The sequence below is a fragment of the Xyrauchen texanus genome, chromosome 44 (genome assembly GCF_025860055.1).
Source record: "Xyrauchen texanus isolate HMW12.3.18 chromosome 44, RBS_HiC_50CHRs, whole genome shotgun sequence".
Classification (NCBI taxonomy): domain Eukaryota; kingdom Metazoa; phylum Chordata; class Actinopteri; order Cypriniformes; family Catostomidae; genus Xyrauchen; species Xyrauchen texanus.
Genome location: NC_068319.1, coordinates 26,175,645 through 26,280,557, shown reverse-complemented (window position 1 = coordinate 26,280,557; position 104,913 = coordinate 26,175,645). Strand labels below are relative to the sequence as shown.

At 39.9% G+C, this 104,913-nt stretch overlaps 4 protein-coding genes across 9 annotated transcripts in view; 2 read left to right on the top strand and 2 right to left on the bottom strand.

The window, feature by feature from the left end:
- Positions 1-19,498, bottom strand: part of apba1b (amyloid beta (A4) precursor protein-binding, family A, member 1b) — a 20,612-nt gene extending 1,114 nt beyond the window's left edge. Inside the window, exons 1-10 of one of the 3 annotated variants that reach the window (XM_052117563.1) lie at positions 19,332-19,498; positions 15,249-16,970; positions 15,032-15,133; positions 14,887-14,926; positions 13,250-13,395; positions 7,279-7,311; positions 6,913-6,999; positions 3,049-3,252; positions 2,768-2,947; positions 2,266-2,478 (exon numbers count right to left, since the gene is read on the bottom strand). In XM_052117563.1, the coding sequence (XP_051973523.1) occupies positions 2,266-2,478; positions 2,768-2,947; positions 3,049-3,252; positions 6,913-6,999; positions 7,279-7,311; positions 13,250-13,395; positions 14,887-14,926; positions 15,032-15,133; positions 15,249-16,928 (2,685 nt within the window). In that variant the 5' untranslated portion in view covers positions 16,929-16,970; positions 19,332-19,498. Of the gene's footprint in view, positions 1-2,265; positions 2,479-2,767; positions 2,948-3,048; positions 3,253-6,912; positions 7,003-7,278; positions 7,312-13,249; positions 13,396-14,886; positions 14,927-15,031; positions 15,134-15,248; positions 16,971-19,331 lie in introns of all 3 variants that reach the window. The other 2 variants (XM_052117564.1, XM_052117565.1) reach the window with 2 other exon arrangements.
- A 9,338-nt stretch (positions 19,499-28,836) lies between these two features.
- On the top strand, positions 28,837-66,152 carry mamdc2b (MAM domain containing 2b). The gene is made up of 14 exons (XM_052117263.1): positions 28,837-29,039; positions 30,063-30,167; positions 45,828-46,078; positions 46,192-46,276; positions 46,671-46,796; positions 47,195-47,478; positions 58,075-58,168; positions 58,276-58,422; positions 58,504-58,769; positions 59,811-59,907; positions 59,999-60,154; positions 60,451-60,710; positions 64,734-64,818; positions 64,909-66,152. Exons 1-14 carry the CDS (start codon positions 29,006-29,008, stop codon positions 64,968-64,970), a joined length of 2,052 nt encoding a protein of 683 aa, XP_051973223.1. The 5' UTR covers positions 28,837-29,005; the 3' UTR covers positions 64,971-66,152.
- An 8,520-nt stretch (positions 66,153-74,672) lies between these two features.
- On the top strand, positions 74,673-96,882 carry LOC127637138 (uncharacterized protein KIAA1958). 4 transcript variants are annotated; one of them, XM_052118063.1, is made up of 7 exons: positions 74,673-74,850; positions 77,296-77,332; positions 77,643-78,699; positions 86,587-86,634; positions 87,410-87,526; positions 87,676-87,993; positions 91,225-92,777. In XM_052118063.1, exons 2-7 carry the CDS (start codon positions 77,327-77,329, stop codon positions 91,404-91,406), a joined length of 1,728 nt encoding a protein of 575 aa, XP_051974023.1. In that variant the 5' UTR covers positions 74,673-74,850; positions 77,296-77,326; the 3' UTR covers positions 91,407-92,777. The 4 variants fall into 4 exon arrangements, with proteins under 4 accessions (XP_051974023.1, XP_051974022.1, XP_051974024.1 ...); XM_052118062.1 differs by lacking the exons at positions 86,587-86,634; positions 87,410-87,526; positions 87,676-87,993; positions 91,225-92,777 and adding exons at positions 94,721-94,900; positions 95,043-95,249; positions 95,750-96,882; XM_052118064.1 differs by lacking the exon at positions 86,587-86,634.
- A 4,541-nt stretch (positions 96,883-101,423) lies between these two features.
- Positions 101,424-101,916, bottom strand: LOC127637135 (placenta-specific gene 8 protein-like). The gene is made up of 3 exons (XM_052118056.1): positions 101,829-101,916; positions 101,610-101,734; positions 101,424-101,528 (listed from the first exon to the last, which is right to left on the bottom strand). Exons 1-3 carry the CDS (start codon positions 101,914-101,916, stop codon positions 101,424-101,426), a joined length of 318 nt encoding a protein of 105 aa, XP_051974016.1.
- Positions 101,917-104,913: the final 2,997 nt, after the last annotated feature.

Here is a 104,913-nt window from a genome sequence, read left to right as displayed (position 1 = left end):
ACATCTAGCTCGGTTCCAAAACCTAGTGAGCTATGATCTGCCTAACTAGACTGCATTTTTAGGTTGTGGAGCTGCCACATAAGGTGCACACACATATGTATGCATTGTAAATGAAAAAATGTGAGCAATATAAAAATTATCATAGTAAGGGGCAAGAAAAAGTTTGCGAACCCTTTTTAATTAGCTAGTTTTCTGCATTAATTGCTCATAAATGTGACCATCTTCATTAATGTCACAAGTTTAGACGAAGCACAATGTGCTTAAGCTAACAACACACAAACAGTTATAATATTTAATGTCATTATTGAATGCCTTCCATTAAATATTAAGAGTGTGGGTTGGGAAATGTATGTGAACCCCAAGGCTAATGACATCAACAAAAGCTAATTAGAGTCAGGGGTTGGCAAACCTGACATCCAATTAATTAAACAAGATTGGAGGTGTGGCTTAGAGATAATTTTACTATAAAAAGCACAAACATTTGCAAAGCATCTGCTGAAGTGGACAATGCCTCGCAAAAAAGATATCTCAGAAGACCTACGATCAAGAATCGTTGCGTTGCGTTGCGTTGCGTTGCGTTGCGTTGCGTTGCGTTGCGTTGCGTTGCGTTGCGTTGCGTTGCGTTGCGTAAAGCTGGAAAGATTTACAAAGTTATCTTGAAGAGCTTATATATATATATATATATTCATCTGTCCACAGTTAGACATACTGTCTATAAATGGAGATGATTTACTAATGTGGCTACTATCCCTAGAAGTGGCTCTCTAACCAAGATAACTTAAAGGGCAGACCACAGAAAGCTTGGTGAAGTAAAAAGAACCCTAGTGTGACAGCTAAAGAATTGAAGGAATCATTGTAACTGGTTAACAAATCTCTGTTCATGAGTCTACAACACAGAAAATATTAAACAGGCATGGTGTCCATGGCAGGGCACCACTAAGGAAGGATTTCCAACAAAACATATGCTACATGACTGATTTTTGCCAAAGATCACCTTGACACTCCACAATGCTATTGTGAAAATGGTTTTATGAACTGATTAAACTACGGTTGAATTGTTTGGGAAGAACGCTGCAATACGTATGGTGAAAAAAGGGCACCGTATACCAACATGAAAACATCATCCGCATGATGAAGTATGGTGGAGGGAGCATCATGATTTGGAGCTGCTTTGTTGCTCCGGGGCCTGGATGTTTGCCATCATCTAGGGAAAAATATATTATCAAGGATTATGTCAGGGTGGCTGTGCAGCAGCTGAAGCTCAGTATAAGTTGAGTGATGCAGCAGGACAATTAACCTAAACATAGAAGTAAATCCACTATAGAATGTCTTCAAAGAAAATCCATCTTTTGCAGTGGCCCAGTCCGAGCTCAGACCTTAACCCAATAGAGATGTGGAATGACCACAACAGAGCCGTTCACACCAGACATCCTAAGAATATGGCTGAGCTGAAGAAGTTCTGTAAGGAAGAATGATCCAAAATTCCTTCTGAACATTGTGCAGGTCTAATCCGCAGCTACCAGAAATGCATGGATGAGGTTACTGCTGCCAAAGGAGGATCAGCCAGTTATAAATCCAAGGGTTCACTTACTTTTTCCACAGTACTGTGAATATTTATTGAGATGTGTTCAATAAAGACATGAAAGGTTATAATTGTCTGTGTGCTCTTCGCTTAAGCAGACTGTGCTTTGTCTTGGTTTAAGCAGATTGTGCTTTGTCTATACTATGTGTCACCGGAGTCAAGGAAGGACCCAAGATGTGGAGAGAAAACGGAGTCAGTTTATTTACACAAGGCAGTAATCAAACAGGCAGAGAAACCAAGATCGTCCGGCACCGACTGCAGTGGGGGTGAAGAGCAATGAGGAATCAGAGCTTAACAGGCAATGAAGGGGAGTGGTGGAAGCCATGCACTTGACTGGAGGTAAGGTATGGCTGGACCCAACAACAACAGCAAACAGCAGACCCGCTGGGCACTCCGTGTTAATTTTAAAGTTGAAGTGCGTAACTTTTTTTGTGTATGCTTACAGCATATGCATACAGTCGAATGCTCAAGCCTTTCAAAGTATACTCCTTTTGACCATGTTCGTGTACACTCTCTCTGTAGAAACCTTCTTTGGGCTTTAGGATGCTGCTGTAGAAGTTAGCTGCCTATGTAGTAAACAGTAAAACATTTCACTAGGCTTTGGAACAGGGCTAATATGTTTTTTCAGAGAGATATAATAAACATCAGAATATACAATGTAAAGCAGAACATATGAATCGTACTTTAATGATGCTTTGACATGTTGAGAGAGGCAGTCCAACCAGACTAGTGCCATTAACAGTCATGATCTGATCACCGATGTTCAATCTTCCAGACTTTGCTGCAGGTCCACCGTGCATCAGACTGGCGATGATGACCGTAGGGAGAATGGAGCCCCAGCCCGACTCCACGATCACCACACCCAGAATCTCACCTTTCTGTTTCTCTATATATACCTGACACAAACACAAATCCTAAATATTGATGGATTGTTCCTCATTGGAATTCTAACATTATCTCATTTGGATTTGAAAGTTACCGAAATACATTGTAGAAGTTGCATTCCAATATTGTGTTTTAGTGTCTATCCACATGTAAACAATTTTTACATGTGCAAGACCAGGCTACAGTTCATGTCATATATATGAATACCAGTAAATACTAATGAGATCATATTGGAAACTAAACTTCTGCAAGGACACTAAAACTTCTACGTAGAAATATGACTTGCATATTTTCACTTACGTCTCTACAGTTTTCAGACTTGGAGAAGTGAATGAGGTCGTCGTTGTACATATCCTGAGTGTTGAGCAGGTCACTGTACTCTCTCTGGCTCAGGTCTTCTGGGTCAATGCCATTGGCTCTCAAGAACTCCTGATATGCAACGCTGAAAGCCTGACCAATGGACTGAGCAATCAACTGAGCCTGTTGCAGAGAAAGAGAATGCAAGAAATGACAAGAACAAGAATTTGTTAATAATTTGCAAACATCCTTTCAGGAAGAACATGATTAAATCATCCACGCACATCTTCTGATTCAAATACATGGCACATCATCTTGTACTGGCGTCGGTCATCTCGCACTGGGTTTGTGTGTTGCGTCTCGGTGGTGTCTAAGTTGTCTTGTGCGCTCTGAGAGCGAATCATCTTCCCGCGAGCCATCAGCACAATCATGTTCCCGATGTCAGCTATATACGAGATGGTCCTCAGTGGATGGTCCATCATAGTGTCCTGTCAGAATAAAGATGCTAAAGTTTAATTTGTGTCAAGGTTGTAGACTTACAGAACCAGATTTTAGACTATTGGCATAATGTCAAGTTGATTTATTCTGTCTATGTAGATTATTTTTCCCAATAAATTTCATATTGTTTTTACATGGACTTGTATGGGACAGGTTTATCTGAAACTGGTGATACCAAAGAATAGGCTGATGTGGGGAAAAAGCTAATAAAATTCAAATAATAGCTCAACAGACTTGGTGTGTGAAAACATCAAAGTATGTAGACTTTGTGTTTGTCCAAAAGTAATAAGTACCCAGTAGTGGAGTCTAGGGCAGTGGTTCACAACCCTGTTCCTGGAGGCCCACCAACACAGCACATTTTGTATATCTCCCTTTTCTGACACACCCAGTTCAGGTCTTGGAGTCTCCACTGACGAGCTGATGAGTTGAATCAGGTGTGATTGATTAGGGAGGTATGGAAAATATGTAGTGTTGGGGGGCCTTTAAGAATAGGTTGGGAACCACTGGTCTAGGGCCCACCTAAAATAGTGATGATCTGTATGGCCGCCAGAACAATGACTAGGCTTTTGACCCGAAAATTTGCAATCTACTAACGCAATGGCTCAGCACCATTGAGCGAAGGTTTTTTATTTTATTTTATAAGTGTACAGAGATTCTCTCTAAACATGCACGGAACTGCGGGAGGAGCATAGATGGCACAAGCAAGACAGACAGTCCGACTAATCTGATCCACCAATCAGAACGTTCATTTCAGACGCAATTTGATATTTAATAACCAATCATATTTCCCATTTCAGTAAGGGGTGGGACATTTCCAGCTCTAATGGTGCGTTCACATACAACGCGAATCGAGCCTTTGCGCGGCGCAATTACACACAAAGTCAATGCAAAGACGCGAATTCGCCGATGTGGCGCGATTGAACAGAATGGCACGAAGCAAAAACGCAAAATCGTTTCATTCGCGTGTTCGCGCGAGTTGAAAATTTTCAACTCGAGCAAAATATGTGAATGACGCGTTGTCGCGAAAGCCAATCAGCATTGAGATTGTCCGGATGTCAATGACGTACTGACGTAGTTGCAGAAGAAATCAGGAAAAATGTGTGCGAAAATGGTTGTAGCAGTGTGTAGGCTCCCGGAATAGTATGACACAATGTCAACGTATCTGGGACTTCCACAAAAGATACAGAACAGTAATCATTGTGATATCGGCCATGGTAGATGGCGGAAAGATAATTTGTCGTAGAAGCCCCTCCTCCTGTCCTTTTCCGGAGGAGAAGGGGGAATACTTTTTTTTCCGCGTTGTATGTGAAAGCGCCATAATGCTGTTGCACAAGCATCCCTGGAGTAACCATAATTTGTGCTATAAATCTATTTCCCTGCTAAACTTAAATAAATATACATTTGAATTTAATTTATGCAATTAAACTTTGTGAAAATACAGCATGTTATTGCACCCATGCTAGTTGTTGATGCTCTTTGAAGATGCTGGACAACTGTCGTGTATTTATATAAAATGTATTCTTTTTTTTGTGTTTTTTTTTTTTTTTTTTGCCTTTTACTGCTGTCGGTGGTGCTTGATAAATTCACAGTATGCCCACCTCTTCAGACACCACTACATCAATGTAAGTACCCATTATTTCATGGATGCAAAATTCTGTTTGTGGATATCTAGTTTACTTGCTCCTAAGTTTGTCAAATGAAACCAATTAAAGATTTTGAAAGGACTCATTTAGAAGCTTGGTACTTTCTAAACACAATTTTCTACCTTGTGTAAACAGGACCATTTCCAGGCAAACTGGTGCACTCTGGTGTGTATATCGATACAGATTTCCAGATTCTATTAGATTCTGATTCACTAGATCACATTTTTGATTCGATTTAATTAGAATCTGATTAATTTGGATATATTTAAATTATAAAATCCATTTTGCTTACATAGTATATGAACTATATGTATATATCTGTACATATGAATACATATGAATATGATTCTCAATACCAATTTCAATTCCAGAACAAAATACTAATTTGAGTAAACATTGTTTCAAGTGCTCAAGAAATTATTCAAGACAAGTTAACAGTCAGTAATAAAATAAGAACAAATAAACAAATTTAAAGTAGGGCTTTTGATTTAACACGTTAATTCAGTGCAATTAATTATATAAAAAAATAAACAATTACAAAATTAAGACTGTAATAAAAAATATGACTTCCATTTGAGTAATTCAAGCATGTAGTACCACCTGATTTATACAGGCAGAGAACAAACCTCAAGACCGAGAGCAGACAACCCAAGATGGGAACACGCTCTTGCGTACAAACACCGCTTGATGGAGCGAAAATAAGAAGGTATGGATCTCAGGACGTTTTTTCTATGTTTAAACTTTGTTTTTGACACTGCGAACGAAAATCTGTATCTTTATTATGCAACGCAACCGAGATGCTACAAAAGTGTACATTGACGCATCCTTAGACAAGCACTTATAATAAATCTCAGACCGATTGACGAATTCAATTGCAAAATGGATTGACTCGAACCGTAGGCCAATGATTGTCTTATGTTCAATAATATGGAAATAAACAAGATATTGCATTCTAAAGTACATTTTTGTATTGTCTTTTTTAATCCTTCACTTGTGTGCCAAAATAATGTAATTCATTTTATTTATCTGTATTATAATTTTTTTTATAAAAAGTAAATATTGTATTGATAATTATTTAAATATTACTATTTATAATTATTTAATCTCTCTATATTTTTTCAGCAAATATTAATGTATGTGATTAATTGCGATTTAATTTGATGAATTAATCAGCATAACTTGTAATTCATTTGATAAAAAATTGTAATCGATTGATAGCCCTAATTTTAAGTAATAAAACAAATAAAAATAATAGAACAAAGGTACAAATTGGGAAAACAGTGCTTGAAGTAAACATTCAGAAATTGAAAAAAGTAAGCTAATGAAATGTCACAAAACTACTTAATTCAGAGTCTGCATTTACACCATCTGAATTTTTTTATACAAATCTGCTTTTTTTTTTGTCCTGATGTTTACATTAATTTTAGACTTAAATGACTGTGTTTATATTAATATCTCATGAAGACGGGTATTTTCACAAAATTTTGAAGTGTATTTGACCTTTTAGGGGCATTACCGCACATAAAGCACACAGATAAGTGGCCTGTCAGTGTGCAGGTATAAGGAAATAAAAACTGATTTTTAAGATTCTCTTTATTTACTGTATATATTTTTTCTCTCTCTACTTACTTTTCCTTTGTATCATCAAAGTAATTTTGTGATTTTGAGAATCAGGATTGGGATTGTTTAAATGAAGATCGCAATTAATCTGGATTTTTTTTTTATAACAACCCCTTTAGTGACAAACATATGATTTCAATAAATAATAATTATTCCTGTAAATACTGAAATTAAGGATGGAAAGTTAAAAATTACTATTTATGGAAAAGAGTGACCAGTTACATTCAAGCTCAACATTACATTACATTCAAGTACAAAAATCAACCATTCCTCCAGTAACTTCTCTAACTGTGAAAAGTAAAGTAAGAGACAGATGCTTATTTAAAGTGCATATTATCCACGTACATACTAGAGAAAATGCAAAGTGAGACGAGGTGTGTTGTGCACCTGTGTGTAAGCACTAAGCACTTTGATCCTCTGTGTTGATATAAAGAGGTCCACTTCAGTGCTTGATGGCGGCCCACTCTCTGTGCTCTGCTGATACAAAAACAGAAGAAAAACAGTTATTCTTCTTAAAATAGCACATAAATTCCTGGACTAGCCAATACATCACACTCTATGAAAGCAGAAGTTTGCCACAGAGGTGATGAGCATCAAGAGATGATTTTAGGTTTCAAATGATACAACACACACACACACACACACACACACACACACACACACACTAATAACGGCAAAAAATACATGATACTATGAAAACAAATATTTTTCATATTAAAGACCTGCTTGTCTCTACAGGAACAGACACTGTACCTTATTTTTGATTTTGGCCTGTTTCTGGGCTGTCTGCTCGGCAAGGAACAAATTAAAAACAGAGACTGGTCAAAGAAAGCCTACAAACATAAACGAACACGGTGGGGGTGTCAGATGCAAAGTGATAGGAGGTGATAGGAACGCCCAAATGAGATAAAATAAGATAGTTTGGCTGAAGGAGGAAAAGGGTGGGAGGGATATCAGGGTAAGGAGTCTTATGTATTGTGATAGGCTGAATGTTTGTGAGAAACGCAATAAAAAGTTCAGCATTAATCAGAGTGACATCTAGAGCCCCAGAGACAAAAACTGACATCTAGAATCAACTAGCTGTCACTCAGGTCTATTTGTTAACAAATGGACTGTAGATATCCAAGATATTTGTGACATGTTTTTCTGACATAACCCTAGATAAACTTTTGAAACCAGCATCTCACCAGAATAATTTTTTGGTACTTTAAACAAATACGGTGTACTTTGGTGGCCCATGGCATTTCAAAGACACTTGGCAGACATTTGACTTTTGAGTTGTGCCACCTATTGTACAGGTATGAATTGGTTGACAACTAGTATTGTTGTGAAAGTTATTAGGTCCTTAGGTCTTAAATAGGGAAAAATTTATTTTCTGAAATAGTTTTGTGCTTCCTCGCTATTGTTTGCGTTCCTTCACAACAAGTTTTATCCATTTATTCCTTCACAATAGCTTTATCCATACCTGTTGAAAATTAACCATGGTTTTACTGCAGGAACCACAGTTCAACTATGGTATTTGTAGTAAAACCATAACCACAAAATGTACCATGGTTTTATTACATTGACCATATTTAATCAAAATATTTGTAGTAAAACCATAGTATCAATACAGGAAAATTAAAACCATTGTAATACAAAATCTTTCTCAGTCCTACCGAAAAACATGGTTATTACAGATTTACTATAGTAACACCATGGTAATTTGTGGTACAAAACTATGGTTCCTACCAAAAAACATTAAAACAAAAATAAACCATGGTTTTATTGGATAAAACTGCATTTCACTTTATAGTCTGTCACTTCGATGCTGCGTCAGTAGCTGATGTAATGGGAATTCCTCCCAGGAGTGACCATCTCTGAAGCCCTTTAGAATCACTCCAATCTCATTGGCAAATGGCACTTGGCCATCTTGAAGCTCAAGATGCTTCGCTCTCAGCTCCCATTTTTTCTGAAAGCTAAAGCCGCAACCCTCTCCTCCCAATATCCTTCTGTGGCTCTGCGGGACTGCAAGAGCAAGAAAAGAAAAGATGGGATATAGAGCGGGGAGATTTTGAGAAGATTCTTTTGCTCGTCCAAGCCTTGCATGTCTCCTCTACTCCATATCAAGCAACTCTGCCTGCTCAGTGCGCCCGTGACGAAATGTGCCTCACTATTGGTGGAAATTATAATGAGGGCAATGCTATATCGCTGGCGATTATCCCTGACAGGCCCAACTGCTGTTTATTGCCTGGGCTGAGCCCACGCTGACACAGTGCTCACTGAGATTGATTGTGTTTGTTGTTGCAATATCCTCCCTATATCCAGCGAGTACAGGATAGACAGCAAGGAGAGTTTGAGGATGGTTTGTTGTCGGCATGAGCTTTGCATTCCTCCACTTCTCCATCTAAAGCAGCTTCACTGGTTCAGTTGTGCCCGTGGCAATTTGCAGCCCAATCTGGCGTACTGTGATGGTGAGGATGTCAGGGAAATGTATGCGCTCAGTTGAGGTGCTTACCCAAATTTTCCCCGTGGGCAGGCAAAGGCAAAGTGGCCTCTGGGACATACATGGGGCTTGAAGTTCAATTGTTAAATTGTTCACCGTTTACCCCACCGGTGCTGTTCCTTTCAGAGCTGCATGAGCAGCTTATTATGACTTGAAATTCTCCATATTCACTGAGATTTAAGGTCTCTGGTGCTACCTCCATTGCAGTGTTTTTTAAATGTGATGTGCAACGAATGGGAGCTTCGGCCAGTAAGATCTCTACCCAGGATATAGGCAATTCTATGGGTGGCTCGGTGTCCTTGGAGTGACACCCCTGGCTAAATTTGTCAGGAACCCTCTTCTCACAATCCCTACCCTCTTGAGCCGGGAACAAGATCATCTCCCCTACCAGAAGCATGCTAATGCCCAACACGAATGACAGACCTCGTAATGGCTGCACAAGGCCCACTAGCTTTAAAGGCAATAGTCACAGAAGAGCCTCTGTGTCGGCTTATCGTGGGCCTCCAGCTGGGTACCGAGCATGGTCGTGCAAGGCTATGTGCTTCCGTTCACGAGGCAAGCGCCTCTCTTCAATAGCAGTTTGTCTTCCACACCGACGGTGCCGGATATGACGATCTTTACCCTCAGAGGTGCAGTCTCTCCTTTGCAAAGATGCAATAGAGAGAATACCAGTGTAAACCAGTGTCATGTTAATGCTATGTGCTAGTAGCACAGGGTTATGGTATACAATTCCCATAGCGTTAGCTACTGCCGCAATGTTGAAGTGACCAACTTGCAAGGGAACGTCTCGGTTATGACTGGTTCCCTTGGTTCCTTGAAAGGAGGGAAAGAGACGCTTAGTACGCTTCAGGCACTACTGATTTCTCGCTGTTAAGGGGCCGATAGATGGCTCCTAACTTTAGTCAAAAAATCCTTATGAAATTGCACCATCTGCCAATGACATTGCTGTGATTCTAAAGGGCTTCAGAGATCGTCACTCCTGGGAGGATTTCCCAGGGCATCAGCTATTGACACAGCGTCTCATTCCAACATTTCAGGGTACCAAGGTTAAGCCGCATTTTCACTGCATCCGACAAATGACAGACAATACATCAGAAGTCATTCATTTCTAATGGAGAGTTGTGCAGGGGCTGCGTGGAGTTTCAACAACCTTCGGATGCGACATTTTCGGATCCAATTTGAGCTTCGGCTGCGTTGAAATAATTCAAGTTGAGCGACTTGACCATATACGACCGCCTGACCAGATGTGATGTATTCATTCAAGACTAGAATCACAAAGTAAGAAATATGGATTTTGTCCTAAACTTTATTATAAATGCCTGCTACTAATGTAAACTTACTGTATACTATACATTTAAAATCAGATTTCCTATTTGCTGAATTATGGTTGTTGTTGCTGTTAATTATCAAAATAATAACTATAAAAACAGTATTAATAATAATATTAATCATAAATACTGAGTGAATATTTAGCATGAATTTTCAAACCGTTGATAGCTTCTCCCTAATGAATAAAATGGAGTGGTGGTGGCGTAGTGGGCTAAACCTTATAACTGTTAAGCAGAATGTCGCTGGTTCGATCCCCACGGCCACCACAATTGTGTCCTTAAGCAAGGCACTTAACTCCAGGTTGCTTCGGGGGAATTGTCCCTGTAATAAGTCTACTGTAAGTCGCTTTGGAAAAAAGCATCTGCCAAATGCATAAATGTAAATGTAAAAGCCATTGTGGGAAAAATGACAGTTGATCATGACTGCCACTAGGGGGAGAAATACAACAGTTATGTGAATTTTGGATACAGTGGATAAGTTAATGTTTTCCATGTACTGTAGCCTGTTGTCAGGACAGTATGCATCTCATATTTAAATCCTCCTCTAAGCACTGGCCCCATCGGTGTGGGCGGTGTCCAAATGTTCGCAAATAGTATACTGTTGCTCAGCCTTTTTTTTTACTTGTTTTTGGCTCACAGCAAAGAACAAAAAATAACTTCACTATGAGTATTTTAGAGCTTTTCCTTTCATCCCTGTAACTCATTCTGGCATTTTTTTTTCTTCTAAAAAATATAAAATATATACATTTTGTCTATGTAATGTAATGTGTACATTTCATTGGCTAGAAAATTACAAAAGCACAAAAATCTGGGTTTTAAACTATATTTAGAAATATTAAATATTTTGGTAACATGGCTGCAAACATGGCAAACTTCTTACAAAATGAATAGCAAATAAAACATTTAATCCAATATTTAGTTAAACCCCCTTTGATTATTTGAAAAAGTTGAAAAATAAGCACCTCCTTTCATTGACCATTAAAAAAAAAAGAATAATAATAAAATAATATATATATATATATATATATATATATATATATATATATATATATATATATATATATATATGCAGTATCTCCCCTCACATATATATATATATGAGTACAATGAGTACATTTTTGTAAATATTTGATTATATCTTTTCATGTGACAACACTGAAGAAATGACACTTTGCTACAATGTAGTGAGTGTAAATACTTGTATAACAGTGTAAATTTGCTGTCCCCTCAAAATAACGCAACACACAGCCATTAATGTCTAAACCGCTGGCAACAAAAGTGAGTACACCCCTAAGTGAAAATGTCCAAATTGGGCCCAATTAGCCATTTTTCCACCCCGGTGTCATGTGACTTGTTTGTGTTAGAAGGTCTCAGGTGTGAATGGGGAGCAGGTGTGTTAAATTTGGTGTCATCGCTCTCACACTCCCTCAAACTGGTCACTGGAAGTTCAACGTGGCACCTCATGGCAAAGAACTTTCTGAGGAACTGAAAAAAAGAATTGTTGCTCTACATAAAGATGGCCTAGGCTATAAGAAGATTGCTAAGACCCTGACACTGAGCTGCAGCACGGTGGCCAAGACCATACAGCGGTTTAACAAGACAGGTTCCACTCAGAGCAGGCCTTGCCATGGTCGACCAATGAAGTTGAGTGCACGTGCTCAGCGTCATATCCAGAGGATGTCTTTGGGAAATAGACATATGTGTGCTGCCAGCATTGCTGCAGATGTTGAAGGGGTGGAGGGTCAGCCTGTCAGTGCTCAGGCCATACGCCGCACACTGCATCAAATTGGTCTGCATGGCTGTCGTCCCAGAAGGAAGCCTCTTCTAAAGATGATGCACAAGAAAACCTGCAAACAGTTTGCTGAAGACAAGCAGACTAAGGACATGGATTACTGGAACCATGTCCAGTGGTCTGATGAGACCAAGATAAACTTATTTGGTTCAGATGGTGTCAAGCGTGTGTGGCGGAAACCAGGTGAGGAGTACAAAGACAAGTGTGTTTTGCCTACAGTCAAGCATGGTGGTGGGAGAGTCATGGTCTGGGAATGCATGAGTGCTGCCAGCACTGGGGAGCTACAGTTCATTGAGGGAACCATGAATGCCAACATGTACTGTGACATACTGAAGCAGAGCATGATCCCCTCCCTTCAGAGACTGGGCCGCAGGGCAGTATTCCAGCATGATAATGACCCCAAACACACCTCCAAGACGACCACTGCCTTGCTAAAGAAGCTGAGGGTGAAGGTGATGGACTGGCCAAGCATGTCTCCAGACCTAAACCCTATTGAGCATCTGTGGGGCATCCTCAAACGGAAGGTGGAGGAGCACAAGGTCTCTAACATCCACCAGCTCCGTGATGTCGTCATGGAGGAGTGGAAGAGGACTCCAGTGGCAACCTGTGAAGCTCTGGTGAACTCCATGCCCAAGAGGGTTAAAGCAGTGCTAGAAAATAATGGTGGCCACACAAAATATTGACACTTTGGGCCCAGTTTGGGCATTTTCACTTAGAGGTGTACTCACCTTTGTTGCCAGAGGTTTAGACATTAATGGCTGTGTGTTGAGTTATTTTGAGGGGACAGCAAATTTACACTGTTATACAAGCTGTACAATGTACAGCAGTGTTATTTCTTCAGTGTTGTCACATTAAAATATATAATCAAATATTTACAAAAATGTGAGGGGTGTGAGATGTGAGATACTGTATATATATATACATATATATATATACATATATACATATATAATCTTTTAAGTGTGTCAGGCCCTATATTGTATCTTTTTGTTGAAAAGTAACTTTTGTGTGCGCATGTTTGTGCTTTTTCTAAAATGAGAACAGACAGGAACGACTAATAATTAGTACATCAGTGGAAACCCCAATATATTTATATATATATAACCATGTGATCCTCACCCGGACGCGGCTCATGGCCTCCTGGGCTTGCTGCATGCGGGCACTCTTAGTGGGCGTTCTCTCTGACAGCAGCTGAGTGGAACCCAGGTAGTTTGCAGCAAAAATTATGCCGTCAATCAAATCCTCAGGGTCACATGGCCCTGGAACTGTGGAAAAGTCACACCATATGCAAACACAAAAATCGAAATTGATACACTGCATTATATTTTTGGGTTCATTAAGATTTTTTCAATAGCAACAGTTTCATGACCATTAAGCACATTAAACATGATCACACAGTAAAAATGACCTGCTAATTACGAATGTTCATGCACCCCGAAATCGACCCAATTCTTTTACTGACAAATGCCCTCCCCCTCAGACATTTCTGCATCAATTCAAATGTGTTCATCTTATCCTGAGGCACTACTGAAAGCACCATGTAAGCAGTCTACGAGACACAGGTTCTAGTCCCATGGAAACCAGGAAGTAATTGCGTTTACTTTGAGACACGGGTTTGGGTCCCGTGGAAACAATTGAGTAATCATGTTCACATAATAGTGAGCATGATTCTGAGTTTGCATTTTTGCTCTAAAATTACATTTATTCTCCACTGACAGGTAGGTTATTAAAATATGCACTCCTGCTGACTATATTACATCATTAACAACTAAAAATACCGGAACAGTGTCAACAACACTTCCACCTTAGGCCACTGGGGGCAGTGGTTCTAATTTCAGTCAGCACAAACCAATTTCAGCTGAAGAACTTTCGACCTCTAGTCACCGAATAGTTCACCTTGTAGTCCAAAAACCCAGAAGAGAATACACCATGTGTTTCCTCTGGATTTTCCTATGTATTTTATAATGGGGGATTTTTGAACTTATGAGTAAAATAAAGTCTGTGGTAAACATTACTTGACGATATGTGGATTATGTTTGTTCTACAACATGGGATTTTATAATGGGATTTTTGAATTTGTGAGTAAAATAAGGTCTGTGGTAAACTTTAGTTGACAATATGTCGACGTTTTGTTCTACAACATAAATTACACACAATCATACCTCAAATGTAAATTTTTAAGCCGTATTGAATTGCATACTTTTTTTAAAACCACACAGTGGCTTCAAAATTCACATTTGAGGTATGAAAGTGTGTAATTTATGTTGTAGAACAAAATGTCAACATATTGTCAAGTAAAGTTTACCACAGACCTTATTTTACTCACAAATTCAAAAATCCCATTATAAAATCCCATCGGAAAATCCAGAGGGACGTTCCAGTGAACCCATTGTGAATTAGACTTCTGAGTTTGACTACAAATTAACGTAACATCTGAACAGCTCTAGTCTCAGTGTGATTAGTCTTGGCATGTTTTACCCACTGGGAGTAGGAGATGGGGTGGTGCTTATTTGTCATGGAAACAATGTTTAAGTGGTCCAAACCATAGGCTTCATTTTGTTAAGCAAAATATAATTTCTTAATTCTTTCTTTAGATATTTTGTTAAATTATATCATGTTTTTGAAAGGGTTTGGGATAGTCACCCAAACAGCTTATTTTAAAACAAAAGGTATTTGTACACTCAAAACATGTTAAACAATAGATTATTGAGTTCTACTTGACAGGTGTCATAAGAGCTTGATTTACTTGAACTTACCATCAACATATGTAGGAAAAGGGGCAAGATTTCTTCTGGACTGTGAATCGAAAATATAGTATTGTTGCAATTACAGTAAACATGCATGGAATAATGAAAATCAAGAAGAAAACATAAATAGGTCATCTGCAGGTCAGTTATTCACCTCTTCACTTGGTACACTGGGGCTGATGTCAACATCCTGGTCCTGATGATGGACTCCAGAGGATTCTGCTCCAAGAGGAAGTACAGCATCTTGAATCGGAGCCTATGAAAATGAGAAAAGAGAGTGATGAAGTGACAAACATTTCAATGCTGATCCTGAAAAATGGTGCATACCAATAAATTCTGACTCAAATTATAGTTTACTATAGTCTACTCACCAAGTACTGTGGAGAAGATTGTGAGTGCTGAGATGGTGATGGTGGATATGACTCGATCTGAGGTTGATTCTGAGGATGGCACTCCTCTAAAGGGCTCACATCCTGTCTCATCACCCACACTGGCTCTTTGGGCTTGTCGGGTGTGTAAGGTGAACGCATTGTCTTGGTCTTCACCTCCTCGATGGCTTCCTTAATGTCCTTAATGGCCAAAGAAACAGCGTCTCCTGTAGCTCTGCAAGACTCTGTAGTTTGATGCTGGGTTGGAGTGGAAGACTTGTCAGTTTTCTCCACAGTTTCTGTCTGTAAGTCAGGTGAAGGATGGGTAGATTCAAATTCCGCTTGGGGCAGGGCTTCCTGTGAAAGGCTTGCCGAGCGCGAGCTCTTCCTGACCCGGGATCTGCCTCTCCTTGAGCTTTCGGCTTCATCTCCTGACTGTTCATCATAGTGGTGGAGCCTGGACCCCACTGAACTATGCTGAGTGACGTCTTCCTGTGAGTCACAATAATCATACTCATATATGGACATGTTCTGGTTGCTCTTAAAGGTTTGATATTCCTCAGGCTCTGGGTTGGGCTCTATTAGGTCAGCCTGGTATGATTCAATCATAAATTCTGTTGGAATCTCTTGATAGGACTCTGAATCTGGACTTAGTTGTGAGTATGAATCACAGCATGCCTCGGGACTAGAGATTGAGAGGTCCTCTTGGTGGTCTTTAAACTGGTACCTACAATCAAGTTCTATTTCCTTACTTGGGGAAGTGTAACTTATGTTCAAATGTGTAGGGTTGGACTTTGGCTCAGTATTGTAGGTTCGAAGTGACTCGGTGAATGTTTGTTGAGACTGGAAAAGAGATTTGTTCATTATCTGATGAGTAGATGTGTCACACGGGGGAACGTCTACTCTTAGAGGGCTACATTTTTTACTTTCAAGACGAAAGACACTTTTTGAAGCAATCTTAGCTGAAACAAAGACCTGCTCACTTTGCTCAGTTAATTCTCTTGAATAGTCTTCTTGTTCCTTTTTCTCTTTTAATTCCTCATCACCAAATGTTGATTCTTCGTATGGCACCTTCTCCAACAGTTCCATTGAAGACTCTGGTTGATCTGTATGATCTGGTTCATTTGGACATTGATCAATCTGTGTATCAAATGATCCGGAATTGTCTGCACTGTCTCCGGCCAGTCTATCAGTGCTGAGTTCTTCCTGAGGAGATGGAGTCAACATACCTTGAGAGGAATCTTCTGGAAATAACGTTTCTGCAACTTCTTCATTTTGAGAAGGTTTTACCACCTGATGTTCTTCCTCTTTGAACTGCTGTCTATATCTCTGTTGATGGAGTCTTTCTCCACTTTGTTGGCATCTTGCTGCCCCTGGCTTAGGCTGTTGGCCAGCTTTTGCTTCTGTATATACACTCTCAGTCCGCCTGCGCTGTCCTTGACTGGGGATATGCCGTCTATGGTGACGTGGTGGAGCTCTGCTAGATCCAGACTGGTTAGTTTGGTGATGGTAGTGATGATGGTGATTATGATGGTGACCTTGGCCTTCTGCTTCTGGATTGTGCAGCTGGCATGGCCTCCATCTTGGGCGACCTGCCTCTAGAGCAGTCCCATTAGGTTGTTTGCTGCGATGAGGCGGAGGACCCTTAAGACCAACATCCTCTGGTTCCTCCCTATGGCTCATGGCTCCCACTCACTGCTCATTGTTTAAATGCTGCTAAATAGCCTGAATGACACACAAAAACATTTGCACTTCAGTAAAAGCATTAGTGTGAAAAGTATTATTGTGATTTGCAAGAAAAATTAAAAATAGCTTGCCAATCCCTGCCTTATGATTAACCTAGCAAAGTTGACAATTATCCTTGATCTTCTGGCTTTGCTATGCAACTATACAAAAAGTCACATGGCAAAGCAGTTTGATGGGTTGCCACTTACAAAAAAAGTAGTGTGATAGTACCACTGTACAGAGATGGTTCAGACTGTAATACTATGGTACTTTGATATATGATACTGAATAATGACCATATTCATATTCAATGGTATTTACATGATACTTCAATGTAAATGAAAGAATACCATGGTACTACATACTATGCAACAAACATGGTAATAATAATGGTATTTTCTGGTACTTTTTTGTTAGTATCATTTTAATCTAAAATGTGTCATGACAAAATAGCTCTGACTAAACAAGAGTTGTCGCTAAAACGTCATGACTCACACTTAAGCTAGTAGATTAGCATCTTTAATTATTCTGTTCCAGATTATTAAAGTTTGATTCTCAAAAAACTGTCAAAAATGTCCTGGTCCTTTTTTACTCCAAAATCAAAAGTAAGCCTATTTTAAGGGCCATTAAGATTTTCTTTACTTTGTGACATTTTATGTCATTTTACCCCCCAGTTCTCATTACCACAATGCAAAAAATGGGTCTTTATGATATTCTTATTACCGCAATATGAAAAATATATATTATATAAATTGTAAATTATGTATATATCATGGTAGTACTCTCTTAGTACTACAATAATTGTTTTTTTTGCTGATTTAAATATTATATATTGTGGAACAAATGCATATTTTTTTCTGTAATACACACACACACACACACACACACACATATATATATATATATATGTATAGTGTATATATATAATCACTACATTTTAAATTATTTTTATTTGGGGGCCTTTCCTGGGATATACTGATGTATGTGATTAATTCAATGAATTAAACTGCATAACATTTATTCAATTAATTTTTTTTAGTCGATTGATAGTGATTGATTAAAATATATATTTTTAGATATTGCAGAGAAATTTTAATTGAGGAACATGTTTTAACTCATATGCATTTGGTTTGTTTATAAATAAGAGAAGATAAATGTGAATCTCTTTCATGTACTGTATACAACAGAATTGCACATTGCATTTCTGTTCCTGCCCAGAGAGATGGTTAATGGGCAGATGGCCTCACCACAGGCAGCCTTCTCACATCATACTCCACCAGTTCTGGAGTTCAGCACATTTATTTGTCAAACCTACCATGACAACCCAAAGCCAGGGGATTTACCTCCCTATTAACCCAGAGATCTGCCACTTTCACCATGCAACCTCTCTGTATTGTTTACAAATGAGAGCATTCATGCATGCATATAAGGGTCATTTTACAATTGCAGTGGCAGATGCTCTCACTCACTTTCAGATGGTGTAAAGTTAGCTGCAATGTACACAATTCCTATTAAAACTATACACACTGTAACTTTACATAGTTTATTGTGAATCTATTGAAATATATTCAGATTTTGAATGATTCGTGTGGTGTTACCCTGTTATGATGCTTGAAATTAAAATGACTTTATATATAAAATATAAATAATTACGTGATATTAAGCATTTTTCTGTCTGTTATGTCTTCCTCCTTATTAAAAAAATATATGTAATAATGTAGTGAAGTATTTTATAAACTAGCATTATAATTCAAAAGGGAAATGAGTGAGTATGTGGAAAATAGTTTGATCACTGTTCTACTGTCGACAAACATTATAAATGTTATCTCTGAATCACGTGACTACTAAATATTTGATGACTAAAATCTATTTATGCGCATTGGACTTCTTCCCAATAAGCAACGTGCCTCCATTCGTCTTAGTTTTAGACAAATATCTTTAAAAACAAACGTGTAAACATTGCCCTTATCATATCTTACGAATCGCCACGATTATTCAGCAATCGAAGCATTTTTTCTGCTGCTGTCACGTACAGGTAGCTGACCATATGGACAATTTCGTGCCATAAAATTATAACCAGGTGATTTATTTTATAGATACAAACACGCAGTAAAATATAACATACGATTTAACGGTTTGTTTTGTAAACTTTATAGAGCAGATAAAAGTTAAAAGTGTGTTATTCTTTCATAGTAACGGGCCTGCGCTATGGCAAAGACATCCATCCCCGATGAATTTATCCGGCAGGTGCACGTACGGTACGAACCATTACAGTCATTAAAAGACGGCATACAGTGGCACTCGGTCGGCTCTTTACAGTATCATTCATTATATGGCTTAATATTGCTTGTCCTCGCTTACCTGTTATGAAAATAGGCGACGAAGAAGCTCTTCGGCTTTCCTTTGTCGGTTGTTCTTATCAACACATTTGGATTATGCGAGCTCCGTGCCGGATCTCAGACCCCTCCTTCAACATACAGTGACATCAAAGCGGATTATACTCCATTAAATACCCTCCCTGCCCCCAAACCACGCCGCAACAAATCATACCATCTGCCTTTTGATTTTGGATCACTTACTCTTCCTATAGAGAGCCATTGTGTTTTTATTAATATGTTCAGATTAAATTTTTCTCAAACAAAAATATTCTGTATTAATATGTTCAGATGTTATTTTTCTCATATAAGAACTCGAGTCTCTCTGAATTTATTTTCTGTTGAATGTAAATAGATTTCCCCCTGTGTCCAAACCAAACAAAACCCGATAACGCAGTGCTAAATCCAGTAAAACGTATAGCGCTGGGTAGCCCCGCCCACAGTGAAATCTCATTGGTCCAAAATACCGCTCAATTAGGTGAATCATAGCGCTGGGTGGAATTGTGTCTTCGCCAGTTATTTGGCGGCTGGTTAGGTAAGTTGACACTGTGAATAGACCACAGTTCAAGTACAGTATTTAAATTGGAGTACTTAAAAATAAAGTATTTAAATCACTATCCTTAAAGTAATTTATTAATTGAGTGAGTGAGAGAGATATCTGAAGCTGCGTCAGATGCGTTTAAATTCGAGTCACGTCGCGTTTAAGTATGCACTGCATTTGATCAAGAACGAAGCCTACTTCTAGTTAGTTAATAAAGTACGTTCTTTAACCAGGTGAGTGGTATGAATACACTCACTGAGCGCTTTATTGAGAACAATTGTACACCTACTTATTAATGTGATTATCTAATCAGCTAATCGTGTGAAAGCCGAATCATCCAGATATGGGTCAGGAGCTTCAGTTAACCCCCCCATCTGAGGGTTGTCCCCCTAATTAAAATATGTGTATTGTAAATTATATAATATATTCTTAAAATAATTGTTTAAGAAATAAAATAATACAAATGCAAACGGGGCAACAATAAAAAAACCCTTGGTGTCCCCTTCAAAATTTGCTCTTGAAAATTGTTATGTTTATTGTCCCCAACCAATCCCCCCCAACATTTTGATGAAATTTTCGCAACTGCACGTCAGGCAATTTATTTGGACCATAGTGTTCCAAGTGCTCAGTTAGTGTATTTTGGCGATTGCTATTGAGGGGACAGAAATGCACCTTCCAACATTTCCCCCGTCGGACATCGAGAGGCCCCGCACATTCAACATGGCATGGGCCACGCCCTTTGCTTAGGATGTCCTTGTTACTAATTACTTTTAAGTTACTTTCTATAAACACTTTTCAAAGAAAGCTTTTGTGTTTCTGCTCTACAAATTCCAAATAATGTCTACATTTCCCTCTTGTTCCTTGACTTGTTAGGGGGTGCACGCCTATTAACTCTCACAAAATGCACTGCATAAATTAGTGCAATTCATGTTTTAAATGTATCCTACATATGTTTTAGAAATATGTATATACCACCAAGTAAAAATAATTAAAATGAACTAACTTCACTGAAAGTCAGTTATATGTAATGAATAAAATAAATTAAATTGTAGATGTTGTCACGTGACGTCATGCAAGGAGCGGACATATGAAAGCTGAGTTCTGCCCACTTTGCTAGTTTTTAATACTTTTTATGTACTAAACCGGTGAGATTTGATACACCCTGATTCTTAACTGTGTTATGAAGACAATATGTCAAAGAATTCAAAATCATTGCACTCTAGGGATATTAAAAGACACTTACGTGTTCAAGCTGATACCCCATACAGGGCTGAAGTCCAGGGACTACGCTTCCAATCAGAAGATGGAGACTTAACCCATTTTAAGATCCAAGAGTTTTGGTTGAAGGTTCAGAGGGTCATATGTGACATTTTGGGCACTAAAATTTCGTTTTGCCCCAGATTCTGTATTTTGAGCAATGGGGCAGTCATAAATTTGGGGGACAAACACAAAGAAAATTGTGTCCTAACCCATATTTTGATTTGCAGGCACATTATTTTAAGGGAATGGAAGTCAGATGGGGCTCCCTCGAGTGGTGTGCGGAGATGGGGAGGGTGGCGGCTTTTGAGGAAATGTCGTGCAGAGGGCTGGAGGTTCCAGATTTGTTTGCTAGGAAGTGGGGCAGGTATTTGGTGTTTTTGTGGGACACAAAATTCCTCCTCGGGGAGGGGCTGTGGAGAGAGGTTTAGATTAATTATATATGTTTATTATAAGGGCGGCACGGTGGTGCAGCGGTTAGCACTGTCGCCTCACAGAAAGAAGGTTGTGGGTTCAAACCCTGGTTGCCCCGGCCTTTCTGTGTGGAGTTTGCATGTTCTCCCTGTGTCTGCTTGGGTTCTCTCCAGGTACTCTGGCTTCCTCCCACCATCCAAAAGACATGCAGGCTAGGTTAATTGGTGTCTCCAAAAAAAAAAAATTGTAGGTGTGGATGTGGAGGTGAGTGTGAGTGTGAGTGTGAGTGTATGTCTGTCTATGTGTGGCCCTGCGATGGACTGGTGACCTGTCCAGGGTGTCCCCTGCCTTTTGCCCAATGTTAGCTGGGATAGGCTCCAGCCCCCCGTGACCCTGTACACAGGATAAGCGGTTGACGATGGATGGATGTTTATTATATATTTTTTTTTTTCCGAATAGTTCCTGGATTCACTAATTCCTTCAGAACTCAAGCCAGAAGCAGTTATTTTCCATTCCACTAAGTTAAAAGGTTGTCCTGCCTTTTAAAAGTAGAGTGCAATGAACTGTTCAGTAGGTGGCACTGTTAAACAATACTGGATACTTATTGCTCTACAAAGCCATTGTTATTTGTCCCCTTGTCCTTGAAGAGGAGTATTTTCATTCAAATTATATAATGCTCAGAAACATCAAGATCATGGAAGTAATTTTTTCCAGGATGTTTGAAAATTCAGATATTGCTACTTACTACAGTTTTTACACATCATTACACCCCTGACAAAAAGTACTTTGGTGGTGAGTGGTGCAGTGATGGTGACAGATGGTAATGCCATGGCACTTTAATACCATGGTACCAAATAACTACCATATACATGTACCATGGTACTTTAAAGAATACCACAGTATTATTGTGATATATACAGAATGTGTATATATGTACACTGGTGGCCAAAAGTTTGGAATAATGTACAGATTCTGCTGTTTCGGAAGGAAATTGGTACTTTAATTCACCAAAGTGGCATTCAACTGATCAAAGTATAGTCAGGACATTACAGATGTAAAAAAACAGCACCATCACTATTTATAATTTTTTATCAAATCTACACAGGCCCCATTTCCAGCAGCCATCACTCCAACACCTTATGCTTGCGTATTCATGCTAAATTGCTAATTTGGTACTAGAAAATCACTTGCCATTATATCAAACACAGTTGAAAGATATTTGGTTCATTAAATTAAGCTTAACATTGTCTTTGTGTTTGTTTTTGAGTCACAGTATGTAATAGACTGGCATATCTTAAGGTCAATATTAGGTCAAAAAGGGCAAAAAAGAAACGGCTTTCTCTAGAAACTCATCATTAAATCATTGTTTTGAGAAGTGAAGGCTATACAATGCTTGAAATTGGCAAAAAAAAAAAAACAACAACTGAAAATTTAATACACTACAGTCTTCAAAGACAAAGGACAACTGGCACTAACAAGGACAGAAAGAGATGTGGAAGGTCAGATGTACAACTAAACAAGAGGATAAGTACATCAGAGTCTCTAGTTTGAGAAATAGACGCCTCACATGTCCTCAGCTGACAGCTTCATTGAATTCTACCCGCTCAACACCAGTTTCATGTACAACAGTAAAGCGAAGACTCAGGGGTGCAGGCCTAATGGGAAGAATTGCAAAGAAAAAGCTACTTATGGCTCCATCCTATCATGAGGTTGGCCCACTCTTGCATTTTTCTCAGCCAATGGTATTGTGTCTTTCAACATCCCATCTGATGTTAATTCATATTATGCACCAGAGAATGTAAGCATTTTATATGTAGCTATCTATGGTGTTAATGTCAAAGTGTAATTAGCTAGCAAAGTCGATTTACAGGTAATAGAGTTGCTAAAAGTTGTCATGAGTATTTTAAAGTGTTCAGTGGATGTCATAACAACTGGAAGCAGAGCGGGAGGTTTTAAATCAAGAGTACTTCATTTATTAATTCACAAGATCCTACCTACACTGTGGACATACTGATATGTGCCTCTGTGTTCATGAAACTCCAAAAAAAAACACAGTCATTTTGACACCTCTGACCATCTTCTCGTGTCATTCACCCATCACGTTATAGTTAAGGTGAGTGTTAAACCGGGACAGGGGAAGGGGTGGTACTATATAGCCACACACACACACATACACATGTGAAAGTGTAAGTTTTATTTTATATTCAATTTACAACCTTTTTTTATCCCATTGGTATTTAATTAATAATAAAATGCTTTTATTTATTCTATTTATACTTATTTATCCTTATAATACTTATATTTTGGAACCTAGCTGAATATTATTTATTATTGTCCAGTCAAGTATATTATTATAATATGATGCTGAAATAGTGTAATTATGTTGAGGTTTTGTTTTATATAATAGTAATATACGTATTTCTGTTGTATTGACTTCTTTACCTGGGGCTTTTATTTTTATGTAACAAATGATGCACTGCATTGCCGGTATGTATTTCACATTTTACAATGTTCCTCATTACAAATCTGATGAAACGCTGTCACCTCCTCCATTACTGTGATACTGATTTCGATTTTAAATTAGTTATATTTGTATAATAACATTCAGTGGCTTCAAATGTTTGTAATTGTATGAATTGGTGAACCTGCAGCACTTTACATTCACAGTGCATGTGAACCGCTCCATGCCTGTAGCACACAACAAGAGAATATGTCACGGAGTAGCTGTGTTAACCACCACACACATGCTTGGAGCCCCATATGTCAGGGTCCCCGTTCAAGCGGCAAAACACACAAAAGGTGACGGGCTGTTCTGTGTATACATGGAAACATGTGTGGAGTAGTCCATGTGCACTGTGAAGGCAAAGTACTGCTGTTCACCAATTCGTGCAATAAAGCTGTTCAGCTTGCAGTCCAAAAACCCGGAAGAGAATTCGCCATGGGTTCCCTCAGGATTTTCCTATGTGTTTTTATAATGGGGTTTTGTTTTCAGGGTTATATATTTAATATTTGGTACTCATTGCATCTGGATGGACCAATTCAACACCAACACATCTCACCAAGATAGGAATGTTGACCAGCAGCAATCGTGAGTCGTGAGCGCACTTCCAGCATGCACGCACATACGCATGAGTGCTGGAAGGCAGCTGCCAACAATTACATATATTATATTGCTACATTGTAAAAATATTAAAATATTATATGTTTATGTTTAACTTGATACCGAAGCACTGGTACTTCTGAAACCACTACAAGATGATAAAATATTCAGGGCTTTACGGAAAGCATTTGTGGCTTATGTGCTGGAAGCCTAGCCCAAGCGCTGGCCAATGTTTGTGTGCAAATGTTAATAGCCATATGAGTCAAAGTTTTGTATACTAAATACTAGTCAAAGTATTACTTGCTCTGTAAATAATATATCTACAGAGGGTGAACTGCATAACATGACCAAACTGGAAACAAATGTCAGTTCTTTTGGCCTGAAGGGACAAAGGTTCAATTAATGGACTCCCCAGGGGAATGTTTTATGTTGTCTAGAATCCCACCAATCCCACTGCAGCCCAACATTATGCCGGACCCTAGGGTTTAGATGAACAAACATCCAGCTTGCTCTGGCTTAGTCACATTCTCCCAGCATTACATATGTGTATCATTTTACCAAACTTGGTCTGTGGATTATATTGTGTGACTTTAGCCTCAGATTATTCATGGATCTTTATGTAACACCCAATGTTGACTTCAGCCTCTAATTATTTAAAAGAGCATGCATGAGGAGCATTGGTTCTGGTGTGTTAGTTATACTGAGGCATATACTGTGCATACTGAAGTTTCCAGGATCAGAATAAATTCAATTCAACTGAATGTGCACAGATTGTATAAAAAATATTTTGAATGGTTACATCTACATATTATTGTCTTTTTACCATACATCACACTTTAAGCATGGATGGAGTAAGTCCACAGGGCAATGCGCTGGGTCCTCACGATTCCATCAGTATGTGGACTTTGCAACAAGAGGGGCGAACACGCTTGATCTTGTTTACTCATACATCCCAGACGCAAACCGGGCGGAGCCCCGTCCCCACCTCGGCTACTCAGACCACATCTCTGTTATGCTAATTCCAGTATACAGACCGCTCGTCAGGTGCACAAAACCGCTTCAGAAGCAGGTGAAAACCTGGCCAGCAGGAGCCATCTCTGCTCTTCAGGACTGTTTTGAGTGTACTGACTGGCACATGTTCAGAGAGGCTGCAACATATGGCGACTCTACCAACTTGGAGGAATACACAGCATTAGTTATCAGCTACATCAGCAAGTGCATTGATGATGTTACTTACTCCAAGACCATCACCATACGCTCCAACCAGAAGCCGTGGATGACTGCGGAGGTGTGTGCGCTGCTGAGGGCCTGAGACTCCGCCTTCAGAGCAGGTGACAAGGCAGCCCTAAGAACAGCGAGGGCCAAACTGTCCCGGGCCATCTGGGAGGCAAAGCGCGCACACGCACAGATAATCCATAGTCACTTCCAGGACAGCGGCGACACGCAGCATATGTGGCAGGGCATCCAGGCCATCACCAACTACAGGACAACATCAATTGCCTGTGACAAAGATGCCTCCCTTCCAGATGTGCTGAATGACTCCTACGCTTGGTTTGAGGTGTAGAACAACGTGGTGGCGAGGAAGACCACCCCTCCTCCCAACGACCAGGTGCTGTCTTACCACGGCTGATGTGAGAAAAACTCTACGCAGAGTCAACCCATGGAAGGCTGCTGGACCAGACAAAATTCCTGGCAGAGTGCTTAGAGGATGTGCAGACCAGCTGGCAGATGTTCTTACCGACATCTTCAACATCTCTCTGAGCAACGCAGTCGTTCCAACGTGCTTCAAGGCCACCACCATCGTCCCCATGCCAAAGAAGTCTTCAGTGTCCTGCCTCATGACTGCCGTCCCGTCGCACTCACACCCATCATCATGAAGTGCTTCGAGAGGCTTGTCATGAGGAACATTAAGACCCAGCTGCCCGCCTCACTAGACCCACTGCAGTTCGCGTATCGTCACAACTGTTCAGCAGACGACGCCATTACCACCACCCTCCATCTGGCCCTCACCCACCTAGAAAAAAGGACTCATACGTTTGAATGCTGTTCATAGACTTCAGCTCAGCATACAACACAATCATTCCTCAGCACCTGATTGGAAAGCTGAACCTGCTGGGCCTGGACACCACCCTCGACACCTCCCTCTGCAACTGGATCCTGGACTTCCTGACTGGGAGACCTCAGTCAGTCCGGATCAGTAATCACTAGCCAAAAGTGTAGTAATGTGGTCAGTCCACCACCACCACACTGAGCACTGGGGCCCCCCAGGGCTGTGTGCTCAGTCCACTGCTGTTCACTCTGCTGACACATGACTGTGCAGCCATGCACAGCTCGAACCACATCGTCAAGTTCGCCGATGACACGACCGTGGTGGGTCTCATCAGCAAGAACGATGAGTCAGCATGCAGAGCCAACAACCTGTCTCTGAATGTGGACAAAACAAATAAAATGGTTTTTGACTTCAGGAGAGCACATAGTGAACACAGTCCACTGAACATCGACGGATCCTCTGTGGAGACCAAGAAACTCACCTGGTTCCTCAACACCAGCTCTATTACCAAGAAAGCCCAGCAGCGTCTCTAGCACATCTCCCACCCCCCATCCTCACTTTATTCTATAGAGGGACTATTGAGAGCATCCTGAGCAGCTGCATCACTGCCTGGTTTGGGACTTGCAACGTTTTGGTGCCATCAGACTCCTCAATACTCAGGGACTGGACTGACACACATACACATACACACACACACACACACACACACAAACACAAACACCTGTACACAATCCAACTTTTGCACATGTCCAGAGTTGTACTGTAATTCATTGTCACTTTATACCTTGCTGCTACCTCAATAACTGCTATGCCCATAGAACACTATTTCATAGTATGTTATGTTTACATTTAGCATTTTAGAAAGTGTCATCTTTTTGCACTATTCATTACAAATGTGTACTGGTCGGCGCTGCACTGTCTCTCACTGTGCCTATTGTCCTGTTCCCTTTAGTAATTTATGGTACTGTCCCATATTTTTTGCACACGTTTGCATGTGCACTTAATGTAGAATTGTTATTTAGTCTGTGTAGTCTCATGTGGTTCTGTGTTTGTCCTATGTTGTTTTATGTAGCATAACGGTCCAGGAGCAATGTTGTCTCGTTTCGCTGTGTACTGTACTAACTGTATATGGTTGAACGACAATAAAAAACACTTGACTAGCAAAACAGTGCTGTTGCAGAGGAGATGTTACACTCTTATTCGGCACACATGGTAGGGAAAGACAGAAGCGAATTACTGACAAATTTTGCCAGGGGTGTCACTCCACAGACACCAGACCTTGGTGGACGAAATGCCGATTTGTGGATATTTTTTTGGGGGTGTTTAGGCTCAAGTAAGAAACTTCAAGCTTCTCAGTTTCAGAGGCCACTTTGTCCAGTTTGCCTGCGTGGATGAGGAAATTACAGGAAGCACACGTAAGCACCTCACCAGAGCGCACCCATTTCTCACCAAAAATTTCACATTCATTTTTTGCCAAAAATTATCAACAATTGAAATTGCTGTAGTTTTGTAGGTTTTCAGAGATCGGCACTCCTCAATTCCATAGTTTCAGCTTCTGACGCAGCGTCGAAGTGACGACCTGAAAGGGAAACTTTGATTACTTTATATTGTTTTTAAGATATAATGTATCCACTGATGATGTCGGGATTGGTCCCATAATTGCCTGAAGCTATATTTTCATTTAATAACTAAATATTTTGACAACTTAACTAAATTGCAAATGTGCTCAAATCAATTTTTGTCATACCTAGAAAACACTGTTCACACTGGTTTCCTGCCTCATAAATAAAACAAGAGGGAGAATGAGCAACATTTTAATGCTCCAGATGTCAGAATTCCAAATACTTTACAGGCCATTGTCTGATTTTAAGATGAATACACATACTACACAATTAAAAACAAAAAAACTCTCCTTTTGGATCAAATATAAACATCTGTATTATGGAAGTGAAAGTAATGTTATGGATTACTGATATAAAAGTATGTGTAGAGGTGAAGCTGTCAAAACATCTGAAGTAAGAGAAGGTAACCTCAGAATCTGGTACACATTACTGAAACCTCATCCTTCCCATCTCTCTCTCTCTCTCTCGCTCTCGCTCTCTCTCTCTCTCGCTCTTTTTAACAGCCAGACAGAAGGTTCACATCTGAGATTTGGTTATGCACTGCCAGCCTGAGAGACGGACACAGGGAGAGAATGCAGTCTGCTTCTTAACATGTACTGAACTAGGTCTTTTCTGAAAAACATTTTTTTTGTTTAGTTTTTTATTTAAAGGACAAAACACAAATAAGGATTGCAAAATGATGCTTCCATTCTGCCTCCTGAGTTTGATTGGTAAGAACAAAATGTATTGATGTGTGTACTTCAATATGTGTTTATCAGGGAGAAAGCACTGTCTACACTGATGTAAACATTCAAAATTATATGCAGCTAACATGGATGGACCAATCAGCTTGCAGCTAGACTTGAGCTATACCTGCGTCAGTTTCAAAGGAAATTAATTTGTAAAGAAATATACTTACATTTTATTAATATTGTTAAATACATATTTAATTGTATACATACAATTATAAATATGATTATTAACTTCTTTTTAGCCACATGTGGTTAGAAACAAGAGTATTTAAATGAGTATTCCAGAGACCAGAAACATCACAAGATGGCTTAATGTAATGGTCAGAAATTATTTAAATATACAACAAATACATTTTATGGCAAAAGTGATTCACACATCTGATTTTCGTTAATTACAGTTTTTCAACTATAATCAGTGCTCTCAGAACAATTCACACAGCCGTATAAACAGACATTCAAATTTGTAGAACAAATACATTTCACTGCATAATAAAGCAATGTATTATTTTCTGATAATGCATTTATTAAAATTAAATACTAATATCAAAACAATAGATGTGTTCTCTGTTAAATTTATAACATGTTCAGACACACAACTCTACTATTGAATTAACACATTTATCATAAAATTTTACAGTAAAGACCTTTTTCCATGTGTTCTCATAAAATCTAAATTTCTAGCTGTCCATGCTCTTCCTCTTCCAATGCCATTCCTCCCGCTTCTTCTTTTTTGTTGAGATTGTAGTCACTGTAGATCTGCTCACATTAACTTTTCCACTAAACAACACAATCAATTAGAGGGACTCGCAGATCAAAACTGTAAAACTGGACGGGATAATAAAGCGGCTGGAGTAGCTCTACGATGCATCAAAATTACAACATACTGTCAGCGCTACTCAACGGACACATCCAGTGTAGACAGCATTATTGATTATAATAGGAATAATTGCTTTTGATGCCACAGCTACCTTGCTAGTCACTGCACATTCTCCCATATCTCAGCGACAGTTAAAGCAGAGCTTCTACAAGGTTCCTGCATCTTTGAGGAGAGCACCTGTGGCTACACGTCTGACCCGGACTTCCTCAGCTGGACCCTCGACCCTACAGGTGACTCACTGCAGCTTTTTCTGAATTGCTAAAACACTAAACTCCATTCTATGAACCAAATGCTCAGTGGCCTAAACCCATTTGTCAAATCATTCACTCTTTTGACCAAACCTTTATCAAGTTCAGGTAGTTAGACACCATTTGCAAATCTCATCTACTCTTTTTTGCAAAACTCTTAATACACTCTCACTCACTAAAACACATTTCACACTGTGATGCACTTGCGTTGCAACAGTAGGAGCAGCAAAAGTTACAAACAACTACACAGTTGTTACTACACATATTACACAGTTGTCATCGTTTAAACACAATGACTCAAAATTGTTCAAACTTGTTTCTAATGATGTGATCAAACCAATTGTACAAAATTCACAAAGTTGATGCTGAGGCAGAATTACTGTAATCTCTCATTGACTTCAATTTTGCAGATGCACAACATTGAGTGTACTGTAATGTGCTTTTCACTGAGAGTTTTCTTTGTTCTTTGGGGTTTTGCAGTTGGACTACTGTATTTTTACAGTATGCAAGCACTGAATATACAGACTTTCAATCCTGTATTACTTGCAGGACTCACAGTATACAAAATATTCACTGTACTAGGATATAATTACTGAAATGCGTTTACTATATACAATTTAAAAAAAAATCTGCAACCAAATACCTGTACAGTTTTTTATGTAGTATCTAATAAATGCTCTGTAGTGTTTATATATTGACTGGCTGTGTGTAAGATCTGAAAGCATTGCTTGATTTTGAAAACAGATAAAATGGTTTTGTGGCGATTGTTTGATTTTGTCAGAAGAGTCAGGGGTTTTGTGAATGTTGTTTAAAGATTTTTTTTTTTATGTTTAAAGTTTTGATAAACTGGGTGAAGGTTTCAAGAAATGTGTCTAAACAATTGTGAAAAACTGTAAGAAGCTAAGAAAAATCAGACTGGTGCCACCGAGTCTGAGCTGATCTGCATCTGACTAAGGAAACTGTCACAAGACAAGGGAGGGTGTCCATTAAAACCCAACCTTTTACCCTGAAATTCCTCAATGTCATAAATTAATAACTTTGCCTGCTGATGCCCAACAGTCTACAAAAACCCCTCTCAGAACAGTCTTTGTCCTTTGATATGGCCGATTTTACAAAATCGCAAAACTAACTTTTCTTAGGTTTTAACAATGCATATACATGTATTATGAGCTATAGCACTATTAAAAGACTTCATTGTATCGTTCTACACTGCACAGCAGTCTATTTTTTGTTTATTTATTTATTTATTTATTTTATCCCCATTTCTCCCAATTTGGAATGCCCAGTTCCCACTACTTAGAAGGTCCTTGTGGTAGCACGGTTACTCACCTTAATCCGGGTGGCAGAGGACAAGTCTCAGTTGCCTCCGCTTCTGAGACAGTCAGTCCGCGCATCTTATCACGTGGCTCATTGCACATAACACCTCAGAGACTCCGCATGTGGAGGCTCATGCTACTCTCAGCAATCCCCATTGAGAGCGAGAACCACTAATCATGACCACAAGGAGGTAACTCCATGTGACTCTACCCTCCCTAGCAACTGGGCCAATTTGGTTGCTTAGGAGACCTGGTGGGAGTCACTCAGCATACCTTGGATTCGAACTCGTGACTCCAAGTGTGATAGTCAGCGTCAAAACTTGCTGAACTACCCAGGCCCCCCCCATGCACAGTCTATTATTGATAGTAAAAATGTGCGCTGAGCGTAACTTACACAACACACACAAATACTTATTAAACATGCTAAAAAACACATAAAAGCAACAATTATTAATAATACTTACAGGTTGTGATTCGTCGGAGGAAGCTGATCCAAATTAACTTGGTACTGAACCTTCCTTCAGTATCAACCGGCTCACAAATCCACACTTGAAAGCATTCATGTTCGTAAAGCAATCGTCATTAAAATGACGCGAACACAGCACAAGGTTCGGGCTATACTTGTGTGGTATAGTTGTAAATATACACTCTAGCCACTGATTCTTCACATGCTCGTCCTTGGGCAGTGAAAAAAAGGTCGCTTTTGATATGCACTTCAGAACACAGCGTCTTGCTGTAGACATGATGTTTTCAAGTTTTCCCTGGTGTCTGCGCGCGCAATGAGTGGGCGTGGCCAATTTGATAATTTTTCGTCTTGACGTCACAACGAAAAGGAAAATGACTCTTTGGAAAAACGATTCATTACATTGACTCAGAGTCGACTCCTACTTTTGAGAGACAATAACTTTTTTTTACGGTGAACTTTCATATATAAAACTTTGCAGGATGTTTTTGTTCACTTAAATCTATGTTACACACTACATGAAAGGTAATTTTATAAATTCCATAATAGATGCCCATTAATATCATTTGAGTAACCCGAATGCAAATTGAGGTATTCTAAATGAAGTATTGATGGTTCACAAAGTATTGTCTATAGACTCCTTAAAATTCAATTTTCCCTATTGCAGATCACTCACCAACCTTTTTTCCATGTTTGTCTATGTGTTAGGTTAGTTTGATGTTTTAGATTAGCAATAAAGTCTTGTTTGTATTCAAAGTTAATTTGACTGTGGTTTGTTTTGATAAATAGTTTCGTCACTTAATTTTTTAAAAGATCTGCACTCCAAAGCTTGATCCATATCTTAACATATTTGTGATATTATTTTCAATAAGCCATGAGAATAATATTTGTCCTAAGAGTTAACAGATGCATCATGTCAACTCATCATATTGACGCATACATTCATTCTTTCAATAAGTGAATAATCATAATTCCCTTATTAAGCGAATTCCTTACATATAAATTGTGAGCGGATACAACAAGCCTTTAGTATTACATACTTTATGGTGGAGAATCTTTATTCAGATTTATAATCTAATCATTTGTAATTTATTCTTTTTATAATGGTGATCAAATGCTGCTAATCCCATTATACAAGTTCCTACTAGAGGTCGACCGATATTGTTTTTTTCAGGCCGATGCCGATGCCGATCTTTTGAAATCCGGGCCGGCTGATGGCCGATTATTGCTGCCGATTTATTTTGGCCGATATGTGCTTGTTTTGAACCTCTTATTTGAACCTTTTATTTGAAAGATAAAATGTAACACAAATAATTACTTAAGATAGACAATTTCTCAACAAATACATTTATTGAACACTTGACCAATCTGCACTTGTACACTTAAAATTAAAAATGTATAATGTAAAAACATATTTTATAAATAATGTATAACAAATATATTAAATAAACAAAGCAGGTGTTACGAACTGCTCCGAGACACGAAGGTTGAGATTCAAATGCAGCTTTAATTAAGGGGCAATCCAGACACGTAATCCAATATTCAGAGCATCCAAGAGAAGCACAGGCATAACTAGGGATGGGTATCGTTAAGGTTTTAATGGTATTACAATCTTACCGATACTGTTTATCGATCCGGTACTTTAACGGTATTCTTAACGGTTCTTTTTGTTTTATATATATATATATATATATATTACACAAATATAAACGTTATATAGGCACAGTGATTTAATTTCAGGAAGGTCTCCTAACATTACCTACTCTTCACGTGTGGTCTAAAAAGAAATCTAATAAAGTAATCAATTGTAAAATAACACTGCATAGTTTATCATAGATAGATTAATGCTTATTAATGCAGAAGTTATTCATTCAAGTTTGATTCGCAGTAATGGCTCAATCGTCACATGTTTAATAGACAGCTTCCCCTTTAAGACCGAGTCTAATAGGCTCCTGATGCAGCATATTTTCTCCCAACTATTTCCATAACTACGTCCATTTAAGACATAAACTGTGTTTAAGTGAATCTCCAAGCCGGTCGTTTTGACATATTTTTGTGTATATTTGATCGTTTAGACGCGCACATGAAACCCAAAATAGCCTATAGTTTTCTTGTCTCTTTGCGGTGTGTTTCGGAGCGCGCGCCGCCTTGGGAACGGTGTCTCTTGCGCTCTTTTTATTATTAAACGCGTCCCGCAATTTAGCAACAGTAGCTAGACTGTATTTTACAACAATCACTGATCGTGCTGATTCTGACGTTAAGTTTGAGTTTTAGGGAGAAATGTCAGTGCACCGATGTGAAGGGAAGGAAGTTGTGCTGGACAGAATGCGGCTTATGTATAAATATTCTTTTTATAATCTTTGAAGGTGAAATCTAAAATAAAATCAGACTAATATCACAGATCTAAACCAGGCTATGTCTGAATGTTTAGTTCTGTCACTCATTAAGCAGGGCTCGTTTTGTGCTCGCTGTGGCACTGCGTGAGCGAGTTCTCTCTTTCTCTCTCTCTCTCTCTGACTGCGAATAGCTAAATTGCATCACAGACAAATGGTTTCATATTATTATACATAGAAATGGCTGGCGAGATAAAATAACTTTCTCTTTATAGCAATAATGCATGTATTTTCTTAATTTCTACAGTACCGACAGTAGAACCGATAACGTCCGAGCTTACCAAAGCCAGTCCTTCAATAGCCTATACTGCGTTGGTATATTTTTATTACTTATTTATCTGCATTGAGTGACAACCCTCTCAAATATAAGACACACAAACAGAACAAATAAAAGTCTCAGATTCACTGTAATTGCAAAATTCTTGCTTGCTTATTGTGACATGATAGCAACCCTTCTGCTGTGATAATGCAACTTCAACTACGCTATCAATATCCAAAGTAGCCGAACGTCATGTCAACTATCGCGTTTGTCATGTTTTTCTTGAAGTTGGCAGTAACATATCAAAAGTTTTTAATTAAATCTAAAGAAGTTATACGAATTTAACCCTTACTGTTTTCTCCAAGGAACTTAGCTCCTTCCTTAGGCACTGGATGAGGTCTGCTCACTCTGCTGGAAAATGACTCTAGGGGCAGCGTGCATTGAACACGTGTTCCACAACAACACTAGGCTGCCCACAGATGCGCCTGCCTAATAATCGGCTTGATATGCGTGGATATTGGCCGATGCCGATTATGTAAAAAATTCATAAAATCGGCTGATTAATCGGTCGACCTCTAGTTCCTACATATTGTTGTTGGAGATATGCAAATCACAAATTTCCTTCATAATGTCGAGAGGTACGTGGGTACTTTAATCCATACCATGTACATTTATACTACCACTTTCCCTACATATTAATGGTGGATAAATGCGGGTTTATTTAAATCTTCCCATTATATTTAGCATTCTATTATACAATTCTGTAAGATTATATATGCAGAAGAATTGAAACAACATATATCTGGACCTAGAAAAAAAACAGCCTTTCAGTTTAGAATGTTTCACCTTCATAAATCAAATGGCCCAGGCATCCTGATTGGTCAGAAAGGCCCCTCTGCAACCTGATCTTCCACACACAGTTAAAGCAGACTTCTCTTTTGTAAGGTTACAAGGACCACTAAGAACTCTAAGACATTTCATCTTAATCTAGCCTTCCTAGATAATGCTGAAAATCACTTTGAACTGTGGTAAAGTTTGTACCTAACAAATTAAGGATTATAGACTGATGGAACTCTTTAAAATGTGTGTAGTGATGTGCAATCACCTATAATTGATAAATATAATCTTTAATTTTGTATGATTTATCTCATTCTACTAAGAATGGTAACTATAAGGTTTAACTTGATCAAATGGAATGATGTGTAAAACCAATATGATTTTGTAACCAGAGATTTTCACGTTTTATTACCTACACTTATAATATCCATAAAAACATGTAATGTTTAGCATGTAAACATTTGTTTGTGTATGAAGAAAAATCTGATGACAATATCATGTATTTTGTACCATTTTCAAGATAGAAAGCTTATGAATAAATATGCACTATTTTTGAGCAGGACATTTTTAAGAGTCTGAAACAAAGGACCATAACTCGACTGTCTGAAAAGACAGCCCAGATGACCATGTGACTCTGAAAAGTCACTTCTGATTGGCGCAGGACACCTTTGGGGATGCGGCCAATCTCAGTTCAAATAGCTCCAAACAGGAAGAAGTTTCTCTCTTTACTCTTTGTCCTCTTGCTCTCTTGCCCTCTCTTCATCTTGCTCTTCAGATGCTCTCTGAACACTCTTCCTCCCATGTGAGATCCAAGGGAACTCGGGACTCGCCGTCCCGAGAAGTAGTGAGAAGGCCTCACTTCACAATCAATCTAATTCATACAGACAATAAACTTCGACCATACAGAGGTCAAAACATCAACGGAACAAACTTTCGACCAAGAACCGAGCAAAATAAAGGACGCCAGGACACGCAAGTAACACCTCCAATATTGTGCTCAAAGTGCTGGTGAATTGATTAAATAATTTGGGTAATCCGATCGATGTAGACTCAAAGAAGGATGAAATGGTTCTTAAGATATTGTCAACAGACTTCAGACTCTGTAGATTTCATCTTCACTGTACTGATCAGTTATTTCACATTCTGTCACTACTCACCAACCTGTCTCTTGTATATATGTGTTAGATTAGATTTATGTTTAGAATAATAATAAAGTTTGTCTGTGTTCAAAGACGACTTGACTGTGGTGTATTTTGATAAATAATCTCATCCCTTTTTCTGAAAGATTTAGCTTCAAAGCTGTACCTAAATACATGTGATATTATTTTCAATAAGCCATGAGAATAATATCACTCCTATATGTGAATTAATATGAATTCACTTATTATAGTGAATTCCTTACAGTACAAATTGTAAGCGGATACAGTGAGACGTTGTATTACAATTTCAATGGTGGAGAATCTATTAAAGACAAATAATCTAGTTATTTGTTATTTATCTAATTTATAATGGTTGTCGAACGCGACTAATTCTGTTATACATTTCATTAACTAATAAGGTACAACAAGGACAGTTTAATCCAGTCCATAGCTTACATATTTTGAGACACTAAATTCCCTCCTAAATTTAGCATACGTGCAAATTACCCTACATACAATGGCGGTAAAATGCGTGCAAAATACCCATTTTAACTGACCCCGTCCATATCTCTAAATTATATATGTAAATACCCTACAATTCTTACAACAGCATCTGTATCATGGTGTCGATTATCACAGAAAATATTTTCTTCTCCCTCAGTTTGAAAAAACAACCTAAATCGCATTAACAGTAACTAACAATTGACATCTATGAGCCAAGACATTGCGGAGGGTTAAGAAGCAGAAATGTGCCAATAGATTTGAGTTTACAGCCACACACACACAAACATATCCCTTTCTACCATGCTGCTCATGCCAGAGACGCTTACCAAGATGCTTGAGAACCAATCTCAATACAGGCCAGCTTTTCCTTAAAACTTGAGACCCGAACGATCATTTAACTGATAACATTAATTCATAAGCTGCAAACGCACACAGCATATTGCGATCTTTGCTTACGATGAGACAGGAGCTGTTGCAGTCCAATGCAGATGAATAAGAAATAAGCGAGTAAAAGATAATATCCAAGTCTTGAATACACAAAGCATAAAGAATAAAGTACACTTACTCAAGCTGCATATCCTAAGAAACCTCCAGCTGCACAAAAAAATGTGAATAAACTACAGCAACTTTCCTCACGCCCAGCTGCCACATTGGCACGTCCCATTCTGAGGTAATCATCCCTATGGTCTATATTCCCTTCAAAGACAACTACCCTCCACTGCAATAGCTTCAGATGGCTCATAAAGTGATAACAGTCAGTCAGAACTCACTTTTTAAGTGATTCTTAGTGGAAAATCTGTTTGGAATAACCCTACAGCATGGATTGTGCCACCTTTGAAGTGCCCTGCAAAGACATAATCAGTGCCAGTTAGAACACAGCTGAACATTTGTAGGGGGAGGGTGTGTTCTCGATCTAGAAAGCATATGATTGGACAAGGTTTCTTAAACTCTATGTGATGGCTTGTATGTTCCTGAGTCTTTTTAGCAGCAAGAGAGAGACAGCAGATTTTAAATGCTTAGATCTATATATATATATCTATATATATATATATATATCTATATATATATATATATATATATATATATATATTTTTGTCCATGTGTGTATATATATATATACACACACACACACACACACACACACATGGACAAAAAGCAGCAAAACTTTAATTTGATTTCAGAATATTTCCGACACTCTTGTTCAGTTTTTACTTAATATCGGGATCCTGCCACCTGTTTTATGTTTTGTTTCAGCCTTGTGTGTTTTTGTCTGTCATGTATTTGTTTTGGTCTTGTGCGCTTTTTTCTTATGTGCTCTCTGTCTTATATTTTGACCCCATTCCCCTTGTTTGCCGTCATCTGTCTGATTATCATTTCATTTGTCACACCTGCCCTCTTCGTTTGCCTCCTGATTTCTTCCTGGGTGAGACCGGCCTTATACATCTTTTTCTTGCTGGATTGGATGAGTCCTTTGATTAGGAGGTGCTGGGGGATGTGAAATCCTGGACTTTCTGGGGGTGTCCTCTCCAATGTAGTCCCCCTAGTGTCGCCCAACCTCTCAGGTGCAGCACTCCTTGAGTTGCCCTATCTGCTCCAGCTCCCTCCGTCTTGGAGACCATTCTTCCCTACCCACTCCTACAACCACCGGCGACTCTACTCCAAATCAGGAGCCACCCGCCCTCATCCCCACTCTGGAGCTGCCTAAACCCCCCTCAGAGCCACCACCATGGCTTCCACACTCACCATTCCTTTGCTGCCCTGCCCTGCCCTGCTGTGCCCCTTTGCTCTCCAGCTTCCCCAGCTTCCCTGTGGTCTGATCTGCACTGTAGGGCTCCCCTGGTTCATACCCAACCTAAACCTCCCTGGCCTGCCTTGTCTGAACTCTCCTGTTATTTCCATTATGCTGGTGCCCCCTCTAGTGTATCCCGTTGGAATCCTCCTGAACTGCATTTTCTAAAAGCATTGCAAGCTTAAATTGATCATAGCCACCTTTTGTGCCAATGGTTTCTATAATCTACTTGGGCTTACAAAGCTTTTGGGAAATGCAGCCCTGGTTGGTCCCACCAACTCAACCTTGGCCCACACCCTGCCCTCCTGCTTTCCCCTGGCTTGCCTTGTCAGAATCCCCCTTGACTATTCCAAAGGCCTGCCCTGGACCATTCTGCTGGCCTCGCCCTGGTCCGTCTCGCTGGCTAACACAGCCCCTCCACCCCCATGCAATTTCTCCGGTGCATCCCTCCGGTGCAAGTCCTCCTTGGTCTCTTTTGACTGTTTTTTATAATTCTTTTATTTTAGTTAGACACTATCCTCCCTTTCTACTGTTTTTGTTGGTCTTGCTTTATTGCTTGCTTAAGCGCTGTGTCACCCATGGTGGGTATAGGCGATATCCTTTGAAATATGTCGCCATTGCAGTCTGTCAGCTGCGATTGAAGCGAGATGTTGTTGCCATGATTTGTCGTATTGTTTTTGGCTGAGGCTGAATGGTTTCATAATGAATGATTGTGCTTCTTTGTGGAAGTATCTCTGGGTCGTCTTCCGGACGCCACCTTTCGAACATTTCCAGGTTGGTCCAGGTAGTGCTGTGAAAGTTTGTATGGGGAGATGATTCAGATGCATCCGCAGGCCATGTCCTATCCATTTCCAGCGCCGTAAAGTTATTGTGGAGCATAGGGGTTCTTTTATACCACAATGTTCACGGACACGTTCATTGGAAATGTAATCTGCCCATCTGATTTTGGCTATACGGCGGAGTCATCTATGGTCGAAGGCCTCTGATTTCTTTAACTGGTTGGCTTTTAAGGGCCATGTTTCTGAGGCATACAGGAGAGTGGCCCAAACAATGGCACAGTAAATTCTGACTTTGGTCTTAATTTTTATATCACTCCGATTCCAGAAATATTAGGCACTATCTCCAATAGGCATGGAGAGAGTATGCCCCCCTGCCTAATGCCTGCCTTAGTGTTGAAAGATTGACTGTCTTCTCTGTAGACACAGAGGTTAAATAGTTTCTGGGGAGTTCCGTCTGCCTGGAGTAGTGACCAGATAGTAGATCTGTCAACACTATCAAATGCAGCCGTGAAATCTAAGAAGGCTATGACTGTCGGTTGCCGGAACTCTTGGCACTGTTCAATTATTTGCCTCAGTGAGAAAATCTGGTCAGTACAGCTTCAACCTGGTCTAAAGCCGGCTTGGCTTTCTCTCGTGTTTTGGTCACGATGTATGAGAATTCGATTTAGTATTCTTTTTTCCATTATTTTATAGGCAATGGCTAGTAGGGAGATGCCACGATAGTTGTGGAAGTTTTTCTTGTTCCCCTTTTTGAATATTTGTATTACAGTGGCCTTCTGCCAGTCACATGGTATTTTCTCTTCACTCCTTCTCGAGTTCAATTGCTTGATTGGTCCAGAATGTTTCCTTGTCCTGTCTGGCTGAGCGTTTTACTTGTTTTGCCAGGTCAGCTGCCAGTGCATGGTTGTTGTTGTTTCTTGCAGTCATTCTTTGATCTGATAGAGTTAGTGTTTCTGGGCTAATCCAATCTGTTGTATGGGTTCTAGTATGGCCGAGAAACCATTGTGGCCATTTTAGTGAGTGAATAATTTATTTGGGACCATTTGGTGTCAACAGATCCTAAGTGTAAGGTAGGTTTTATTCTTGTATATGTAGTGGTGAACTCATGCTTTTCCCTGGGAATAGTTTTTTTATTTAATTGGTTGATGTTGAATTTTCTTCTTTTGCAATGGGGTTTGAGCTTAATTTTGAGTGCATGATCAGTCACCACACTCATGCATCGACTAGGGAATGTTGCCAATGTCTCCTGATTAGAATATGGTCTATTTGATTTCTTGTTTTTCCATCTGAGCTTACCCACGTCTGTAGGTGACAATGTTTGTGGTGGAAAAGTGTGGTTGCCACAACAAGATGGTAGTTAGCGGCTAAGAATAGTTGTTCACCATTTTCACACAGCGTGCCTAAGGTGTTTAGCCCAGTATCTTTTCTGCTCGGTATGTGGGGCCCTAGTTGAGCATTAAAGTCACATGCAATTTCTAGGAAGTCATGGGCAGGGACATGATCTATCTCTGTCATCAAGGTATCGTAAAAGGTGTCTTTTGTTTCATCTTGGGCTGCATTGGTAGGGGCATAGACTGCAATGATGGTGATATTAGCAGGCTTAGCCTCTAGGCAAATTTTTGTCATCAGTTCATTTACAGTTTTTCTCAATCGATTTGGTACATTTCTCCAAACTCAGGTAACTGCTCTCAAAACAGTTACCACAGCAAACTAAACACACTCTTATGTTGGCGAAACAGTTAAGTATTCACTGCACAATGAAACACAGCATTTTATTCTAGTAATGCATTTATTAAAATTCAATATTATCACCAAAACTAAAAGTATGTTCTCTGTTGATTTGATAACAAATTCAGCTGAAGATACAAAGAAATAAATGCAAATACATGTTTTTCATTAAGTTCTTTAATGATGAGTCCAGGTGTATTACAATGAGTTGTCACCCCACAAAAAAAAAAAAACTGCATTCATTGAATCAATTAATTTATTGATCATGCCTCTCAATTACATCTGGCCAGAGAATTACATCAACATCACAGCAAATGTTTTCACGAGTCATGCATCGTGGGAAAAAAACACCTTGAATGCTGTATCCATCCTTGACATGCTTGTGCCCCAATATCTCCACAGGCCTCTTCCATCGCTTGAAGACTTACTTGGTTGTAAGGGTTGCGGTCATGTACTTTCCATCTCCAAGAGGAGAAGAATTCCTCAATTGGATTCAGGAAAGGAGAATATGGTGGAAGGAACACCATCCTGAAACGTGGGTGATTCTCAAACCACTCTCGCACTAGTGCTGAATGGTGGAATTGGACATTGTCCCAAACAACTACAAAATTCCGCACCATTTGCTCCTGATCACCCTGCGGAAAGAGGATTTCATTGAGATTTAAAAAATGTAGGAGCCTTGCTGTGTTGTATGGTCCCAAGACAGCATTGTGTGCCACAACACCAGTTGTAGAAATTGTGGCACAGAGAGTGATGTTGCCTCCTCGTTGTCCAGGGACACTGACTGTAGCACGACAGCCGATCACATTTCTCCCTCTTCTCCTTTTTTTGTGAAGATTGAAGCCTGCTTCATCAATATACAGGTACTCATAATGAGTTGCAATGCTATCCAACTCCAAGATTCTCTAGAGTAAAAAGAACACAAGGTACAATACAGTAAGTTAGTGTTTTACAGTAATGGCATTGATTGCAGTCAATACTACTGTGAAACTGTTGCTGAAGTTTTTGAGTTCACACTTTGACGCAGCAGTATACATAGATATGCCTAAATCTCTTCACTTACAGTAGCATGGAATAGTTTGACACATACTTAAAATTCAGAAAAAATATATCTTTGTTTTGACAATAAAAGTGCAGTAATTGGGTTGCACATACTTGAACAAACTGGAATCGCAACTCCTTCACTCTAACGGAGTTCCTCTCAAAGGGCACTTTGTATACTTGCTTCATTCGGATTGAATTTCTCCTTAGAACACGATCAATTGTGGAGAGACTGCATTGGTGGATATTGTGGAACAGTTGATTGTCCTGTGTTATCCTTTGCTGAATTTCTTTGAGGCGGAGGGTGTTGTTCTGGACCACCATGTCAACAATGGCATGCTCTTGTTCAGTTGAAAGAAGTCTTGTTCGTCCACCTGAATGTTCTCGAACTTCAATTCTGAAAAATGTTTGGACAAGCAGGAACATTTACTGTAGAAATCTAGACCTATGTCAAACAAGACTACATGGACTATCATTGTAGAAGTAGAATGATATAGTTACTTACTGGTTTTCCCTCTGAAATGTGCGGATAATTGAAGCCACTGTGGATCTGTTTATATTGGGCTGAACTCTCTGCCCAGCTTCTCTCAGTGAGAGACCATGATTTATGACATGGTCAATCAGTGTGGCTCAGATTTCATTTGAAACACACGTGTACCCTATCCTTCTACCTCTCCTCCCTCCTCTTACACCTTGCCCTCCTCTTACACCTTGCCTTACACCTCGCCCTCCTCTTCCTCTCTGTCCATCTCTTCTTATATGTTCTACTCTTTCTCTTTCCACTATACCATTGCCCTCCAATCTATCCATCTCTTCTCCCTCTACTCCTCTCTCTCCTCTTCCTACATCCTCAGCTCTTCTTTCTCTTTCATCCTCAGCTCTTCTTTCTCTTTCATCCTCAGCCCTTCTTTCTCTTTCTCCTACATCCTCAGCTCTTCTTTCTCCTACATATTCAGCTCTTCTTGCTCCTTCTCCTTCTCCATCTCCATCTCCATCTCCTCTTCCTCTTCCTCTTCCTCTTCTTTTCCCTCTACCCTGTCCACCACCTCTCACTCTTACACCTCTTCCTTTTCCACTGCTCATTCTTTTTATTGTCTTTTCTCCTCATTCATCTTTGTTCTTCTTCTCTTCCCCTTTTGTAGTTGTTGTAATTAAGACAGCTGTGTGAACAATTAGGAAATTGGCTTTTTCTGTGTTGAGTGGATTATTAACTCATCAGATATCAATTTGGGGTTAATTGAGGACATAAGGTGTGCAACTGACTATTTTACAGTTCATAGAGTTTTGTTTGTTGTGTTTTGAAAATGGTACAAAAATGCTTGTGATCTTTGTGAAGACCAATGAAAAAGCTGCAAAAGTTTTTCCTGGTATATTAAAGATTTGGTTGGCTGTATGAACTGCTGTGATAACATTTGGGAATTTTGTGCACAGTGTTTTGAGAAAATTATGCTTTTGATTTGTAATTTTTATGAAATGAAGGAGAATTTACTATCTGTTTAGGACAATTACGAAGTGTACAGATCACTGTGTTAAATGTTTTGAGAGCAGTTACCCCAGTTTGGAGAAATGTACCAAATCGATTGAGAAAAACTGTATTGGTTTCCATTCAATCACTGATGTTGCCAGTTTGCTATTTATAGCAACTCTGATGCCATATAGGCCTCGGAGTTCCCCATCGTGAGGCGCTCCACTAAAATATAGGGTAAAACATTCGTTTATGCCTGAGAATTTTATGCTACATGTTCCTGAGTCGGGCAGGCACATTTCAGATAGACAGCATATGTGTACATTCAGATCACTAAGAGTTTTGGCCAATAAAGCTTGTTGACCAGTTTGTAACAATGTTCGAACATTTAAAGCACTTAAGTTTAATGGTTTCGATTTGAAGAGATTCACTTTTTAAGCAGTTGCGTTGCCTGCCAGGTACGCCGTAGCATTATGACTGAGTGCATTGGTTTTCATATTTCATAGGATTATTAGCTAGATACCTCAAGGGGTTGCCAACCCCAAGGGAAAGATTTATCCCCTTAGCCATTCTGCTTGTGTGACACTACAGTGTTGCCGTAGGGGTGTTTTGCTCCTTGCTTTATTGGTTATGTTTGGATACCTGGAACTCATCCTGTGGGGAGGGGTAATGTCAGATTCCTGACACTATTGTGCAGTTTTTATTTAGTGTCTGGATCCTGTCACCTGTTTTTTTTTTTTTCTTGAGTTTTTTTTTACCCCATTTTCATGTTTTGGGCTTGTGCAAGATTCTCTCTCCTATGTGTCTCATGTTTTGACCCTGCATCGCTTGTTATCTGTCTTATTTAATTTGTCACACCTGCCCTCCTCGTTTGCCTCCTGATTTCTCCCTCTTTATATTACCCTTGTGTCTCTTGTCTTGGACTGGATAATTCTTCTGTCTGTTTTCCTCACCTTCTCGGTCAAGTTGGTTTTCTGGTTTCTCTGTTTTGATTTCAGATTATGATCCTGTGTTTTTTGTTTGTTTTTCTAGTCTGTAAGTTTTTTGCCTAGTCTGTTTTTCTTTTCGGTTTTACACTCTCATGGGTTGTTTTTTTTTCTGGGCCATTTGTGTTCACACCCATTTTTTTATTGTATTTTTTTAATAAATAATTTTTTGTTTTAATTTACTGTGTCATCTCTCCTTATTTCTGTGAAATGTGTACATATTTTATTACAAAAAATGCCAAAATGGTGTTTAGAAAAACTCACATCTGGAGGTCATGGCCGATTACCACATCTGTAGATAGTAAAACAGCATATTTTTGGATGCGTGATTTGTTTTTAAACTGTGGCATGCATCGTTTGCACAAGCCTCCTGTGTCATTTGTTTTTGATTGAATCTAAATAGCTCAGGAAATGAACAAGGAATCTCTGGTTTGATTCAGGACACAAATGTGGAGAGAACAGTAGCTTTTTTTGTGTGTGTGTGATCACTTTATTCCACATACACTGTTTTATGTGCACCTATAGACAGCAGAGCACATTTATTTTACTGTTTAAAGGTGTTGTGTGCAATTTTTTCAGTGTTAAAATATTTTCACCCATCCCAGTTTAATATGCAAAGACAACTAAAGAAAACCATTTGTAGGTTGTTTTGGTTGAAAAATGTAGCCTAAATACTGTGGCTTGGTGGCATTATCAAAACAGTGCTTTTTTTAAGGATTCCTGACCAGTCCGCATGGACTTTAACAATGGCATGAGTTTGGGGCGGGACTATATGCTTTTTTAACCAATGGCAGACATTGTTTAAAAGTAATGTTTCTTTTTGCAATTCCGTTGGTGCTGTTAATGATGCAGAAATGACACACTGCTTTTTTTCATTTGCTTTTCCTGGCAGTATTAGTGCAAACCATTGCCATAAATGTTATTTTCCTTCTACTTTAATAAGGACACTTTATCACGGTTGATGTGCAAGTCCAGGAAGAGCAAGGAAAGGCGGTTCTATTGGGTCCAGATGTGGAAGCACAGGACTGGAGTTGTTTCAGGATGGTGTATCAGGTCACAGGCAGCACCTCCCTACAGGTGCAGAAACGAACAGATGGAGAGAGTTTTGATCATGTTCTCTGGAAAACCCAAAGTTCTTCTGATAGCTGGCTTATAGCCAGCATTGACCTTCAGAACTCTACAGAACCATTCCAGGTGAGAACCCACTCTTTATATTATCTGCATTTGCTATGTTGACCTACTGTATGCATTATTTTAATGTTATCATGTCGCCCTCAGCTAATGGGATGTTTTCTACTCTCCTGTAGATTGTCATTGAAGGCAAACTAGGAGATGAAGAAGGCAGCAGTGTCTCCATCTTTGAGATACAGATCTCTGACAAATACTGTATAGGTCAGTGCTGCTCCAGATGTTACAAATTATAACATTAATTTCTGTTTTTTGCTTAGTAAATCCTTTAAGTCTTGTTAAGCATAAAGCAGTGTTCAGCAGATCCGGGGTATTTTTTTTTTTGGCATAAAAAGGGACATTAGGCACAGAGAAAGTGCTGTTCCCTATAAACAACTTTCTAAAGGCTATTGCAAGAGAACCAGCCCTTTATAACATTCCTCAGAGAGAAAACAATCTTTTAAATGAACCCAGATTTCTGTTTTTCTATTCTGTTATGAGTCAGCCTTGTCCTACTCCTAACTAATACAAACTGGGCTCAAATGACTCACAAAGCAAAACACTATTTACATTTTCATGCAAATAATTATTCCTGTCTCTGATCAATGTGACCTGAAAGAGTGTGACTTTGAAGAGCCTCATCTGTGTGGATACACAAACCAGTGGAACAAATACATGAACTGGCGAGTGGGAAGAACAGAAGATACTACACAGAGAGACAGGACGGGTGAACTTCATGAATCATGTATGGAAAAAAAATAGTTTATTTGAAATAGTTGTATCAAATACAATACAAAAAAAAGTCATAAAATTTTATGAAAATTTTTCATAAAGTTTTCGTGGATATTCTTATATGATAAGAAACATTTTATAATAATTTTTTATTGTATTATCTTGTAAGATAAAACCTTAAATTTTCAATTATCAATGACAATGTTGTATCATATAATCTCATTTAATATGAAAAATCACATACTAAAAAGTATAATCTTGTACAATACAAATACAATTAAATAAATTTAAAAAAGTATTGTAAAATAGTTAGTTATGCGCGAATGCACATGAGATCCACTTCCTGGTACACTATCCAACACACTGTAATGGCACAATATTAATTTGTCACATGTTTATTTGATTACGCAGGTCAGTACCTGTATGTTGACTCTACCGAGAACAAAAGCTTCCAGGAGGTGGCCAAACTGGTGTCTCCGATGACCACAGTGCCCATGTCAGGCTGCTTGAGTTTCCAGTACCAGCAGTATCATGCCGAGGACCATCTGTTCACTGTCTTTAGCAGGGATCAAGCTGGACAATATCAGGAACTCTGGAGAGCTGACTTAACCGAGAACAACCATGTGGACTGGAGTCCAGAGGCCAGAGTCTGGATACCTGCACAAGTGGACCTGAAAGCTCCATATCCCATTGAGGTAATGTCAATATTGTTTAAATTTCCTGTATTTAGTTTATGATGTGGACTTTGTCTGTCTGTTTGATTGCCTGTCCGTCCATCCAGTACCATAATACTGACCACACAAGTGGTGGCGACTGCACATTTTTGACTTGGATGTCAATGGGACCAAGGTAAATTCCAGTTCCTTCCAGTACATTTCTAGGACCAGTAATTCCAGAGATTCTGATTCTGACTGGTGACATTGGTTTTTGATAGAGGAAAGGGGAGTATTCATCTTCCACAAGAAAAGTAAAATGGATTCAGTGTCACAGCACCTGAATGGATCTTACAGAATATAAAAGATTATTACAGTCTGCACTTCATTCACTGAATGCTTAACAGGTTGGAAACAGATGTCAATGTAGTGCTGTACCTATTTTCACTCCTATATTTCTTCAGATCTGTCTCATATCTAATAGTAATCAAGATTCAGACACTTAGATTTGATCTTAAGTGTAAAGGATACTGTTTGTAATAGAGATTTTATCTAAGGTATACTGTACACTGTACTGTCAGCCAGTCATTAAAATAATATAACCCAAGTAGGATAATCAGGACCTGCTATGAAGTGGAGAACAGTTGCGGAAAAGCTTAATTAATTAATGCTAAACAAAACAAAAAAAACTTTAACAAAATGTTTTATCATATAATCTTATACAATACAAAAATATTCTATGAAAGTTTTATCATATGTTATATGATCCAACATTTATTTATAAAAACATTTATTGTATAATCTTATACAATACGAAAAAGTTTCAAAAAATGTATCATGCTATTCGATTTGAAAAATTGTCTATGAAAAAGGTTTAACATATAAACTTTTGCAATACGAAAAATCTTCTACACAATTTTTCTATCATGTAATCTTATATACATGTATGAAAATGTTATGTTGTAAGATACGAAAAACCTCGTATTATCTTTTACGATAAAAAAAATCTTCTATACAATTTTCAGAGGTGGGGCGATGATGACGAGAGGGAGGGGCTGGTCGTTCTTCCTGAGCCTACCCCCGTGCAGGATAGGGCTTGACTGGTAGCGGTGGAGAGTTGGAGGTTACATGTTGGCACAATGAAACAGCAAATTGGTAGATTGTAAGTAGGCTTTTAAAGCAATGGCAGATGAATGATTGGCTAGGAGCTAATTAGATAATGGCGTGATGATGTACAGCTGCGAGTCTCCCGCTAGAACTATGCTAACATTTCCTCAACCAGGCCGAATCATAAAGTTGTGCCTATCCTTGTCTCCAGCACACTCACATTGTGAGCATGGTTGAAAGACAGCCCTAAGAGGTGGTGCAATCATGACAAGAGGGAGGGGCGGTTCATTCCGCAACCCATGTCTTCCGCAACCCAAAATCTTCTATGAAAATGATTTATCTGTAATCTTATACAAAACAAAAAATCTTCTTCACATTGTTTTATGGTGTAATCTTATACAAAACAAAAAAAATCTAGAAGTTGTATCTTATGTTATACGATAAAAAAAATATTTCCAAATGTACATATAACTGTGACACCCTTACAAGTCTCTCCATCTCCCACTCTCAACAGATCCACCTCTCCAGCGTCACCTGTTTGTCATTTGTTCATTAGTTCCTCTGTATATTTATACCCCTTGAATTCAGTCTTTAGTTGTCTAGTCTTGTATTGGGATGCTACTGACCTAGTTCTTCAGTGTAAAAAGTTTCTTTGTTGATTTATTTTTGTTGTTTATTCTTCTTTTCTTTGGCTGTTGCCTTTTGTAGCCTGTTTTGGTTCTTTCATTAAAGGTCACAGCATTTGGGTCCTAACCCCTGTCTGATCTGCATCAGATCGTCATGGACCCAGCGGGATCCATCCCTCAGGCTAAGGGCTCTCACCAGGCTTCAGTGCCGAATCAACCTCCACATTTCCTCCACCTTCCAGTCCTCTGGCCACACCATCTAGTTACTCTGGGGTACCGGAGCAATATAGCTCATCATCTCCCTACTGTCAGGTGAGGCAATACAGTAGGGCAATGCAGCAGGGTGGCATGGTTCTATTGTCAGTCGACTCCTTCATGTAACACTCCTCTGAACACCCAGTCCCACCTCAGAAAAGGGAGTCTGTCCTTAGCAACATGGTTCCACATCCTGGCTGCCACTAGTAGCTCTGATCACTACCCACTGCTAGGGTTTAAACCATGCTTTACTGGCTGGAAAGGATGTCTCAGTGGGGCTGGAGCAGCTCGTACAACTCTCCATCCAAGTAGACCACCGTCTCCAATCCTGTCAAAACAGACAATGATCGGTTTCACACTATAGTGGTGATTGATCTCTTTCTTGATGGGATGGCACCTCTGCTTGTCTTTCCAGGAAAGAACCCATGCAGCTCTGGTCCACTCAAATGAAGGCTGGAGTGAAACCTTTGTCTGTAATGTGGAGCAGCAAGTCATGTCCTTCCTGCTTATCCTGTTTGTCCACCGAGAATCTAGGTAAACTCAGTGCAGTGCATCCTGGTCCTGGTCAAACCTTTTCATTTGTGTGTCACTCAGCGCCATACTATCTCTTCCTTCTCCTCTGTTGTCCTCTTAGACTATACTTTTAAGGCCTACCTTCAAACTCAGTGCCTCTTTGCTTGACATCATGGAAAAATCTAAAGAAATCAGCTAAGAACTAAGAAAATAATTGTAGACCTCCACAAGTGTAGTTCATCCTTGGGAGCAATTTCCAAATGCCTGAAGGTACAAAGTTCATCTGTACAAACAATAGCACGCAAGTATATTTACCGTGGGACCATGCAGCCATCATACAGCTCAGGAAGGAGACGTATTTTGTCTCCTAGAGATGAACGTAGTTTGGTGTGAAAAGTGCAAATCAACCAGAACAACAGCAAAGGACCTTGTGAAGATGCTGGATGAAACAGTTAGACTAGTATCTATATCCACAGTAAATTGAGTCCTATATCGACATAATCTGAAAGGCTGCTCAGCAAGGAAGAATGCTCCAAAACCACAATAAAAAAAAACTACAGTTTGCAAGTACACATTGGGGACAAAGATCTTACTTTTTGGAGAAATGTCCTCTGGTCTGCAGAAACAAAAATTGAACTGTTAATAATAACCATCATTATGTTTGGAGGAACAAGTGTGTGGCTTGCAAGCCAAAGAACACCATCTCAACCGTAAAGCATGGGGGTGGCAGCATCATGTTGTGGAGGTACAGGTGGGACTGGTGTACTTCACAAAATAGATGGCATCATGTGGAAGGAAGATGATGTGGATATATTGAAGCAAAATCTCAACACATCATCTAGGAAGTTAAAGCTCAGTTGCAAATGGGTCTTCCAAATGGTCAATGACCACAAGCGTACCTCCAAAGTTGTGGCAAAATGGCTTAAGGACAACAAAGTTAAGGTATTGGAGTGGCCATCACAAAGCCCTGACCTCAGTCCGAGTGGGCAGAACTGAAAAAGTTTGTGCGAGCAAGGAGGCCTACAAACCTCACTCAGTTACACCAGTTCTGTCTGGAGGAATTGGCCAAAATTCCAGCAACTTATTAAGTGAGAAGCTTGTGAAAGGCTACCCAAAACGTTTGACCCAAGTTAAACAATTTAAAGGCAATGCTTCCAAATACTAACAGTGTATGTAAACTTCTGACCCACTGGGAATGTGATGAAAGAAATAAAAGCTGATATAAATAATTCTCTCTACTATTATTCTGGCATTTCACATTCTTAAAATAAAGTAGTGATCCTAACTGACCTAAGAAAGGAAATGTTTTATACGAGTAAATGTCAGGACTGAGTTAACTGAGGGTAAGGTGTATGTACATTTCTGACTTCAACTGTATGCCTTGAGTGCCGTTCGACTTCGACTCTTGGACTGGCTTACTAAGGTAAGTACTGGTGGTCCCGTCTTCCAAAGGATGTGACCAACTTTGTACATACCTGCTCGGAATTCTCTACCACCAAGGTACCTCTTCATCTCCCTGCTGGCAATGTTTTGCCTTTACCGGTTCCTCAGAGACCCTGGTCCCATAGAGGTGTAGACTTCATTGGAATTATGGCCTACCCGATGACAATGTGTCAGATAGGTCCCCCGTTCATCTTCCGGGTCTGGAATTCCTTCAGTCTTCTTGAAGTGTCAGTCACCATCCAGCTTCCATCCTCGGTCGAATGGGTAAACCGAGAGGATGATCCAGGACTTATCAACTTCAACTCCCTCGTCAATACCGAATTTCTCCTTTTCATCTTTTCCTATTGAAGCCTTACCTGCCTTCTTAATCTCCATTTTCCATAGGGACCCGTGAGACGAATGCTCCTACTCTTCCGCTGCTTCTGGAGGATGGTCCGGATTATGCAGTTCAGACACTCGTGGACTGCTAACGTCGACAGGGGAAGCTACAGGATCTAGTGGAATGAGAAGGGTACTGTTTAGAGGCGCAGTATTGGGTTTCCAGGGATGACATCTTAGATCCGGCCCTCCTCTCCGAATTCCACCATAGTCTCCCAGACCTACCTGTCAGGGGCCTCCGAATCATTCCTTGTTATACCCTCACCAGTCTCTTCATCTCCCACACTCAACAGATCTGCCTGTCCAGCCTTCTGACCTAGTTTCAGTCAAATCACTCACACCTGTTTGTTGTTAGTTCATTAGTTCCTCTGTGTATTTATACCCCTTGAATATAGTCTTTAGTTGTCTAGTCTTGTTTTGGGACACTACTTACCCAGTTCTTCTCCTGTGTAAAATACATCTGTGGCAGCGGGGGCGTGGTCAAGCGCCCGTCTGGGAGAGGAAAGCGGTAAGGGCGCTTACACCTGAGCTAAATTATGCACCTGTCTCTAATTCCAATGAGCACGAGGAGAGCGGCATAAAAGCAGAGACAGAGCCTCCAGTCGAGAGAACCCGACAAGCCAACCCAGTGTGCTTGTGTTGTGTGACAATTTGTGTAAACTTTTATGAGAAAGATGCAATTAAAGCCTTATCTTTTTGTTGAAATCTCGTTTCCTGTCGTCCTTCCCATGAGGGTTAATACACTGGTGCCAAAACCTGGGAATTAAAAAAGTTCCAAACATGGAGAAAGATCGCCCCATAGAGTCCTCCCAGCTGGCGGAGGTCCTCCAGTCCCTCGCGACGCTCCACCAAAGCCACCAGCAGTCCCTGCTTGAGCTCCGGCAAAACCAAGATCGCCGTTTTTTTTAAATCATGCGGGCTCAGGCAGAGGACCGGCACGCCATCCGGAGCCTCCTCAGCCAGGAGACCGCGTCGGCCACAAACGCGACCCCGGACACCCGCGCTACGCTGCTCCCGCCCACGTTACAGAAGATGGGGCAGCAGATGATCCGGAGGCCTTCCTCAATTTGTTCGAGCGCACGGCAGAAATCTGGGGCTGGCCTCTCGAACAGTGGGCAGCCCGCCTAATTCCTCTCCTGTCCGGGGAAGCTCAACTTGCGGCACAACAACTGCCGGCGACGAACCTCCTGGCCTATACAGACCTGAAGAGAGCCATTCTGCATCGGGTCGGTCGGAGCTCTTCCGGGGCATGAAGTTGGAAAAGTCTGATCGCCCGTTTGCATTTGCTCAATGGCTCCGGGACGCCTGTCGGAGGTGGCTGCTCGCGGGGGACCGCGACATCGAGGGAGTGATCGACCAGGTGGTACTGGAGCAATTCGTCCAACGGCTGCCCCGGAAGACGGCGGAGTGGGTCCAGTGCCACCGCCCCGCGTCGCTGGAGGAGGCTGTTCGTCTGGCGGAGGACCATTTGGCGGCGATCCCGAGGGCGGACGAGCCCTCTTCTCTCTCTCCCCTTCCCCTGTGTCTGCATCCCCCTCCTCCCCCTCCCCTGTGTTCTCTCGCTCTGTTCTCTCCCCAGGGCCCGTTCCTGCCCCGCGCAGGCGTGGAGTGTATGTGCGACCAGCTTCCCGGCCTTGGGAGAATGTTCCTTCCCCGTCCTTCAGCCGCTCTCCTCCTCAGGTGGGGGTGCCCGCCAGCACAAGTGCGGGCGTAACGCCTGGGCCGGCCTGTTGGAGATGCGGGGACCCGGACCACTTCCGGGATCAGTGTCCGCTGATGGAGGTGGGGATGGTGGTGCGGGTCTCTGACGTCCTGCAGGCTGCCCCCGATCGGGCTGGAGCGTACCGGATTCCGGTAAGGATCAGGGGGGGTATTTACCAAGCTTTGCTGGATACCGGCTGCAATCAGACCACCATCCACCAACGCTTGGTTCAACCCGAGGCTTTGGGTTTAGCTAAACTGGTGAGGGTGAGGTGTGTGCACGGGGATGTTCACAAGTATCCCATGGTGACTTTGGCGATTAAATTCAGGAGAAGAAACCATAGTGTGGAGGCAGCGGTTAGTTCCCGCCTCACCCATCCGCTAATCTTGGGTACTGATTGGCCGAATTTTAGAGATATTTTAGAGGGTATTTGCGTGGATGGGTCCTGCATAAAGAGGTGTGCGGTGTGCGATGATTTGGCAGGGGAGGCGGAGCCGGGGCCGTCCTTGGCTGCTCTGAATGACGAGGGAAGGGGCAAGGTGGCCACCCCTCCTCTCAGGGAATTCCCTGAGGGTGACTTCCCTCTAGAGCAGTCGCAGGATGAAACCCTTAAACATGCTCTTGACCAAGTGAGAGTAGTTGATGGTCAACCCATATTTTGCCATGATTAAAGATCAGCTATATAGAGTGATGCAGGACGCTCAAACAAAGGAGGAAGTGACACAATTATTGATTCCACGGAGCCGCCGGGAAATGGTTTTCCAGGCGGCTCACTATAATCCTATGGCCGGTCACCTAGGGGAACGAAAAACACGTCTCTGTCTAATAGCCCATTTCTATTGGCCGGGCATTGGCGGTGACGTCTGCAGGTGGTGTGCGGCGTGCCATGAATGTCAGCTGGTAAACCCACCAGCCACCCCAAAAGCGCCATTGCGCCCTCTACCATTGATCGAGGTCCCCTTCAAAAGAATTGGAATGGACCTCGTCGGGCCATTAGAACGGTCAGCATGCGGACATCGCTTCGTGTTAGTCCTAGTGGATTACGCGACATGATATCCGGAAGCAGTGCCCCTGAGCAACATCTCCGCACGTAGTGTTGCAGGGGCACTCTTCAAGATAATCTCCCGGGTGGGGATTCTGAAAGAAATCCTCACCGATCAAGGCACGACTTTCATGTCATGAACACTCCGCGAACTTTACGAGCTCTTGGGCATTAAGTCGATTCGCACTAGCGTTTACCATCCCCAGACCGATGGCCTAGTGGAACGATTTAATAAAACGCTCAAGAAAATGATTCGTAAATTCGTACACGATGACGCTAGAAATTGGGATAAGTGGCAGGACACCCTGTTGTTTGCAGTACGAGAGGTCCCACAAGCCTCCACAGGGTTCTCCCCATTTGAGCTGCTGTACGGGCGACGCCCACGCAGGGTCCTTGACGTCATCCGTGAAGTTTGGTAGGAGGGACATTCTAATAGCAAAAATGAAATTCAGTTTGTTCTCGATCTTAGAGCAAAACTCCACACACTGGGGCAACTAACACAGGAGAATCTGCTCCAGGCTCAAGAACGCCAACGCCGGCTGTATGACAGGGGTGCTCGGCAACGGGAATTTGCACAGGGAGATAAGGTGCTTGTATTACTCCCAACATCCAGCTCTAAATTGCTCGCCAAGTGGCAAGGACCCTTTGAGGTCACACGACAAGTAGGTGAACTCGATTATGAGGGTAAACGTACCGATAGAGGGGGCACACGTCAAATATATCACCTCAACCTCCTGAAATTATGGAGGGAGGAGGCGGCCTCTGTGACGTTGGCTACGGTAGTTCCGGAGAGGGCGGAGCTCGGGCCGGAGGTAAACAAAAACTGCAATCTTAACACTCCGGTTACTTGTGGAGATCACCTCTCACCATGTCAACTCACAGAGGTTTCCGAATTACAGAAGGAATTTACAGATGCGTTTTCCCCTCTACCGGGCCGTACAAACATCATACAGCACCACATCGAGACCGAGCCAGGAGTGGTGGTACGTTGCCGCCTCTATCTCTTACCCGAACATAAAAAGAAAATAGTTCGGGAGGAATTAGATGCGATGCTTGAGATGGAAGTAATAGAGGAATCCCACAGTGATTGGTCCAGCCCGGTTGTTCTTGTTCCCAAGAGCGATGGGTCTGTTCGATTCTGTGTGGATTATAGAAAAGTTAACGCGGTGTCTAAATATGACGCGTACCCAATGCCCCATGTTGATGAACTGCTCGATCGGTTAGGTACTGCTTGTTTTTATTTGACCTTGGATTTAACGAAGGGTTATTGGCAGATCCCCTTGACACCAATATCCCGTGAGAAAACGGCCTTCACTACGCCGTTTGGATTACACCAATTTCTGACGCTTCCTTTCGGTTTGTTTGGGGCGCCAGCCACGTTTCAACGACTCATGGATAGGATCCTCAGACCACGCGCCGCTTACGCTGCTGCCTATTTAGACGATATCATTATTTATAGCAATGATTGGCAGCGGCACATGCAACATCTGAGGGCCGTCCTGAGATCGCTGCGGCGGGCGGGGCTCACAGCAAACCCCAAGAAGTATCGCGATTGGGCGTATGGAGGTACGGTATCTGGGGTTCCACTTGGGTCATGGCCAGGTGCGTCCCCAAATTGATAAGACCGCGGCGATTGCGACTTGCCCTAGACCCAAGACCAAAAAGGGGGTGAGGCAGTTCCTGGGGCTGGCTGGCTATTATAGAAGGTTTGTGCCTAATTTTTCGGATGTCAACAGCCCGCTGACTGACCTCACTAAAAAGTGGGCTCCAGATCCGGTCCAGTGGTCGGAGCAGTGCCAACAGGCGTTTACGCGGGTTAAAGCTGCACTTTGTGGGGGGCCGCTTTTACATGCACCTGACTTCTCTCTCCCTTTTATTTTGCAGACGGACGCTTCAGACAGAGGGCTGGGGGCCGTACTCTCGCAGGTGGTGGAGGGGGAGGAGCGCCCAGTGCTGTACATTAGCCGGAAGCTCTCTTTGAGGGAGACGAAGTACAGCACCGTGGAGAAGGAGTGTTTGGCCATCAAGTGGGCGGTCCTCACCCTCCGGTATTACCTGCTGGGGCGGGCCTTCACCCTCTGCTCAGATCACGCCCCACTCCAGTGGCTCCACCGCATGAAAGATACTAACGCCCAGATCACCCGTTGGTACCTGGCTTTCCAGCCCTTTAAATTCAAGGTGGTCCACAGACCGGGGGTGCAGATGGCTGTCGCCGACTTTCTCTCCAGAAATGGGGGGGGGGGGTGGTAAGCAGGCCGGATGGCGCCCCGGCCTGAGTCGGCAGTGGGGGTATGTGGCAGCGGGGGCGTGGTCAAGCGCCCGTCCGGGAGAGAAAAGCGGTAAGGGCGCTTACACCTGAGCTAAATTATGCCTAACACCTGTCTCTAATTCCAGTGAGCACGAGGAGAGCGGCATAAAAGCAGAGACAGAGCCTTCAGTCGAGAGAACCCGACAAGCCAACCCAGTGTGCTTGTGTTGTGTGACAATTTGTGTAAACTTTTATGAGAAAGACGGCAATTAAAGCCTTACCATTTTGTTGAAATCTAATTTCCTGTCCTCTTTCCCGTGAGGGTTATTACAACATCTTTGTGGATTTAGTTTTGCTATTTATCCTGTTTTTCTTGGGCTGTTGCCTTTTGTAGCCTGTTTTGGTTCTTCCATTAAAAGTCCCAGCATTTGGGTCCTAACCTCAGTCTGATCTCCATCGTCTTCCTTACAATAATCCTTTATGATATGAAACATTTTTATATAATTTTATATGATACAAAAAAAAATCTATGAAAATTGAATCATGTGTCATATGATACAAAAACCTATGAAATCATTTTCTTGTATAATCTTTTAAAATACAAAAACATCGACTATGCAGATTTTGTATTGCATAATCTTATGATACAAAAAACACTTTTATAGAAAGACTTTATTGTATAAACTATAAGATTATACAATAAAGTCTTTCTATAAAAGTGTTTTTTGTATCATAAGATTATGCAATACAAAATCTGCATAGTTGATTTTTTTTGTCTATAAAACAGTTGAAATGTTTTATTATGTGACAAATAGTGTAAGGTGACACATATTATGAAACTAGCACATCTGTGGCGGCTGTGGCTTAGGTGGTAAAGCTGGTTGGCCACTAATCGCAGGGTTGGTGGTTTGATTCCTGGTCCACATGACTCCACATGCCAAAGTGTCCTTGGGCAAGACACCAAACCCCAAGTTGCTCCCAATGGCAGGCTATCGCCTTGCATGGCAACTCTGCTACCATTGGTGTGTGTGTGTGTGTGTGTGTGTGTGTGTGTGTGTGTGTGTGTGTGTGTGTGTGTGTGTGTGTGTGTGTGTGTGTGAGAGAGTCACAGTGTAAAGTACTTTTAAAACCGCTAAGGTTAAAAAAGCACTATATAAGTGCAGACCATTTACCATTTGGGAAGTCTGTTGACTGGGACGATGGTCAGTTATACAGTTTAGCTGTCATTATACAAAATATTTGACCATTTTGTAATTGACCAATCAATTAGTATTAAAGAGAGCTGTGTAATACGTTTTTATGCATGTGTGTTTCATGTTCCAAGCTGGTGTTTGAGGTGGCATTCAACAGTCCACATGGAGGTTACATGGTTCTTGATAACATCTCCTTCTCTCCAGAGTTCTGTAATGCAGAAACAGGTATGACTAAACACCTCATGCCAAGTCTGAGCTCTGTATAAGACATATACAAACAATATCAGAAACGTATAAGTAGTAATTAACCCAGTTCCTGTGTAACCGTTTAGAGCCAACCTTTAATCCATCAGTGGCAAACTGTGACTTTGAGTGGGGATATTGTCAGTACACTCAGAAACAGTCAGATGGTTCACAGTGGAGGAGAGTCTCCATCAGGCCCAACATCTACAGCACTGGAGACCATACCAGAGGAGCAGGTGCAAGTTTAAATTTCACAGTTTAAATCTGAGCTCCTTTTAAAGCGTATGAAGCTAACATTATTTATTTGTTCTGAACAGGTTCTTTCCTTTTGGCAAACTCCCGCTTCAACTTACAGTCTCGATATGTCAGCCGTTTGTTTGGTCCGCCAATGGCCAAGAATCAGAAATATTGTCTGAAGTTCTACTACTCCCTGCGAAGTCTTAGTGGAACAGACCAAGTATTGGCAGTGTATCTGTATAACACAGATAATACGAAACCAGAACAAATCTGGACCCAGAACGAGAATATAAGAAATGTTTGGATTGCAGTTGAACTGACCATACAAACCCAGAAGAATGCTCAGGTAAGATGGTGTAAACACCATTGGAACAAAGGTTTAGTTCACCTAAACTTAAAATTCTGTAATCTTTTATGCAAAAAAAATATAATCTTAAGTAAAATGTGAATGTTGTTCTAAACCCTTTTATGATGCTTTTTTGTTGCTCGACACATTTGCACATGGTATTCAGCTCAAAAACCTACATCTTAATCACTAACAACCTGCAATACTATTTTTATGTCATTTTATAAGCACTATTTATAATGATAAATTAAAAACATTGCACTGCTCCAAAACAAATAAAACAACTCCTAACTCAAATGGAGCCTCATAAGGGACCGATTTAGAATTTTCTACAAAGGCAGCAGCTCTACGTCTCATTCAAATAGCGCTCCTCACGCGTAGCGCATGGGAGTCTCGACTCACTACTGATTCAATACAGGTGAAGCTAGAGGAGCGACGCAATATTCTAATGAGCATGAATATATATATATATATATAGCACACACACATTTAATAAAATAAAATGCCCAAATTTTCTTTCATATTAAACTAGATTTAGCAATACTTTACAGAATTAAATATATTAAAAGTATATAATCAAATTTTCTCTTGTTCCATCCGCCATCTTGGATTTATTTTTCCACCTCCTGGGATCACTTACCCTAGGAAGGATACATACAATGCTACCATAGAATTTGGACAAAACTAGATATCTTAGGAGGCAGCATAATTAAGATCTTCTGAAAAAGCCATTGCATCGGAAGTGCCACTATGATGTCTTAAATGCGCCTACAGAGGAATCTCACTAGGTTTTGGAACAGACCCTTTTTTTGTTTAATTCCAGTAAAGAATGCCAGGTTATGGTAGTCTGCTGTATCCTCCACAACCTAGAACGTTTCCTGATTTGTAAAATGCTTTTAGTGAAGGAGGCTCTAAAAAAATGCAGAGTGCAAATAAACAATGCTAATGTCACAATTCATTCTTAGTGAATTCCCCCCTTTGAGTTTGCTTGCTGATCTTCCTCAATTATATGTTCTTTCCACATCACTGGCGGCCGTGAAGGTGGTTTTCATCAGTACATGCAAAAACATTTGGAGTTGTGGCCCTGTTGGTCTCGATGACATCGAAGTCAGCCTTGGAGACTGTAATCTACCATTAGGTAAACAAGTTAATTTATTAGAAGACACAGTTCATTGCAAACTTTTTACTTCGACTGAAAATAGAAATGCAGAAATTCTCTGTGTTCCCAGCATCTTCTCTGTCAGGCCCATCTCACTGTGATTTTGAGGCTGGTTTTTGTGGATACACTCAAGATAAGGAAGGGGGCTCAGGCAAATGGATGCTGGCCAAAGGAGCAACACCAACCTCCTTCACAGGACCGAGAGGAGACCACACCACTGGATTAGGTCAGTTTACACATTCACAAAGTAAAAAGTCACTTTACTTTGTAAAAAGTAATTTCATCTGAAAGGAGTAAAAGAATATTCCAGGTTCAAAACAAGTTATGACCAATCAACTGCATCTATGGCATGCCTCACCCTTCAGTGAGTAAAAACAAGCAAAAAATGTATTTTCAGTAAAGCACTAACAAAGGAAGTCTATGGGGCATGCTTTGGATGATGTCATCAAAGCTTAACTTTTTGAATATATTGAACCAGGATCTTTCCTTTAAATCTTTGAAATCTTTTTTTTCTGGTTGTAGGTCATTATTTGCACATTGAGGCATCACTGATGCTGCCTGGTCACAAAGCTAGCCTCCTCTCCAGCTCTCTGCGGGGTTCTAAAGAGCCACACTGCTTGCAATTTTACTACCACATGTATGGCTCTGGGACGGGCCAGTTAAGTGTTTACCTCCAGACTGGACAAGAGAATGAGGACAAACTGTTATGGACGTGCCATGGAGAGCAGGGCATCTCCTGGCTCAGAGCATCAGTAACGTACCAGTATGACCAACAACACCAGGTCAGTTGCATGGAACTACATTACCTTTAAAACCCTACAGTATGTCACCAAATTTTGGAGTTTTGCGTCTTCTTTAGAGAAAATGGACTAAAAACATTGATTGACTCATACTGACTCACAGACATATCCAAATTGTCCAATAAAATCCTCTCTAAAATTAGAATGTCCCTCCCCAATAACACTTACCTCTGACTAGAAATAGCTAATAATACAAGATTTACAGCTGTGATGTAAAGCTACTTCCTGTTTCAGTAGAAGTGTTGAGGAAGCTACTTTGAAAAGTATCCAGCCTTTTCGGAGGCTCTGTGAATAGAATTGCTCAGCGCTACATCACGAATCAGAAACAATCACAGTTTATGAGACTTCTTCACAACCAGCTTGCTCCCACTCTGTCTTGGTCCTGCGCCCGGCTAAAAACCAAACATCAGCTGCCTCAGCGCCGCCAGGTAAAGGTAAAGCCACTCAAGCCACGGCCCAAATGAAGGCAGCCGCCTCAGTGCAAGCCCTGGGCCAAAGGGACCCCCCCCCCCATTATGCACAACCGCTTCCCAATGGTGAGTGCTTCATTATATCATACTATGAACATACCAAATTGCCCTCTATCACGTTACGTGGACGCATGGAAAGCTCTTACTGCCATTCCCACTGGGTACTAAAAATCATCGAACATGTTTATACGATCCAAGTTGCATGTCAGTTGCCCCGTTTCAACAGTGTTCTGTCTTCCACGGTTCCGTCCGAATATGCTCCAGTGTTAGGAGCCAAATACACAATCTTCTTGCAAAAAATTATAGAGGTTTTTTCCTATGAATTAATAAGCCAGTTGTCCTGCTGCACAAATGCATGGCAAGTCCTCATGGGTGTGTCAGAGCTGGTGATTACAACGATCAAACACAATCTGACATGATATGCCATGTTGCGTGCACAGACTGCGACACACACAGTGGGATTTACAGATGTTAATTCCTCTTTCTGGAGAAGGACGGCAGGCTTCGGCCCATTCTAGTCCTGAGACGCTTGAATAGAGCATTTGCGATGCGCCAATTCAAAATATTAACTCAAAAACAGATCTTATCGCACATCCATCTGGATTTGCGTCAATAGACCTTAAGGACGCATACTTCATGTACCAATGCACCAAGTTACAGGTGGATTTTTTAATTTGTGTTTGATAGAACTGCATATCAGTTTAAAGTCCTTCAGTTCAGTCTGTCTCTGGCTCCCCACACTTTCACAAAATGTATCGATGCGGTGCTCGCTCCATTGAAAATGAATGGTGTGTGTGTTTTGAATTACCTTAGAGATTGGTTATTACTAGCTAGTCAGAGGCACTACTGGCCTGAAATGGCCCAATCAATGATGGTTTCCAGAAATGATAGAGATATTATACAGCTCGCCATGGGAAATACCGCTGAGGAGGGAGCTCCTCTTTCAGGCGAAAGGCACAATCTGGTATCCACAGCCCAAGCTGTGGAAACTGCATGTGTGGCCCCTGAACAGAGCATGTTAAACTCACCAGAACTGATGCATTCAGTCAAGAACACCATTTTGCAGGCCAGAACGCCATCCACAAGACACTTCTATGTGCTAAAATGGAATGTGTTCACTGATTGGTGTCTTTCACATGGCAAAGACACAGTATAGTATAGCATTTGCCCCATACATGAAATTCTCAAATTTCTTCAAGAGTGATTAGATGCAGGACTCACTCCATCAATGCTCAAAGTTTATGTGGCAACTATATCTGCATATCACACACCTGAAGCTGGTGCCACTGATTTAAACATAAAGCAAGACGTTTAAATCCACATCGGTCAACTGCATTCCAGATCTGGGACCTAACTTTGGTCCTAAAAGTGCTTACAGGGTCCCCTTTCAAGCCTTTGGTCTCTGTTGATATGCGCATGCTGTCCATTAAAACTGCACTACTGCTGGCTCTGGCCTCAGTAAAACGGGCTGGTGACTTACATGCACTATCAATTGACAATTTCATGTCTGGAGTTTGGCCCCGGTCTTTTAAAATCCACTGTCAAACCCAGAAAATGCTATGTGCCTAAGGTTCTAACCATGCCCATCAGAGTGCAGGTGGTTCACCTTCAAGCTTTCTTCCCTCCTCCATTTAATTTAGATGAGGAACAATCCTTGTGTTTTTCATGCCCTGTGCGGGCACTACACGCATACATCAGCTCTTTGTGTGCTATGCACGATGCATGAAAGGAATGTCCATCTCCAAGCAAATACTTTCTCACTGGATCGTTGATGCAATTGCCCTGGCTAATGAGTCGCAGGGTTTGCCCAATTGATGTTAAAGCACACTCAACTGGAGGCATGGCCTCCTCATGGGCTTGGACGAACAGTGTGTCTTTACAAGCCATATGTTTTGCAGTAGGATGGTCTTCTCAAAACATATTCGCAAGGTTTTTCAACCTAGAAATAATGTGTAAGAATGCATTCTGGCCAAATCACAAGCACTTTCATTATAAATAAACTCCCTTCCCGACTGGGTTCGTGAAGAGGTTAATTCATACTATATGACTATAGTTTATTATGATGAGGAAGAGGGCATGGCCGGGCCATGAGGGTGCACTCCTGGCGCTGGGAAGCCCAATCAGAGGGAGAGCGATAAGAGGAGGAGCCGGGGATGCAGAGAAAGAGAGACACACATACGGAGGTGTGTGTGTGTGTTCATGGTCGATGTCTGTTATTATGTTCCAGGTTGATGTTATGTTATAGTTAAAGTCATGTTGAGTGTTGAACTGGTTCCCACCTCCTCCTTTCCCAAACCCTGTTACACTTGAAACCCAGGAATAGAAGAAGATGCGCCGTCAGACCCCTCGCCACTGGTGGAAGATCACGACGCCAAGGAAGTATGATACAGTGGTACAGGAGAGCCCGCTGCAGTCCACTGCCGTCTGCCAGGGGCGGGGGATCTCTCTGCTGTCCACCAGGAAGTGGAGAATCTGCTGCCAGTCGCTAGAGGGCGGAGGAGCCACTACCATCCACTAGGGGGCGGGGTAGTTTGCTGCTGTCCGCCAGGAGGTGGAACAACCACTGACATCTGCCGGGAAGCAGGGGAGCTCGCTGCCATCTACCAGGAGGCGAGGTTGCCACGGAGCCTTGCCTGTAGGCAAGGCCTTAATTACCCCGCCAAGCTCCTCCAAGGTTATCTCAGAATCAAGATAACTCTCTGTCTTTCTGCCTTGCTCTTTCCCTCTCCCCTTTTCAGCTCCTCATCTCTCCCAGGGCTACAGAAAGGCAGGGAAGATCTGCCGGCAGGCATGGCCTGAAGGGCAACGCCCCCCCTCCAGGAAGACAGGGGAAGAGAGTGCGACTTTGACAAGGGCCAAATTGTTATGGCCAGACGACTGGGTAAGAGCATCTCTGAAACAGTAAGGCTTGTGGGGTGCTCCCAGTCAGCAGTGGTGAGTACCTACCAAGAGTGGTCCAAGGAGGGACAAACCACAAACTGGCGACAGGGTGTTGGGCGCACAAGGCTCATGGATGCGCGAGGGCATCAAAGGCTATCATGTCTGGTCTGAACCAACAGAAGGTCTACTGTAGCACAAGTCACAGCAAATTTTAATGATGGTTACAGGAAGAATGTGTCACAACACACAGTGAATCGTACCCTAGCATATTAGGCAGCTGGACATAATGTTTTGGCTCATTAGTGAATTCGAAATGAAACGTAGTGAAATCAAACAAAAACGTATTAATATGGATGCGGCCTGCATGCGGGAACAATGTGATATTAAAACAGCAATGTAGCGCTTTGTTGCGCTACACTGATACTCTTTGGAAAAAGTAGCTTGCTGCTGGAAAAGCTACTGTTTTGACAAACTTTATGTTACTGAAAAACGTAGTTAAGTTCCTAGCATCACTATTTTTGTTCGATACTCCACAACAATGTTCAGTGAGAAATAGGGCTCATCAAGCCATTTATGGGGTCCTTATGAACAATTTTAGTTTGAAAAGTCAGTCTCATTTTTTGTAATATATTATGTGTTTGTCATCATAACTTAGATTGTGTTTGAAGCCACCAGAGGAACATCGATAAGAAGTGATATTGCAATTGATGATGTTGTTTTTAAAAGGAGACCATGCAGAGGTATTCTTGATGATAATTAAGTAAATCTGTAAATAGGTGAAATTACACATACACAGTGTTTAAATACTATTTGTCCTTTTATACCTACAGAGTCTGCTGACGTCTATTTCCCCCTTCTAAGCCTCTCTGGAAATAGTATTGACATTCAGTGAATGAAGAAAAGAATATTGGACAGAGAAAACTTAACAGGCTCGTTCACCCAAAAATGCTCTCATCATTTACTCACCCATATGCCATCCCAGATGTGTATGAATTTCTTTCTTATGCAGAACAAAATCAGATCTATAGAAAGGTGAAAGGTGACCAAACTGTTTAAGCTCTAAAAAGCACATAAAGTCAGCGTCTTCTGAAGCAATCCAATTGGTTTTGGGTAAGAACAGACAAAAACTCCCTTTTCACTATAAATTTTGACATCTGCAGTCTCCTTGCCGATTATGATTTCAAGCTCAGTTGCACTTTCTAGCTCTATCTCATGCTCTACGCATGCGTCAAGCACATGGAAGTGTAATCGAGCTTGGAATCATGATCGTGCCTAGAGACAGCAATGGCAAGATGTACAGTGAATAGCCTAACATTATTTGTCTGTTCTCATCCAAAACTGCTTAGATTGCTTCAGAGGACATGGAGTAAACACTGGTGTCTTATGGATTACCTTAATGCTGCATTTAATTCCTTTTTAGAGCTCGAAAATTTGGTCACCATTCACTTGCATTGTAAGGGCCTACAGAGCTGAAATATTATTTAAAAAATTGTCTTTTGTGTTAAGCAGAAAAAAGAAAGTCATACACATCTGGAATGGCATGAGGGTGAGTAAACAATGTGAGAATTTTCATTTTAGGGTGAACCATCCCTTTAAAATTTGAAAATACAAATGGAGTGGATGTTTTTAAGGATAAATGAATCATGATTGCATGACTGAATTATGCTTGTTTTCTAATATACCTGTTAACCTTTTGGCTATTTATCATGTTTATTTAACTTTGTCTACTTTCATACAAAACTGGCTCATAACAAATGTGACCGTAACATACCAGACCACAGTATACTGATATTTGCAGCACACAGAGCAGTGCAGATTACGTTGACACCTAGTGGCAAAGATGCAGCATAGTGAAAAAACAGTTATTCATGCCATCATAATTGTTTTTTTTTGTTGTTGTTGTTGTTTTTGTTTTTTTGGCAGTATGCCATGATTAATTTGCAAATGAACATATCCAACAAGGGATTATTGACATAAAGTAAGTTATATTCGACTGGTCACATGACCTCATCATAGTGGCGCTCATGATTGTGTGTCAATACAATAAGTAGAATAAAGCATCTTTTTCTCTTAAGACTGTTATGACTATTTAATGTGAGTACATCATTTTAAACACATTTTTCCAATATACTTTCTAATATTACTGTCTTTTTTTTATCTGCTTGACTGTCTATCATCTATTATCATCTGACTGTCTGTCTATCAAGCTAGCTATTTATAATTGTGGCAGAGGGGCATGGTCAAGCGCCCGTCCGGGAGAGAAAAGCGGTAAGGGCGCTCACACCTGAGCTAAATTATGTCTAACACCTGTCTCTAATTGCAGTAGAGCGAGGAGAGCGGATAAAAAGCCAGCAGCCACAGAGCAGAGGGAGACCGACCTACAGCAACCCAGCATTTCTGTGTTGATGTGTGTGTGTGCATTATAAAAAGACAATAAAAAAGGCTTACCTTGTGCCGGAGACCTGTTTTCCTGTCCTCTTTTGTTTGGGCGTCCTGCGTCACCCTGTATAACCGATCTTTAATAAGTGAAAAATACGGGTATGAAACGGCGACACCCGGCCGGAGATGTTGACCATCGATTACTCTCACTTGGTCAAAGGCGTGCTTAAGGATTTCATCCCGCGACTGCTCCAAGGGAAGTCCCCTCCGAGAATTCCCGAGAGGAGGAGCGTCCACCTCGCCCCTTCCCACGTCACTCGGAGCAGCAGAGGGCGGCCCTGGCTCCGCCTCCCCGCCAAAGCATCGCACATCACACACCCCTTCACTTTCACGCAGGACCCATCCGCACAAACTCCCTCCAATAACTTTCTAAAATTCGGCCAATCCGTACCCAAAATTAGCGGATGGGTGAGGCGGGAGCTAACCGCTGCCTCCACACTATGTTTTTCTCCCCTGAATTTGATCGCCAGAGTCACCACGGGATACTTGTGAATATCCCAGCTTAGCTGCCAGTTTAGCTAACACCAGTTTAGCTGAGCCCAAAGCCCCGGGTTGAACCAAGCGTTGGTGGATGGTGGTCTGGTTACAGCCGGTATCCAACAAAGCTTGGTATGTACCCCCCTGGATTCTTACCGGAATCTGGTACGCACCAGCCCGATCGGGGGCAGCCTGTGGAACATCGGAGACCCGCACCACTGCCCCTATTTCCATCAGCGGACACTGATCCCGGAAGTGGTCCGGGTCTCCGCACCTCCAGCAGACCGGCCCAGGCGCTGCGGCCGCACCCGTGCTGGCGGGTGCCCCCACCTGAGGAGGAGAGCGGCTGAAGGACGGGGAAGGGCTAGGCGGATGTTCCCAAGGCCGGGAAGCTGGTCTTACAAACGCTCAGCGCCTGCGGGGCAGGAACGGACCCTGGGGAGAGAGCAGAGCGAGAGGGAAGAGGGGAGGGAAAAAAACAGGGGAAGACACAGGGGAAGGGGAGACAGAGAGAGAGGGCTCATCCGCCCTGGGAATCGCCGCCATGTGGTCCTCCGCGAGTCGGACGGCTTCCTCCAGCGCGCCGGCGGTGGCACTGGACCCACTCGGCCGTCTTCGGGGCAAACGCTGGACAAACTGCTCCAGTACCACCTGGTCGACTAGTTCCTCGGCGTCGCGGTCCCGCGCGAGCAGCCACCTCCGACAGGCATCACGGAGCCGCTGAGCGAACGCAAACGGGCGGTCGGCTTTTTCGAGCTTCAAGGCCCGGAAGAGCTGGCGACTTTCTTCCGGGCTCCGACCAACCCGTTGCAAGATGGCTTTCCTCAGATCATGGTAAGCCAGGAGGCTTGTTGCCGGCAGTTGTTGCGCCGCGAGCTGTGCTTCCCGGACAAGAGAGGGACTAGGCGGGCTGCCCACTGGTCTTGGGGCCACCCCCAAATTTCCGCCGTTCGTTCAAACAGATCGATGAACGCCTCTGGATCATCTGCCGGCCCCATCTTCTGTAACGCTGGTGGGGGCAATGTGGCGCTGGTGTCCGGGGTCGCGGCTGCGGCTGGAGCGGCCTCCTGGCTGAGGAGGCTCGGATGGCGTGCCAGTCCTCTGCTTGAGCCCGCATGATTTCGAAGAACCGGCGGTCCTGGTCTTGCCGGAGCTCAAGCAGGGATTGTTGGTGGCTCTGATGGAGTGTCGCGAGGGACTGGAGGACTTCCGCCAGCTGGGAGGACTCTATGGGGCTGACTCTGTTCCATTATCAAAGTTCCGGGTTTCGGCACCAGTGTAGTAGCTTTCTCCAAAAGAGGACAGGAAAACAGGTCTCCGGCACAAGGTAAGCCTTTTTTATTGTCTTTTTATAATGCACACACACACACACACACACATCAACACAGAAACGCTGGGTTGCTGTAGGTCGGTCTCCCTCTGCTCTGTGGCTGCTGGCTTTTTATCCGCTCTCCTCGCTCTACTGCAATTAGAGACAGGTGTTAGACATAATTTAGCTCAGGTGTGAGCGCCCTTACCGCTTTTCTCTCCCGGACGGGCGCTTGACCATGCCCCCGCTGCCACAATAATCTATCTATCATCTACTATCAACTGTCTGTCTGTCAATATATCATATAGTTATCAATTGTCTGTCTGTCTGTCTATCTGGCTACCTAGTATCATCTATCTATCTATCTATCTATCTATCTATCTATCTATCTATCTATCTATCTATCTCTCTCTCTCTCTCTCTCTCTCTCTCTCTGTCTGTCTGTCTATTGTCTGTCTATCTATCAATCTAACTATCTACAGTATCTATCATCATCTGTATTTCTATAGGCTATCTCTATCTATCTACATCTATATATTGTCCGGCTGTCAATCAATCTATCTCTCTATCGTCTGTCTGTCTATCTATCTATCTATCATTGTCTATCTGTCTATCTATTTATCTTTCATGATTTAACATGAAAGCCACGCTGCACTGTATACAAGCGTGTCTCAAATCATGAGTGGCTTTGTTAACTCAGAGACAGAGATATGAACAGCGTGTCATTTGAAGATCAAACCACTGTCTTTCACAGAAGATTGTGAGCCACGCAACAAATGCTGCACTCTGCATGTGGTTAAAAAGCATTCAAAGCATCTGTCAGCTAATTATGATCTAATAATAATTAATAAAAACTTTTTATAGTGCTTTTCTAGACACTCAAAGCACTTTACTTGGGGGGAATCTCTTCAACCAGCACCGGTGTGCAGAATCCACCTGGATGATGCAACAGCAGATATAGAGTGCCAATACACCCACCACACACACACACCACACACCAGCTATTGGTGGAGAGGAGAGTAGAATGATTTAGCCAATTCAGGGATGGAGATTATTAGGAGGCCATGATAAGGGCCAATGGGGGAAACTTTGGCCAGGACACCAGGGTTATACCCCTACTCTTTTCGAGAAGTGCCCTGGGGTTTTTAATTACCACAGAGAGTCAGGCCCTCGGTTTAACATCTCGTCCAAAAGCCAGTGTTTTTTTTACAATATAGTGTCCCTGTTATTATACTGGGGCATTAGGACCTGCACAGACCACAGGGTGAGCACCCCCTGCTTGCCTCCCTAATACCACTTCCAGCAGCAACCTTAGATTTCCCTAGTAGGTCTCCCATCCAGGTACTGGCCAGGCTCAAACCTGCTTTGCATTAGTGGCCAACCAGGCAAGAGCTGCAGGATGATATGGCTTCTGTAATATGATGAACACCTCATTTGGACTTGTTTATTTGATAATGTGCCATTTATTGTGATAAGACATCCCAGTGTAATGGATGTTGCCATCTTTAATATTTACTTCAGTCACTTTCACTATAGTTGTCACGTTTATGTGTTTTGTTCTTTACTTTGTTATTATATAGTTCATTTCATAAGTTCATTTAGTCTTGTTATCTTGTTTATAGTTTAGTCTTGTGATTGGTTGTCTTGTTTACCAGTTAACCATGTCCTTGTATTTAAGCCCTCATGTTTGCCATTGTTGTTTGTCAGGTATTGTAAATGTAATGTTTTTTCCATGTCAAGTCAAGTCAAGTTACGTTTATGTTTTGTTCATGTTTATAGTTAGAGTTTCTGGTTATCACATTCTGGAAATAAACTGCACTTGGGTTTCTCACTTCTTCATCGTCTTCGTCTGCCTGTCACTGCCTTCTGAGCTTAGCTACAGAATACCTGACCAACATAAGATGAACCCAGCAGTTCAGCTCCTTCGTCTACGCCAGGGGAGTCGTCCCCTGGAGGATTATGTGGAGGTATTCTACGCTCTGGCCTGCAGGGTAGAATTTAATGAGTTGCCCTTCAAGGACTGTTTCCGTTTTGGGCTGAATGAGCCAATTTCCTCTCTGATGCCTGACGGTTGGTGTGCAGACAGCCTTGCTCAGTATATCGACCTTGCCCTACTGATGGGTGGTACACCATTCACTGTAGGGGAGAGGGCCAATGAGCCAGCACCCACGCATGCCAGGGCCAACGAGCCAGCGGCCACTCCTGCCACGGCCAATGAGCCAATGCCCACGCCTGCCACGGCCAACAAGTCAATGCCCACACCTGCCACGGCCAACGATCTGGAAGCCTTGTCTGTCCCAGAGCCAGCATTGCCAGCCGCGTCCATTCCAGAGCCAGCATTGCCAGCTTCGGCCATCCGGAGGAGAAGGAAGGCTTCTGTTTGCAAGTCTCTGCCCATGCTCATGACCACTGAGGTCTTTCTGTAGTCTCTGCCCATGCTCACGACCACAGAGGTAATTCCCAAGTCTCTGCCCATGCTCACGACCACAGAGGTCAATCCCGAGTCTCTGCCTATGCTCACGACCACAGAGGTCAGTCCCGAGTCTATGCCCATGCTCACGACCACAGAGGTCATTCCCGAGTCTCTGCCCATGATCATGACCACAGAGGTCGTTTCCCTGTCATCCAAGACTCTTCCCCTCGAGCCTCCCACGACTCCGCCTTCCACAGCTTCGCCCTTCGAGCCTCCCACGGCTTCACCTTCCACGGCTTCACCTCTCGAGCCTCCCACGGATACACCTTTGCCCCTCGAGCCTCCCACGTCACCGCCTTCCACAGATTTGCCCCTCGAGCCACGCCAGAGTCTGACTGCTCCCTGCCATGTCACAGCCAAGCCAGAGTCAGCCTGCTCCATGTCACAGCAACACCTCAGCCTGCTTCATGCCATGTCACAGCCATTCCTCAGCCTACTCCACGGTCGAGGCCCGCCTCTGCTCCACGGTCCAGGCCCGCCTCCGCTCAAAAGTCCAGCATCCACACCTACCATGGCAAAGTTAGGATCCTGCTATACCATGTTTCCATGTCATGCCATGTAGCCCCCACAACCCACTGTGAATTTTGTGTTTATGTTTGGGGGCATCAGGAGTCGCCCCTAGTGGGGGATACTTATCACATGTCACATGTGATATGTCACATTTATGTGTTTTTTTCTTGTTTTCATGTCTTTTATTTGAAAAGTTTAGTTCCTGTTCAGGTCATGTGGTGTCATGTCATGTGAATGCCTGTTCCCTCAAGTGATCTGGCCATGTGTTTCCCCTGATCATGTGTCTTGTTTTCATTGGTTCACTGTTTGATTACTTTGTTATTAGTCTTGTCTTTTCATTGGTTTAAGTTAATTTGGTCTTGTTATAATTTAGTTTGTAGTTTCGTCTGTCTTTCTATCTAGCTAGCTATCATCTATCTGTCTGTCTATTATCTATCTGTCTGTCTGTCTGTCTATTATCTATCTCTCTGTCTGTCTATCTGTCTATTATCTGTCTGTCTGTCTATGTATTATTATTATCTGTCTGTCTATCCATCTATCATCATCTATCTATCTTTCTAGCTAGCTAGCAATCATCTATTCATCTATCATCTATCTGTCTGTCTATTATCTATCTGTCATCGTCTATCTATCTGTCTCTCTGTCTATCTATCTATCTTATTCTGTCTATTATCTATCTGTCTGTCTATCTATCAATCGATCTTTAGTATTTATCCATCTATCATCATCTGTCTTTCTAGCTAGATAGCTATCATCTATCTATCTGTCTGTCTATCAATCTATCTAGTATCTATCCATTTATCATCGTCTGTCTTTCTTTCTTTCTTTCTTTCTTTCTTTCTATCTAGTTAACTACTATCTCTCTGTCTATCTATCATATTATGCCTATTATCTATTTGTCTGTCTATCTATAAATCGATCTATAGTATTTATCCATCTATCATTGTCTGTCTTTCAAGCTAGCTAGCTATCATCTATCTATCTGTCTATTATCTGTTTGTCTATCTATCATAGTCTGAAGAAATGAATTGACTGATGACAGCTCAATCACATTTATTTATGTTGCTAGTTAGGTTGAAAACCCGCCACAGGGTGTCTGGTAAGAGACTGGTCAGTAGATGTCCGATATTTGTTAATAACCCGTTTATTTGTCACCACATCAACTCAGATAACAAAGTAGTTAATCAAGGTGTATAAGTAGGTGTGGTTTTTCTATGGTAACAGAAAATATAGGCAAGTGTAAACATACATAATAATAACATTATATGTTTTAAAACAGGTACATGATGAGTATGAACAAAATACGGAAATGAGATTAATAAAGAAAGAAAAACAAACTTGCTATGTCATACATTAAATTACACTCTAAACAGTTTGATCTGCGTCTCATAGTTTGTCAGCGGTGCTCTGTCTGGGCTTGTTACACGCACACGCATTAAGTAGTTTACAACTTCAGAATACCTCAAACGCAGTCTTTAACAATTGAAATGCATCAAACACCGATGAAATATACATAGATTACATCAATATGAACAACTAAGTAGATATATAACATCCTATATACAGCACAACATCGTTCCAAAGACGTGACAACTCCTATAATTAACCTCAACGAGCTAATGCTCGTTATAACGGCAAACTAAATATTGAACAGGTCTAGGATTGCACATATAATTGCTAGAAATCAAGTATAATACACTTACTTTGCATTGACGCACAACACCCATGAAATTAACAACTAAATGTTATTTACAACGGCAAAAATACAGCGTTAGTGCTCCGACAGAATCAACTCTCAACTTCACACAGAGCACTGTGGGCGGGATGTTCGCATGCACGTAGATCAGCGAACGCTGATTGGCTGCTATGCTGTATGCTGTGCGTCGATCAATCTCGGCAAAAGAAAAAGATTTATGTCAGAAGGCATATTACTAGTAATGGCCTTTTTAACATAGTCTGTCTATTATCAGTCTGTTTGTCTATCAATCCATCTAGTATCTATCAATTTATCATTGTCTGTCTGTCTTTCTATTGAGCTAGCTATCATCTGTCTGATTAATATCTATCTGTCTGTCTGTCTAATATCTGTCTATCCATCTCTCTATTATCATCATCTGTCTGTCTATTATTCTATCATCGTCTGTCTTTCTAGCTGGCTAGCTATCATCTGTCTGTCTATTATCTATCTGTCTGTCTGTCTATCTATATACCTATAGTATCTATCCATCTATATATATCATTGTCTGTCTTTCTATTTAGTTAGCTATCATCTGTCTGTCTGTCTATAATCAATCTGTCTACCATCATCTGTCTGTCTATTATTTGTCTGTATGTCTGTCTGTCTACCAATCTATCTATAGTATCTATCCATTTATTATCGTCTGTCTTTCTATCTAGCTAGCTATCATCTGTCTGTCTATTATCTATCTGTCTGTCTGTCTATCTATATACCTATAGTATCTATCCATCTATATATATCATTGTCTGTCTTTCTATTTAGTTAGCTATCATCTGTCTGTCTGTCTATAATCAATCTGTCTACCATCATCTGTCTGTCTATTATTTGTCTGTATGTCTGTCTGTCTACCAATCTATCTATAGTATCTATCCATCTATATATCATCGTCTGTCTTTCTATTTAGTTAGCTATCATCTGTCTGTCTGTCTATCTATTATCTGACTGTCTGTCTATCTATTATCTGACTGTCTTTTATCTGTCTGTCTGTCTTTCTAGCTAGTTAGCTATCTATCTATAATCGTATGTCTGTCTGAGTGAATAAACCCTGAGAAATCTTGGCTTTATACCCAAAGATATAAACAACGTTCACATGATTGCAATTTGAATAGGCTTGGTTAAAAGTATAAAGACTATTTGTTACATACTGTGGGTCTAAAAGTCACATTTTAAATAATTTAAAATTACTGCACTAGTCTCTCTCATTTCCTCATGTCCCCAGAGCTGCACGTCAATCATCTTTGACAAAATAGGTGCTAAATAAAAAAATTATAATCATAGTTAATTGTGTAAATCCTTTAAGGAGCTATCCACTACCATTGAAGACACACAAACGGACAGAGACATGCATTAAAACATCTCTTTTTGCGTTCCTCATAAGAAAGAAAGTCTTACAGAGTCTTACAAGGGAGAGTAAAATATAATTTACATGGGAGTGCTCGGCGCACTAAAACATCTAACCCTAAAGATAAAACAAGTAAAACGTGCATCAACAAGGGACATCTAGAATACAACAAATTATAGATATCAAATAAATCTAATAACAAGTGTTTTCTTTTTATTATTTTTATATTGTTCTTATCAGAACCTAAAATCACACATGCACGCACTCCGTATCTCACAGACACGTACTTCCGGCGGTTGAGGAAGTGCCCTCTGCACGTCCATTAAAAGCAAAATTAATGGCTTTTGTATAAAATAACTGTCAAATATAGAATAACCGCGGACGAATTTAAAGTATTCGTTATCAAATGACGCTTGATATCGAACAAAGAGGAAGCGAACAGCATATGTGAGCGGTTATTGGAGAATATTTCTCCTGTATGAAGGTATGATAATGCTTTATCGGGTTCTTTGTGTGTATGTATGCAGATATACGGACACAAGGGCTGCGCCTCAAAACAGAGCGAGCTGTCTACACAAACAGCATTCGATTCACTAACGCGATGACGACATAAATTATGGGCTAGTTAAGCAGCTCACTGCGTTTGGAGACAGAGACACATTGGCATTTGGCACGAAAGATCATTTTAGATATCAACGGCATTATGTTTGATAAAACTGATCAAAATAGAGCTAACACATGCATGATAGTAGTTACATGTTGTTGTTGTTATTGTTTTTTTTTGCGCATGCATAAAGTTTTCCTTTGAAGTATCATGTAAATACCATGTTATATGAGTATATTACTCTTTAGTACCCTTGTCAGAATAGTTTCACTGTTATTACAGTTTCCTTTCATCAGCTTCTTTGTGATTAAATACAGTCATCTGAAGACTGACAAATCCAGTTATTTTTTCCCACTTTCAGAGAGATTTAGCACAGTTTTGATATGAAAACTTGGTCCATAATTCACAGCCTTTATGAATATTTACCATATAGCTCTTCCCATATCTACATATCAACTGTTGTATTTCCAATAAAAACATTGTAACTTCATGGTAAAAGTAAAACCGTGCATGGCTCCTCACTAGCATGGTTAGATGTATGATTCCACATATAAACTGGCATTTTATGGCAAATTATGGCACATAAACCCATTTAGAAACTATTAATACAAAATATAAAAATGTTAAAACATCTGTAGTAACTAAAGGTCTATTCCCTCACTCCCCCTGATATATAGGACTATTTTACTAAAAGATTATTATTACCGAAAAATAATATTTCAACTTAAGTCCCTCTTTTTGTTTCAAAAGTATAGCCAAGACGAATACAACATGATTTTAGTGTGATAAAATCACTTACGAACCTTTTATTCTTTTCCTTTTTTTTATATATTTTCTCCGCAATTTTGAATTCCCAATGCGCTCTAAGTCCTCGTGGTGGTGTAGTGACTCACCTCAATCCGGGTGGCGGAGAACGCATGTCAGTTGCATCCGGGTCTGAGACACCAGTTTTATCACATGGCTTGTTGAGCACGTTACCAAGGAGACCTAGCGCGTGCGGAGGCTTCACGCTATTCGCCGCATCATCCATGCACAACACACCACGTGCCACACCGAGAGCGAGAACCATATTATAGCGACCACGAGGAGGTTACCCCATGTGACTCTACCCTCCCTAGCAACTGTACCAATTTTTCAATGCTTAGGAGACCTAGCTGGAGTCAACTTACTGACCTTTTCTGTGTAAAGTTATATATAATTTTACAACTTTGTTGCAATGATGACGGAATAACTTAATCCCGCAAAAACTACAATTTACACAACTTTACAGCTTAAAAAATACAGAAGAATTAAAGCAAGTGCTATTATAAAATTAGAAGCTTCACATTTCTGCCTTTAAACCCTCCAAAAATTGGCCCTCCTATTCACTTCCATTGTAAGTGCAATTTCAGGTGTTATTGTGCATGTTATTCCAAAGGGGAATTTTTTTTTTTGTTTTCCTACTCTATCATCAAAATTTAATAATTTTAAGTTTACTAAAAAATGAAAATTGTGTAATTATTTACTCACACTCATGTCGTTCCACACCCATATGACTTTCCTTTTTCTGAGGAATACAAAAGGAGATATATTAAGAATTAGAAGTAGACCAATATATTGGTTTTATATATATTGGAACTATTGGTTTTCTGCAAAAATGTATGTAGATAGTTGCCAATAATTTTTTCATAATTTCGTTATTATAAAATAAGTGTCCCTGGTGCTATTCGGCCTTGTTTATACTTAAAAGTCCCATGTTATGCACCAGATCAGAATTTTTCTTCTGTTTGCAAGTCTCTGCCCATGCTCACGACCACTTAGGTCTTTCTGGATTCTCTGCCCATGCTCACGACCACAGAGGTCATTCCCGTTATCGTTCTGGTTATTTTGGTTGACCAAAAAACTGCATCTAGGATTTTATTCATTTTGGAATCTTTGTCATTGCCTGCCATAGTAAAGAAAGAATAGATTTTCTTTTTTAACAGTCTAGAAATCTATTGTAAAAACGATCGGCCGATTAATCGGTTATTGGCCTTTCCCACCACCTTAGATATCGGTATCGGCAAAATCCACTAACGGTCTATCTCATTTCACGGTCGCAGGTGTTCTTATATTAAGTTGATAGTGATTTACGTCAAAGCTTAAAAGGGACCCAAAAGTGTCATAAAAGTTGTCCATGCAAATTCTGCATCATATTCCAAGTCTTCTGAAGGCTTTTGATGACTTAATGAACAGACAAAAATTTAAGTCATTATTCACTCTCAAATCAAACCAAATCAAATTGCTCAATATGTAGATCAGCGAACATGACATTGTTTTAAATGTATGTATTTTTGTGTTCCGCAGGAGAAAGAAAATCATATGGGTTTGGAACGTCATGAAGGTGAGTAAGTAATGATAGATTTGCCATGTTTGGGTGAACTATTCATTGCAGTACAATCCACAATTTTCCATAATCAACTTTTCACAATCCAAACAATTCCCAATGGATACATTCCATTAATGGATTAAAAATGGTTAATGGATAAAAGCCTCATTGTACATTATTTATTTTCTCATTAAATGTGCTTTTTCATCCCAAAATGTATCACATTACCTAAGTAAAATGGGTTCCAAACGACATTGCACGTTGACTAACTAGCTCATATTCAAAGACGGTTTGTAATAAAAAAAAATGAATCTTCTTGTCCCAGGGGAAGGCGCACAACATGGAAGACTGCTTGCACACTTCCTCTGAAAACCTAGCGAAATTGGTGAAATGGGCCCACAGTCATGGAACTATCTGCACCCTTATCCCCAACCTGAAACACCTGCTCAACGAAGGCTCGCACGGTACCTTCACCGCTCTGTGGGGCTGCAGCGCAGGCCATGCGTACCACTGGCCACTTAATAACGCCTGTAAAACAGGATACAAGGAACGCATGTCTTACCAAAACAGCCGGAGCATCAATACAGACAGTATTATGCAGGCAGCTGCTGTCATACAGAACACCTCAGCAGAACGGTTCCACGGCAATGCCGGAAAGAGCAAAGCCAATTCCAGTCAAGGCGATTCCAGTCAGATTCACGATTCTTGTGACATTTCCAACTGCAGTGAACCTTCGGAGATGGACGACAATGGCGAGGAATACAACAACAACATCTACGACATAGTTTGCGAGTCGTCTGCTACTGATGAAGAGGGCGACTATGAGCCCAACCACACCCCTAACGTCACACCCAGAAAAAGACCCAGTAAAGGACCAGGACATGAGGATCCCACTGACCCAGTGTTGAAGAAGATCAAACAGGAAAGGGGTGAAGACTATTACAGTGTGGCCAATCCACAGATGGCAAGCAACTCTGAGGGTAACCGGTCAACTACTGGGGTTACCCAGTCGCCCAGGCTAAACCCCCAGGTCAGACCTTCATCTAGGTCTTCGGCATCTCAAAAGCCTTCCTCTGTAGACGGTGACTCCATAGGGTTGTCTTCCTCTCCGCTTGAAAACTCTTCTCCATCCATGTCGAAACCCTTGCGGGCACCATACCACGTTACTCAGAACAAAATGCATGTGAACTCAAACCCGACATGCAGTCAAACTATGGCAGCTTTACCCCATTCTGGAAGGATTGACGCTATGGGGGTCCTACATAGGGATGAATATGCCAGGTCTTCATTGTCTTACGGAGAGGCGTCAATTGGTGGAAACCCTGAGATGGATCTTCTAGCATCGCAGGCACTTAGTGGAGAAGCTAGAGGAGACAACACAGGTAAAAAACTTTATCTGCAAGAAATGTAATACAAGAACATATATCTGGTTTTAAGTCACTAAGCATGTGGTTGGTTGATAACAGTTGACTATGTTTTTTGCCCAAAAAGTATTTGGACACTGGAGCCACACTTATAACTAAATCTAAACACCAACTGGTGTCAAGCTCATTTTCAGTGGATGTATGAAGTTCACTCAGGTAGAGTAACCGCTGATGTTGTACATTACATTAACTATGGACATACTCCTCTAACGTTGATAACCAAAAAGAGTTTTTGTCAAATATTTTGCTTGAAAAGTGTGCTTGTTCATTCTTGAAAATGAATGCCACTTAGTTTGATATGTTATGCAAAGACATTCATACATTTTTAAGTGTGGCTTTAAGTGTCCAAACACTTTTGAGTGGCCACTGTTTGGAATTTGAATGTATATGATTGTAATGAGAGTCTGACAAGTTATAAATAGTGAAAATGGACATTTAAACTTAATGATCTCAAGTGGGTTAACATGAAGGTCGGCTCTTCCTGTTGGAAAAATCGAATTCCACTGTTTATCTAGGCGTACATGTATAGATAGCTCCAGAGGTACTGCAAATATTTATTTTATATTATTTTTATTAGTAGTAGCAGTAGTATTATCATGTTTAATATTTTAGATATTTAAAATGATTAGGCTTTATAAAGTGTATTTTAAATTTGGTTTGAACATTTACTAAAAATGTCTAAAACAAATTTATACAAATAAACAGGAACTCCAGTGTTGGTCTAGGTGTAAATTAATAGATAGATAGCTTCAGTATTACTGCAAATATTTATTATGTTTTTATATGTTTAAGATTATTAGGATTTATAAAGAGTACATTAAAGGAATATTCCAGGTTCAATACCAGTTAAGCTCAATCGACAGCATTTGTGGCGTAATGTTGATTACTACAAAAATGTATTTTGTCTTGCCCCTCATTTTCTTTAAAAATGGAAATTCGGGTTACAGTGAGACACATACAATGGAAGTAAATTGGGCCAATTTGTATACAATATGTGTGTTAACATGATTTTAATGTGATAAAATCACTTTCTAACCTTTTCTGTGTAAAGTTATAGCCAATATTACAACTTTGTTGCCATGACGCTGTAACATCAACAAACCTTAAAACCCTAAAAGGACTGTAAAAATTATTTCAACTACTTTACAGCTCAAATAATACACAAGCTTTAACAGATTAATGAATGTTAGTGCTTTTATAAAAGCTTCACATTTCTGCCTTTTAAACCCTATAACATTTTCCCCATTACATGTTATTGAATTTTTATTAACTGTAAACTCGATATTTGCTGCTTTTTTTTATATATATATATTTTTTTTTTGTGGTAACATCATGCCACAAATGCTGTTGATTGAGCTTAATTTGTATTGAACCCAGAATATTCCTTTCATTATTACAGTAAATGTTCATAAAGTCATTATGAACATTTACTGAATGCAAATTGAATGTTTCTACATGATTATATAATCATGAAAGCCACTTTTTTTTATGCCCTAAAATCAAAGATGTTTTGAATGTATAGAATTTGAATTGAAGTGCAAATGTATAGACTTACAGCATCAGCAAAAATCTATGTTCAAATATAATGTACTTGCATATGTGAAATACAAAAACTCAAAGACTTGGTTTAGGAAACACTGCATGCATTTTTGTGAGTGCAGTGTGTGTGATATAGTGAGTAGCCTGGGTGGTGGAGTCTACGCTCAGGTAAAGTTTCTTAATTACGTTTATGGCATCATCTAAGTTAAGACCATAAATCAAATATCTTATTCTGCAGAAGTGAAAATACACAATATTTGTATACAGTAGACATGAAACAGACATGCTGTTGTTGAAACCTCAGATGCAGATCAAGCCTGACAATAATCAGAAAAGAAAAAATGCAGCATTAAAGCAATTATATGTAGTAGGGGTGAAAAGCTGTTACATAATTTCTTTCAAAAAGGAAAGAGAATTAACCCACTAAAGAAAATACAGGTTTATGTAATATAACAGTAAATATGGATGCTGCATACAAGTTGGATTTATAACAGCCCCTTGCATTGAGGAAGACTTATGGCAAGATTTTTCATAGCTCAACTGGTAGAGCAAATAGAACAGCAGCAAAGTTATAGGTTTAATTCCCAGAGAACACACATGTGATAAAATGTATACCTAGAAATTCTAATTTACTGTAGCTTGCTTTGGATAAAAGTGTCTGTCAAATGCATAAAAGTCAAATGTATTGTAAATGGAGATAATTTGTCACCAGGCAACATATGGCAAATTAGATATGGCGTTTTTTAAATCCACTTTTAATATTGTAGTGTCTAGTGTCTGAATTTTGGTTGGCAGTAGGGATATATCTGTGAATATATATTGGTACAGATAGCACAATAATGCCCACCCGCCTTTTCAGCCATCTTGGTTCCGGAAGTATATTTCACTATAATTGTTTTCATAGGGATTTCATTAAATAAGAGAGTTCTAAGCCGTGAACAAAACCAACCAGCTCTAAGATAAATTACAACTTTACAAACTTTGATTTATAGCCAAAAACAAAACAAAGCAAAAAGACAGGTATATACTGTTGGCAAGTTAGTTCAAATTAAAAGATGATGATATTAAGTATAGAAACAATACTTTTAAAGTTCATTGCAAAATATTCAGATATATGTCGATGAGACAAAACATTATGACCACTAACGTTGATCATCTCCTAACATGGCCACATGTCAAGGTCTGGGTAGATTAGATGGTAAGCGAACAATCAGTTCTTGTAGTAAACGTGTTGAATGCAGGAGAAATGGTCAGGAGTAAAGACCTGAGCGACTTTGACAAGGGCCAAACTGTTATGGCCAGACAACTGGGTCAGAGCTTCTCTGAAACAGCAATGCTTGTGGGGTGCTTCCAGTCAGCAGTGGTGAGTACCTACTGACAGTGGTCTGAGGAGGGACAAAGCACAAACCAGCGACATGGTGTTGGGCGCCCAGGGCTCATCTATGCACGAGGGCAACAAAGGCTATCCCGGTCTGGTCCCAACCAACAGACGGTCTACTGTGGCACACGTCACATAAAATGTTAATGATGGTTACGAGAGGAATATGTCACAAAACACAATGCATCGCACCCTGCTGCGTATGGGGCGTGTAGCCACAGACCATTCAGAGTGCCCATGATGACCCCTGTCTACCGTTGAAAGCACCTACAATGGGCACGTGAGCGTCAGAACTGGACCTTGGAGCAGTGGAAGAAAGTCGTCTGGTCAGATGAGTCCCATTTTCTTTTACATCACTTGGACGGTCGTGTACATGTGTGGCATTTACCTGGGGAAGTGGTGGCACTAGGATGCACTGTGGGAAGACGACAAGCCGGGTGCAGTGGTGGGTTTACAATTTCTGAGGCCCCTTAGCACACTAGAGCAGAAGGGAAAAAAAACATTGCCGTTTGTCAAGCTCTGAAACTTTGCTTGGTGCAGAATGATCTGGAAACATGTTAAACATTGTAACAGTAGTAATCGCAGGGATGTCCCCTTTCCCCTATTATTTTTAATCTAGTCATAGAACCTTTGGCTATCTGGCTCTGGAGCCATGATGGATTTGTGGGTATCTCGTGATACGGCTTAGTTCAAAAAATTTATGCAGGCAAATTCTTATTATTCCCTTATTAAACCCTGTTTCTTCTCTACCCATAATTTTGGACATTATTGATAAATGTAGTCAATTATCAGTGTATAAAATTTATTTACCAAAAACCTTTTGTTCACTCCAAGGCGAGGGACATCCCTCATTTCTAATTTCCCTTTAAATGATAAAGGATTTTAATATTTGGAGGGTTTCTTTACTGATTCCTATGTTGATCTGTTTGTCAAATGTTCACTAATTAGAAGACAAATGTAAATCGGATATGTCTAGTTGGGTCTCTCTACCCCCTAACCCTTATGGGCTGGGTAAATCTGATTAAAGTGAACATTTTGCCAAAACTCATGCATCGGTTTCAACACATTCCAATTTAAATGCCCAATTCCCAATGCACTCTTAAGTCCTCATGGTGGCGTAGTGACTCGCCTCAAGCCGTGTGGCAGATGACGAATCTCAGTTGCCTCTGCATCTGAGACCGTCAATCCGTGGATCTTATCACATGGCTTGTTGAGCACATTACCGCGGAGACATGGCACGGGTGGAGGCTACACGCTGTTCTCCGCGGCATCCATGCACAACTCGCCATGTGCCCCACCAAGAACGAGAACCACATCATAGCTACCAGGTTAGCTCAACGTGACTCTACCCAACCTAGCAACTGGGCCAATTTGGTTGCTTAGTAGACCTGGATGGTGTCACTCCTCACACCCTGGATTCGAACTCATGACTCCAGGTGTGGTAGTCAGTGTCTTTACTCGCTGAGCGACCCAGGTCCCCAATAAGTCTTTCTTTACCTCCTTTGATGGGCTCCTACACAAATTCTTATGGGGAAACAAACTTGCATGTCTGAAGAGATCAATTCTTCAACTTCCTTAGTCCGAAGGGGGCCTTGCACTTCCCAGTTTTTGACAATACTTTTGGGCTTGTAAACATTAACAAACTCAACTCAATATCAAACTCAATCTCAATTGTGCAATCCAATAGTTGTTTGCACTGGGTCCACAGAGATTTCAACATCTCAAAGTTCATTGTATTCCGAAATTTGATCTCAGCTCCCTTTGGTGGTTCATTTCAGATTAGTTGTCCCTTAAAATTTGGTTTCAATTAAGAAAACATTACAGCTTACACAGAGCATCTATTCTTACCCCTATTAAAAAAAACATCTGTTTTCTCCATCTATATCTGATTTAGCTTTCAGCTTATGGTCGATTAATGACCTTACCTCCATTAGTGATTTGTACAAAGATGGTGTTTTCGTTTACTTTGCAACTTTGTTCACTAAGTTTAAGATACCCTACAGCCACATTTTTTGGTACTTTCAAATCAGGCATTTTGTAAAGAATAAATTTTCCTGACAATCCCACTTAATCACAAATTGATAATTTACTTAAACTAAGTGCTAACCGTAAACAACTTATATCAGTCATCTATAAACTAATCAGTTCCTTAAATGCAAATCCCATTGCATCTCTCAAAGGCTCTTGGGAGCAAGATCTGGGAATTTCTATTTTGGACAATCAGTGGAGTGGCACACTAGAGTTGGTACACTCCTCATTCATATGTGGCAGACACGGTCTATTGCATTGTAAGGTGGTTCATAAAGCCCATTTAACCAATGTTCAGTTGTCCAATATGTTTTCAGATAGAAACAATACATAGAAATGATACAATCATTTCTATTCTATCATTTCTTCTAAAAACAGATGTAAGCAATCTCCAGCCAAGCATTTACATAGGTTTTGGACATGCCCGTGGTTGAAATTTTTTTGGTTATGGATATTTGATACCTTTCAATGGGCTCTTAACCCAGATATTGAGCCTTAAACATTAACAGCTTTATTTGGTGTTCCCCTGAGATCAGCGCAGCATGTTATTGCATTTACCACCTTGCTAGACAGACATGCCTCTCCTCCCACATATGACAGCTTGATCCAGGAGATCATTCAGTGTATCAGGCTTGAAACGTTAAGGTTTTCACTAACAGGATCCCTTGAGTCCTTCCAGAAGACCTGGAGCTCCTTCTTGGACTTTGTTAAAGGGCAAAATTTTACATCTGAGTCTAGTGGTAAAGCATAGTTTTTTCTGTTGATTTTGTGTTTTGTCCATGTTTTTTTATTATGTTTTGTTAATTTGGATGGGGGTTGAATGCTGGGGTGGGGATGTTGTGGGGAGTGGGGCACATTCAATATTGTAATGTAGACACCTCCTTATTTCTGATGTACCAACATATTGTTTGTCAATTCAATAAAACTGACCGGAACGGACATTGTAACAGGAACCTCTTTGCAAGCTGAAATTGTCCAGAACATAAAGTCTTTGTGAAACTTGAGCTAAAAAACAATCTTTGTGCAACGAACTAAACCAGCGCAACAAATTAAACCATTAGCACCTAGCACCATTAGCTAGGTAACTCCTAGCCAATCACATGTAAGCCATTGCTTTATAAGTCTGCTCACAATCTATCACATTGCTGTTTCAGTGTGCTAACACGGCAACCTCCACCACCCCACGTCCACAAGTTGAGTCCCGTCCTGCATGGGGTTAGGCTCCTCGCCCCTGCCTCCTATCTCCGGCATGATCTGATGGTTCTGAGTACAACTTCTTCGGACCGCCTGGCTTTATGCCAAAGAGAGACATTAAATTCCTGTTTTATATTCATCAAATAAATGTAATCTGAAACTTTACTCAAATCTGCGAGTCTTCCTGATTGAACTGAAGTTCTTTTTAACTTGACTCGGTGTCTAAAAATGTGCGGGTCCTGTGAGACACTGAAGAAACCGCAAGATGCCGGCCCTACTTTATTGCGTCGCTTGTGTGGTGGTTGAAACCGCTACTGGCAGGTGGAGGGAGTGTGATGCTCTGGGCAATGTTCTACTGGGATACCCTAGGTCAGGCCATTCATGTTGATGTAAATTTGAAACGTGCCACCTACTTAAACATCATTGCATACCATGTACTCCCCTTCATGGCAATAGTATTCCCGGATGGCAGTGACATCTTTCAGCAGGATGATGCGCCATGCCACACTGCACACATTTTTCAGGAATGGTTTGAGGAACATGATGAATAGTTCATGGTGTTGCCCTGGCCTCCAAATTCCCCAGATCTCAATCCAGTTGTGCATCTGTGGGATGTGCCGGACCAACAAGTCCGATCCATGGTTACTCCACCTTGCAAGTTACAGGACTTGAAGGATCTGCTGCTAATGTCTTGGTGCCAGATACCACAGGACACCTTCAGGGCTCTTGTGGAGTCCATGCCTCTGCGGGTTGGCGCTGTTTTGGGAGCATATTAGACAGTTGGTCATAATGTTTTGGCTCATCAGTGTATACAAGTATTTAAGTAGTTTGAGAGTGTAGGGGATTGATTGCATCAATCATAGTGCATCATTGGGGTGTGCGGTCACTGCATAGCTTGTTTGGCGTGGTTTTTGTTTGCTGTGATTCTCTGGTTGGTGGATCTCTCTCTTCAGGATTCATGGGTAGTGTAGTTCTTCATCAGAAATTCAGCTAATAAACACGATTCTTTAAAAATGAAGTTGAAATAATGCAGATTGATGGCTTCAACAGAAGCATATACCATTGATTTACAAACTTAAAGCTCATGGTAGGTCTGTCTTTAAAGGTTACTAAGTTAGCATTAAAAATGTGTTCCTCTATGGAACCAGACTGTTACGCTCTTGCATTTTATTTATTTTTTATTGGTATCAATCTGATACTGGAATCAGTTTATCAGAATTTTATTTTTATTTTTTTAATAGCTTGCTTTTGTTTTAATGGTAGCTATGAAATAAAACTGTAAAATCTCTGTATATTGTTTTCAGAAATGAAATTAAACTAATGATATCTTGTAAGTTATTAGCTCTCTACATAGCATCATGAATGATTTCAACATCACACAGACAGTTATTTAGTCTTAGTTAGATACTCTGTAATAAAGCATGAAGCTGTTATCTCAAGTCACTCTGGGGATATTTGAAATTTCTCTCAAGATGGAAATGGATGGTGCTGTTATTGCTTTAACTCCAAATATACCGAACGAAAATAACAGGTGAGTGTTCTCATCACTTTCTCTCTTTATTGAGAGGAAAATGGATGTCAGTAGATTTAATGTTGTTAAAGTCTTATATTATTTATTATAAGCATGCATGAAAATGCTTATAAATTAAGAGAATATTAATAATAAAAAATTTTGAGGACAATTTATAATTTTATTCTGTTTACAGGTCCACATGAGAAGATGGATTATGCTGCGATTTTGAAAGCCCTCCATGGTTAGTTGTTTGTGCAAGAAGTTTGACATGTCTTTGTTATACTATAAAAATATTGCTATTTGAATTACTTTATTAATGGGTGAATCTCACGAAACCTATCTTTGGTAATCCAGGTGATATTTTACCCCAAAATCAAAGAATCAAAAGAAATAAGGAACTGTATTGTGCTTAATGAAAAATGAAGCTTATTTGTGAATTATTATTATTATTATTATTATTATTATTTTCATTGCAATTAAGCACTACAGTTTTATTACTGTAATGCAAAAATCTCATTCATTACTAATGAAATTGTAAGTATTTAAACATCATGATAGTATTTTGTTTGAGAGTCTTTAATGTATGCCAATTTAAATTTAAAAAAATATATATATATATTGTTTTATAGTAATTCATTTGGAAAGTTTCATGAGATTCAATTTAATACTATATTAATAGCTGTACTGTAGTATGCTGCAATCATTTCTCCTGTGTATTTATATTTATAATGGAAGAATTTGCATGAGGCAAATTAATTTGGAAGAAACTTTTCATCATTGCAAATAAAATAAAATTTCTCTGATGAAACTGGCTTTATTGTTTGTGGACTTGGCAGTTGTGTGAATTGAAATACACACCAGTCTTTCATAGTCGCGGTGATGTTATGTGGAGAAACATATTTTATTTGAAGCATTGTGTATTTTGTTTCTGGCTGTTGATTTCCAATAGTATTGCAATAGAGTACTGAGGAGGGGAGAGTTTTTGCTCCTAAAATTGCTTATTTGATGTATTACAGAACATTTGATACCAGCTACACAAAGCTCAGAGGAGTTCTGTCAATCAGACATCAGTCCAAACAGTGAGAGGTATTTTGAAGAGAGAAAACACCTGGAAGAGTTTTTAACAAGCATAGGTGAGCTCGCAGACCAATAAAACATGAAATCAATAACAAGCTCAACCTCATAGAAACAATAGTACAAAATAAATGTCATTGTGTTTGAAGCACCATTAGTTATGTCATAAGGTAAACATATTTTCATTTATGTCTCATTGTTTATGCAGATACTATAACTCTACAAAACCTGCAGACAGTCATTGATCGAGTTCTCGTGTTTCACGAGAGAACGCAGATGCCTTTGTCCAATCCAGCCCGAATGGGCGAGCAGGAGCTGTTTCCAGGAAGCGGACTCTACCTGCCGCACTACAAACTGGCGTCCATGCTGCAGGAGTCGAGACAGGACAGCATGAGACTCTTTCACCTGCTGTTTGAACACTTCTTCAGTGAGGAGGACCTCAATGGAGCGGTCGCTTTTGGGAAGAGAGGAAAGGTACCTGACGGCAAGAAGATTTTAGACAGAAGAAGAGTGGATGGGATTATGTGTAAGTATTATAAATGGGATGGCCATGTTTTATGGATTTCTAATGGAATTTCAAATGGAGATACAGTTAAAAAGGACCCACTTTATATTAGGTGTCTTTCACTACCAAGCATTTGATTGTGACAGGGCGGAGGGCGGGCCAGGTTGTGATCATACACACACGGTCCCTTATCAGGCTAATCGGACATGTCCGTAAACTATCTCTCTCCCGCACTATCCTCCGCAGTCAGGCTTTATCCCTCTTGGAGGCTTGGTTAGCCTGATAAGGGACCGGGTGTGTATGATCACGACCCGGCCCCGCCCTCCGCCCTGCCACACTGATATAATGTACTTATTAGGTACATGTGTTGTTGCATTGTACTTACATTTAAAGTACCTGCATTTAATTACATCTGTAGATACACTGTTAACCTTACCCCTAATCCATAACCTAACCCTACTCTAACTCTTAAACCTACCTTAAATCTACCTGTACCTCAACCTCAGTAGCAGCAAATGTGAATCTTTTGAGAATTTTGCAGAACAACATATAGTTACACAATAAATACATTGTATTTATTTCAGTGTTAGTACATAGTAGTTAAAGCTACACCTAATATAAAGTGGGCCCGCTAAAAAAATATTTATTTTAATTTTAATATTTAGGCTGGGGATCGATACATTTTTCCCGCATTGAGATTTAATTGGGCTGCTCATTGCACAATAGTCTTTGTCTTTTCAAACATATTCCTCAACATAACTTTGGTAAAGTGTGAGTGGCAGGGTAAATTAAAGGCGGTTGCTCACCGAGCGGGTCCTAAAATTCATAACAATTATTTTCTACAAAGGTAAGCATACATCGGCAATGCTTAGTATCCAAATTCTGCAATGCCACTGAGCTCAACTTGTATAGTTTTCCATTAAATTCAACCCAAATCATTATCAGAGGACAAAGATTATTTACACTAGCCATCACATCTTTCTTATAGCCTACTACACAATGTAATTTCAGGTACAAGTATGTCATTTTGTGGTTTGACAGCTTGAATAAAAGGCCCTAATCAAGGCTACATACAGAGAAATTGTATAATAATTCTAGTTGTTCAGTTTGCAAAGTTAAACCAGTTTCATACACTAACCTGTAAACTCATCAACGTAATTTTGTTCATTCTTGAAGAAGTAAAAAACCTTCGTCAATTTGGACTGCTATCTGCTGTGCCGCATCAGCTCGTCCTCTGTGTGTGTTACATCTGTTCATCCTTTCTTACCCCGTGACCAGCTTCAGTAAATGTTATATCACCCTCTTGTGGTCTCACAACGCTATTACGCCAAACTGTTAAACAGAGGCCAACTGAGTGCATTGGATAGCATGCAAATTGGTCTTCTAATTTAAATGTCGGCTAATTTTTATATATTGATGCCTCAAAAATGTATAGATAAAATAGATATGTTTTCCGATCAATAATCGGTATATCAATATTTTATGGTATCACTAATATCTATTCAATATTTTTTTTCTAATACTTTTCAGTTTATTTTGATGAAATAGATATATTCGTGCTGGGTTAAATTGTTTTTTCGATGCATCGTGAAAATATTGTGATTATATTGATTCTAAAATTCAATATTCAAAATCCAAGATCGATTCTTTACTCCATAACCCTTTAAAATGTGATTAAATCACTTGATATGTGACCAGAGTTTGTGCTATGTGACTAAAAATGTCTGTGACTAGCCATTGGCTAGTAAATGTTCAGATTTCATTCGCCACTGATTGAGTACTATAGTAGAGAATTTCATCACGAGATCCAGTAACTGTTGAGAGTAAAAATTTGGTTTGTCCAAAGATGAGATTCACGCAACCCATTTGTCATTGAATAATGTCTCTTTTAATATCCTTTCTGTTCTTTAAATGATAAATGGTCAGCACTTATATAGCGCTTTTTTAACCTTAGAGGTTTTCTAAGTGCTTTACACTGTGACTCATTCACACACACACACACACACACACACACACACACACACACACACACACACACACACACACACACACACACACACCAATGACGGCAGAGCTGCCATGCAAGGCGCTAGCCTGCCATTGGGAGCAACTTGGGGTTCAGTGTCTTGCCCAAGGACGCTTCTGCATGTGGAGTTATGTGGGCCAGGAATCGAACCGCCAACCCTGCGATTAGTGGCCAACCCGCTCTACCACCTGAGCCACATCCGCCCCAGTCAGTTGTTGATCAAAAACAATATCTATGTACATATATGTCAGACAGACATCTTTGGCCGCTGAATTGCATTTCGGTGTTGTTCCAGTGACTCGCATATTCATAATTATAGGCTGTTATAACGGAGTATATTACAAAAAGTACAAAAGATGGCAGAATCAAAATATAATGCATCACATTTTGTCATTATGTGAAGACTCGCTGGCCAACTCAATGAAAGAATGATCATAAAGCATGTCTCTTTGCTCTTTAGCAAGCAAGCAGCTCTCCTTTAGGTCGCCATAATTATTTTAACACATGCACAACTGTTTTGCTGTGGCTGGCTGAAACGTATATTTTTAAACTGCGGTTAGATTGACCGGAGTCCCCAAAACCATAATTTTTTAAATACATCTTGTTAAGTGGAAAATAGTTTTGTAGACCCTATGATCTGTTCCATTCAGCTGCGCTCCGTCTATCTGTTTGAAAGGAAGAACTCGCCTGAAAGTCACGGTAAACTGTGTTTGAGTTTGTTGCTGTGATGATTCAGACTGCAAGGTACCGTCGAAAATAATGACAATCTCAGAATAAAAAATAAAGCCCCTCTTTGACATGTTTGTGTATAGTTATATCACGCATGATCATTATCGATCATCACTTCAGAGTACTTGAGTAATCGAGTTATTGAGTTATTCATGGAAATGAATCAAACTTGCTTGCTTAACATATTTGCCACTGAAGTTCAAATCAGCAGCGCTATTAAAACATCCTGTTTTAACAATCTAATACTCGTAAGTCGCAAGGAAGGATCATAAATCTAGTCTAATAACAGACTTTAGGAAACTCAATGGCTGAATATAAATCGCATTAAAGTCATTGCGATATTCAAGATGTTCCTTTCATTTTATATTGCCTGCAAAATCATTACAAATATATAAAAGTATAAATTGATGTATTGCCCATCCCAATCATGTAACCACAGTTAGTCTGAAAGGCTCTATAATTTTGAAATTGAAATGTTTTTCATTTTTTCCTCGCAGCATATGTTCTGCGTTGTTCTACAATTGACGGATGGACTCCCGTAGAATCATCTAAGCTGAAGAAAGCCTGCATTAATAAATGTCGGCTTAGAATTGGCCAGAGAAAGAAGCAAGAGTCTTCTCAAGAGTCTTTTATTTTCTGTGATGATCCTTCAGGAAAAAATGACCCCTCATATATGTAATTGTTGAGGCCCCAAAAAATATCCATTCAGAGACAAATATGATTATCACACATACAGAAACACTGTTGAAGCATTGCTTTGTCTCAGTGATGGAAAGAGAGTTAGTGATCGACATTTTGGACATAAGCGAGAGTCGATTCAGTTCTCTTACTGCACTAAGAGAGGAACAATTCATGGGCACATTTGACTATTTCATTGTCATTCATTTAAATAAAACCAACATGTTCTATACTGTGATAGTTATTCAACTCTTAACTCCTTCAGTCAACACAACTGTTTATCCATTTAAATTAGCTTTAGAATAGTCTAGTAGAGCTTATTTATTTTAGTCATGTAGCATTGTAACAGTTAAAACTTTTGAGTTATTCATTGTCAAACCATGTTGATGGTTTTTACTCTTACACAATATCGTAAAATATAGAAAAAATGTGAGCTACATCAAACCACCTTATATTGGATTTTATTGCCTTTTTTTGTCTTTTTATCTGTAGATTCATTTGCTGATGTTATTCATAAGCTTTGAATCGGTGCTTCCCTCTTTTGTCAAAATCAGCATCACACCAAATTTTGAATAATGCCATCATTCCATGCTTGTGCATGACAGACTTAAAATGGCTTAAGAGATTTATAAGTTGACATGAGGTATGTTAACACAAAGTTTGTGCTTTTTTTCTACATTAGCCTTCCGTTTCATATCATGTTTGTAATTATAATCTTTACCTTTGCATATTTATTGAGGTGAAGATAGAGCTTCCACCTGCCATTTGTACCACAGTATATGAAATGACTGCCAGATATGGGAAGTTTGGTTGAAAGAGGACATGTTTCATTGGCGTGGTGGGTCGTATTATGTAGCAGGAATTATGTTAGCATATTAAAGTGTTTAAAAGTATAAAAAGAGAATTGTTTTACTGACACTCCATGATGTATTTGCTTTATTATTCTATTTCAATGAGGCTTGTGTATTTATTGATGGACACTTTAGGTTTGCTAATGCAAATGAATGGAACGGCCATTATTTTAAATCTTGCTGTTACTTTTAGCAACCAAATATGTTTTCCGTGAAAGATTTGTTCAGGTGTCATACCATACCACATTGTCTATACTTCAAATTGTTTAATATAAAGAAACAATACAGAAAATGAGCTAGAACAATGAATCAATCTGTTTTTGATAATGAGAAAGGACAAACTTTTCTGAACAGATAAGATTCAAACATCCTTCTCCAGTGTATTATTTTGTATTTACCAGTTTAAGTGTTTTGTTTTTTACCCACCTACAATGGTCTTTTGTATTTACCTCAACTATTTTAGCACTTCTGCAAAGACTGATTACTGATCTGTTTGTTTTCAGTGTGTAAATTGTCGATCATTCTGTTGTGTCATCAGTGGTCTTGTTGTCTTCTGATGCATTACAATGAAATAAATGATCAAAATGTTATGATTGTGATCCATTTCTGTCTTTGAATACGTTGTTGGAATGGATGAAGCTTATTTGTACATGTTCTTACCATTTTAATTATAAGGTAGGAGCTTTTTCTATATTTTACTAGAAACATGACTGCTTACAAGTATATTTTATTTCTGCGTTAATTATTTGGTAGCCTTTATATTAGAGGCGCTTAAGCTAATTTTAAAGTTAGTCTTATATAAAATAAAATAAAAATAGCATAAATAAAATCATGTTAAATTTAGACCTCAAATAAAAAGACTAATCATTCATCTCAAATGTATATATCAAGTAAATACTGAAACTGCTGTTTCACATCAACTGACAGCACAGGTTTTAATTGTCAACCAATCCACTTTAAAAAAATAAATAAGAAAATCGTTGCTTTGACATATCTGAGTTGAATTGTTTACTTTATTTTCCATACATTGAATTATCTCTATATTATCTCTCTATACAATTGCAAACAATTTTCATAACTTAAAAATTCAAAGTGTCTTAGCTTTAAGGGTTCATTAGGGGGTTAGGGATAGCATCCTGGATGTTGATTGGTCAGTACATTTGTTTCAGCCATGCTAAAATCATTTTATTTAATTTATTGCAGAACAAATTTACAAATACACAGTGAGGATTTACTGTTACATTCATAAAAATAGCACAAAAAAGCTTTTAAAAAAATGTATCAAAGAAATATCAATTTTGTCTCGTCTGGGGAATACAATTAAAATAAATTATTCAGAGAGAAAGCTTCAAGTATTCTACAAATATGTTTTGCTTTTTGGTCTTAATATAATGCATGGACTAATTCTAAAATCCATTAAGTAGTTATAACTTATAATGATGAGAAACACATGTTCACTAGCTATTGTATGTATCACTGCACAGCATCCATAGAGCCCTACTATTAGTCTTAAAGGGACAGTTCACCCAAAAATGAAAATTCTCTCATCATTTACTCACCCTCATGCCATCCCTGATGTTTTTGACTTTCTGTCTTCAGCAGAACACAAATTAAGATTTTTAGATTAATATTTCAGCTCTGTAGGTCCATAGAATGCCAGTGAATGAAGGCCAGAGCTTTGAAGGTCCAAAAAGCACATAAAGGCAGCATAAAAGTAATCCATACAACTCCAGGGTTAAATCAATGTTTCAGAAGTGATATGATAGGTGTGGGTGAGAAACAGATCAATATTTAAGTCTTAAATATTCACATTCTTTTTTTTTTTTTTTTTTTTTGTGATTCACATTCTTTGTGCATATCGCCATCTACTGGACAGGGAGGGGAATTTATAGTAAAAAAGGACTTAATAATTGATCTGTTTCTCACCCACATCTATCAAATGCTTTTTGGAGCTTCAGAGTTCTGTCCTGCAGAAGAAAGAAAGTTATACACTTGAGGGTGAGTAAATGATGAGAGAATTTTCATTTTTGGGTGAACTGTACCTTTAATTTACATGAAAAAAACTATATCTTCCAGAGGAATGAACACACTGAATTTACTTGATAATTTTTTTTTTATGAAACTTTGTGTCCTTTGTGACTGTTTAATAAAAGCAAAAACAACACCCTTTAGCCATGACTAAATATAGATTCACAATAGGATATGGGCCGCTTACCTTATTGCTTAATTATAGTTTATGATTTCTGACATCACTTTGTATCACATCCTGGGCTTTTCTTTTTTTCATCACCAGCCACATATTCTTCTTTGGTTTCCCAGTTTTATTTCCCATGACTCTAATGTATATTATTGCTCTTTTCTGATTTCCCTATTTCTTTTATCAGATTTCAAATTTCACATAAAGATGTATCTTTTCAATGCTCCCTGTAGAAACTCCAGAGGTTAAGCTTGTTTTCTATTTCAGTTTTTCCAGCTGTCTATGAAATAGAGAGACTGAAAGCCCTGCTGCAGGCTGAGAGAAGCAAAAGTGAGTTGATGGGTGACACCATCAGCAGCCTGAAGCAGGACAAAGAACTTCTGCAGCAGGAACTCACTAAGAAAGCCGAGCTCATCTGTGACTTCCTTCAAGACCAATTGCGGCCAGGTGAGCACTGTTCAGAATATCATCATATGCCATATAAGAAAAATATTAATTCTGTTGAAAGCTAAATTTGACATGGAAGCAAGCATGGAGATTCAACCAGTAATTTGATTATCGATAAGGACTTTCACATTGATTCTGGTAGATAAAAGGAGGACACATTCTTCAAGTCAAATGGAAGCAAGCAGCTCTCATCAGATCATTACCTCCATTCCTGAAGAGGGCGCTCCATATGAGTCACCAGCCCTCTTTGACTCCTTTGAGGAGGTGGAATTGCTTCCACTGGACAGGCCGAGGACAATCAAGATTTCGTCGAAGAGAAACAGAGAAGGAGAGAACACTCGAGTGCGAAGTAAGTCATGTCAATAATGTCTGCCTTAATATTGAGGCCTTAGGGTGCCAACGTTTAGCTATCTTATATTCTTTTGAGAGCTGTACTTAAAGGTGCACTCAGTAATTTTTTTCCTCATGACATGAATTATAATTTTGCAATATATGTAGGAAATCATGACCACTCACATTAAAATGAAGAATTGAGTCATATCAGTAACCTTATAAAACCTGTTTTATTCTACATGGAGAGGGTCCACACATGGGAGCAGCCATGTTAGAATCACATGATCAGCAGAATACCACTCACTTAATCTCAGTAACCTGTTATTTGACACTTTCACTCATTGACTAAAGTTATCATGGCTGCATTGCCATCTTGTAATTATGGTAATTCTGACAAAATGTGAATGGTTTACTAGATAGTCTCAATCTATAAAAAGTTTAGTAAAGAGTTTAGTAACATTTCATAAATTTTGTCTGCAGTCTGTACACTGAGGAATGGTTTGTCTATTTTTTCAGTGAAAAATGTTGTTGGCGTAATTGCACGATATATGGCCGCACTACAAGAGTTTCGACGTAGCGTGTCCATGAAAGTGGCTTTTGACAGAGTCGGTGTGGACCGCAACACCATTTCCAGGACAGCAGCAATTGCAGAACTCAGTTTGGCGGCACCAGAAGTCTTCCACGCTTTACCACCATGGGATGAGAAAGAAGAAACATTGGCCCACTATGCTGTCAGATGTCGCCAGGCTATGGATGACAGCATCAAATCCAAAATTAAAAGTATGAAAGCAAAGGGGGAACTTCTCCCGATTGTCAGCAAATAAAGCATAAGAATTTAATTGATCTTACCTGCTTTACAGTGGACATGTCTGTTTGCTGCTCTAAGTAACCAGCTCGTATTTAGCTAATGTCTGCCTTGTTCGTATTCCATTTGCCTTCGTCGATCACAAAGTGAATGATTTTTGGCAGGACTATGTGTTGGTGACTTTATATATCAATGGTGTTCTCTTCATTGGCCAATTTGGCACTTTTAAATTTAATCAAATGATTGTTTTGTATGACTTGTATCAATATAATTTTGCCTGAACAGTGTTTAACAACCTTAACTTGTATTAAACAACCTTAGGTAATTAGGTAATAACGATTCACCCATTTTATGATTGGATACCCAAACTAGAGTGTATGTTTGTGCTTTTTGCCATGACACCTCTTCCTCTCTGAAAATCTGAAATTCATTGTTTACTAAGTAGTAAGTCCAATGACTGATATTTTGAGAAATAAATAGAATGATATCAATGTTAAACTACTTTGATGCTTGTGTATTTTGTTGAACATTGCCGTTATTGTGGTACTACTTAACTCAATACAAGTCAAAAACCATAGTGACAAAAATAATAGTGCTTTATGATGACCAAGAGAAACTTCAATAACAATCTTTACCTTTAGATTGCACAATACCGAGCACATACCAGCTTTGATTGAGAGTCACTAAACTGCTGTGTTTTGTGGCAGCAATGGCCAGAGTCAATGTGAGCTCCATAATTAATGACGCACATTTAATGAAGTTAATGAAAACCAGGCTTCTACTGTTCTTGGTGTTGACTGTTCAACTAACCAAACATTGAAAACACATCTTTCAATAAAGATTTCCAGTTGGCAAAAAACTCTTACCGCTTACCAGGTCATTTTAATTAGCAACAAATGAAATATGTCATCTTCCCTGACTAAGGTCCATTGGGTAATTGTTTCCTAACTATTACAGTTCTTTACATTTGAAAAGACCACCCTCTTCCTTTTCAACAGAGATGAATGAGCGAGCATACTGAGAACAAAATGAGAAGACCATTCGTAGCACCCAAACAGCGCTCCGCAACTTTCGTGACTTCCTCGTTTCTAAGCATCCAACCAAGACCAGAGAGATACACCTTATTTCACACCAAGAGTTGGACATTTTCTTGGCCTCCTTCTATGTGGATGCACGCCAAAGGGATGGCTCAGAATATTAGCCCAACTCTCTGGCTAAATACCAATGTGGCCTGGAATTCTACCTGAAGGAGCACCGTTACGGCTACATTATTAGAAGAGCCATAGAGTTCCAAAGGTCCCAAGAAGCCCTCAAGCAGAAGCACTTGGAGCTCAAATTCAAAAGAAAAGTCAACAAACCCCACAATTCAATGAAGCAGACCCTTGCTGACGAGTTGCTCCTTAGGAAACATGGTCTTTTGACCTCCATAACCTGGTGTGGCTCAACAACACCCAGGTGTTTGGCCACTGTACTGGCTTCCATAGCTCACCTTAAAATGGGGTGATGTGCATTTACTCAGCACAGAAACAGAACTGGATTGTCTAGAGTGGACGTACCAGGATTTTAGTGATCTCAACTGAAGAAGTAGAAGGTCCACTCCAGAATGCTGCCTCTATGTTACCCTACATGCTCCTCAAACCTACCCAGTGCAGAGCTACAAAGATTACACCCAGCGCAGACCTCAAGCAATGCATTTGAAGACACTCCTTTTCATCTGTTCATCAAAACTGTGGTCAACCTCACTGCCCTGCACAGGTATAACTGTCAAGCTCTCGGAAAAAACAAGTTAGCAAAGATGGTGAAGACCATGTGTGAGAACGCAACATTCCAGGGAGAAAGACCAATTTTAGCAGAAGCACTTGGAGCACAAATTCAAAAGAAAAGTCAACAAACTCCACAATTCAATGAAGCAGACCCTTGCTGACGAGTTACTCCTTAGGAAACATGGTTTTTTGAGTTGCTTCTATCCCAAAGGCCTCCTTAACCTGGTGTGGCTCAACAACACCAAGGTGTTTGGCCACTGTACTGGCTTCCATAGCTCACCTTAAAATGGGGTGATGTGCATTTACTCAGCACAGAAACAGGACTGGAGTGTCTAGAGTGGACCTACCAGGATTTTAGCAATCTCAACTGAAGAAGTAGAAGGTCCACTCCAGAATGCTGCCTCTATGCTACCCCACATGCTCCTCAAACCTTCCCAGTGCAGAGCTACAAAGAATACACCCAACGCAGACCTCAATCAATGCATTTGAAGACACTACTTTTCATTTGTTCATCAAACTTGTGGTGAACCTCACTGCCCTGCACAGGTATAACTGTCAAGCTCTCGGAAAAAAACTAGTTAGCAAAGATGGTGAAGACCATGTGTGAGAACGCAACATTCCAGGGAGAAAGACCAATTTTATAATTGACCAGAGCTGCAGCACCTTGTCCGAGGCTCAGAGCGACCAGTTGGTCCTGATCTGCAATGACCTTAGGCAACAAGCTACCCAGTCAGGAAGCTCCCATGCAGTCATTGCCAACTTTGTCATTGCTGGTTCTTTCATCTCATTGGCTCTGCGTAAATGTGAAGTGGGAAATTTCTGCACCATCTTTGGCACCAAATGGAATTGCAAAAACAATGATTGTTTCCAAACAATTTTCCCAAAAACTCCCCTGTCTTCCATCCTTCACCAAACCCAAACAAGACCATTGGTTGAGCTAGGAGTTGGACCAAAAATGATCACACAGGAAATGTTGCTTCCAAATGTTTATTTATCCTAAAATCAACCCAGTTCTGCTGAATTACTGACAGACCTCATCCCCCATCAGACAATGGGAACCAGCAAGTAATTGTTGACAGTTTTGCATAATTTCTGACTAAAAATACAACTCACATTTGGCACCACCCTGTGGACATTTCACCTGAAACTGTTCAACAACACGTCCAGCTTCGGACACTGGGGGCAGTGGTTTGAATTTTAGTAAACAGCAGCAGAACCTCCGACCTACTGTTGCTGATTTAACAGTGTAATCAGTCTGGCCACAATAGGCCAGAACACCCAAGAAAATATATTGTTCTTTGTCTCGTTGCTCTCCAATTAAAGGTAAGCAAAGTCTTGTTTGTTGTAAACTATTTTCTGTCTGTGCAATGTGTATGAAACTATGTATACACAAATTGTTGTACTGAATCCATTTGTCATGATTGTATTATAGTTACAGTTTCCCTACTAATTGTATTGTGAAATACTTAACTTGCTTTGCTGTCTACTCCAACAATTAAGAGTTTAAGATAAATGCCAATTTATTCTCTAATGTTGTAGACATAAGAATGTAAAGGTAGGCTAGTATAATCCTGTTAGCCTTCACATCTTTCTGTCTGGGGAATGTTTTGTGTCAGTAATGTTCTGTATCTTGTAAATGCTAATAAGCACTTATCTGATATTACTGTACGTCAGTGGTACCCAACCCCGTTCCTGGAGGCCCCCCCCCCAGCACAGCATATTTAGTATATCTCCCTTTTCTGACACACCCAGTTCAGGTCTCCACTAACAAGCTGATGAGTTGAATCAGGTGTGTTTGATTAAGGAGATATCCAAAATGTGCAGTGTTGGGGGACCCCAGGAACAGGGTTGGGAACCACTGCTGTACATGTTACAGATGCAGTATATGTACATGTTCAACAATGATCCAGTGTTTAAAATGATGCCTCTCTTGTCTCTCATATAATATAATTCATACTGAACATTCTGTCATAATTTCCTCATGTTAATGCAGTTCCAAAGACTTTCTTTCTAATGTAGAACACAAAAGGAGATATTTTGATGAAAATACTGGTCCATATAATACAATGGCCATTGATAGTGACTCACTTTAAGGCTTAAAAATGACCCAAAATCAGAAAAGTAGTCCATACGTTTTGGAAAGAAACAACTTGTAAGAGAACATCTTGACGACTGTTGTGCATTCATGGCCGATATGAAAGAAACAGCGCTAAACAATGTACATTTTCATGTGAACAAGCTTTTCTCAATAAGATTACATTATTTTATTGAATCACATACTAACAGAGGCTTTTCTTTTCATTCTTTCTTTCTTTATTTTTTATTCATGTTATAATGGAAGGGTTTGTCAAAAGTGGACTTGAAGTTATAATAAATAAAGCTCTGCAGAAATTGTTTACAGACCATTTATGATAATGTACCACAATATATGATAACACACCATAAACAATATTAGATTATATCTGTTAGAATTTACTTTAAGTGGATACCAAGTCAATTTATATAGATGTAATATACTTGAAAGTAAATGTACCTGTAATACAAGAACACTTTGCTTTAAATAATGTATAACTTAATGCTTAAATTAAATTAAATGTATACTTTTTTTAAAATAAATATAAATGACAAGAATTTAAAAATAAATGTAATAACCTTATTAATAATACTATCAAAATATGTACATGATCTTATCAAAGGATTTAATAGGTTTTCTTAAATTACTTAGAAATAACAAAATTTGAAGAAAAGATTAAAAGTAAAAGCTTTCCATGGGGGTAACCTACTTAAAGTAAATCACTTATAAAAATTTACTTTGACAACATTTTGGAAAAATCTGCTATTCCATTTTTTGTTTGTTTTGTTTTTTCTAAAGCTCTGACTGTTCACATATAGGCGCACACACACACACACACACACACACACACAGTTGTGTTTCCATGTTTTATGAGGACTTTCCATAGACATAATGGTTTTTATACTGTACAAACTTTATATTCTATCCCCTAAACCTAACCCTACCCCTAAACCTAACCCTCACAGAAAACTTTCTGCATTTTTACATTTTCAAAAAACATAATTTAGTATGATTTATAAGCTGTTTTCCTCATGGGGACCGACAAAATGTCCCCACAAGGTCAAACATTTCGGGTTTTACTATCCTTATGGGGACATTTGGTCCCCACAAAGTGATAAATACACGCTCACACACACACACACACACACACACACATTTCACACCACAACCAACAGGACACACTCTGAATCTCACAATATAACAACGTCACATAATCAGAATAATTCTGCCTATAATCTTATTAGTTGCATTTTATGATAAAAAGAATTAAATGTTGATGAACATTTCCCATTTTGATTGATATGGACCATCCAGCCTCAAACTGCAGAGTTTGTTAAGTGTTACATTGTCTATGGTCCAAAATTAGTCATTAAACATATGCCAGCAATGATCTGCAGTTGTATTAAGTCATAAAGTTTTATTAGTCCATTATTGCAAATAACATTTCAGTTATTTATTTTCAGTAAATAATGCTTCAGTAAAGAAAAATAAAAAACAGTTTCCCTGTATTCATTTGATCTGAAAGTCATCTGTAAGATTCAGACTTCTTCAGAATTCTCCATTTCGCTTCCTAATGTCAATGTCTCTCTTCAGCTGACAGGTCGCACAACACGAGCAGAAGTAAGTGACGATAAAGTCATTACACATGGAACCCTGCAGACAAAAACAAACACTATTCAAACATCTAAAAGAGATAAATAGTTTGAGATAGGCAGACAGACAAACCGTACTAACCGGGATGTTGTATTTAGTACGGTATACACTTCTGATCGGCATGCCTAAACCACATGCACAGCACTCATTCATGTCCTTAGCAATGGAACAGCCCAAACAGGGGAGGCAGAAGATGCCACAACAACCTTTAATACAAATATTGGATTGATGTTATAGTCAATCACATTATCACTGGTAAGACTTTTATGTGTTTGTGTTCAGTGCCGTGGAATGACTTACACACACTCATGTCATCACAACAGCTCATTAAGTCCGTCTGAAAGTCTTTGGGTGCAAATGATTTAGGCTGTGATGTCATCACCTCCATGATCCAGGACAGGTAAAGAAACGTGTGTCCAGAAAATGTATGCTGAAACTATTTTAGAAAAGCTCGTATCATTTCCACATCGGTTTTCCATAGGTATAATATTGGGAAAATATTAGGCTACAAACAAATGTTAAGGTTAAAGGAATATTTTGGGTTCAATACAAGTTAAGTTCAGTTAACAGCATATGTGGCATAATGTTGATTACCACAAAAATGTGTTTTGACACATTTCTCCATTTCTTAAAAAAAAAAAAGAAGACAAAAATCGAGGTTCCAGTGAGACACATACAATGGACGTGAATGTGGCCAATTTTTGGAGGGTTTAAACACAGAAATGTGAAGCTTATCATTTTATAAAAGCACTTACATTAATTCTTCTGTTAAAACTCATGAATTATTTGAGCTGTTAAGTTGTTTAAATCGTCTGTTTTTTTACGGTCGTTTTGGGGGTTTTAGTGTTTACGGCGTTAGCAGTGGCGGAGCTAGGGGGTGACCAGGGGTGGTCATGGCCACCATGGACCGAAGCCTGGTCACCCCATTGGCCAACCCACTAGCAATTGCTATTTTAGTCTTATTTGTATTTTTTTCTTCATTTTTTGCACAATTTTGTTCTTTAGAGGTGAAATCATCTCTGTACAAATGTACAAACTTAACATGTGTGCACACCAAGGTTGCCAAACCTCTCCATCCCGGGTGTCATTGTATCCATTCACCCCACCCCCACAGTCCGACGATATAAAAATGCTGCCCAAACGTTTCTGTGCCACCACAGACTGATCGATTGCCCCTGCCTGGCTACCCTTTTGAAAAACTCCTGGCTCCGTCCCCGGCGTTAGGTTGTCATAGCAACAAAGTTGTATAATTGTATTTAACTTTACAAATTAAAGGTTAATATTACACTAAAATCATGTTGACACATATTCTTTACATTTTGTGGAAATACTTTTGAAACTGTGAGATTTCAGAATAATTAATTTTTTTAATTTTCTTTTTGAAAATAATTATTATATACTCAATTAATTTTTGTGGTAATCAACGTTGTGCAACAAATGCTATCAACTGAGCTGAATTTGTATTAAACCTGGAACATTCCATTAACATGAAGCAACAATGAACAACACTTTCACAGCATTTATAAATCTTGTTTAATATTAATTTCATTTTTAAACATTAAACGTTGTATACTACACTGCTAACATTAATGACACATTTTAAACTAATAATTAACGATATTATATTATGAATTAGCATTAATCAAGATTTATAAAATACTGTAAAATGTATTGTTCACTGTTATTTCATAAAACATTTGTATTAAATAATGTTAAAATATAGAACCATATTGTAAAGTGATGACATTTATATGGTATATTTTACTTGTAAAGAAAGTTTACTAAATAGTAGGTAATAAACATTGCTTTACCTTAAGCCTTGCAGTTTAGTCAGGATACTCCTATACGCACTGAAAAATCCACCAAATGATCTTTATATACTGTCTGAAACGTCACATGTTTAGGGTTCACTAGTTAAATAGGAAAAGATCAGTAAATACTTTTTATTGTCTAAATATCTATTGCTCTTCCTATAGGTTCAAAGTCTGGTTATAAACATAACTGGCACATGCTATCAGTTAACTTGCTTCCACACCTTGTATTGATGACATGTGCTGACACACCACCACACATCTTTGACAAACAATCATTATTACAATGAGGAGCATATACTATATCATTATACATAAACAATACCTAAATTAAACTAAACAAATTGACTAACCTTTGAGGGTTAAGTGTCATCATGCTGTTCAGTTTAACATAAACTGGTTTCATGGATACACAAATGTTTTGCCTGTTTTATAGCTAGTACCTTGTAAACGTAATGAGTTGTTTCTACTTAATCTAACCCTTAAAATTAGGTTTGTTGGTGTAAAATAATCAAGTTGATTGTTGATTGATAATACTTCTGGATGTACAGTATAAGGCCAGAAATGTTATAACATTTGGTACTAAATGTAATACAGTCCCTAATGTTATTACATTTAGGGCCTTTTTACATTTCGGACCAAATTTTATTACATTTAGGACCAAATTGTATTACATTTACAGCCTTTTTACATTCAGGACCAAATATTATTATATTTAGGTTCTTTATTACATTTAGGACCCAATTGTATTACATTTACAGCCTTTTTACATTTAGGACCAAATGTTATTACATTTAGGTTCTTTATTACATTTAGGACCCAATTGTATTACATTTACAGCCTTTTTACATTAAGGACCAAATGTTATTACATTTAGGTTCTTTATTACATTTAGGACCAAATGTTATTACATTTAGGTTCTTTATTACATTTAGGACCAAATGTTATTACATTTAGGACCAAATGTTATTACATTTAGGTTCTTTATTACATTTAGGACCCAATTGTATTACATTTACAGCCTTTTTACATAGTAAAAGGGACCAAATGTTATTACATTTAGGGCATGTATTACATTTAGGACTAAATTTTATTACATTTAGGATCTTTGTTACATTTAAGACCAACAATTATTACAGTCCAGGTCTATATTTCCCACCAAATTATATTACATTTAGGACTTTTGTTTAGGAGCAAAGTTTATTACATTAATTTGACATCAAACCAGTTAATTTAGATGTGACCACAGTAAGCACATTTTTACCTTAATATTGTAATGTTTATGTTTTTAGTGTATTTTGTCAATTAGTAAATGCAAACATATAAAGCATACTGAGATTATAAATGTTAAAGAAATGTCTATATGTCCCTCATGCAAAACACATTTCTGAATATCCAAGTACGTCCTTTAAATACATTCAATTAAATACGGATGGGCGAAGCTATTGTAACATCAAACCTGTTGATAACATCGATACCTGTTTGGCAGAATAATAGCATACAAACATTTTATTTTCTTCCATATCCAAAAGCCCAGAACTATCAGTGTTTCTTTAAATGCTGTCCATTCTCAC

Bases quoted from the DNA above. Each gene is read 5' to 3' on its own strand.
- LOC127637138 (XM_052118062.1), top strand. The intron at 78,700-94,720 runs GTAAAAAACTTT...TTTCTATTTCAG, and splicing joins AGCTAGAGGAGACAACACAG to TTTTTCCAGCTGTCTATGAA. The intron at 94,901-95,042 runs GTGAGCACTGTT...TGATTCTGGTAG, and splicing joins TCAAGACCAATTGCGGCCAG to ATAAAAGGAGGACACATTCT.
- mamdc2b (XM_052117263.1), top strand. From the start codon at position 29,006: ATGATGCTTCCATTCTGCCTCCTGAGTTTGATTG. The intron at 46,277-46,670 runs GTCAGTGCTGCT...GTGACCTGAAAG, and splicing joins CTCTGACAAATACTGTATAG to AGTGTGACTTTGAAGAGCCT. The intron at 59,908-59,998 runs GTAAACAAGTTA...CTGTGTTCCCAG, and splicing joins AGACTGTAATCTACCATTAG to CATCTTCTCTGTCAGGCCCA.
- LOC127637135 (XM_052118056.1), bottom strand. From the start codon at position 101,916: ATGGAGGTGATGACATCACAGCCTAAATCATTTGCACCCAAAGACTTT. The intron at 101,735-101,828 runs GTAAGTCATTCC...TTTGTATTAAAG, and splicing joins TTGTGATGACATGAGTGTGT to GTTGTTGTGGCATCTTCTGC. The intron at 101,529-101,609 runs GTTAGTACGGTT...TTTTGTCTGCAG, and splicing joins GTACTAAATACAACATCCCG to GGTTCCATGTGTAATGACTT.